The sequence below is a fragment of the Archocentrus centrarchus genome, chromosome 24 (assembly GCF_007364275.1).
Source record: "Archocentrus centrarchus isolate MPI-CPG fArcCen1 chromosome 24, fArcCen1, whole genome shotgun sequence".
Taxonomy (NCBI): Eukaryota; Metazoa; Chordata; class Actinopteri; order Cichliformes; family Cichlidae; genus Archocentrus; species Archocentrus centrarchus.
The window spans coordinates 21,699,405-21,821,300 of NC_044369.1; the positions used below are offsets into that span (position 1 = coordinate 21,699,405).

The window sequence follows — 121,896 nt, forward strand, 5'->3', positions numbered from 1 at the left end:
GAACAGATTCTCCAACACGTCGAGCTGGGCCCGAGTGAAGGTCGTCCTCTCCCTTCTCTGTTTGCGAGGGGTTGCTGATAAGAAGACAAAAACAGCGGTTAGTGTCCCGTTTGGCATAATTTAAATTCAGATAGAAACTTCTCTCTTAATTCCAGACAGTTGAGAAATATGTGACTTTGTAGCCTATTATATATTATCACCTGAACATTAAATACAGATATCACTATTTTCGAAATTAATTGCGAGAACTCAACATTCAATTAAATGTTTAAACCTGCTGGGCACATTGAAAGAGAGGCTTTTCTATCGGTAGATTACCTTGGTATCCCACTGAAGGATGCAGCAGGTCCACTCCTGAGGTAGATAAGCTCAGTCCGTTCATCGTGTAGGGCGGTTGCTTCAAATAGGACATCATGCTGAGTGCCGGGCAAAGGAGCACCAACGAAAAGCAATAAGAAAAATATCTCAGAAGAGTTTTCTGTCAGTGTGCGTGTGTTTTTTAATCCGCTCGCGTCTCTGTTTACTGAGTCAAGTCCTCCAGGTGAACCTGAAGTTTGCTCTCTCTCTTTTAAAACGACTTTGTTTTAGATCAGTCCGCCGATTTTTACGCGCTCCTTGCGCACAGATCCGGGTTTAAAGAAGTGGGCGTCCTCTAAACTCGCAGGGCTCTTAAAGCCAAGTGGAGACCCCCAGCTGTCCGTACCAGACTGAAGATGCTCTGTCTGGCTGACAGGCGTTTACGCCATCAACCCCCCCACAATGCCTCCCCTCTCCTCACACACACTCTGCTACTATAACCCCGCCCCTTACCCCCATCCCTCCGACTCACCACCCCCGAAACACACTCCGCTCCTCCTCTACTAGTACCCACCGAAAACAAAACATTGTCGTTAAAATGCGCGCACACACTGGGCCCCAACCGGGCTCACAATTAGCATATACCCACAGGTTGGGCGAATCTAAATAGACAGCTGATTGGGGGACATTTGCAGAAACAAAGCCCAGTGCTGACCGATAAGTAATGCTGATAACAAAAGCCTTTAGGAAACAAACAAAGAAGCCAGCGCTGCAAACTGAGCAGCTCATTCAAATACAACCGAGCATCTTTATTTCTTTATACCAGGGCCTTTTGTTCGATTCCATTAAAACTCCTGTACATTCAAATGTAACGAAATTCAAATACGAAGGGCAACTTCGGCAAATAATTTTGAAACATGGAGACATCACCCCCAAAGTGAAGGTTGACGCTACCTCCTCGGAGTGATCCCTCCCTCCCCCCCTCCTTCCTCAATGAATCGCTCCCGGTAATTAGATTTAGAAGGTGAGACTATCGAAACGTGTTGATTAGAGAGGAGCACCTAATCTAAACAAACAAAGGGATAGCCCTCTCTGTTTATCTCTACTGATTTTGGGGGAGGTAAACTTTACAAGAAAAATGAACATTTTAGCCCTGCATTGAAATGTTATTTTATGCCCTACTGGGTTTTCAAAAACAAGGTCTGCTGACTTCCTTTAAAAGTACATCTATTCAAACAACTCACACAAATAAAATAAAAATAATAAATAAATAAATAAAATCGAACAAACAAAACAATATAATCAAATTACAATTTATAGCAATATTCTGGTGTCAGTTTATGAAGATGTCTCACCATTATATGTCTCATAATTATATGAGATTATATATCATTTTGTAGGCATATACAATATAAATTATTTGAGTATTTCAACCTGCAAAACAAGCAAATGTTTCAAGATCCTGGGAGCTGTGGTGTATTTCACATTAAATGAAAGTTTTAGTTAAAGGATTAATCAGTTGTGAGCCTATTAAAAGCACACTGCTTGATAAGGTGATAACCGCACCTAAATATTTATTTATCATTTGGTAATAGATTACACCAACTTCCACATACATGCAGCCATCTGAGGCCTCTCGTAACGTTTCCACTTACACCTACCTGTAGAATAAGTTTTCCAGGACCCCAGGGCGCTTCTCTCTCCTCACCCGGACCCCCTCGTTTTTATACAGCTAACATAACGGCCACTCCTATGCTCAATCTGTCACTTTATTTCAACCCCGTTCGATAATAAATACCCTGCCCGACTATTTAATTATTATTGGCTGCTAGAATTTTTTCCCCCTCTTCTTCTCCCTTCTGTAAGAAATTAACGAGATAATCCGGACGGCACGCGCTGGCCTGATTACAGGACGCCAGGCACGACTCCGCATTCAGGCCTCCTTAATTTTCTGCGTCACGAAAATAAAACAAAGACTGGCATTGTATTTATCAGACCAGCTGACTGCCAGACAACCGCCCCCCAACTCCCCCATCACCCCCAAACCCCATCCCAACCAACCCCACAACTCACTTTCCCAAACCTACAAATGCACGCTCATGTGGGCATCTATTATTATTATTATTATTATTATTATTATTATTATTATTATTATTATTATTATTATTATTATTATTATTATTATTATTATTATTATTATTATATTTTTTAACAAGACTTTAAAGATATTTTTTTAAGTGGCAGAAACGCCCCAATTTTAAACTAAAGTTTTAGAATAAATCAGACCAGAGATTAAAGAGATTAATCTCTTGTCTCTGAATCAGACAGGTTGCAGTTATTTTGAAAATTAGCTCAATAAATTACACCCTCACCCCCACTCCCCCTTCCCAATAGGCCTAATAATAGCACCAAACATAATATATGAAAAAAAAATATCAACCTACAACGCGATTTAGGTATGTTTACCCTCCTTTCTACAAGCTTAATTCCACCCAAAGCTTCTACTGAAACGTCCACAAATTGTGGATTGGTCCACTGTCCTGCTATTCCTCGGCTCACTGCCCGTTTGTTTCGGGCGTGCAGCCGGCAGAGGCAAGAGAGGGAAAAAAAAAAAAGTTTCCTCCTAAACACGCCTCCTCAATTATCTACCTGTAGGCTATCTTCATCGCGAGCAGCTCCCAGTGGCTTTAATTGTCAATTAAAAAAAAAAATCGATTTAAATTAACAGTGGAAGTTAAATGAGCCACTTACTTCAGTATTTAGACGCTTGGTTTTTGGGTCATAGGCCTGTCAAGGATTTGTGTGCCTGCGGATAACCTTTGGATGTGGCTAATACCAAGAGATGCTCGTATTTATGGGGTAAGAAAGAGTGTGTGTGTGATAGAGAGAAAGGAAGAGAAGGAGGGGGAGAAGAATTTTATCAGCCAATGAAAATGAGAGAAACCATGATAGGCAGAGGTATCAAAGGATGCAGCTGAAGAAAAGTGGCCTGTTGGTGGCTGAGGTGCCTTGGGAAAATGATTTTAAAAGTAAGGTAATTACTTATATATTTTGACACATGTAACTATGGCATGGTATTTATGGGCCACGATGTGTTGCAGCAAAAAGCCCATCAGGACTGTGACTATCAAATAATATTACAATCAATGATCTGTGCTATAATGGTGTAAGCAGACAATATGACAAGTAGCCAGAAGACAAAATAAGATGTGCAAGCACATTTTTATTGAAGCTCTGGAATGAGTTTTTAAAAAAAAACTTATTGGAGATCTTTAATGTTTGATTCTGTGTCAACTCCGTGAAGGAGATATGAAGAAAAAACAAAACAGTGTGCTGCACCCCTACCCACTATACCCCAAAAATTGGGTATAAGGTGTGGGGTGCAGGTTGCATTTCGGGATTAGATTAACAGTAAAGCTAATCCCTCTGTGTTTTCTTTTCGCTCATCTGTTGTGCTCTGGTTTAATCTCGGATCCCAGTTTAGTTTGGATTTAAAAAAAAAAAAAAAATCATCCGGTTCTGACGAAACTTTGGCCTCCACATCCCTAAATGATGGCTTTGATTGATGCTCCCAAACAAGCAGCAGGTTAGACAACTAATTAGGAGTCTATGTGCCAGATGAACAGACTGTGAGGCTGCTGGGTTGTTAGACAAGCCTGAAATCAATAAGGCCTGGACTCTATGTGCAGCTACAGCAAATCTCAGCATCATTCATATCAATTTCTTGCATAAAAGCTTAAAAAAATTAATAAAACTGATTTTTTTTTTTATGTGCCTACTTTAGTCATTTCTGGATTTTTAAAATCCATTCTACAGTGTTTCACTGCAGGCCGCGGAGTTTTCCCATTTTCCCTCAACGATGCGCTCTAAAACAAACAGCCTAACCGGGCTTAAATATCTGGTCTCCTTGTCGTCCCACAGCGATGTTCTTGGCTCACGCGGAGTCCTTTCATCTTCAGCTCTGATATATAATTCATCGGAAAATATCTAACAGCCCTGGGGAGCGTTTCAGCTAAACGGAGCCGTGGTTGTTAAAAGGTGAAGTCGCTTGTTAATGTCTGTGGCAATATGCCCTCCCCCTGTCTCCCGGCGAATCGACGCAGTCACGGTTTCTCCTGCTGTTAGGGAGACGAATTGAAGGCTAAGAATCGTGGGACTGAAACGCTGCTCTCTCTCAGAGTACTGGATAATGCTGGCATGAGGGAAGTACGGTGTGCTGCCTCCTCTCTCTTCCAGCAGCCGTTGTGTGCTCCCTTTAGAACATGGTGACAGACCTCAAATATTTAAAAGGAAAAAAAAATGAGGGGGGAAAAATCATAATCTAATAAAAGAGCTTGTTCTCTTAATTCATAGGCCATAAGCTACATATACAATTTCTACAATGTAAACACTGCATACTGGATCTGTGTACAGTATTAGTTCATGGCATATTATTTTTGATCTTTATTAGCCTCCCAACCTCTCACTTCAGCGGTCTAGGCCTAAATCAAGGTCAAATCAATGACTTGGCCCACTCTGCCAACCCATCTGTTACACACTGACAGGCAGAACTGTATTGGACATTATCATGATTTTTTTTTTTCATTTTTTTTTTTGCCATCTGCACCTAACAATAATAAATTTATTGATAGGCATTGTGGAAGAAGCCATACATCTATTGATGATTACAAGACAACAAACTGAGCGTCCCTAAATATTGAATACTGTATTAACAGAAGAGCTTTGGGGAGCAGCTGAATAACAAAGACAAAGACCTTCTTGGCCTGTCTGAGGCAGCTGTTTTCCAGCAACTCAAAAGTCCTGTCACACTGTAAGAAAAAAAAAAATGCATATAGACGTTCTTGTGTGATATCATACGCACATTGCACCAGAGTTGTCTGCCATATTGGTTGGGAGGGAAATATGTGTATTCCCCAACTGGTTGGCAAGTGGTTTTCTGAAGGTTGGTGGCTGTTGCCAAGTGGAACTGGTTGCAAAGAGGGCGCTGAATCAAAAACCTCCCTGTGATTGTTTTGGTCAGCAGCAGGTTGCCGAGGTTGCCTGTAGTTTGCATGGAAGATGCTGACTTGTCTGCAAACACTCGCCAACTACAAGCTGAGTGGCAGTAAAATTTGTGCAACGCAAACCAGAGACGGAAACCATTCACCTGCCAAAGCAAAAGTTTTGCCTCAGTGCTGCAGGCAACATGTTATAAAAGATGCAACTTTTGCTTTGAAGACAAACAGTCTTCCGTTTCCGGTTTGTGTTGCATTTTTTTCAAGTTTTTGTACCATTCGACTAGTAGTTAGCAAATGTTTGAAGACAGGTTAATGTCTTTCATGCAAATTACACATTTTTACCTAGGGACAGGTAGTTGCCAGTGACTCACTGATCAGTCGCTAGGCCTATGTGACTGGGACTTTAGCAATCGGTTTCCTAGCAGCGGCCATCAACCTCCAACAACCACTTGCCAGCCGGTCAGGGAATACACATGACCAGTGGTTGACAGATGGTGGCAAACCAGTCTCTAGGCCTGTGTGACTGGGGCTTTATTCACTTGACCCTACACCGTTACCATGATTGTCACACATCCAAAATGGCAGACAAGTTAATGTGGTGCAGGTCACATGTCTGCAAAACCTCAGTAGGTGGGACTACTGCAACTACTGTTGCTGAAAAAAGCTAATTGCTAACATAGCTTCAACAACTCTCCAAGTTTCTCTATATTTTGCTTTGAATGTCAAATTAACTTCACTCTGAATTTTAGTCTTAGCATCATTCATTTAGTAAAGAAACATCAAAAAGAGAGCAGAAGCTCTCCAAGCTTCCTAGTTTGATTAATAGTGGACTTACTAAGCAGGATGATGACAGGAAATGAGGTTGGCCTGAAAATATTTGTCTAGTGTATCATATAGTGAACATGTCAGCTCTCACAAACAGGTTTTTTATGGTTACCTCCTCAGATCTGTGCATTGTTTAATCTCAAAATTTGGGAAAAGTCTTGGAAATAGCTAGGGCATGGAGTTTACGGTCTACATTCAAACGTTGTATTTTTCTGCATCCGTTCCTGTGTCATAACTTGTCTTAAAAACAATACCTGTTTAGTGTCTGCAGAGAAGAGGTAAGAGGAGCCTTCCAGCTCTCCATCCAGCACTGTTCAGCAGTTTACTGGCCAGAAATTCCCAAAGTTAAAGTCGATACGTGAGTCCCCAGATTTACATGAGAAAAATTCAATTGTTGCAACAATTAAATAAATAAAATATCAAATTTTAACACTTTTAAATGCTATTGTGACTGGGCCCAATATAGCTACACCTACTACTCCAGTGAATAACTTTCTGAGATTCTTCTTTAATAGCTGGGTGTCAGTGCTGTGTTTTTATATTGCCATGCACAGCACAATAATACTATTTTTCAGTGCCTCGTGGTTGTTGTGGTTAATATCACATCATATTCATGCCCTTCATTAAGATGCATCCACCACTTGTGGTTTCCCCATGGGAGAGTTGAATGTCTTGTGCCTGCTGGTACCTCGTTAACCTCCCACAGCCTGTGGCTATAGTGTTAGCCAAACTGAGAGGCCTCATACCTGGGTATGGTCAGCAGGGACTGGCCCCAGGAGCCCAGGACCCCCCACCGGGCGAGGGAGGGAGTCAGGCGGGACAGGGGAGGGCCAAACAAAACACAACCTGGCATCCCCACAGCAAACAGCCCACCTACTGACAGCCAGCATCTGGGGCAGAGCACACAGCCTCTCTATTCACATTCTGATGATGGCAAATAGTGAGCAAGCAAACACACTTCAACCTAACACACCAATTCAAGACTTCAGCAGATTAAAATTAGTGCTGGTAATTTGTTTTTGCTTCTGGCGATGGCTTTGGTTTATTTCTTTTCTTTAATCGGTAAACTGTTACATTATCTTAGCTGCAACATGTGAAGTTTTCCCGGAAGATCATCCGAGAAATATACAGATGAAGCTTTTATAAGGTCAACTAAATGCTTTGAATGCATACATTCAAAAGATTAAAGTGCATGTGGAGAGCAAAGTTCGGAAAGTGCACGACAGAAAGAGACTGGGGAGAGAGAGTGGCAGAAAGGAATAAGGAGGAGGAGTGTAAAGTTAATCCAGTCTGAATTGATGGGCCCGGCTGCAGGAGTGACACTGAAAACAGTTTTTCTTTTCTTTCTTTTCTCTGCAAATTTGCTCTCCCCTCTCCCTCTCTCTTTGCTTCCTCCCGTGCCTCTCGCTATTTTTCTGCCTTCTTATCCTTTTTAATTAGAGGGGCTATTCTGCTGCATAGAGGACCTTAATCCCCAACTGACCACAATGTAAAAAGCCAGGCTTTGAACAGCCGACCTGCACCCCTCTTGGTCCCCAGATTCCCCACCACCACCACCGCCGTCACCACCAATCATTGCACTGCTCTGCCACTCCACTGCTGCCACTGTTGGGAAAAACAGGCTTTCTCCCATCTCCAGCTTTTCCAACATCTTGGACAAAGCACTTGAGGAGACATTGCAAAGAGAACTTGTCTCAAAGAGCATTTCAATATCCGCCAAAGTTTTCAAAAAGCGCCGGTTGGGGACAAAACCAAGGTCAAATGGCAGGCGACTTTCATTGAATGAGTTATCAAAATAACCAAGCAAAAGCTGAAGTGCATGGAAAGAGCTCGAGGTTCCCAAGGAAGCTGTGGTTGCTAGTTTATGGATACGATATAACAAGTGAACACACGCTTACATAATGCATTTTCCTTGTCATGTTAAGATTTAAGTAGAGAAAATATTTTGAAAATAAGCTGTTAGATGGCGCAGAAGCGCAAAGTGGGTCCTGCAAATTCCCCCACTGGGTCTCATTTCCATATGTATATGGATCTCTAGATGGAGTCCATTAACAAACCCCTGTTGTCTTGTTAGATGATTATGTGTGGCCATTATCAGTGAACTACTTAGTGACTGAGATAATAAATCAGGGTCAGGGGGAGAACTTAATAAGGTCTTGGGTGAATTACTCATTGTAGATAACACTATACCTGAACATAATCAGTCATGTGCATCAACCTGTTTCATGCATGTTTTCCCCGTTTATTAACTGACTTTAGTCCACATATTTAACACTTCAGGAGGCCAAATAATTTGTCTTATAATAATGTCATAACAGAACACCAACTTAGCCTAAAAGAATTGAAATAACTTGTCTGTAATTTTGTTCAGCTGATTTCCTGTCAACTTTTTGCCAACATAGCAGTCTGACAAATTGCCATTGGAGCACAATAACAGTCCTCGGGCTTTCAACCCTGCTCCGCATGCGAGTGATAGAAAAAAATGAATTTCCTTTCACCGCTGACAACCGCAGTTTCCTTTTTTTTTTTTTCTTTTTTTTTGCGTCGGGCATGCTGGCTCAACACTCCCTCACAGAGACAGGCCAGCCAAACCTTCTGCCTGGCTAATCACAGGCCCAATATTCCATAGCAGGCAATTAGCATCTTGCTTTTATGTGTGAAATGGCTGAGGCGAGAGAAGGAGAGAGTCGGGGAGAGAGGCACAGTAAAACAGAGAGAAGAATAAAGAGCAATTAAGATGTTGGGTGAGTGGAGGACAGAGACAGGCAGTCTGCTGCCGTGTGATTTGAGGCTTGCAGGCCCAGTAATTAGCCCTTCATTGTGAGATAATGGACTTGGCCAATCTTCCGGTTCCTCGAGCTGCCCGGCTCGACTCGACCCACGGAAGGTCAAAGGGCACAATGTGCAGCTTGGCTCCTATATCTTTGTGTGTAGCCTATACTTGTGTGTACGTGCGTGACTGGGGGTTGCGTCATCTAAGATTAAAGTTCAAGCCAGAAAGCGAAGCACAAAAGAAAAGCGTTTGCATTGACATAAATTAATAATCTCTCCAAATCTGTGAAGGATAAGTCTGCGTGTTAGCCTTTCGGGGAAAGTGTGCCAGTGAAAGCAGCGGCCAGCTTTGAGGCACTGGAGTCATCACTCTCCTGGCCTATCACTCCTTTCCCCAGCCATCTTTAGAAAAGCAGTAATCTGTGAACCTTGAATCATAAGCTTTGGGTAAATCTATGTAATACGGGTAATTCGATGAAGCAGTATTTTTCCTGGTGAGAGGCAAAATCCTGTTGACTATTCAAGGATTGAATCATCCAACAGTAATGCCATTAGACCAGAGCAGCGGATTCCTCAGAAAATGCTGTTTAATTGCCAGTAACCAGCCATTGTTAGGTGACGGGTAAACACTAGCCGGGGGTGTTGGGGGGGTTCGGGGTTGGGGTTGGTGCGGTGGTGAGGGGATGAAGCGTGTGAAAAAAGATGGCCCCTTCGGCTTCAGCCAATCGCCACCAAGAGAACGGGTTTACTCAGGCCCGATGAAGCCCGCGCTGCAAAGTGGCAGCGGCACTGGCTTAACTAAAGTCTTCAAGAGTATAAATGCAGAGTAACCCTTTCCTTTTAATACAGGATTTGCTCAACATGCGATTTAAGGGGGTGTCTATTCAAGACAGACATTTTTTTTTCTTGGAGTGGCAAGGTTTTTAAGGATCAGGCCTTGTTGCTCACGTTTATTAGCACAGGACTCCGCAGCTCAGGGATTGTTGGTCGCTGTAATCGTCGTGCAGTTTATCCATGTTTGTGTTTGGCTTTACGTATATGCACCGTGACACTAAGACCCCATTCTTGCACTGAAAATCTTTAAGAACAATACCTCTACCTACACCCAGACATTTATCCTAAGCCCCACTTATTCCAGCTTTTTAACAATAAAAACTGATATTAACTGTCCAAGTCAGCATGAACTGATCTAAAGCTACCAAAAGAGTGCCTTTTTTTTAACTTTTACTTTTGCTCGTTAATCCAATTCTCACCACACAGGCACTTTTTTTTTATGAGAATTTGAACATTTAAGGTGCATTGTTGTCCCTCCCTGCAGCCCTCCGCTTTTCAGGCCTGTCCTGGAGGAGGCAGATTGGAAGTGAGAGGTGTGGCGGCCCAGGCTCTCCTCCATTGTGAGCTGGTGCCTGGGAGACAAGCAGCACTGCCAGACCAGACACTGATTGGGTTTGACACTGCATCCAGGAGGCAAGAAGAGGCTTTTCTTTTGCTCTTTTTCCCTATAAGTAAAAAATAAACCCCTTTTTTGTAAAGAAATGCCCCTCCTCTCCTCTCTCCTCTTACTCCCCCCCCGGTTCTGTTGTGCTGCTTGCCCTCCTCCTCAGCCTTTTCTCTTTTCATTTCTATGACTCCCTCTTTTTTCCCTTTTTTTTTTTATTCTCAGATTAAAACCCATGGACTTCTGTTTCTTTTGTCTTTCTCTTTTATGTCCCTCTCACTTGGTCGTTGACCAGTAAATTGGATCCTCTGCATCACAACATCACAGAATTACTTTTGTCCTTCATCCCTAAAGTAGACGAAACAGTAATTGTAAGTGCAAACACGGAGGGCACTGTGCCACAAACTGAGCCCAGTAGTTCGTCCTTGGGTGGACTCTTTGACATCTAAGCTTTCCTAATCGCCATGCCTCGGGCTATGATCGCACTGTGCTCAATACTGGGCTTTTACACAGGATTTATCCTTGAACTTATTTAGCTTAGGACACTTTTTATTCACAAAGGGCCCAAATGATATATTGCACCTGGGATTTGTGTCCAGCAGGGTAATTTTGAATCAATAGCTGTGATATTTTGGAAACCAGCTTAGCTTAGAAAAAAAAAAACAAAACTGGAAATAGCTCAGCTCTCTCTAATGATTTGCATCAATCTAACATGTCTAGACATTTTGGCATCTATTAGCATTAACTTGCTGCACACTGGGAAATGTATCTGTACTGTAAAAATAGAACATTATCATAGGGCATAGGCCAAAAGACTCACCTGAAGCTTGCTAATCATCACTTTAAGTTGCGTATGTTGCATCTGTATAACTGTATAACTTTATACAAAAGTGCAGAAAAATATTTTTACACTTAAGTGGTGGTACAGATTAGAGAAATAAGATGTAACAACTAACTGATTTATGCCCTCGGTAAAGACTTTCCCGACAAGTTTCAATCATTAGTCTGAAGTCATATTAAAGACAACATGATGTTCATTTAGCAAATTATGATCTCCCAGAGTGTCCATAAGGGCAACAAAAATAAACCAGGGCCCTCTCTGTGATTGAGAAGTGGCTAATATATGAGTGTGCAGTCAGATTAGATCCATCCCACCTTGGGGATATCTGGTTTCAAAAAAGTTGCAATCAGGATGGGGAAATGCTCAGCTTTAGGCTTCAAGAGCCATATGACATTGTGGTGGCTATTTCCACCATTTATATACAGTCTATGGACGTTATACATTAATTAGTGAGCTTTATAAGTGCTCTGAGGGGAATTCCGTTACATTCAGCTGGAGCCATGCCAGCTGTTTCGCTATGATTCCAATCTGTAAGCAAAACTGTAATATAAACAACAGATAGAAAGTGAATAGTTCCAGCTCTTAGGATTATGGGTAAGTTAACTTAAATATTGTCACATAAATCCCAAGAGCATTAAACTAGGAAACTGTGAGAAGGTGGACTTTTCTTAGAACTGATTAATCTTCCATGCAGATCACCAAAGGAGAGCACACTATCTCGATCCGCTTAATAGAGCCACTAATGACGGGCTTCATTAGTTTAATATATGCTTTTATCACTGCGTCCTTAGATGACTGTAGCATTTCATTAGACATGTCTGCCTCATATCTCACTTTGCACCCAGAGGAAATTGTGAAGGGATTAATTTTATGATGGGCCCCCTGCCTCTTCCTGCCTCCCTCCCTCCTTCCCTTCACTCCGTCACTTCTTCCCTCCCACCCGCCTCTCCTCAACTCAGCTCCCAGCCACAGCCAGGGGACCCAGGAGGAATAGTGTCTTTGTCGCCCTGCCGTTTTTCAGAGTTGAGGAACAAGAGGAGTTTAATCCTTATTGTCCAGGAGACTGCAGAGGGTGAAGGGGGGTCCTCCGGCTGTAAAATGATCCAACCGGCCTCGGCTAATCCCCTCCTAACCCCCACTCCTGGGCCTGACCCCCCTCCCGGCCTTAATTTTAAACGCCCCTATATCTACTAGAGAATCACGCTATAAATGCATAGATCCATGCATATACTGCGGGGATTGAATGTACACTTGAACAAAATTAAACAAAAACAAACAAGTGAAGACAGAATTCAGTTTTTCTCCCTGGTTTGGGGGGTATGTTTATCCTTCAGCCTGCATATGGGCTTCATCAAGCACTAAACCCAGTGTTGGGATCTTCTCGACCAATAGAGTTGACTACGTTCATGGGGACACAACCACCCCCAACACACACACATTTTTGCCCACACTATAAACAAATTGTAGATTTGTTTGAAATGGCAAAAAGCCCCATTTCGTGCTTAGAACTTTATAACATGACATCTGTGAATACGTGCGCGACAGTGACAGAAAACAAACAACATCCTGTCATCATTGGCGTGATTGGGAGTGAAGTGAGCGGATGTGTTTCGCCATGCAGTGTGTGATATACGTGCACGGGTAGGACGTGGGCTGACGAGAAATAAAAACAAATATAAATTTTTATTGTTCCTCTTATTAACCAAAGGATTATTGGAGATCAGACGGGACAGGGCTGGACATCTATTTGACGTTAAGTCTTTCTCTAACAAGACGGGTGCTCTCCACTCCGCACAAATCTTCTCCTTTCATTTTTCCTACCTTGCGCAGACACCTCCCTCCCTCCTTCTCCATCTCTCTCCTGTCCCGTCTTTATTTCTCTTCTGTTTCTCTCTCTCCCCTCCTTTCTTTCCTTTTTTGCACTTCTCCCTGAGTGACAGCTCAATACCCAGCTCTCCCAGGCTTATCTAGCCTCAGCAGATGGTTGACTTGGATCACTGTTCATACGCCACGATCTGGGCTGGTGATAAAGACTGTTACAGAGGGAATATATGCTATCTCTCTCCGGCTTGCTCTTTCTTCCTTTTACTTCTCCTCTTGATCTACGCTGTCATTTTCTCCATCTCTATCCAACTCTTTTCAGCTCTTTCACTCTGCACTCTTTCTATTTCTACCTGGCCCCTTCCCACTCTTCTCCTTGTCATGTCCTCCACCTTTCTAAACTGTCCTCTTTGTCCTGCTCCCCCTTCAATCCACCCCTCTGTGACTCCTCATCTCTCTCCATCCCTCCATCTCTGTGCATTGAATCTGGTGCTGCGTGATTGTCTCTGCTTCCCTGCTGGGCTGGCGCCTGTCTAAAGGGCCCCAGGACCCTCACACACTGAGGGGCTCCAGCCATGCCAGAGATCTCTCTCCTCTCCTCTCCTCTCCTCTCCTCTCCTCTCCTCTCCTCTCCTCTCCTCTCCTCTCCTCATCTTCACAGGATGGACAAAAAGGTTGAACGGTGTTTCTTTTGCTATTTTCTGTAATCAAAGTTACACAAATAGTCCCCCTCTGTATGCATGCAGTATGTGTGACTTTCAAACATTGTACCAAAAAGAACAATAAGTAAACAGGTAAAATCCAAGTGCAGCACTCTATACTCACATCTACCCTGCTGTTTTTATGCATTTAATTTATGTGATCACTTCACTTGAGCTATTGATGTACACTTCAAGGGCCGCCGCTGCCCATTTTAAGTATACTTCACTTGTTTGGTTTGGTCATTTGATGTCTCCCTCACATATTTTTCTTCTAATTCTACACAGCCAAAGGGGAAGGGTATAACTGGCACTGTTAGAAAAAAAGGGACTGAGTGCACCTTGTATGGCATAAGGGAAACAGACTGGCAGAGACATCACTTGAACACACCATACGTTGGACCAGCTCTGTGATGAATCCCAGTGTAATATGTAACATGAAAGCACGCTTCAATCGCACGAATGTGAAGTGGTTTCCTGTGGCGCATGCGCAGGAGTGATGCTGAAGCTCATCACAAAATAGGAACAATGATGCCATCACGGGTACATACGGCACCCGCCATCCCATATGTGGTGGAAAACCTCGTCCCCTGTGATTTACTGGTGGCTCTCCTGCTCTCCAATACTCCACAGAATTTGAGGCCGTCTTAATCTGAATGGTGGAATCTGGCAACCACTCCTGAGCACCTGCATCCGTCCAGCATGACCCGCTTTTGTTCTGGTCCGACCCCCTAACTTTAGCCCCTAATTAACCCAACAGAAACTAATTAAATACAGCTCTAGTGGACCAGACGCCAGACAAAAAGAGAAAAAGAAGAAGAAGAAGAAGAAGGAGGAGGAGGAGGACACAGGGAAGTGAGCAGAGTGAGGAGAGCAAGCCAATGTGACAGGCAGGGGCAGGGGGGGGGGGGGGGGGGGGGGGGGGGGGGGGTTCCAAAGTTTGGCCTCAAGCCCCTGAGACTGGTTCAGACAGACAGGAAGATGAGCATTGAAAGAGGGCAGAATTTGGGTTTCACTGTCAACCTTGAGTTGTCTCTACTATGTTCTCGCTCTCCGCTGATCTCCATACTGACCTTATACATCTTTAACATGCTGTCATTTTTTTCCAGATATTTTGGGTTCTTCCTCATAGATTAGAATGTCTGCCAACTGCTGTAATCACAAGCGCACCAGTCACATGACGCAACTGACACCCTGGAGATATTTGGAAAAGGGGAGAGCCACGGAAAGACAAGAGCGGCGTGCAATGAAAGCAGGAGGGAAAAAAAAAAAAGGTGGTGGTGGTGGTGGTGTGGGGGAGAAGGTGTGGGACAGGCTTGTGAGAAAGAAGATAGGCCTATAAAAATATGGGTTCAAACCAGCCAAATGTCTCTGGCAAGACACTGCTGCGCCTCGTCCCAGGCACGGCTCGCTAAGTGATAGAGAAAGTAATTAAGAGAAGCCTGTTCAAGTAGATAGGCCTGTAAAGGAGATTTGAAGAGGGGAACTGATTGTGCATGTCTGATTCCAGCTCTTCAGAGAGTTCTCAGCCCCAAGGCTTAGCTTTAAAAGAGACGTCTCTCTCCCCTCCTATCTCTGCCTCTTTCTCTGTAATGTATATTTATAAATAAAATATGACTCTCTTTCAAAACTCACATATGTTCATGGTAACTGTATGGGACAGAGAAAGATAGAATGATGTATCTGTGGCTGCGTGAAAGAGCATATGACAAACTCTGGCTCTGTAGCACTACCCCCTTAGATGTTTTAGGTCATGTATTAATTGTGACAGGTCTACCGGACTCAGGAGTGTCTTTGTGAAAAAGTGTTCCACTTCAGAGTACCTGGATCTATAACTAGGGATGTGATAGAGCGATACTGCCACCTGGGATGAACTTCCTGCTGATAAACGCTGACTAATAAAGTGCTTCTCATTTTCTTTGGCTCAGTTTTTGAATGAGTTTTCAAGACAATGTGAAATCCTCCAAATCCTCACCTCATTTAGGTGAAATTGCCCACAATTTGACCAAACGTTAACTGTGCACGTCTTTGTGAGAAAAGATAGATAACTTTTCTAAAAATGTGCTTGCATTATTTATTTCACTGTGTAAGACATCACATGCAGAATAACTCAAAATGTGCTGTGGCCACAGGTGTGAGCAAATAATATGAATATTGAAAAGCATATTTATAGAACCTGAGAGGAACAGGAGTGAGGGTGTGTGGCAGTGTAGCAGGGAGAAGGAAAGAGAGCAGAAGAGGCAAAAGAGTGCAGAGGGTGGATGTGGAAGATGTGTTGGTCCTTCCCCTGATACACTGCAAGGGAGAGCATTCAGTGACTTTAAGGCCAAGACTTAAAGTCACTGAATGTGAAAATCTATCAGATATATAAAAGAAACTGAGAAAAACTGTAGAGGGTAGTTTATCTATCAGTGAAGTCTACCTTGAGGAATATGAAACAAATGTTGACCATCGCTTACAGATTTTTTCTATTTACACAAAAGCAATATTGTAGGGAGAAGAAAGCAAACATTGGTGCTAGCAAGCATGACTCCTTAGTACTCACACTGATGGATCTAAAACAAAGAAAAGTGCACAAGAAGAAGAAGGTGAAGAAAAGAGTGCAGGCAAAGTGAAGATGCTTGTCTGGGGTCATTTGTGAGCTCACCTCAGCTCAGATTTTCAGTGGGAGTGACCAGGATAGACAGGATTAGAAATGAGTGGTTTGGAGACAAAGTTAGAAAGGCAAGGCTGAGATGGCTGCCAGGCAGGAGGAAAAGAGAAAGGCCACAGAGGAGATTCATAGATATAGTGAGGGAGGACATGCAGAGGGTTGGTGTGACAGGGGGGGGATGCTAGGGATAGGGTGAGAGCAGCCAAAAGATGAAGAAGTACATACACTGATGGTTGAGTTCATGCATTCTGTATGTTTTGATATGTTAGATGTGTTGTTTTTTTTTTAAGACACATCTTTAACAGGATTAATGAGATAATAACAACTGTCACCTTGTCAAAAGGAGGAGTGTTATGTCTTCATCAAGAGCTGAGGTCTCAGCGTTTCACCTGCAAGGCTGAACTCACCCAAACCCTTTAATTCAATAAATAAGACATCACCACCAAAATGAAAATTCCTTTTGACATTTCAAAAGTATTCACTCACCCATCCAAATCATATCCCTGATTTCAAAGTCAGATCTGACACTTTCTTACCACATCTGATTTCAAAACACCAAGATGGGTGAAAATGCTCATCTCAAGGCTTCAAACCAGGACTTCACAAACCAATGGATGATTTTTCTTCCATGGGCAGGCTGCTGCGCCTGTAAAATGTTTTTCTCAGCAGGAGCTTCCATGTTCACACACTGTCACAAACTCTGTTCTACTAAAGGTTTATGAGTAAGTCATGAGTTTGAATATTGTGAATATTACACCTGTGCACATGAAACATTTTATTTGAAGATTATTGCACTAAAATGAAATTAATCTATTCTGATTGCCTTGAGGTCACTATAGGCACTATATAAATAAACTTGAATGGAATTGAACTGAATTAAAAAGGCAAATAAAATCACTGTTACTGTTAGGCACTTTGCTAAATTTAACCCCCCAAAAAGTTCAGCAGGCACCACTATGGCTCACCTGGTTAGGCCGGAGACCCATATGCCAAAGGCTGCTACTGGGGCCTTGGTTTGACTTTGCCCCAGACTGTTTCCTGCATGTCATTCCCTCCACTCTCTCCCTGTCAGCTCTCTGTGCTTTTGTGTCCAATAAACACTATGAAAATTAAAGAAAGCCAGACTTTAAAAAAAAAATACAAAAACTGTATTAAAACTACATAGCATTGGTCAGGCATGTGCATATGATCTTCAGCAGACAGCAGGGGGATAGTTAAATGCACATATAAACAGAAAACAAATGTAAACTTATTATTATTATTATTGTGTTATGTGTGCAAGGACCAGCTGCAGAGCTGTGGTCTTCCTGCCTCCCAGCACCCCGAGGATGATGAATTAAAAGCAGCCTATAGTATCCTTTGGAAGGGATAGTATGTGATGATTGGATATTACCAGATATACACGCACAAACCTGGACCTACTTTAGAGGATGAAGCTGCAAACTGGTCTAATGGCGACATCTAGTGGAGGAAAAGCAACGTCGTTATTGTTGTTCTTGATCTTGTTACAAAACCATTCTATCAGATAAAGCCTCGGTTTGGCGCACTCTTGGGTTTACAGGGCAGTCACCTTTGACTCCTCCAGTCTTCAGAGTGCACATGCACCTCCAGTAAGCACTCTCTGGTCATGCGCAGTACGATACAGACATATATATTATTTTGACTACACAAAACAGAATGGTAAACAGAAAGAGCGGTAACAGGCAAACAAAAAATAAACTTAGCATACACTAAACACATTATTGACCATGGAAATGTCAAGTGCAAGATTGGTTATAAAGGAGGCACTGACTGGGGCGAGGAGGCGGACCTGCAACAGCCATGCGTTACACTACTGTCGTAAAACGGCTCTCACTGTCGTTGTAATGGCGTTTGCTGCGACGGCACTTTGCGGCAGCAGGGAAATCGAGGAGAAAGCAGCGACAGCCGTCGCCAGCGGAAACGTTATCGCCCCAGAAAACCTCGGATTTATGCAATATTCGATGAACTAGCTTGTATATTGGTTGTATATCCCTTCGCCTTGTGGATGAAACTGTGTTCAACGTTTTTCAAGTGTGAATCGCCACCTTAATGCAGTGGGATGGCCACAGTGCCGCCTGGGCCTAGTAGCGCACTGCCCGTATCCCCGGCTGAGATTCCTCCTTTCCCCGGGGCTGGGATCGCGGAGCCGGCGGTGGAAGACGGAGAGCCGGCCTGCCGCGGGGAGGAGTGTGTACCTGCCGGTACGGGAAAGAAGTCTCAGTCAGTAAACGAAGTCACAAGGTCGGTTAAGAAGAAGCAGAAAAACATGCTAGCGCGAGCTAGCCCGGCGGCGCTGCACCTTAAAATGCAAGCCCGAGAGCAGCAGCAGCTCAACGGCTTGGCCAGCCCCTCAGAAGACCCTGACAGCCACGAACGGGCAGGAAACCGGCCTGACAATCCCAGATCATCCGGCGACAACTGTGACAACAGCAGCGGGAGCAGCAGCGAGGAGGTTCCTGTCGCTAGAAACAATAGTGAACACTGCCAACACGAAGGCCACGGCCCCTGCTCCAAAAACGGCAATCACTCTCCCCATGTTAACAATAGCATGAACGGGATGCCGGGTTTCGCTACAACTGAGGCGGCCTGCGAAGGGGGGAAAGAGTTTGGCCACACGCCGCCCCCGAGACCGTCAAATGACGAGCCACCGGACGCTGCGGGGCCCGGCGGAGAGGAGAGCCAGGCTGACCGGCAGCAGCAGCCGCCGGCTGAGGAGCTGGCCCGGCTCGACCTGAGCAGCTCTCCCGGGGAGAGCCATGCCATTCGCTATGTCCGCTACGAGTCCGAACTGCAGATGCCATGGATCATGAGACTGATCACCAAGGACTTATCTGAGCCTTATTCAATTTACACGTACAGGTACTTCATCCACAACTGGCCGCAACTCTGCTTTCTGGTAAGTAGTAACACTGTGAAGAAAGCACCCCTAACCTCTTTAACTTTGGTTAGTGGAAGCCAGGGTTACGTTGAGTTACAGGAATATTATTGGAGCCAACATTGTTCTTCACCACATGTGACTGTACACCAAAGGCGTGTACTGAAGCTAGAACACACATGTAGACATTTCAGCACGCAGGTTAGTTTGTATTTTATTCCTGGCAGGCTACATCCTATCCTTAACAGTGACACAGCCATGTGGCTATTAATAGCTGCCACATCAACAATGTGTAACTGACACATCATTAATAATGTCTCATGTTCAGTCATATATATATATATATATATATATATATATATATATATATATATATATATATATATATATATATATATATATCTATCTTTGTAATGGAAAGCAATTATAAAATCCTCAGTGTTAGCAGAGAGTTCTGTGCATTACATTTCCTCCTGCATGTGCTGTGTCTTGTTAGTATTTTCTGCTTTGAAAACACTGCTATAACTCTAATTCTGAGCCATCAATGTCCAAAACTTCCCAATTCCAGTTTGGCTGTAACTGTATAAGAGGAAGTGCTATTAAAAAAGGTCAGAGGTCAGCTCAGGGAGCCAGCTGATCTGGCAATATGACAGGAACTTCAGAGGAACAGTTGCCAGGCTGTCAGTGGCCACCTCAGTAGACACTCTTAACCATTGAATGTGTGTGTTTTTTTTTTTTTTTGGTGCATGTGTGTGTGTGTGTGCGTGCGTGCGTGTGCACGTGTCTCACAGGCCATGGTGGAACAGGAGTGTGTGGGAGCCATTGTATGTAAGCTTGACATGCATAAGAAGATGTTTCGCCGTGGCTACATCGCCATGCTGGCTGTGGACTCGAAACACAGAAGGAAAAGCATCGGTGAGATCTCAGCACTCCTATTCAGACATTCTATCCTCCACTGTGCTGTCCTGGGCAACCAAATCTCTCTATGCAAATGCACCATTTAGATATGCTCTGCACTCTAAGTGATGAGTAAAGTACTTTAATTTATATCAGAGAGGGAGGCCACAAATGGGTTTAGTTTCTCACTTTGGAGTCAGTTCTTACTTTGCTGACTGCACTTCTTGTGTTTCAGGTACTAATCTGGTGAAAAAGGCCATCTATGCCATGGTGGAGGGCGACTGCGACGAGGTAAGTTAGACAGACCCAGTCCTTCTGGGCTTGCACTCAGTTTGCATGTTATTAACCAAATTTTTAACACATTTACACACATTATGTAAGAACTATTTATGCAAACTGTGTGCCAGCATATTCAGTCATACTGTGAAAATATGCATCCTCCATAAAATCAATAGTATGTTACACTGTTGGCATTCCCTTCTTTGTTGAAGGTTTCTAAAAGGAACACAAACTGAAAAAGAAAATTTCAAGGTCCAGTTATCCTGGCCTGTCCTTCACATATCGAAATTCACTGGTAACCTTGGTCCTCTGCCATAAATCGTTCTCTCTGAATAGCCACGTGTTCACTCTGCTTCCTTTGCATACTTTGAAATCATCTAGAAGATGGAAGCTGCTTAAAATGTGATTCGGCATTAAGATATCTCCAGTCTCTTTGCTCGTTGAGAACAAAGGACTGGCACTCTGATTCAACTCAGTGCTTTGAATGTGTGTACACAAAAACAAACAGTACATGGGTTTATAAGACATGTTTTCACTTATCAAGAAAAAAAATCAACTAACTGCAAGCGCATGTAGTTTTGCTTTGGTTCTGTATCCATTTTTTTGTGAATCCCAAGAAGGTTTGTGTCCTGGAAACTACTGAAAAAAGCCTCCATGTACCACTGACACTAACTGCTAACTGTTTTTGTTTTTAAAGATTTTGCAAGCCCCTGAGCTACAAAATTCAGTGGGTCTTCTGTGTCTTTCTATCCAAATAGCTTCTCTTATAAAAGCATTGACTTGCAATAGCAATTTAAATATTGGACCCACAACTTATCTAACAAGATATAACATGAAAGTAAGGTAGGTTTAGAGTTACGAGTATTTATTGGTTGTAATTCTGTAGTTTCTCAGGTGAGCAAATGCTATCACTATATACCATACATTGTATATTTATTTTAGCTGTTAACAGAGCAATATTTATATAAGTCCATTATCCTGTGAATGTGCTCCACCTCCAATTTCTTGGACCTGACTTGTTCAGAGTAGTAGCACATGTGCCAGCTCTCCATCTGCTCAAGTTCTGGTTAGAGTTGGCCCTTCATCTCACAGTAGATGAGGCAAAAAGAAACTACCACCAGCTACACTCCAATATATTGTAGTTAGCCGATCCAACCACAGGATGAGACTCTCCGGAGAGGTAGCTAACTGATATTGAGGACCACCACAACAGTGACTGATCAGCCTTCCTGTCAGGAAGCATGAGACAGGGAGGTAGCTGGTTAAGAGTGAAGAAAGTTTCAAAATAAGAGTGAAGATTGTCCAACAGTAAATCAGTCTGAAATGGTTGAAAAATAGCATCCAAGTAAAGGCCGTGTTATTAAATTTATATTTATCCTATGATGGCAGGTTAATTTCCAGTATTAACTTTTTTTGTTTGTTTTAAATTCAGGTCAAGTGTTCAGCACTTCTGTTAGGCACCAGAAGCTCCAAAAGTAGTGCTAACCCGGTCTGCTCATTCCACATTCATTTTGTGTTCCCAGGTTGTATTGGAGACTGAGATCACCAACAAATCAGCCCTGAAGCTATATGAAAACTTGGGTTTTGTCAGAGACAAGCGGCTCTTCAGATACTACCTGAACGGAGTGGACGCGCTGCGGCTCAAACTGTGGCTCCGCTAGCGAAAAGCAGAAGGGACGGGGGAGGACGGGACAGCAGGTGCTGTTCACCTCGAACACTTATCAGCTTGACAACCTCAGCTCTGCCCTGGTCATTTCACTCTTATAGACACACACACACACACACACACACACACACGCCTGTGTACAAGGAGTATGCACATAGGTATGCATAAGCAAGCAAACACACCCCCCATTTGTCCTTGACCTCTGAGCAACCGTTTAGGCAGAAATGAACTGAAATCCCACCAGGTGTTTCATGAATGGGGTCTCTGCTGCCTTCTGTGACGAGGGCGGGGCGAGTGAGGGTGGTCTCTGGGATGACCTTGTTGACCAGGGACTCGATGACATTGCGACCTTGAAACTCGAGCGCCTCTTCGACCAGGTGTGAGGCAGCTCGGGAGAGGAAGTGCATCCGGACCCAGAAAAAGGACAAGGCACTACACCAAATCCTCCTGCAGAACCCAGGACAAAAACGGACTTAAAAAAAAAAAAACATAAAAAAAAAAACACCACCACATGAAACAAGGAAGTGGGGCTGTAAACACAGACTGGGAAGATAATATTTGTGGAGTTTATTTTTGTTTCTTTTTTAACCTTTTATGTTGGGCAGGGGGATGGAAAGAAGCTATAGTGTGACTGCGTGTTTGTACCGCCTTGTGTGTTTTTCAGAAAGCAAGTGGCTTTTTTTTTTTCTCCCCCTCCCGTTTGCTGTTGGTTTCACTGTGAGCGAGTGAAGAACACGTTTGTATGACTGCGCGTGGTTGGTTGTGCATACTGTATGTTTTTGTTTCCCCATCCTGTCCAGTGGGCGCAGCACTTCCCCTGTTGTTGCTGCTACATCATCTGCCTCAGCCTCCAGGACTGAAGCCTGTAAAGATATGCATGCTTTTATTTTAATGTGAGTGCGGGAATAAGAGTGCATTGATTAACCCAGTCTGAGGCCCCACCCCTAACCCAAGAACCCCTTCCTGTTTGTACGCATGTTGGCGCAGAGCAGCTGATAGAAACAAATCACTCCATTAGCACCTCAAACTTTGCTCAACTCGTGAACCTTTTCCACTCTAGTGTCCTTCACTCAATCTCTCATCATCAAACCCAGACAGGGCGTGGGTGAGCAGTCTTTCTTTTTGCCTGTTTTTGCAGATCAGAACTTATTTTCCCCAAATGCACTGCCAGCTACTGCAAAATCCACCCCCCCCCCCCCCCCCCCCCCCCCCAAAAAAAAAAAAAAAGGAGAATACGGTGTCTTTAAAAGCGACTCCTTGCCAATGATGGTGTGGTCAGACGTCTCCTTTGTTTACTAATCTGCATTACTAGCATGAATCTCCTCGTTGCAAGTGCCACTTAAACTAAAAGCCGCGACTGGAGTGATCGTCCTGCTGACAGGGAAAAACTCTGCAGCCACTTCCGGTCTGTCTCGGCACAAGATCGAGGCAAAGTGTTACAAATGCTGGATTCCTGTTTGAGTATGCTGTGTGCGTGCATTTAAAAAAAAAAAAAAAGGAGGAAAATAGGCAAGTATTCTTAGCAGATCATATTTTATTATTTTGTTTGCTTTCACTTTGTTTAGATTTGTCTACTTTACACCTGTAAAACCTCATGCCGCTCTTAAACGGCTGAGCTCACAATGCACTTCCCGGGTGCGTTAACTCAACGTACAACCAACCTCGCTATAACATTTTAAGATCTCCTTCCTGGGACAGACTCCTGGGTGGTCCACAGCACACTAAGTGGCAAAGAAAGTTTGCTTCAACAGCAGTGAACAAAGGTCAGATGCACTTCTATGGAAATTTGCTGCAGTGTGTATGCGTGAGTATGAATGTGTGTCTTCTGCTATTTTGACAATGGTGTGTGGATTATGTTCTGTTAGACCTTTACCTCTCTACTTTCAGAGGGCCCCGCACAGGAAAATCAGAGCCTTTATATGGTGCCGCGTTTTGTTCCAGCCTTATAAGGACAGCAGTTGGAGGACGGAACAAAAAATGCACCCTTATTTTTCAGGAGTCAAGTTAGTGCTCAGTGTTGTAGCGAAGGCAGGAGAGAGATTGGAGTGGTTGTTGATGGGAGAGTAAACCCTAAATCGGCAAATAAGAAAGGGGCTTTTATCCCAGGTTATAAATGCGGAACTTCTCTTTGTGGCAAATTATGCAATTGGGCATCTGTGTGCTTTTTGTCTGCAATATTGGAAGTAGAAAGCACCACAGCGTGCTGCCATGTGGCACTACTAAAAAGAAAATCTGCTACACCACAGCAGATGCATTCTTCCAGCAAAAATTCACAGGGAGTTCTAATGAATCCGGGATGGAGACGCTAGCCAACACTACAGGATCCTGTTCATGTTTAGGGTTTATTCCCCCTTTCAGCAGCTCAGCTGAGATGTTACATCCAAGGAGCCGAGGACTGGAAGGGAGAGTAGATGTTTACAGAGTTGCCACCCACATAATGTTTTGTCTTTGTAAGTTTGTGTCTGTATGCATTTGGAACAATGGACAAGATTGATTTTATTTTTTTTTTTTTTCCCCAGATTTGTATATGAGTGTTGTTCTATTCATTGAATATATTGAAAGCATGTTTTTTTTGTTTTATTTGGTTTTTTTGGGGGGGTGAATCATCTGTTGGGTTGGGGCGATTTGTGTTGATTTATCAGATTTCATTTTTATTTCTCATTTCTGTGCTACTTTAACCCCATCCAGAGATGTTGTTTTTGTATTCTCACAATCTATAGACCCCCTGAACACCAACTATTACCTTTGCTGCTCATCAGACACACACTGTTTAGATTTTTTATTTTTTATTTTTTTGGGTCCCTTTCAAACTCCTTGTGGTTTGTTCTGGAGCTTCAACCTGTCTCCCTCTTTCAAACCAGTTGTGTAAGAAGTGTTTTCAACTTTGAAGGAACTGGGTCTGTGATCGTCCTTTTGTCTCAATCACGTGAAACTCTTGGCAGTTTCATTAGGTATATATGGGCATTACAGCCTGCCGCAGTGGCTCTGTTCAGATCACGCTCACAGACTGAAGGGCGTCATCATCAATAATCAGTTTGTAGTCATGCCTTGTGGCTTTGCATACATTACCCAGTTTTCTCCGATGGTGACTCAGTTTTCCTCTGAAATTTCCTCATCCCAATCAACCACTGTGCTGTCATGACCTAGGGCGGCTGCAATCCTAAATTTATGACTGTTCATTTCTCCATTGACGCCAGTTTTGTTGGTCAGATAATTCGCATTTGTATTAGCAGTCGGGCTGCGACACAAAACCCACACAAGCAGCCAGCCCGCAGCGGTTTTCTGCAGTCTTTCCGCCGCCATCCATGAAGTGTGCAAAGAGGAGAGCAAAAGTTTTTTGTTTTTTTTTAATTTTCATTTTTTTTTTCTCCGCATGTCTGTTTTCCTCTGTTCCTCTTCCCTGTCCCCTATTGATTTTTGATCTGGAAATGTCCAATAGCTTTTATTTAATGTGGAAAAAGAACACAGAAATAAATTATTTGATTTTTTTTTTTTTTTCCTTTTTTTTTAAATGCTGTAAAACTGAGTTGTCTGCTGTCTGATTTCGAGGCTGTAGCTGTATGTGAAAAGAGTCACAATCAGACATCAAAAAGAGCTCTTTATTTGATTATATCCACATCAAGAGTCCACTATTTTACATCACACATACCCTAAAACAGTATTATTGCTTATAAACAGGCATTTAAGCATGTCTGATGGCTCATGAAGTTACAGAAAGTGCTTTTCCTTAAACAGAAGACACTTTAACAACATTGGTATAACAAACGTGAATCATATAACTACTTTGTGCCTCTTTTCTGTCTGGACTGCAGCAGAGAAGTTTCTTGGAACTCGTCTTTCAAAATTAGACTTTAAACATAGTCTAAAATCAGCTCATTTTATCTGAGCGACGTGACGTTCTGGCTCAAGAGCGCTGAGGAAAAACCCTTCTGTTGTCAGCAGATTAGCACACAAAAATATGAATCTGCTTCTTTGTCTTCAGTGTTTGTGCTCTTTCAGCCAACAGAAACATTTCATTTATTGGAAGTTTCTGCAGCAGGTCGGCGTATGAATGGAATGAGGCGCAGTCATGGACTTAGGGACAAAAATGAAGCTGTAAGTGGCAGTGAGTTCATATCGCAGTATGCTACATGCTTTTATAGGATGGTGGTATTTTGCATGTGCTTCTCACGGTGACTTCTATGAACAGATGACTTTCAATAAAATGTTTGCATTTGCATAAATTCCTCACCAAGCATTAAATGAAGTGACTTGTATGTGACAGGTTTTATCTTAACATGAATAGTTTGACATTTTGGGAGAAAATGCTGATTTACTCTTTTTTTTTTTTTTTTTTTTTTTTTTTTTTTTTTTAAATTTAACCAGGAGTTGGATGAAGACTTTAATACCACTTTGATTTCTGTCAGCTGAATATAAAGCAGCAGCAGAGACTTACAGTCCTCTGCAAAACTCTTGAGCCACACCTCGTTTCTTTATATTGTGCTTCCATGCAGCCAAATTGTCTTGATCTCCAGGTTTTCTGAAGGACTTCCAAAGTTCTTCTTTGGACATTGGCTGTTTTTTCACTCATTTTCCATCCAGTCAATTTTCAGAGGACTTTTTTTTTTTTTAAAGCCACAGTGGCCTATGAATCATTCAAGCGTAAAAAAGGCATCTAACTCAAGGGACGAATTCATGTTGGATCTACACATAACAGACAACTTGGCAAAGAAACCCTCAGTTTTAAATGGTATCTGTAGGTACTTCCTTACTAACAACCTGTGGTAAAAACACAATTTTTCCAATTTTTCTGGTTGTGTCTGAAAAATACCAAAGATATCACAGGCAGAAAATAGTATGTTTGCACCAACAAGGTCATTTCCAAAGAGCTATCGGCTGAAAACCTGGCATATCTCAGGTACGCAATGTGTCCTCAAAATATTTGGGGAAAGTGGAGGACAAAAAAAGAAGCAGGCCTAAAAAAAAAAAAAATGACAGCAGATGAACAGTATTTGAAGCTCCAGACACTACTATGACCTGGATGACCGCAAACCTACATAGACATATCTGAAAGTCACATCCTTAATAGGAAAAAATCCAGCAAAGACCTGTCACAGGACCTGAGAGATGCATCTGACCCTTCAGCTGATCCATCTACTGTTCACTGAAGCCTCATCCTTCTTAAGGAAGGAAAACAGAGAAAAGGCTGAGGTATGCCACATTATACAATAATTGGACTGATAATTAGTGGCAACAGGTCTGATGGAGTGATAAATCCAAATTTTTAGTTTTTGGATGAATTCATTGTCAATATGTAGAGGGGTCAGGAGAGAGGTACAACAGTGAGTGTCTACAGCCATCTGTAAAACACAGTGGAGGCTCTGTCATGTTTTCGGGCTGCATTTCAGCCAGAGTTGTTGGTGATCTTGTCAAAATTGATGTAACGCAGAAAAGTAACATCAGATTTTGCTCCACCATGCAATACCATCTGGCGTCTGATTGGCAGCAGCTTTATTTCTCAGCATGACAATGATCACAAATACACTGCCAGTGCAGTAAAAGCATACCGGGGTAGAAAAACACACAATGGAGCACTATCAATCATGGATTGACCTCCCCAGAGCCCGGACCTCAACATTATTGAAGCAGTGTGAGATCATTTTGACAGAGAACACAACAAAAGGCAGCCAACATCCAGAGAAGAGCTTTGAATGTTCTTAAGAAGCCTGGAGAACTATTCCTGAAGACTACTTAAAGAAATGACAAGAAAGCTGCCTAAGAGAGTTCAGGCTGTGTTTGCAAGTTTCAATAAAATTCTGCACCTATTTCCTATTTTCCTGGCAAAATATAAAGAAATGTGGGGTGGGTCAAGATTTTTGTACAGAGGTGTGGTTTATTCTGGCTTAGCATGAAGACTAAAAACAGGACAGCTTGCCTAACTGTCCAGTAGTTAAAAAAACAAAAAACAAAGGGCTACTAATATTTGAAAAAAATTAATAGTTTCTATAAGATATAACAGATTTATCAGGGAGTTTTGGACATGTTAGTGGGTATGTTTTGTCATCTTTGGATAGAGCTAGGCTAGCTGTTAGCTTCAGCTAACATATGATAATAATTATCTAGTCCAACTCCTTGCAAATTAGTAGATTTCCCACAAGTATTTAAGTATATGAATACATAAGACTTTATTTACACTAACACAACTTTTCCCCAGTCAGCTACATATACAACACTTTAATTTACATTTTTTATGTCATTATTTGACTGTTTTCCATTCATTTTACAACTACACCATCCTACCAGTACCCCCCTCTGCTAATGCATTATTATTTTTATGACCAGTAGTATTTTACGTATTTATTTATTTTTGTAATACACCAATCCTACCACACCCTTAGAGTCAGCAGCACCTCTCAGATTGGTGATTTCAGAGAGGGAGAGGATGCGGATCTGATCTGTGTGCCGCCTATGTAAATTGTGCCCTTTACTCAGTCCCTTTCAGTGGATCAGAGGACAGCCCCAGGGTGATTGGAGATGCAGTAGCGATGGGGGTGTCCACCAAACCTCCAGTTTAGGAGCCTCGGCAGGTTGGTCAACAACAAGAGGCCCAAAAGGTTCTCATCAGAATTCATCCTCAGAGCTGTCAGCCAGCAGCATGGCCTGGTCCTGACGGCTGGTGCCGGGTTCTCGAGGTTGCTGGAGAGGAAAAAATAATCTTAAGGTTGAACCTATGCACTTCAGATCCACAGAGACCTGTTCCATGTGACTGGTCCACAATTAAAAGTGAAAACAGGAGAGTAAGTTATTAGGGTATTGACCTCCTGCTGCCTGACCTTCCTCCTCTGATGTTTAAAGCTGTTCCTCCTTTTCCGGTGAATCATCCTGATGCTGTAGAGGGCGCCAACAATTAGCAGGGCCCCTGTGATACCAATGCCCACAGGGGCCAACATCCCAGACACGTACCCCGCCTGCAGAGGGCGATGACACAGAGGTCAAACCCTAACTGTACCCCCAAATTATGTAGCATAGTGTAGCTGATGGAAGAAGCGGCATTTACTAGATACAGCTGATATAATCCTATATTTTGATCACTGTCAAAATATTTCGACTCTGCAACCCACTTAAAACTATGAACCTGTTATATAGATGTTTACAGTATGCATCTTTAAAGAAAAGCCTGGCAGCACAATATAATAAGATGTATCTATGAACTCTTTGTAAAAGAATTTTAATTTTTTGATGATTTTAATTGCTAATTAATTCTTTAGATGTTTTGATAGACCTTGTTGACAAACAGCAGGGGGCAGTCTTACCTTTTCTCTGATCAGCTCCACCCAGCTACGCACTGGAAGAAAAGAGGCATACTTTTATAATTTAAAATTTTCTGTTTGTTTAGCATGATATTTTTAAACGGGCAACGTGCATTTGTAGGCGCACTAAATACATTCCATTATGTCCAACAGCTGATTTAAAATATGGGTTAGAAATCATGTTCACATACTCAGCCCCTGGTTGCGTTGAACCCAGACAGGAGGTGGAGGGATGAGACTGTATGGCGGCTGCGTCGAGGATGTTTTAGGAGTTTCTGTTAGGTCTTCTTCACTCTCTTCCTCCACCGATTCCTCAGAGTTCTCATCCTCATCATCGTCATCCAGCTCCTCTGTGGAGAATAAAGAAAAATTATCTGGGAGGAGGAGGAGGAGGAGGAGGATGAGTAGAGGGGGACACTTGTTATGACCGTACATGAACGTATTACAAAGGTATATTTAATGGGGTTGTAGGTTGCGTTAAAAAAAAAAAAATCGGCCTACCCTCAGACTCCATCTCCTCTGATGTGGATTTGTGTGCTGGCTGGTGGGTTGTCATGGTTACCATTGTCATTGCTTGCTGAAAAGATGAGAGGGAGGGGCCAGCAGAGGACAAGCTGTCTTCCAGCTTTGGTGTCTTCACAGAGACTGCATGTGGTAAATGAAACAGACAGCAGAATGTGTTGGGGTCTTCATACAGATGCTACGCATGACTATGGTTGTACTTTGGTAGTACCATGAAATACTTTTGATTTGTAGGAAACTGACTAAACCCCCACCCCACCCTACCCCCAACCAAAACAGCTATATGACAGTAGCAATACATTTCATTATACTCAAATTCAATGTGCTTCACACAGAAGATATGTATGATATTAGGTCATGATTCCATAGAGCATCGTGTTGATTTTGATATTCTTTCAATCATTCGGGTCATGCCACATCATCTCTCACCTTTTTCTGAATGATCCTCTGGCTCAGGTTCGACTTGCCGCTGAGAAACAGATGGACCCAATGACCCGAATGGCTCTAGGAGCTCGCTGCCAGATGTCTGCCAAGGTGACGTCCAGTCTGGTATAAGGACGGGTGAGGCGTGTGAGGGACCGTCTCTGTCACTCTCTATGGTGACCAGCTGGTCCAGGCCCGCCTCTGACCGAGGAAGCCCTCTGGGCTGGCTGCTGCCCGACACACGGGTGACCGCTGCCGCTGCCCTCTCTGGTGTGACATCTTCAAACGGCTCAAAGATGAGCGGGAGAGCCTCTGATGACATCGTGGCCTCTGTGGCTTCATCCTGAGACATTGGGAGTGTGGTTTCTTCTGCAATTTGTGCCAACAGAAGCTCAGAGTCACATGCAAAGTCACTGTGTGTAGCATAACAGTCTAATTGGAACATTTCTGATCAGCTGGCTTTTATTTAGTGACTGAACTAGGACAAATGAATGATGACGAGGCAGGCGTCTTGCTGTTTCTCTATGCACAATCCCGCTGACTGCTAAAATTAAAAATGCATATTTTTCCACAGAGAAGTAGCAACTGTATTCAGCATATAGCTTATGTAGTATTTATGACAGAAAGCAGCCTTTTAAAACAGCTTCTCCTTTGCTCACGCAGCTTTCTAATTATAAACTGCTTCAGAGCAGTGCAGCGAAGACACAAAAAAATGTTCTTTGGAGATAAGAGGCTAGCACACAGGAAAAGGGGTTGACACAAGAGAAACTGTTACTACCTTTAATCCAAAGCATTTCTGAAGGAGGTTGAAAAATGCTTCTAAAGACTGCAGTCCTTTTACATAAGACTATTTTGGGAATTGAGTTTCTTTGCTATTGGGAGAAAGTCTCATCAAACAGACAATCCCTGCACGGACACATATTGGCTCAGACAGACGTCTTTAATCCATTTCCCTCTCCTGACTCACTGAATAATAACCAGCCTGGCCCTTTCACAATAGCCTGAATGGAGAGTATCAGAAAAATGAGAGGAGGTTAGGGGCTATGTATTTCCTGTTTTTATCTATCTATCTATCTATCTATCTATCTATCTATCTATCTATCTATCTATCTATCTATCTATCTATCTATCTATCTATCTATCTATCTATCTATCTATCTATCTTAAAAAGGAGAAGGAGCAGGCTGAATCTGCCATAGACTTGTATAACACACCTTGCCACCAGCCTTTTCCTGGCTGTTGTGTGTGCGTTCTCTTTTTTTCCAGACTCGAGTCAAGAATAGAAAGTAATTAGACTGCCACGGGTCCCAGCTGGGGTTCAAAGTGGAGTGTGCAAAAAAGGCGACGCCTTCTTTGCTAATCATCAAAGGCAAAATCCGCCGCTAGATATGTCATTTTCATTTCTGAAACTCTTTTTAATGAAGCCCCTTGAAACCCTGCAAAATCCAGCAAGCTGGAATATTGTTGGAAAGTGTTCTTACTGGGTGACAATGGCTGCGAAGCAATGCCTCCCACAGTGGCTCTTTAGTGTGCAAATGTGGAATTAATGACCAGTCAGGGATTAGAGAAACTGTCACCTGAATAAAAATAATAATAGAAATCAGTGCATGTCTATTTTACATTAATTTCATAACTGTCCTGCCTTACCTCCTCCAGGTCTTGCTGCCTCAGTCCACAGACTTTCTGGGCCATCCTCTCTGGGCATTAGGCTGGGTCCAATTTCAAGTAAAAAGGGATCCGGTAGTGAGGATATAGTTGCTCTGTCGTGGCCCCAAATTGCCAAGGGTGTGGATGTCTGATGGGCAACAAAAGGAGGGGTGGGACTGTGGGAGGTCTGGGTCCAGAGGGAAACAGAGGGATTTGGAGGTTCTGGCAGACTTGTTTCTTTATCCTGGTGAGAATCAAAGCTTTTCATCCCTTCCAGTCTAGCTGGGTTACTCTTTTGGCTGTATGAATTCTGCAGGTATGACGGTGCTATGGTGGAGGCCAAAAATCTGTCTGGATTCCTTTTTTGAGTACTGGCGTCCATGTCCAACTGCTCTGTGCCACCTGTTGGAATTAACTGCTCACCGTGAGCTGGTGCATCCTCCTTGATGCTCTCCGAATCCACAGACAGCACCGAAGCTGCCTCTGACTGCCTTTCAGAGTCTCCCATCTCAGATGTGCTCCCGATCTTCTTTACCTCGCCGCTTTGGCTCCATGCCTCTCTACCAGCCTCGCTCAGCCTAGATCTTCCATCAAGGCTGTCCCCATTTTCTGTCTGCGTCACGGCATCTATCCCCCCGGGTCTCCCATGTGGGCCAGTCCCCCCTCCTGCACCTACATTCAATGTTAGGCCAGTCACATGTTTTGAAATTGATGGTATAGATTTTAAATCTGTGGCATGTGTTGACCCGGTGGTTGTTACCAAGCTGGCCCGCGTAGGGTTCAAGTTTGGGAGGTTGAACGGGGCTCCGTAGACACAGAGACACATTCCAGTTAGTACGAGGTGATGGAGCATCCCAAACATCAGCATCTCTGGCTCTTCTTAGTGCCTGCTGACAGTGAACATGAATGACACATGCTAAGAGGCTTAACAGAGGTGTGACCAATCCCTATCTACAACTTCTAAGCCCTGTTTCCCAGCTGACATATAAACATGGACAAAGCAGAGGTGGCGGTGCATGAGAAGGGAGACACACACCCAGCTGGGCTGACTTAGAAAGTTTTGCAACTATAGATTAAAGGGGCAGAACGCAAACTGCATTTAATTTGAGATCACCATCGATAACCACAGAGAAAAGGATTAACTGAGCATTTCTGCCTGCCTTTGCTTTGATGTCGCGCTCGCATTTTTTTTTTTCTTAATGCGGATGAAATTCCCTTTCATCTCTGATTCTTTTGTTCATTTTGTATAAACAGAAGGAGCTGCACAGTGTGAGAGAGAAACTGACACAGCAATCCTTAGCACCCCTCCACACTTCACCTATAAATAGCACCAGGTTTTCTATCCTCTAGGATCCTCTTCAGATGGCTCCATGAAAAATTTGTACATTTCCACTCAACTGCATCCAGCTAATACAGAGCATTTTTCAGAAAGCATATGTGCTTATAACACACTCACTCAAACGCAAATCGTGTACTGTGGGATTTTTGTTGCTTCATTTGATGTGATAACAACGATCAAGCAATGATCAATCACTGCTGTCAAAATTAGAGAGATGACTGGTACATACAGGGTTCACACCCTTCTTATTGCCTGAGTCAGACGAACGTCTGAGTGAAATCCTCACCCAGCAGTGATGATGCACAGAACTGCATATTACAGGATTATCTACTATCCTGCCTTCACAGGATCAATACACTTGGTGCACTCAGCCGGTATGCTCATGCAGTCCTCCACATGACAACATGATCACCCGAGAATTTTGGACTGTAAACAAATTCACACTGCGGTGTTCAACCACACTTCTCCGGTCTGCACGGGAGGAGCGATGCATAGCCTCACATGCACCGATGCATCCACCTAAGTCGCATCACCCACCACATTCTGGTGTCGAGAGCGAGATTTGCATAAGGCAACAATTAAAGTCGCGCAGGGCTAAAAATAGAGCAGTCTTTTACCTTGCAGAGTTCATGACGGGTTTCTTTTGTTCGGAGGACGCGGAGCTTCCCTTGCAGTGCGCAAAGAAAATGCAAGTCGCAGACGGATACAAATTCGGCGTAGTGTGGAAAGCAAGCTGATGGAGAGGCTTGTTGTTGTGCAGCTCAGCGTCACTGACTCAAAGTCAGCCTACGTACGTCCGCCCGCCTCTGAAGTGCTGCCTCCAAATCTGCAAGATTTATTATGATCGGACAATCCAAGCTCTGATTAACGGCAAATGTTCAATTCCTTTCAGTTGCTTCTGCTCATTCTTAATCTTTTTTTTTTTCATCTCCAGTGCAGACTTTTGTAGTTTTGTCGATCCCAAAGGGTCATATCAGGCTGCTGGTGGCGTTCAATAGACAGCTACTAAACCTCGACTTTCAGGTCGTCTGCTCGGCACAGTGATGAGTGTTTATAAGAGACCAGGCGAAAGTACCCTTTTATTTGATTGCTGTCTCTGAACTGGTTGTAAAGAAAGTTTCCGCCTGCGTTACGACTGATTTGGGGAGTTTTCGCGAGTAGATTCAAGTAAAGTGCGAGTAAAGCCTGTTTTCCCATCCCTACTTGACAGTATCCTAACTCTTTTCCCTCTGACAGAAAGCTAATATCTATTTTAATTTATTCTTTACTGAGTCATACACTCTTGGCAGAGTTTAAAATATTAATTTTAAAATTTCTTTAACTTTAATGTGAATCATTTTTAACGCTTGTTCCACACAAGCGCTATGCAAATATTGTAAACGTTTTAGTGTTATTGTTTTACCTATTTTACGTGATGTCACCGTGTCTCTGAAGGCCCCGCCCAGTCCAGAAGGAAGCTAACAGACCTCTAACAGGATGGCAGTTTGAGGCTGCCGGCGCTAATTACACGTACAGTTCTCGCCCAAAGGTGACTCAGCTAATAAAATGCCATTATTTGACGGGTTGGGAAGCGGAGGAGAGAAGACTGCTATTGTCATTGATTTAGGAGCAGCATACACAAAGTGAGTATCAGCCGTTAGCACGCCCTGCTAGCCACTCAGCTAGCACAATATGCTAACATGCGTCTTTGTTTTCTAAAAATAAACCCCCCGCGTCTTAATTATAGGTATATTTTAAGGTAACTGGACACTTAAGGTGTAACATATGGTTAAAACCTCCTAAAAAACATAGTTTTGGTAGTGAATGCTGCACCCAGCCAGTGCTAGGTTAGCTAACTGTCAGTGTTCAGCTAGCGTTAGCTAGTATCAATACTAGGTTATCAGCAACACCGAATTTTCGCGTTTGTGACATTCAGCCAGTTTGAAATTAAAATATCATAGTTATTGGGGAAGAAACGCGGTTATTAAAAGTGTATTGTTACAGGTGAGAAATGGTGTTAGGTGACATAGAGGGAAAAGTGACTGGACAACCAATCTGGCTTTTAGTTAATCACACACCTGACCGTGTCCGGCACTCTCATTTGTACTTTTTTGCATCTGAATTCCTCCCCATAATGACTGCTGTTTGCTTAATATATTTAAGTATCTGATCATCTGAAAGCTCTCATAGAGCTTAAAGCTTCATCTTCTTCTTCCGGCTGCTCCCTTTAGGGGGCGCCACAGTGGATCATCTGCCTCTATCTCACCCTATCCCTAGCATCCTCCTCTCTAACACCAAACCTGTGCAACACCAGTATTCTGCGTGTCCTCCTTCACTACATCCATGAATCTTCTCTGTGGTTTCCCTCTTTTCCTCCCCACTAGCAGTTCCTTATTCAACATCCTTTGTCCACGATCCCTCAAAATGCAGACTAAACATACAGAGGCACTCTTCATAATTTCAGGAAACTTCAATCATGTTTCTCTTTCCTCCCACCTGACTGGATTCACACAATTTGTTGACTGTCCTACCAGAGCAAATAAAACCCTTGATCTGCTGTATGCCAATGTCAGAGAGCTACTGTCTTACCACCTCTTTGCGAGTAACCAGTTACCGCCACAGAAGCCATCCTGAACAACTCTGATCCACCCACTTTATAACCTCTTTATGGAACAAAAAAATCATCAGTACTGGAAGGCTTCACGGAGAGATATAGAAAATCATTCAACCCCACAGGCATCAGGCTTTTCAGTTCTCATTCAAATAGCAAAGATCTATGTCAGACATATGAATTTCCTTCTGGGATCAATAAAATGATTCTTCTTATTCCTTTGCACATCTCCAAACAATCTCAATTTTGGCTGTCTTTGTCCCAAACCTTGCACGTCTCCATATATTAACAGGTGTTTACAGGGGGCAAGTTGTCATTTACTAAAACCAGTATAGTGTTATTTTTGTTATATTTTGCAGGAAAATAAAGTGATATGAATTAAGTCATGTGAAGATCAAGAGGACTGTCACCTTCTTTTCAGATAGTGTTGTCTTTGTTTCGCACTTACGGCCCCAGAACATCCAACACAAAGAAGCACTGTTGTTTTATTTACAGCTAAATGGTGGGGGAATTGACCTTTTATGAAATGATTGTGCCTTTTTGAAATAAGTTTTTGGTCTTCACAAAGCTTGAGTCACTAAAATTATAGTATTTAAAACACTGGTAATGATTATTACTGAACAGCCATAAACATTGATATGTGCCGCATTTCCTATCAGCACAGCTGACAGCTTCCTTTTCTTGCAGATGTGGCTTTGCAGGGGAAACGGGGCCCAGGTTCATAATTCCGAGCGAGATCCGCAAACCGGGACAGCAGCAGGTGAGACTGCTGTGTTCTGCTTTGTGAAATAATTTGGAATAATTTGTGGAAATTGCAAAAATAAAATAAAATATTTGCTGATGTGGTATCTGATATTTCACTTTCAGGCAGTCAAAGTGGTTCAGTACAACATCAATACAGAAGAACTTTATGTCATTCTCAAAGAGTTTATCCACATACTGTACTTCAGGTAGGATTCTCCTCCAACCAGTGACTAGGTTACTGTAGTTTTTGTTGCGGCTGCATTACGTCTGTTTGTTTTCCCGTTGGCCTCATCAGGCACCTGCTGGTGAACCCTCGCGACAGAAGAGTGGTCATCATCGAGTCCATCCTCTGCCCGTCCCACTTCAGAGAGACACTCACGAAGGTCTTCTTCAAACAGTTTGAGGTACCAAAGCACAGACACATGCAGGGATCAGACCAGGGAGCAGAAAGTTTCTGTTTTTCACTGTGTATACATACCACAAAAACCACACACTCCACTGGATCCTGCCCAGCATGGCAGAGCACGCTACACTGTAGACAACAGCTCTGGGAAGATTTCTTTTCTCAGTTCAGTGCACAGCTGACGTGGCAGTATCAGCTGTGAAGTCTTGATGTGTGTCATCAGGTTCTTAGCAAGCGACAACACAAAAGTTGATTGGCAGACAGCAGCAGGTGTCCCCATCGCTCTACCTGGCATGGTTCCCTGGACTACTTAGCCTCCTGCAGCTGAGCTAAAACCCCACCCTGTGACCACAGTGTAATCCACTTAAAATTAGCTCTTGTTTAAATCCATCCATCCATTTTCTTCTGCTTATCCAATTCAGGGGGGGGCTGTCTCTAAACTGTAGTTCATATAGGGGGTTCTAAAGTTTCACTCCATGATTGGTGTCATTTTCCAGGTGCCCTCTGTGCTATTTGCTCCTAGTCACCTCATGGCCATCATGACTTTGGGCATCAACTCTGCACTGGTGATGGACTGTGGATATACAGAGACGCTGGTGCTGCCCGTATCCTTTTCCCACTATCCTGTGGTCTCTGAAATACTGTACAATATGGTCCACTATGTATATGGTATATATTATAATTTATATATTATACATGTGATATTTATTAAGTTTAAAGGAGGTTTTATTGTACTGTTATTAACTCCAGGTTTAGGATTTTTATGAACTTAACTCTGGTAAATCAGGTATATGAGTGCACTCCTATTCTGCCTTCTTGGGAAGCTTTGCCTCTGGGAGGGAAAACCATCCATAAGTAAGTACTGCAGTTCTAAGAGCAGCAGTGTAGTGCTTTGTACACACTTTACTGGAAAAATAGTCCTTCTGTTTCACTCTTTCTTGCATGTGATTGAAAATCTTCTGACTGCTGGACCATTTTGAATTCCTTGTTTTGTCACATAAATGCATGTTTGTGTTTATTATAGGGAGTTAGACAGCCTTCTTGTGGAACAGTGCACTGTGGACACAGACACAACCACAGGGCAGAGCGTACAAGCCGTCATTGGTAATTACAGAAAGTTGGCACCCACCATCTGTCTTTGTCTTTTAAATGGGTACACTTGCGAAGCCATAACTCTGTTATGGACTGCTGATTGGTTATTACAGTAGCAAGAGCAGAAGAATGTAATGGCTGTGACCCATTATGTAACATTTACTATTCATAGGAAGAACTTGTTTCTGTGTGACATTTGAGTGAATCACTTTTTCAGTTTTGTGAATTATGCATTATACATACAGTCTATTTTAGAGATTCTCACCACACTTTTTCTTGATGGAGAAAACCAAACTGAGTCATTGTGTCGAGCCGTGAGATCTGCAGCTGCAGCAGAATGAAAAAGACACACACATACATGTATAATTTATGTCCTATTTTTTTCAGACAGCAGAGTGTCTCACTAAACGGGCTGTAAAGCATCATCTCTGCAAAGGAACTGAGATCTCTGTAATTGCCTCTTTACACCTGATTGAGAAAATGTTTTTCCCCAAATCTGAGCATTTGTGTAACGACAGTAGTGACAAACACAAAAGTCTCTGCATCAGCAGTAGTGGGTTTTCCTGAAGTTTTTTATAGTTGGCTTCGTTCCACACCCAGCAGTCACACTTGATACTCGTCCTCTGCTGCGCTGTCAGCTTCTTCAGCTGCTGATTCAGCATCATGAATCAAACTGGGAAGCGAAATTGAGCGGTGCATAAGTGAATTAAAGAAAATGAATGTTCATTTCTTATATTCCCTTTTTAATCTTTTCCTCAGGGACTATCCCAGAAGAAACCGTGGAGGACATCAAGGGTAGGTTTGACTGAGTTATTTCAAATGTAAAAGCTGTAAGTCTCGATTTTATTCCACCCTTGAGCACTGTGGATAGTCTGTACAGCATTAAAAAAACAAATCCAAACTGTTTACCCTTCATCCCCTGAAATATTCTCGCAGCAAAATCGACCTGCATTTTGTTGCAGTCCTTGTTTTTACTCAGAGAACAGTTTGAGACCTGGCTGTGTTTTCAGGATGTGGAGGCTATTGTCGTGTTCTTCTTGAACACCGTCATTTGTAGGCTGCAGCCTTTAAAGTTGACACACAAAAGGGCCTCATTTAATTTGTCTGCAAGAATTAGTTTAATTATATTTTGTGTGGCTTTCTTGAACAATGAAGGATTAAGAATAGAAGAAACATCCATCTGCTTTTTTTTTTATATATATATATGTAAATAATGATGCAGAAGTATAATTTACTGAGACTGTGTTACAAAATGGCTTTGTCAGCTATGTAATAAAGGTCCTTAACATAAACCACAGTTATGAAGGAGCGAAAAGAAAATACTTGCTCCCTATCCTCGGTCACAAACATTCCTGGATATGTGACTGCTGGTGGTGTTTTGTTTCCTGCAGTGAGAACATGCTTTGTCAGTGACCTGCAGAGAGGCCTCAAGATCCAGGAAGCCAAATTTAACTTGGATGGTACAGCAGAGGTAAGTGAGCTCTTTGCATACTGCTTACCACACTTGCCCAAGCATTTTTGCTGACAATTTTTGTATGTTATAATGAAATTCGTCATCACTTTTAAATGTGTTTATAGCGTCCTGCCCCGCCTCCAGATGTCGACTACCCACTGGATGGAGAGAAAATCCTGCATATCAAAGGATCCATCAGGTCTGCTGTTTTTATCTGCTGTCATATTCTACTTAATGAAAGAGCCAGACACGTGCCTCTTATTTACCTGTAACTTTATACAGATTTAGATATTTGCACATGTTCTTATATTTAAGATGACGATATAATTATCTTTAACTTGCAGGTAGATTCAGCTGTCAGTTTGTGAAGTTATTTTCTCGTTTTTTTTCCAGGGACTCTGTGATGGAGCTCCTATTTGAACAGGACAATGAGGAGAAGAGTGTGGCCACTCTGATACTTGATGCTCTGGTTAAGGTAAAGATAGTCTCTTATTCAGTCATGGAAATGGGTATTGTTAAGGTGATTTGATGTGGAACCAGTTGCATCTTTTGTTTTGTAAAAGCCATCAGCTCGGAAACTACCAGAGTAGTCAAACTTGCTGCACTGCTCCTTTAAAGAAAGGCGTTTATAACTCTGTTTGTAAGGCTTTCCAGAGGTTGATGATGTCAGGCTACTTCCACAAAGCTAACAGTACCTTATTACATTCAGTGTTTTGCATTTAAATAAGTTTTCATTAAAGGCAGTAAAGAGCTGACACTTTAAAATTCCTGCCCGCTGAGCCGTGACTGGAGCGTACAGACTGTAAACACAGGGCCACTTAAAATGTGTTTGCTTGACACAGTGGCTTTGTTGTTATAAGCGGGAGGTTCTATCAACTCTCTCAGAATGAATTAAGTTTGCATAAATACCAGCAGCATCACCATTCGTCTGGGCGTTTATTGATTCTGAGCCTTGTACTGGTGCCAGTTCAATTCTGGTCCTCTGTACCATCTCTGTTCAGCTCGATCGTGGCATAATGTTATTGTTATTGCTAGTTATTCACTTGATGCTATTTAAATGGCATTAAAATGAGTGCAAGTGTACACTAGAGACCATCTTGTGATTGGTTTATACTGCCATGATGGCATACAAATAGACAGGTGCGCATGATGGAAACAGTACCAGCCACAGTCATAGTAGGTCCTAGTTCTCAGATACTCCTTAATTTGCTTGATTTGACCTTTCGAACATCTGTGAGATTGTGAGTGATGTAGCGATCTGACAGCCTAAACGTTTTTGTTGAAACTGTTTCTAGAGAAGTGTGGTTCAGCTGAACGGTCATGTTCGGGGTTGCAGTTTGTGGTGCTGTTGTATTACATTGCGTTATATATTATAGAGTTTTATAATTCCTTTAGTTTTGACTTCATTTGTTTTTTTCTAGTGGTGGATTTAGTTTTTGCCTTACTGTCCTGAACCTTTAGGAACTCTGGATGGAGGAAATTACCCCCCGTGTTGCTCTGCATATTATCCAGCAGTTAAATGACTGTGCAGTTTGAGTTATTTTGGCTGCTGTCGTGTAGACTGCAATGAAGTCACAGTCCATCTTTTTCTGGGTCAGCCGTTAATGTCTTCCTGCCTCTTTTTCCCCGTAGCAGAAATTGGATCATGAAGCGCAGATGATTTCCACCTATATTGTATGAAAATACCTGTTTGCGTTTGTTTTAGTGCCCCATCGACACCCGTAAAGTGCTCTCTGAGAACCTGGTGGTGATCGGAGGCACCGCCATGCTGCCCGGCTTCCTTCACCGCCTGTTGACAGAGATTCGCCTCCTGGTGGAGAAACCCAAGTACAGCAACGTGCTGGCCAGCAAGAGCTTCCGTATTCATTCTCCACCTGCAAAGCCGAACTGCACTGCGTGGCTTGGAGGTCAGACATGAAATGTATATTAAATATTTATGCTGAACTGGAGAGTTTCTGACTGCGAGAAATTTTTAAAAACAGCTTTGTGGATAAATATTTTTTTTACCAGCGTCACATTTATTAAAGCACGCTGTCTGCATTTTTCAGCCTTTAAATAAGAAGGAAAAGGGGTTTTTTTTGTGGCTTTTCTTTTAACATTTGTAAACTGCTCACCAGGTGCCATCTTTGGAGCCCTTCAGGACATCCTAGGCAGCAGGTCAGTGTCACGGGACTACTATAACCAGACAGGTCGCATCCCAGACTGGTGCTGCCTGAGCTCCCCTCCTCCAGAGTCCTTATATGAAGCAGGAAAGACACCACCTCCACTAATGAAGAGAGCCTTCTCCACAGAGAAGTAGAGTATATTCATTCCAGCAGTTCAGTTCTCTTTAATGTAATATCACTACAGTTGAAGTTAATCTGTTAACCACACAAACAGCTCAACATGTTTTTAATGTCAAGTAGTCCCCCTTACATTTACTGTATGTATTTTTGACTGTTTGATCAGATGAGCTGATTTCTGTTCTGAAAACAGAGCAGACGTTTGGATTTTCCAGCACTTGGAGTAGTTTTGCACAGGAATTCTTGCTGTGTTAAATCTGAAACGGTGTCTGTGCTCCATGCAGCCATATCTTCTGTTAACGATGCTAAATCTCTACGTGCTTCCTCTCACTCAGATATTTTTTTCCTGTATTTTTTTTTCTTTTTTTTCCCTGTTAAAGTGAGTCGCACCATTTTTCATAAATCTTTTTCAAGGACTTTTGCGGTTAAACTTAGTCATCTATTAATCAGCAAACTTACAGAAAATATTGCTGAACTGTTGAGGAAATATATTTATGTTGATCATGATCCAAGGAGTGTCTCCAAAAATAAAGGAAAGTGTTTTATGTATTTATTGGTTGTACTTAGCTGTATGATTCAATACATTAAAACTCCTGCACATGTAAAGGTGTTCTCGGTGTTTCCTCTTTAGTGTCCTCCATGCTATAAGTATATTAAACAAGTGCATTAAGAGGGCAGTGAGATGCAGATATGGGTCCACACGCACACGGTCTTGATGAGGTCTAATCAGGCTGAATAACTGAGAATATCTTTGTGTGTGTTGCAGACAAACTTTAAAAAACATCCCTCAAGCAAAAACATGTTGCTCTGTAACCCTCTGGAAATATATACAGAACTCATTTAAACATGCTTTCAGGCATTTATATCCAGGATGACGAGTGGTAACTGAAATGTTTTGTGAATAAATAAAACTGACAGGAGGAGACAGTGGAGTGACCGGCTCTTACTAAGGCGCATGTACATCTATAGATGGTAAAATGTTTGTATTGGGCTTAACTTAAAATAAATAAATAGTTATAGCCTCTTATCTGATTCTTTTGTTGAAGTACATTTATAATGAAGCCACTGTGCTGTGTAGGTTATGTGCTTATTCAGTCCTGTCCTAACGCACTTAATAACTGCATGTCCTGCAATGGAGTCGCATCTGTTTGGCCTTTTGGGTCACATTAATCACTCCGTGCTCCTCTGTCTGTCTGCTGTGGGCTTGGGAACCAGTAGCATTACCCACAATGCACCTGCAGATTAAGACTGGCAAAAAGTGTGGGAAAACAGATCATGTTTGGGTTTCAATCACAGGAATAAACATTGGGTGGAGAAGAACTAAAATCAGCAGTGATGGAGCCACAGATGGTGAGTAGAAGGTGTGTTTGTTTTCTTTTGATTTTTTTTTTCTTTTTTCAGTGACCGTAATAAGTCCAGCAACTTCCTCAGTGTTTATAACGTCATAGCAGACATAATTTGGTGATTTTAAGGTAAACATGTAGCTTCATCACTTAATTTTTATTTTTAATATCATCTGTTTCCTTTTCATGGAAGATCAAAGCAATATGTATCAGCTGTGTAGAGTCCCTTTCAGCTCCAGTGGGAATTTGGGGATTAAAGTGAAAGCTTTATTGCAAGCTCAGATTGAAGTTGAACCAATCATGCATGAATCTCAGCCTTTCTCAATGATCCCTTATTGAAAATTAACTAAAAACAGCCACGACCCTGCCCACATCTGGACATATAGCACTGTCCCACCTGCTGCCTCTGCTCCAGCTAACGGAAACCCCATCGTCCGCTGACTAGAAGTGGGACTGGAGTATCGGAGTGGTTCCCAGAGACAGGAAGCCGCAGCTGTCCGTCCGTCTGTCTGACCTCTTGTTTATCTGACTTGGAAGTCTAGGTGGGAACTTGAGAAGGGGACTCCCCAGAACATGGTTGAGGCCTGCCTGTTAAATGGCAATAAGTGGTAATTACACACTATCTGTGATCGTCATAGGGGGCGAGTTATGTAATTTTCTGTCACATTGTTACAATGATGGATGTACAGATTCAAATAATGAGATCAGCATGCTCTAAACTCTGTTTCAGTTTTTTCTACTCTATCTCTATGATGTTAAGAAGAAGGGATGTCCCTTATATGGTCATTTCAGGCACAAAGTTCTAGCTGTCAGCATGGAAGCCCCACCCACTTGCTGTTCAAACCTTGTGTCTGTAAGGGTTAGCCAATAGGATGAAAGCTACCTTAAACAGAGGGGGGATAGAGCTAAAAGCATGGCCCTGTATATATCAGACAAATAAGGATTATTTTGTACTATGACTCATGCAGAGCTACTCTTGTTGAATTTAGAATATGCATCATGCTCCCCACTAAAATTGTTCTGATAAAATAAACTTATGTTTACCTTGCTGAGTAAAATATATTTGATTTTTTTAAATGAGATTTTTTGTTCATTAATAATACTATGAACTTTAAGGATTCTTCCCTAAAAGAGCACCAAACTAAACCAATATCAAAGACAAATTGTGGTGACAGGGAAGGCATCTGCCATCCTGGGTATCACCTCTGCAGAGGCTGTTTTTCAGAATGCGCTGGCCTGACAATCCAATAAATCACAGTGGCTGTGAAAGTACATCTGAGCCCATGTAATAAATGCAAGGGCAGCTCCGTGCTTGTTTTGCACGCCCTGCAGAATTAGAGAACAAGAACTATAATATGGTGCTCATCACTGCACCTGTAGGTCATAATCAGGAAGTCAACATTAACTATGAAAGGGAGGATGAACAAGCTGCAAGAGGCGAGGTGTGGTGAGAGTAAAAAGAGACATTTATATATATATATCAGCTGTTTATATCTGCTAAAGCGCACATACACGTGGCAAAAGGGTAGCTCTGAGACATTCTGCTCATTCTTGTCACATCAGTGCTGATAACCTGAGGTCTGCTGCATGCGTGCCAAGACTAAACATGCAACACTTGAAGCCCCCCCTGTGCATAAACAGTGTTTGAGAGCCATAACCTTCTCAAACTAACAACCAGATCCAGAAGTGGAGCCACATCAGCTTTACGCTGGCAGCTAGCGCAGAGATGCAGGCTGCTCCTTGTGCTGTGGCCCGGCACTGCCGGTGAGTATTTCACTGTTGTAATAAAGGCGGAGAATGAAGAATTAAATTGCTTTCTTTTAGTTCTTTACCTTCAAAATCATAGAAATTACATTTGTGTAAATTCACCCAGCTTTTATTTTAATGTTCCAGAAATCTGTCAATCCATTTATTTCCATGTAATATTTAATTCATCACACAAAGCAGCATCACGTCTAAGTTAGGTCTCAGTCCATTATAAGCACACGTGTTTCTCTATAATGTGAAAATCTATCAACAGACTTGCTCACTGCAGACATCATTGTTGCCATCCAAAGTAAGTCACATAATTTCAACATTTGGTTATTACCATTCAAATGATGCAGCAGAATTTGAATTGCTGCTGACTTCCTATCAGCTCAGTGCAGTCTGGGCATTCCCCTCTGACATCAACAAGACATTTTCACCCAGTGAACTGCCGCTCACTTGATGTTTTCTCCTCTTCAGACCATTCTCTGTAAGCAAAGAGATGGTAGTGTGGGAAAATCCAAGTAGATCAGCTGTATTCAGACCAGTCCATCTGCCACCAACAATGACACATTCAAAGTCACTTTAATAATCATTCTTCCTGATTCTGATGCTTCAGCAGGTCATCTTGACCATGCCTACATGCCTAAATGCACTCAGCTGCTGTCATGTGACTGGCTGATTAGCATTAACGTTAGCATTAGCAGCTGAACCCAATGAAGTGGCTGATAAGTGCATTTCTGTATTGGTTACTAATAGCTGAAACACAGCAGCTTGGTTTGGGGTAAAACATAGCTTATGTGATTTGTATTAAACACAACATATAAAAGCGCTAGTCTAAATCTTTAACATACAGCAAGTAAGAGTCCCAAGGTTCAAGTATGCCTACTCATACAATGTCACGATGTTGAGGTCCGGGCTCTGGGGAGGGCAATCCATGACTGTTCCATCGTGTTTTGTTTTATTCAGGTCTGCTTTTACTGTATTGGCAGTGTATTTGGGATCATTGTCATGCTGAAAAATGAAGCTCGTTCCTGATGGTATTGCACGGTGGATCAAAATCTGATGGTGCTTTTCTGTGTTCATAATGTCATCAATTTTGACAAGATCCCCAACACCTCTGACTGCGATGCAGCCCCAAACCATGACAGAACCTCCACCGTGCTTTATACTTGGCTGTAGACACTCAATGTTGTACCCTTCTCCTGAATTCCTGTATTGATGATGATTTGAACCAAAAAATTAAAAATCTGGATTCATCACTCCATCAGACCTGTAGCCACTGATTTTCAGCCCAGTCCTTGTGCAATGTGGCATTCCTCAGCCTTTTGTCCCTGTTTCCCTTAAGAATGGCCTCTTGATTGCCACCCTTCCGCTGAGACCATTTCTGGTGAGGCTTCAGTGAACAGTAGCTAAAGGGCCAGAATCATCTCTCAGGTCCTGCATCAGGTCTTTGCTGGATCCCCCCCCCCCCCCCCCCTATTTTCTTAAGGACATGACTTTCAGATACTGTTCATCTGTTGCAGAGTTTTTTTTTAAGCCTGCATCATCTTCATTTGTCTTCCACTTATCCAGTTGTCTGTTACATATAGACCCTATAATCTCTTGAATTAGGTGCCTTTTTTCTGTCTGAATGATTCATGTTAAGTGGCTTTAAAAAATATTTCTCTGAAAATGGTCAAGTACAAAGACTGGACTGAGAAAGAGTGAGAAAGAAGCCAACTTCCAAAGATAAAATTTGAAAGACCTTCGAAAAAAACCCTGAAGAACTAATGCTTCAGGGCCACTTTTAAAAAAAATGACAAGAAAATCTGGTTCCTTGGAAGCAAAATGTGAAGAATGAGAGGTGGCTCAACACTTTTGCACAGAACTGTATATGCCATAATAAGACATTGGAACCTAAAGTGCTTCTTGGGATCATTCACTTTATAGGAATATATGTGTGTATAAACATGTCCCCACGATATAAATGTATTTCACTCAGCTAAAAGACTTTAAACTCAGGTTCAGGCAGAATCACGAGGTTGTGTTTAGGATTCCAGGCATGCATGTGTGTACGTGAGAAAAAGGACAGACAGGCTGGTTTACATCACCACTTCTCTTGAATTAATGATGCAACGATCTCCAGTTGATCATAAGCTGCAGCCTATATATTCAGTCATGCTGGCGCGCACTTTTTTTATCCGAGCTCGCTCAGTGGGACGGTGCGCATATAAAAGCTCCAGCCGCTTCTCCACTCTCCCTTTAACATTTTCATTTCTTTCTGGCCGCCTGAAGAGGATAGCAGGAAACGCATTCGCGGCAGCATGCAAGCTTTCCTCGGAATCCTGCAGTTCCTGTTGATTCTTCAGCGGGTACCTGCGCAGGTAACTCAACCACCAATAGGATATAGATGTTTTCCACATTTTTTTTTTTTCAGTTTCCCTTTGAAGGTAAGACCTTAAGACCTACCTGTTTTATTTATAAAAGTTAAATTAGGCTAAATATGAAACTGAATCGCTCGTGTTATAGTTTAGTGAGTTAAACAGAATTATGGGTTTCCTTTCTCTCCACGTGTCTCTGAGTGTCACGGCATAAAGCAGCTGTATCCCACCGTGAATATACGTTTATGGTGGGTTTCCAAGCATGTGTGCAGAAACAACCAGCCTCAGATGCAGCTGCTGCATGGTTAGTCGTCTATATAGAAAGATTTAAATCTATAAAGTTTATCCAAGGCCGACTGTGAACAATCAAAACGGGCCCCAGAGCTCAGCTAGAGGCGCTGCTGTAACGTGGCTAAAACCGCTGCCTGAAATAAGACAGAAGTTGTAATTTTGCATACAAGTTGCAAGTTTCCTTGGGTGTGATGAGGGAGGTCATGACATTTCTGCCTAGTTTTTCCTCAGGTGCTTCGTTTTGATGTACAGCTTTAGACCCGAGGCAGCACAGGCACATTTAGTATCACCCGGCGGGGAGCTGAGCGCGCAGTGGATATCCGTGACAGTGCAGTTTATGAGGTGGTTTGGCTTCAAGCTCAAATCTATAAAGTGGTAGCTCTCACTGAAGAATGACTCAAAAATGTTAATGCATAGAATCCAATAAGATTCTGTGATTTGCGAGGTGAGAATAAGAGTCACCTCCAAAAATATTGCATTAGACAAACAGACGGTGAATGAAAATCTCACCATGTGCAGCTATGCAGAGTGGCAGTGGGAATAAATCACTGAGACAGTACCACTGGGTGGAGGTAGATGAGAAATTGCCTATCTATTGGGTACTATTTTTATGAAGTCCACCATGGGTCTCAGTACACACAGATTTAGTCTGACTGGGGGCCCATTTTTGAATCTGCCCCCCCGCTCGCGCTCATAAATTACAAAACTAATCAATGCACTTCGTTGTTCGTAGCACATTTCCTGCTGAATACAGCTGTTGTATGCAGCTGGTTCAGCTGGGTGACTGGATGCTGCATTTAACAGCTCTGGGCAGAAGCCAGCACATTAAAACCTGCCGTTTTACTGGGCTGCAGAAGCGGGTCCTACGTGTGATATTAGGAAGACAGAGTTCCCATTCATGTTCGCGGGGTAAGAGGAGACCAAATGAGAGGTGAAAAGCCAGAAAGAGATAGCTGACATTCAAAAGTAGAAGAGAGCCAAGATCAACTGTGCACGCCTCAATTTGTGGTTCAAAACTCGGGAACTTTGCCATTCTGAGTTTGGAGGCCGGGCTGTGAGAACTTCACCGAATTCATGCTGTGTCACAATTCTTTTTCAGCACTGCCTTTGTTTTTGGCTGTGGTTATTGTGTATAAAAGTCCCATGGGTGAAGGCAGCAGCTATTCTTCGCTGTTATTCTTTGCATACTTTGAAGGTTTTTGGTCCCTGTGATAATAAACCTTCTGGTGTTACGAGCAATTGAGAAATCAAAAGCACTGGCTCATTTTACAGGGTTTTTTTTTTTCTCCTTTCTTTCTGCTGATTTGAAAGCAGCCGCGCAGTGGTGCGCCCCTCAGACCATACCGCATCATCTGTTTTTATTTAATCAAAGTGCGTGCACTAGTTTTACTCTTACACTAGAGGGCGCTCCGTAGCTGCTACTGAAACCATTTCCACCATGCCTGGTGCTCACTAGAGAAGGCCTTCTGGCTGTTTGCTGGTCCTGCATTATTTCCAACAATGTTTGGCACTTTAAACAAAAGAAAGTGAATAATTTCTTAAATGCATTATTTGCATTATTTGCAGATGTCAGAGCTTCAAAAAGAAAAGGCTCCCACCACAGGTAAGCGTGATGCTCATGTCCCACTGAAAAAGGCTCTCCTACCTGCTCCAAACAACTTAAAGATTAAGATACAACCTCTTATGTAGTAATTCCGTTCTCTGAGGTGATGGAAAAGAGCAAGTGTCAACCCATGGAGCACCTGGTGTACGTGTACCATGAGTTCCCCGAGTCAGTGGACACCATCTACATACCTGATTGCGTCGTACTTCGGCGATGCTCTGGTTACATTACAGATGAGGCCAAGGGGTGCTATCCAACCCTTGAACGCAACATCACTCTGCAGGTGCAGCAAGTTCTCTGATCAGCAGTGATTTCTTAGAGAGGGTAGTGTTTAAAATGCATTTTCTATTTAGATTGTTTAGCCTCATATAGAGCTTCAACTTTTCCTTTTTTTTCTCTTTTTTTTTTTTTTTCTCAGCTGGTGCTTTTTTCCGTTCAACAGCCCGTGGTGGGGAAACAGCCCGTGGTGGAGCTCACATTTGTAGAACATCAGAGCTGTGAACACAGGTCTGTTACTGATAACCTCATCTTTCTACTGAACACTAGATACAAGATGATTTATTACACCACAACTGACTGCCAAATGTCTCTGCAATTTGTCTTTCCTGTTTTAGACCCCGGCAAAATCTTCAAAATTATGAACGACCAGTCATTAAGTCAGTAAGTAGCGCAGTAAGTAATGGACATTTTATCTATCAGAGTCGAACACATCAATATTTCTGATGTTTCTCCTGCAGCAGCAACAGCAAGTCTATCAAGAGCAGACCTTCCAGGAGGAATCATAAGAAGACAGCTGTAGAAAGTAAGAGATTGATTACTCTGCTGCTGCACTCACACACTTTTTAAAAAAAAATAATGTTTGGACATTTACAGCTACATTCATCAGTGTTTCCTCCCCTTTGCCAGACCACCAAGGGCAGCAGAGATTAAGCAATATCACAATGGCCTGCCTTCTGCTGTTTTGCTCTTTTGTTTGATAGTGCTGTATAAATTCAACAAGTACCTTTCATGAGTTTGTGCTTCTGTAAGGTCACGAGGCATTTGCAGTGCAATAGTTCAAGGTTACTGATAGTCTGAAGCTTTAGTTTGAAAAATGTGTATCAGGAAAAGAAAACAAGGACATGCGGGAGGAGGAGCTGCGGCTTGTGTGTCTACATTTTTGCTTACAGCAGGCAGCTGAGAGCCTGAGTATGTAACTGTTCAGCGTGCTTGCACTCAGTCAGAGTTTCTTTTGGCGCATGGGGATAAAGGTGCAACTCCGGCTTTTAAAACTGCATCTGACAAAGTGCTCAAATCTAGCTTGTGCACAGGTGAAGATACATTTTATTTGTCAGGATATCAATAAATCCAAGCAACTCAGTCCCAGAGCAACATCAGAGCCATCATTTTACAGACAGAAAAGAGACACAGCTTGTGTGTGTCTCTCTTAGGTCCTTGGTTTTTTTTTGGGGGGGGGGGGGGGGGGGGGGGGGTTTACAAGGGAAAATATTATGTAATCAGCGGTGAATTAATGCACAATTAAGACTTTGCCTTAAAGAATAAAATGGATCATGCATACTGAGAAGGCTACATTATAAGCAACAGCATTAGGAGTCATCTTGTGAAGTTGTTCATCACCTCATCCATTCTAAAGAGAAAAAAAACATGAGCTTGATGCTTCAAATTTATAACCTCAGTTACCAACGGTTGGTGTGACATTTGGAAAGAAGTCTGTGTTTACCGTGCAGGTAAACAAAAAGAGCAACGTTGCATGTAGAAACATCCTCATCTTTTCATCAGCTTTCGAAAGGATCTCTTATTAAATCAGTGCATGCAGTGAGAGACTGAATCCACAATTAAAAAATTTTTTTTTTTAGGGCAAAATTACATTAGGTGAAGCTAACATAGGATGTGATGTGCAAACATAGCCTGAGCAGTCTCAGATAGACAAATCACTTGGATGTCTTCCAAAGCCACGGCCTCCAGGGTACAAGAGAAATTCATTTTGTCATGGTCTTATATTCATGTTAAAAGACTGTAGAGGATGTGAGTTTTTAAGCCTGATAGTTGCTTAAGCTGAACTTTATAGTCACCCGAACCTTAGATGGTGATCATATCATTAAATGATCACTTCATAGGCAGTAGCATCTGCAGCGACTGAGTTGGGTCTGTGACTTGAATAAATCTAAGCCTTTTTTTTTCAAAGTTTGAAGAAGCGATTTCATGGTCTCACCAGCTCCTCCCGGTAGCATCCACACACTTAGAAAGAAATCCATCCTCTGAATTGCCCTGCTGAAAGCCACCCTTTAGACTTTGGTTGGTATGTTTGGTGGCTTTTTGCAGTTTTTCAAACAAAAAGCATTTGAGGAACATGTGTGGTCTTGTTGTTCTGCCTGTTCTAGTCATGCTTTGTGTGCCATAACTAAGGACTGCAGAGCCACTGTCTCATGACCCTCTGTTTAGTGGTCAGGGGACCACACAGTTGCAGCAGAGTTTTAATTTCTTCCAGGAGATTCAGAAGGCTAAACTACATTTACAGCCCGAGGGGCATAAACAGTCCCTTTGATGCTGTCATCTCAGCTTCATTCTACTGACAACCTCAAACGTCGCCTTTGTTTGTCCAGGAGGATGATTTACCTTTTCACTTTGTTCTAAGAAATTTCACTTTAAGAGGTTCTGTCTGACCTCACGGGCTCTCGGTTTTTGGTTTGTAATCCATCATAAAATGCCAGAACTGCCATCTGAGTGGTGATGTGCAATGCTGAGGTTGGATCTAGCACGATAGTGGATATCATATCTTTGAGATCCCATTTGAAATTTAGAATTAGCTTAGGATGTGAAATAAAAAGCAATTAAACTCTGTCATAATGTCTGTATACAGTGTCATCAAATTGGCCTACTCTTCTTTGCAGAATTGTTTTAATTCAGCCATATTGGAGGATTTTCCAGCATGACCTGTTTAAGGTCATGCCAAATCATCTCAATCAGATTTAATTCTGGACTTTGACTCGGCCACTCCAAAACCTTCATTTAGTTTTTGGGTTTTTTTTTTTTGAGCCACGCAGAGGTGGACTTGCTGGTGTGTTTTGGATCATAACCCACATGAGCTTGAGCTTGAGCTTCATGGCACAAACTGATGGCCGGACATTCTCCTTCAGGATTTTCTAGTAGAGAGCAGATTAAGTGAGCCATCCAGGTCCAAAAGCAGCAAAGAAACCTCAGACCATCACACTACCACCACCATGTTTGAGTCAAACATCCTTATAAATAAGAAGGTGTTGCTCTACAAACCTGCATCACCAAGCTTCACTTAGATGATAACTAAACACCTGTAATGTTTCATGACTATTTTTTAAATGCAGACATAAAACAAGGTGAAAACCATGCCCTCCTTGCATTCTCAGCTGGTAATAATAATATTCAGTAACAACTGATGCTTTCCATTTTGTTGGCTGAGTAAGCTTTTTTATCTGGTCTCGTATTGAGTTGAAAGGCCAGCAGTAAATAAGAATAATGTAAATGTGACTCGTGCAAGCTGTCGCTAAAAACAAACGAAAAAAGACCCCATGTGACTGAGCTGGGTTGAACAGTGAAACAAGTGAAACAAAGTCAGGTACATCTGTACTTAAAATAGCCATTTGAAATCTTTCAGTTGTATGTTTTTGTCTTTTCAGGTGCCAGTTCCCTCACAACAAGCTCAGTGTTCGCTGAGTCCCACCTGCCCGAAGTTAAATTAACAGGAATGAATTTGGAGTGGTGAACAGCACATATCGCTGTCCACACAGCTCTCCATCCATCCATCCATCCATCCATCCATCCATCCAGCCTCATATATATTATAACTTGTATACTTTCTATCCTGATTAATCACCAAAGAAAATAACCCTGGATCCTACAGACTCCTTTGGCCTTGACCTCTTTGTTTCTGTTTTTATTTATTCTATTTTTTTTCCACCTGAAGCTAGCGGTTGATGTTCTCAAAATCGATGCAGTATACAGAACGGGATCAGAGATAATGGGTGGAATGCTTTGAGCTTTTCAGTCACTGGGGGAAAGGGTTAAAGCTTCCATCCATCCATCCATCCCTTAAGTGTTCACTGGGAACTTGTCATATGAAGTCAGAGAAGCCAGGACCCTTCTCCATGACACGCTGTTCTCTCATTTTATTTCAGCTGTCTGCATTTTTGTGTCATTGGTGTATAAAAGAATATGTGTATATATTTCTATTTTTTTCACACTGACTCAAAATTAAAAAGAATGTATAAAAATTTTTTTTAAACGTCCAGTCATTCTTTTCTATCATATATTCATATAGAAGAAGAAGAAGAAGAAGAAACAGCCTTTATTGTCCCACAGAGGGGAAATTTGGGTGTAACAGCAGCCGCAGTTATTATAAATATAAATAAAGATATAATAATTTACACTATTAAGAAAAGAATATATATAAAATCAACAAACAAGATTAACCTTAATACTACTAATAATAACACTATATACAATGTACATGATGTGCCTGTGTGTTGAACCTTAACAGGCCGGACTATTTACAGTATATTATATATTATCCTACATTGTGTAGGCTATTGTGGTTTTTGTTGGGAGCAGTGATGGTTATAAAGTCTTACAGCTGCTGGGAGGAAGGATCTGCGGTAACGCTCCTTTGTGCATTTAGGATGCAGCAGTCTGTCACTGAAGGAGCTCTCCAGCTCAGCAACAGTTTCATGCATGGGATGGGAGACCTTGTCCATCAGTGATGTTATTTTGGTCAGAGTCCTTCTGTCTCCCACCACCTGCACTGAGTCGAGAGGACATCCTAGGACAGAGCTGGCTTTCCTGATGAGCTTGTCTATCCTCTTCCTCTCAGCTGTAGACAAGCTGCTGCTCCAACATACTGCTGCATAGAAGATGGCTGATGCCACTACAGAGTCATAGAAGGTCTTCAGGAGTGTCCCCTGCACTCCAAAAGACCTCAGCCTTCTCAGCAGGTAGAGTCTGCTCTGTCCCTTCCTGTAGAGCGCATCAGTGTTATGAGTCCAGTCCAGTTTATTGTTTAGGTGAACACCCAGGTACTTATAAGAGTCCACTATCTCAATGTCCACTCCCTGGATGTTCACCGGTGTCCGTGTGGTGGGTCTGCGCCTGCGGAAATCCACCACCAGCTCCTTGGTTTTAGCAGCGTTGATCAGGAGGTGGTTCCGCTGGCACCAGTCCACAAAGTCCTGAGTCCACTGTCTGTACTCTGAGTCATCCTCACCTGTGATGAGGCCAACTATGGCAGAGTCGTCAGAGAACTTCTGCAGATGGCAGCGTGGGGAGTTGATGGAGAAGTCTGCAGTGTAGAGGGTGAAGAGGAACGGTGCCAGCACAGTTCCCTGTGGGGCCCCCGTACTGCAGACCAGCCTGTCAGAGACACAGCCCTGTGTCCTCACGTACTGTGGGCGGTCAGTGAGGTAGTCCAGTATCCACTCGGAGATGTGGTGGACCACTCCTGACAGTTCCAGCTTGTCTCTCAGAAGTCCTGGCTGGATGGTGTTAAAAGCACTGGAGAAATCAAAGAACATGATCCTCACAGTGCTTCCAGGCTTCTCCAGGTGGGTCAGAGCTCGGTGCAGGAGGTAGATGATGGCGTCATCCACCCACCCACCTATATTCATCAGGCAACAAAACACTTTTTTTATATATTACACTATCCCTTAAAATGTTAATTTTTTTATTTAATGACACAAGACACATTGCCGTTCAATATAACAAGAAGGAGAAGAGTGATTGAGGTAAAGGATGTGATTGGACAGTTAGGGTCATTTCCTGAGGGAGGACAGTGAACTTGAGGAGTGAGAGTGAGTCAAAGTAGAGCCCAGTTTGGAACAGTTTGGAGATCAGGGGTCAGTTAAGGGTCAAACATATGTAATGTGTGTATGTGGGTGAGCAAAAATGTCCAAACTTTTTGTAAGGTGAATTATTTTTCTCCCATACTAAATTGTAGAGCAGCATTTGGACATGTATTTTCAAGTTGTTATTTCCAGATACATATACACACCAAAATCTTTTTTTTTTCCTCTTCATTGTAGATTGCATTTGAAAAATAAGATATTACGTGTATCTGTGCGCACACGCTGCACCTCAGGCTGTCAACGATAAAATTACTGTTTTGCCTGACTGGCTGGTAATTGCTCCCTGCAACATGTCTGTGAGTTTTACCACATAAAGAATAAGATAGAAGTCTTTTTTTCAATATCTAAATCTCATTTACACCACGCTTTTCTGCCACACAGCGTCAGTTTATGTTAATGGCAAAGTTTTGACCATGTATTTAAAAAACAAAACAGTTATAGATCAGTGAGAGTGGTTACCATGTAAATGATGGGAAAATATTATCCTATTATTCAGATTCCTGGCAGATCAGTGTGTGAGATGTAATGCAATCATTCTGGAAAACAAGGACTGTCAGTAATGTAAAAACTGTTTAGTTGTTTTGTGGAAACAGTGAGTGTCAGAGTTAAACAGAGGAACACACCCACCAGTCACAGCACTAAAACCTGCCTAATGTATTGCGCAGGTTTGACCGATGCTGCCTTAAATGCGCCGAAGCATCTGGCCAGGGATCCACGGTTCTCTGGATGCTGTGGGTTGCAGGGTGGGGCTTCGCTGCCTCAGGCGTGTTCAACCCATCCAGCAGGTACTCGGCAAGTTTGGGATTTAAAGAGTTTAGATGTGGGTGAAGTCATTCAGGTCTTTCTTGTTTACTTAAATTAAAAAAAAAGACCAGACTCAACCATGCAGGGACACAAAATGCAGCTGGTTTAAGAATCACATGAGAACAGTTGTATAATACAACAAAGACAAACACTGACACAGTAAATTTAGGATAATCCATTATATGCGTTAGCTGATACTTCTTTTTTCTTTTCATTTTTGTTGAACACTGAATCCACTGTGCTTAACTGTGAAACAGGATAAGTTCATGAAATAAAACCCAGCACAAATGCAACCGACCTCTGTTATCTATATTTGCAGATCATTATGGTCTGTAATGTGAGGACACTATAAGATCTTTATCTGGCAAGGTTCTGTAGAAAACACGTTGTCTGTAAAGGACAGGAGGGTACTGTTATTCACTTATTTGTATTGCATATGGCTCCTTTCAGGCCCCTGTGAGATAGTGGTGTGGTTGAAAGCAAAACTTCCTCATTTAGTATTGTACAAATCTAGATGATCAAGCTCACCAGACAAATAAGAATTTAATGGATTTAATCGTCAATCACTGAATTCTCTTCATTAATCACAACAGTGAGCAAAAAAACACACAAAAAAAAAACCCTTCAGCAGTTAGTTTGTTCCCTGGCTGCACAAGGCAGCTACATCAATGCTCCTGAACAAAAGGTTATTAAAGTATGTTAACATAAAGATAGGAATACTTGTTTTGGTATTTATCCTCTGGAGTGGGAACGCCACCCTTATCTGGCTCACAGCCATGGCCTGAGACCCGGAGGTAATAATTCTAATCCCAGCCACTTCACACTCGGCTGCAAACTACCTCAGTGCAAGCTGGAGGTCATTCCATGGAGGTTATTCTACAACAAAGCCAACAGAACCTCATCATCTGCAAAAAGCAGGGATGAGATCCTGAAACTGCTGAAACCAACACCTTCCACTCCTTGGCTGCAGCTAGAAATTCTGTCCATAAAAATTATGAACAGAATTGGGGTCAAAGGGCAGCCCTGGTGAAGCCTGACACCCACTGAGATTGAGTCTGACTTTTGGCTGGTGATGTGACCCAACTTGTCACTAGGGTCATACAGATAACCAGAATGGATAAAAACAGTCCTGGTACTCCATACTACCCACAGGACACCCCGGAGGATGCGGTTGAATCCCTTCCCCAAGTCCACAAAACACATGTAGACTGGTTGGGCAAATTCCCATGCACCCTTTAAGATCCTCGAGAGGATGAAGAGCTGCTCTACTGTTCTACAGCTGGGATGAAAACCATATTGTTCCGCTTGAATCCGAGGTTTGACTCCAGTATTTTGACATAAACTTACCAGCAATGCTGCAGAAGGTGATCCTCCTGGAGTTGGAACACATGCTTTCTTAAAGAGGAGAAGCACCAGCCCAATCCACCAATCTAGGAGCATGGCCCCTAACTTCAATGTGATGTCAACAGCTCCACAACATCCAGAGTCTTGACAAACTCTGGGTGAATCTCACCCACCCTAGGCACCCTGCCACCAAGGAGTTATCTAACTTCCTCAGTGGCCTCAGCCACAGAGGTGGGGAGCCCATTCCCTTCATGCCCAGTCTCTGCTTCCACTACAAAAGCTGTTTCAGTGGAATTGAGGAGATCCTTAAGGTACTCCACCACCCAATGATTGAGGTTTTGCAGACATGTGACCACTAACCATGTGATATCATCTTGTTTGCCATTTTGAGACAATCATGGTGACAGTATAGGATCACGTGAATAAGGCCTCAGTCACACAGGTAGTTTTATTACACTGAATATGATGGACAACTCTTGAACAATGTACGCATGGCATCACATGAAGTCAGCAGAACTTCATCCCCACAGTGTGAGCTAGAAGTTGCTTTCTCCTCCTTAGTTGCCTTATGGGTTGCTAGAATCAGCTCAAGGCTGAATGAAACTCTTGTTCCACGGCCTCACCAAACTCCTCCTACACCCAAGCGGGGTGCAGCTACTGCCATAACTGCGCTCCGCTTGGCTTGCTGGTGCTTGTCAGCTCCCTCCCAAGCTTGATAGGACTCCTTCTTCAGCTTTATGGCTCTCTTCTGGTTCTGAGGTCACTGCTACGACCAACAACCACCTTATGACTGTAACTGTGCAGAAATGGAAGTAGGAAACATGGTCCATTCATACTTGATGTCCCCATCCTTCCTTTGAGTGTTGTTGAAATTCTGCTGGAGGTGAGAATAACGATCTCACTGACCGAGCCCTCCTCTGGCAGATATTTCCAGCACACCCTCACTATAAACACTGGGCACGCCAAGCACATCCAGCGTCCTCCCTTCACCGATATTAATGTTTAGTACTGAAATGTAATGACTGTGTTTTTGTTTTCTTTGATATCAGTGTTCAAATTACTAAAATAAAAAGGAATTTAGATTTCAGGAGTTTGAAGGGTAATGGATAAATATGTCAATTCACATTATCCCACTGGTCCAACTGTGACCAAACATAAAACACACTTCTTCACCTACGTTATTATTACATTATTTGAAAAGAAATAGTTACTGATTATTTCAAAGGGTTATTAGTGACACATGATCTGGACATTTTATTTTGGGGAAAAATTCTGCATTAAATTAGTTAATTTGTAAAAGTATTTTCTTGTAATATGCTCCTCTTACTCTATGAGATTGTGTGGGTTTCTCTTCCCATATAGCCTACGTGAACACTTTGACCACAACCCTGCGCACGAGTTAGTAAATAAATTAAACTGCATCACGGAGGGGCTCGGTTTTTGTTTACTTCTTCAAACATGCTGCAGAAAGGACTTGATCTGCTCGAGTTAGCTGCAGGCCAGCCACGATATTATGTAATATAGCCTAACAGATCACTCTCACGTCACTGGATTCCCCGATGGTACATTTGAGATGCCTGCGTTGTACAGTACACCTCTAACCACACAGCGAACACAATGTCCTTAACTTGCCACACATTTGGCATCGGTCACGTTTTTCAGCTGCTGGCGCCACTGTCCAATCAGGAGGCAGGAGAAGCATCTGGTGGGCGGGCGTTGCAGCCAAAAGACTATGACGTGGCCCATACTCCCCGACAAGGACACACCCTTAAATACCATATATGGCACAGCGGCGTTAGTGAATATCCCATCATTTGCATTTCGACGTTATTGAACAATGGTTGCTAGATAAGGTGACCAGAAGCCCATCGACTACCTGCTTTAGACTTTGAACCTCACAGGGAACAATTAGTTTGTGTCTGCGAACGGCTGCTGCTGCCACCGTGCCCCGCATGTGACCGAGCAGACGCTGCAGGGAGGGGCGCTCTGTCTCGTGTACGGTACCGTGGACCAGCGAGTTCCAGCTAACGTAGCTGGGCAGCAGCACCAACGACCCCGCTGAAGAGAAGTTGCCGAGGTACAGCTAAAACCTCGACCCGGATATAAGCTCGCATCCCTCAGCTTTAACGAGTGCGACGTTTAAGCAGCCCCAAGGACGAGGTAGGTGTATTCTAAGTTTTCAACGTTTTGTGGTGTATTTGTGTATACTAGGACTACTAGTACTCGGTCGGTGTGACTTAAGGATCTGATGGCTGCTTTGCTTTCAACCACTGGTTAGCGTTAACAATGGCTAGGTAGCTAGTTAGCTTATAACTATCCCAAGTTATGACTATAATAATGAGGTCATTTATTTTGCATTTCATAAGCATTCATTTGTTGTTTTTGTTTTTAAGTTAGTTTAAACGCTAGGTATTTACCCAAACGAACTACCGTTCATCCCATGTAAAATAAGGTTAGCTTTGTGTAGTCATTGTTACTGTTGTTGTTGTTATTGCATTATTTGACATTAGGTGCTTTATATTTTGTGCAGGCCAGGTTTTCTGGTATTTGCGTTTAGTTACATTAATCATACACATTTTGGGTGAAATGATATAAATAAAAGATCAGCAAACGGATAATAATCTAGGTTGGTGTTCATTAAATTCCTCTGGAACTGCTTAATGACAGCAGATAAATGTAACGCAGGCACACCAAGTTTTAAAATGCTTTATATCTATATGTGATCATGTCAGCAAAAAAAAAAAAAAAAAATGACAGTGTCTATTTATGACTCTGTATTTTCTGCCATTGCTGTGAAAAGAGGGTCTACTTGGTGTTGCCTCAGCTTTTGCCTCTGATGTGCTGATATAGTTTTGTGAGAGCTTGTGGCGACAAGGACCCTTGTCAGTACTGCAGAAACAGAGATGAGCACCAAGAGGAAAGCAGAGAGTCACACCAGGGCAGCAAACCTTCCACTCACCATGAAGCCTGGAAACTCCCAAGCTGATTCAGAGAGAGACTCTGGATTTTCAGGTTTAGTTGTACCCCTTCATATCAAAATACTGAAATCTGATTTGAACTGAACCCCAGTTAACCACTTTCTGTCTGGCCTGTAGATGCAAGCTCAGAGCACATGAGCACGATGGACACTACAGATTCTGAGGATTCACCGCACCCTGTTGCACAGCAGGGGCCACAGACCACTGGGTCAGGGACCCGCCCTCCTGGACTTGCAGTGGTGGGTGGCCTCTCTCCCATGATCATCATGAACAATGTCCTTCTTAAGCAGGTAACTTGGGGAAAGGGTTAATTATAAAAAACACAATATCTCACCAAATACAATTCTAAATAAATTATATAGTCTCTTGGTTTCCATTCACAGTACCAAACCAAGAAATATGTTGTCTTAACTATGCATCTTAAGTGGGTTATACAAGTTCTCATGGCAGTGTTTCTGAACAACAGGGTGTTTTCATAAAACACAGCTTGCAAGTTTTTTTTGTTTTTGTTTTATTTTCTTGTTGAAAATGTGCATCTCAAGCTTATTAGTTTTGCCTTGTTTTTCAGTTTATTTTAGCAGAAATGATTAATTCTGGGGTACCGAGTGGGTTCAAATTTGTATCTCTAAGGAATGAGCCTTCAGTGTCAGACCCTGGCACTGAAGGCCCAGACGTTGGCAAGGAAATTAATTTACTGATTATGCAGACAAATATCACTAAATTAATTTCAGTACCTCCAGAGACAGCAAGACATCAGATGCATTTAAATATGTGAAGGAGTACAAGAGAGCTTCTGAGAAAAGAAGTGAAATGAAAACTTTGCTAAAACTAATGTAATTCTGTCGTTTCTAAAGCCATTTTCACACACACTTTGTTGCCTTGAGCTTCTCTAGATATTAGCAGACATGCACATGTGAGAACACAAAGTTGGATGCAGTCAGGTCAAACATTAAATGCTTGTTAACCTGTCCCCTCCCTAGTACAAAGTTGTGTGATGCCTGATTGCACACAGGTATTTGTATGGTAAAACCTCAGCGAGGGGGTGTTGTGTATTAGCTCTGGTCCCTACACCTAATGTGTGATGGTTAGTTATTGTGTGGTTAATCTTCATAAAGAAAATAGATTATCATAGAACAACTGTTTAGGTTGCTATGTAGCACCAAGGAGCTCTTCAAGCAGCTGTATGAGTTGTGATGCTGACCTGATTTTAAAGCTCTCAATATTGCTTTTGTTGCCTTTGCAGCCTGGAGATAATCCTCCTGCTCTGAAGCCCTGGGGGTTTAGCCCCACAGTGGAGGTGGTTCAGCCTGTGGTCCAGCAACCTCAGGTGGTCTTTATCCAGCCTGTGGTTTCTCGTCAAGCTTCCTCAGCTTCCAAAGAGGCCAACTCTAGACACAGACGCCCTAAGAAGTATCTTCCAATCCTAAAATCCTACCCAAAGATTGCCCCACATCCCGGGGACAGCTCTAGCTCCTCAGGACGAGGAACTGCTGCCTCAACCTGCTCCTCTTCTTCTTCAGGGTCCGAGAAGTGTAGCACTTTGACCTCCATCACTTGGGAACACTGTCAGCGAGAGAAGCCACAGAGAAGTTTATGTAGTAGTGCTAATAACTCTGGCTCAACCACTCCTAGTCTTCCTGCAACCCCCACCACAATGTCTCCTCTACTTCAGAGCAGACCTCTCTCCACAGGAGAAACCAGCACCACTCCAGCCAGGGAGAGGCCTTCAACAGCTGTCAGCCAGGCAGACTGTAGGACTTCCATGTCTTTCAGCCACATTACTGAATCCAAAAACCACACACTCCCTGTTTCCCTGGCAGACTTCTCGCCAAGAGAATATAACCACAGTGAAGGTGATGCTGACACAAGGAGGAAGCGCTTCTGCAACACATACAACATCCTGAGCAAGTCTGGCCTGCTAGACATCACACTCCGTACCAAGGAGCTCCTCAAGCAGAACCAACGCACCCAGAACGACATAGACCGGCTGAAAAATCAAACGGACCTCTTTCTTCAGGCTCTGCGGAGCGGAGACGCCAGCATCTGTGTTAAACTGCAGGCCAGTCTTCAGGAAGAAGACAGAGAGAATGAGGAGAAGAGACCTGTTCAGGCCAGTTTAAAAGCAGATTAAACCTAAACTAGGCCTTCATAGTAATCCTGTAGACTGGGATGGGAAGGCGGCCAGGATTGGGGGGTTGGTGTGTGCAGAGACAGATGGACCAAAAGTAATGCGTGCTCCACAATACGCACCCACCCCCCGGACTCTCAGATAGGCAGCATGCTGTGGCCTACATTTGGGCTGCCGGCTGCCTTAGGGCCCTGACACACCAAGCTAACCTAAAAAAAAAAAAAAAAAAAGTCAGTGCAGACATTTTATGGCTTCTTGTTTCATGCCAAGAGTCACACTCAGTCAGTTTAACACTAAAGGAGGTGGCCAGCTGACCACCAACGTGCACATGTGTTTTGCACCTGTGTGAGAGGAAATATTTATGGAAAGAAGCAGAAAACATCACAGAAAGAGAAGCAAAGTGAACTACACTTTTTTTTTTAAAGTTTCATTGTATGCTGAGATTATAAACTGAAAATATGAGAATACGCTTTTAAATTCAATGGACATTGTACACTTTGCTGCCGGCTGATGCTGTCAGCCTGTAGTGTGTGTGTTTTTTTTTTTGTTTTTTTTTTTAAAGTCTCTTAAAATGAATTTGAGGTGAAAACACAGAAGGACACCCTGCAAAAATGACAGACTTGGGCAGCCACACACTTCAAGTGCCACCTGGTGGACTGCTGTTTGTTGTGTTAGGGATCAAATAAAGCAGAAAAACAGCTCAGTGTTCTTCCCCATGGAGCCTAACTAGCTGTCTTCCACTGAAGATGTCCCTGTGCTGGTGACAAATGTAGCAATCGAAATTAAAATCTGATTTTAATTTAACCTCTGACACCGGGTTAAACTTTGATACAACATGGAAAAGGTGTGTTTTTAAAAAAAAAAAAAAGAAGGAAAAAATCTATGTATAGATCATATGTCTTGTTACAAAAATGACCTAAGTCAACATGTGTATCATTCATGGTAGTTGTCTAAGCAGTTTTTTTTCACTTAGTTGCTTAACAAACATGAAGTTAACAGTGAAATTCAAATCAAAGTGACTTCATGCAGCAGTCAGTTGTGTGAAATCTGTAACAGCTTCTTCTCATGTTACACTGAATGTGTTCTGGGCTTCTTGCCAGTCAGCATAGTCAAATAGACTTGTATGTGCCTACAGTCTCTTTTGCTGAAGCTGGAGTTGAAAGATTTGGCGTGGCCCGTCGACAGTTAAGTTCAGCATTCCCATCATGTTGATGGCAGATGTTCCTGTGTGGAGTAAAAGCTCTTCATGGCCATTTAAATGCTTCCCTGATAACATCCCATTGTAAATGTTTTTGGGTTTTTTTTCATTTAATAGTTAACCACCATAGTTATCAGTGACTTGTGTGTGTGAGGTCTCTAGTTTGTGTAAACAACACATGGGTGTAATATTAATATTGCAATATTGTCTGAGTTCAAGAGCAGGGTTTTTCCTGTATGTATGTATGTATGTATGTATGTATGTATGTATGTATGTATGTATGTATGTATGTATGTATGTATGTATGTATGTTCTTGTCTTTTTACATATGTTTTATAAGTCCACTAAGACAAACCCCATCAAGTTAGAATTCTTGATGAAAACCAGTCATTGTACATCAATGGCCTTTTAAGTATATATAATTTTTAATGTCATTTTGGTGAGTTTTTTTATTTTTTAATAATCATGGCCTTAAAATCCAAACCTAGTGTATGTCACATAACTTTGCATTTGCACTAAGAAATGTAAAAGTATCTCTGAAGCAATTTCTGGACAGAATTTAATGGCAGCTATGGTACTGTAGCTTTTTTTTTTTTTTTTCCTTCCCTAAATTAAATGAAGTGTATTGCAGCTCATAAGCACACTACCAGTTTATACATATGACTTATGCAGTACAACATAAAATAACTTTTCATATTTTCTATTACTGGCAGTTTCTGCAGTATTAAATGTGTTTTTGTACTTTCTGCATGTGACACTGTTGTATATGATGTGATGGTCCTGTTCCTACAGTGCTTATGGTGACTTAAAATGCCTCATAACACAGAGGGATGCTTTTATATACCTTTTATATTTGTACTGGCCATCTAAGTCTGTATCCATTTGAGCATGAATACAGTTTATTTAAGTAGCTAACATAAAATTGTAAAAGCCAAACCTGTAGAGGTTTCTGTCATACAAACAAAAACTCACAAGTTTGAATTATTAGGACTCTGCAAAAAAAAAGCATCTGTGTTGTTTCATATTTCTCATTTATTTACTTGTAATGCTCTCAGCCTATAGCTTGTTTTATCTATATACCAACGTGTGACCAGTTGCAGAGCGTTTCTGTTTTAAGCTGGTCCCAAACCAGATTTACAGTGCAAGTTTAGGGTGGCTGTGCTGCCTGACATCCAGCCTTTTAGGTTGCACTCAACACTTTGAGGTCATCCAACTTACTCCACCCATTTTCTTACTGCACTGCACCAATTCCACTGTCAGCAACGCAGCTACAGATGCCTCTGCATCAACAATCTTGTAAGAGTTTAGTGGCTTAGCTTCTCTCTTACCAAGAGTGCTATGGTTATTGTGGCTGTATCAGTGGCTGCTTGACCCCCCAAAGTCATCATTGCTGTATAATCTGCAACAAAGTTGAGATGAGTTTAAAAACTTTTAAACTCCTCAGCTCATGCACCATACCTCCAGTCCTTCTGGGATTGTTACTGACCTTATTGTCTGGCACGCCACAGTTCAGAGTATTTTCCTGACCTTTGACTTCACTCTTTCAGATCTTTTTGTACTCGAGTCATCTGGATTGCAAATAACTTGTTTTTAAGTTGTTTTGGCTCCAAATGAAATTCCTGACTTGCAATCAGTTATTTACTCCCCCTTTATCTTAAGACGACACATGGAGCTTATTTGTTTAAATGCATTTGGTGCAAGTGAATGAGTGCAGCTAAACGGGGTCTGTTTGCACAGATAAGTTTCCACCGGGTTTCTGTAATAACCAGATGTCGTGTCAATGTCACAGTGACATTTTAGACTTTTCTGTAATGAGTTAAACAGGATGACTGTATTGTGTGGTTTAAATTCAGCAGCTGTTAAGTAAACCAACAGTCCCATTTGTTAATTCATTTGTTTCATTCTTTTTTTTTTTTTAATAAATAGCAGAAACCTTTAAATTCTTACAGCCTACATATCTCTGAAGTGTGTAACTCCTACAGCCTCCTGTAATTCTCAAATCAAAATGCTATAGTTGGCTCATTGCTGAATAATTTCTGATGCATGAAAAGGAGACATGGCTTGTAGTACTACATCAGTAATTTGTCTAACTACCATGTGTCCTTGGACAAGGCCTTATTAGAGAGAGACTCAAGCAGCAAGACCGCCTGTACTATTATTCTTTTTTTCCTTCCTCATCCAAAAGCAAATGCTCTTATTTTACAACTGTCACACGTTTCTTTGTGTTTGGATGCTGTCGCTGCAGAATTCCCTTTATTTATTTTTTTTACTGTGGACCAAGCGTACGCCTCAAACTTCTACTTGAGCTTACAGAATTCATTCAAACGCTCTTTCCGATTCCTCCTCAATCAGATGCACAGCGGCAAACGTTTCTAGGATTCATGCTGACACTTTAATGGTTCACTGCACAGTTTAAAAAATAAATAAATAAAAAATCTTAAAAATGTTTGGATGGCCTTCTCCCGAAATTCGATCTTACGTTCTGAGGCTGGGTCACTGCCAGTGGACTAACTCATGTATGAAGGGGTCACTGAACTGTTGGCTAAAAATAGCACAAAAACACTCTGTCTTTTCTGAGAGCTTTCTTTACATGTGCTTGTTGCTACCTGCTCGTGTGCAGTTATTACCATCATGTCACTGTCCAGGTTTCTTTATGTGGAAGGTTACTCTTTCTGCAAATGTGCTTATGTTATGGACTATTTATGAACTGAACCGCATCAAAACACAAGTCTCTGATGCTACAGGTGTATATGGATTGTTGTTGTGGCATGATCATGTGTGATGTTGTGTGACTGCAGTTTTTTTTTTGTTGTTTTTCTTCAGTGTAGCGTAGGACAGTTTTATAACACTGGATTTTGAGTTGAGTGCTGGCAGCTTTGGTTCCTCAGTGCATTTCAGTCTGCCTTGTCATTATAAAAATGCTGGAAATGTTTTAGTGCACCAGCAACAGCAATGGAGAAAAAAATATCAGCCCAAATATATATATTAGTGGGAAAATGCAGACTGAATGTAATGTGCCTAGCTCAGTCTTTTCTTCTTTTTTTTTTTTATTTTATAAAATGTAAATAGAGGAAGTTGTTGAAGACCTTGTGGGACTTCCCAAACTGGGAAATTTTTTTTTGAGTCTTATGTCTTAAAACCTCTGAGGACATGAGACTTGATATCAGCTATATCATTCAAAGATCCTACAAATGAAACTTTGATGTAATATGCTTTAGGGCTCTTTTTTTTGTACATTTTAAGTTAGACTCATTGCTTGTATAATAAATGTCTTTCCAAAGAAGCTGCTCTGGTTTCATTTATTTATTTATTTATACAGTGAAATGTGTCCAGTTGTGAATGGCACTGTTGCTTGGTTGTCATTTAAAACAGCACTCTTAGGTCATGTGGTGAGCAAAACAGCTGGGGAAACAAGATTTAAAAAACATACTGTCTCCTTTCTGCACACCCCCCCCCCCCCCCCTCGCATCACAAGAGCCAAGTGTGGAAAAAGGAAGTAGTTAAAAATAAATCTGTGCTCTCATGGTGTGAAAATAAAATGCAAACACTGACAGTGTTTTAAAATCCTTAAAGCCTCTGCAAAAAAAGCTTCTTTTTTTTTTTCTTCAATTTTGGTTGGAACTCTACATTCACTGTTTTTGTTTTTTTAAGGTGGCCCAAATATATGCTGAAGCATGCACTGCAACCCATTACGTATTTAGTATTTAGTGAGCCAGTACCAAACAAACGTGATCAGTATATCCCAGTAAAAGTCACTTTTTCTCTATTCATACTTGCTCCATTAAAATGTAACTATGCCAGTATCTTATTTGCTTTTATGTAAAATATACTGTGTGGAACCAAAAGGGAGTCTTCACTCGGCTGCTCCCTTTAGGAGTCGCCACAGCAGCCCTATCCCTAGCATCCTCAATCCTCTGCATGTCCTCCACTACCTCTTCTGTGATCTTCCTCTTTTCCTCCTGCCGGCTGCACCATCTTCAGCACCGTTTGTCTAGTATATCCTCTGTCCTCTGCAGATGTCCAAACCATCTCAGCCTCGCCTCTCTGACTTTGTCTCCAACCGCTCAGCCTGAGCTGTCCCTCTGATGTACTCTTTTCTAAAAAGGGGATTAATGAAGTTGACTCCCATTGAACTGAGTGACTGGTTTGCTTTTACAGTCAGTTTCACGTCTCTACCGCCTGGTGGCGTCAATGGTACAGAATCATTTTGACGGTAAACGCGGAAGTATCCTAAAGTTGTTCCATCCGAGCCTCCGTAAAGCAAACCTGCAGTTTGGAGACAATTACACAGTCAAGTTACTCCTACGCTGTGTCGTACTTACGCATTTGTTGCAAGGTAAACTGATTAATTTCGTGTTACCGGAGGTTTAACGGAATAATACAGCTGTCTGGTGTGTCGTCAGCGGGGAGCCATCATTTGGGAAACTAGCTCCGGCCGCTAGGTGCTACCTCTGCTAGCTAAGTAAACAGGCAGTTTTCCATATGGTTGCTCTTATGAAGAACATCTTAGATCGGTTTAGTGGAGTTAGCTGCAGTTGCCTAGGTTATAGTGGGTCATTTGGCCAACAAATCCCGGACGTTTACCTGACCATTTTTGTCCCGTTGTTGACCGCAGAGCTCCCATCATGGCTTTGACTGGAAGATGACCTGCAGCCTGAGCTTCTGACTGACAGACTTTCCGGTTCACTAGGTTACATTTGAGGTATGTATTGTTTTCACCGGACTCGAGCCAGTCACAGTGAATATTATTTAAAATTAAATTGTTGTGATTTCACCTTGCAGGTTCCACACAGGGTGACTCATGCTTTCTGATGAGCTTGACTCTAAACCGGAGGTAATCTTTCCATCGTCCTCACCCTGCACAGGCAGACCACTTAGCTGTACAGTGATCTGTTAACTAACACACTAGCTTTATCGTTTTTTAATGCCGTGGTTCTTCTCCCCCCCCCCCCCCCCCCCCCCCACCTCTCAGCTGCTCGTGCAGTTTGTGCAGAACGCATCCATCCCATTGGTGCAGGGTCTGGAAGACTCGGAGTCCAAACACTCCTGCCTGCCTCTGCTGGCTCCTGCTGAGAGCTCTCTGTGCACCCCGCTGGAGCTCACAGGTCAGCAGATGCCCGCTTATGGTGCCCTGTCCACCACTCGCCATAGTTACTCTGTATCTGCCTTAATTCTTTAGTAATATTCCTGTTTAATTATTTAATTATAATACAATGCAAAAGTCTTGAGCCACCATCTCATTTCGTCTCATTTCTCAATATTTGTTAAATCCACTTAACACTCACCTATGAATCATTCAAGCAGAAAAAGGCACCTAACTCAAAGGATTGTAGTGTTTACATGTAACAGACAACTGGACAAGTGGAGGACAAAAGAAGATGATGCAGGCCTAAAAAACTCTACTGCAAATGAACAGTATCTCAAAGTCATGTCCTTAAGAAATAGGGGGAAAAGTCAGCAAAGACTTGATGCAGGACCTGAGACATGCATCTGACCCTTCAGATGATCTGTCTACTGTTCACTGAAGTCCCATCAGAAATGCTCTCAGTGGAAGGGTGGTTGTCAAGAAGCCATTCTTAAGGAAGGGAAACAGGGAGAAAAGGCTGAAGTATGCCAAGTTACACAAGGACAGAGGTGGAAATCAGTGGCAACAGGTCTGATGGAGTTATGAAATGTGAAATTTGGTTTCAAAGGACAGGGGTACAACAGTGAATATCTACAGCCATCTATAAAACACAGTGGAGGCTCTGTCATGGTTTGGGTCTGCATTTCAGCCAGTGGTGTTAGAGATCTCAAAATTAATGGAATTATGAACACAGAAAAGTACGGTCAGATTTTGATCCACCATGCAATACCATCTGATTGGCAGCTGCTTCATTTTTCAGCATATTGATGATCCCAAACACACTGCCAGTGCATTAAAGGCACACCTGGATAGAAGAACACACAGTGGAACAATATCAGTCATGGATTGGCCTCCCCAGAGCCCGGACCTCAGTTGAAGCAGTGTGGGATCATCTTGACAAAGAACAGAACAAAGGCAGCCAACATCCACACAAGGTCTTTGAAAGCCCTTCAAGAAGCCTGGAGAACTATTCCTGAAGACTACTTAAAGAAATGACAAAGAAGCTGCCTCAGAGAGTTGAGCCTGTGTTGAAGAATAAAGGCGGTCATACCAAATATTGACTTTCAAGCTTGTTACAATTGTACAAACTCAGTTTTTGCCTTATATACTGTACTTCAATGTACATGGTTCAATAAAACACTGCACCATTTCCCATTTCCCTAGCAAGATGAAAAGAAATGAGGGGTGGCTTAAGACTTTTGTACAACACCGTAGGTATAATATGTATGTAAGAAAAGGGCTAAGCAGTTGATCAATATTATTCTGAATTGCAATTTTAGCTTCTGACTTTGACACAGAACAAGGTAGTCAAGAAAAAACAATTATTGTTCCCCATTATGTTTCTCTATTTTTCTACTGGGGCTGTTTTCTTCAGTTCCTTCTTAAAAGCCAAAGCTTATTCCACATTAGGCTAGTTCATTAGTTCATTTCAAATGTTTTGTTTGTTTGTTTTTTGAGTTATATTTAAAGTTCAGGGAAACTCACTGTTTAAAAATATGTTTTAAAAGTTCCATAAATACACAGTGTGGAAAATAATAGAGATCTCAGTGTTGACAAAAATAATGAAGCCCTAGGTTTGAGTTATACAAAAGTAGAAGTGCTGGGATCCTTGTTGTCTGTGAAAACACAGCTTTACTCCTGCACACAGTGCTGAGTGTGGACAGACTCTGTGATGATGTTACATATACCAAAACTGATATATCTGTAATTGGCTAATTTCTGTTAAACTGATATACTGGTCACAGATTTAGTCATTACAGGTAATAGAACAAGAATCCCATAAATGACACCTAATCAACAACCTCTGCTTTTTCACTTCTGTGTCATTTAGGGAGAAAATGTAGGCCCATTATTTTTTGTCTGCAGTGAGTGACGGCTGCAGCTCTAAGCAGTCACTGAATCTCTAAGAATGCACAGAGTGACACTACCTGCTGCAGAGCTTTATGTGTGTGGAATCAGTTCTGAACCGAAAAGCATATCTGACTGATAGTTACACAATACAAGTGGCACATAATTAAATATGTAACACATATTTACCATTAAACAAGGTTTAAAAAAAAAAAAAAAAAAAACCCTGTCCATGAGAACCTGCATCATCTTATTTATGTGCACAGTTCTTCACAGTATTCTGATATTTGAGGGTTTTCTTCCCATTTCACAACATCTCTTTGCCCTTCATGAAGAGGTCCTTCATAATTTTCACCGGGGTTGCAGTTAACCCTGCGTTTTTGAAATCTGGAAAGCATCAGTTTACACTGCTGTTGAAAAGAGGGTAAAGTATCTCTAAGACAAGCACAGCACTTACTGAAGATACTTCAGTTTGGAAGGACGAATGTTCTTTATGACAGTGTGCTTATGATTTTTTTAAAATTATTATTAATCCGCTTTGAATAAGAGGGGCAGATCTAAAAGAGCAGCTAGCACTGATCATAAATGAAGGCTGTATTCATATTCATTCATTCAGTGTTGCTTATCAAGTTCAATTTTCTGCCTCGTTAAAGCCTCATGAACACATTGAATACATTTAGCTATTTTAAATCAATTTTTTTAGTATGTTCATGTCTTCTGGTTTATATTCATGCCATTAAATCAGTAAATTGCACATCACATCTGCAAACCCTGCAAACAACGTATTATATAACTAATTTACTGTGTGGCATTACTTTACAGTAAATGTGTTTTTAAATGTGACACAATAACGGATCTCCTCCCCAGATGGAGGCCTGAGCCACGAGCCCGAGAGCTCCCCCTCCCTGACAGAGTTTGGAGGCGTGTCAGAGCAAAGCTCATTAGTAGTCCAGACGCACTCTCACCCACAGGCCTCACCGAGTCCGCCGCCCATCCTCCATGACTTACAGCAGTCAGACAACACTTCCTACGTCCTGCTGAACCTTGCAAAAGGTAAACAAACACCAAAGGGACATTGTTTGTCTGTGCATAGGTGCCAAATCTGAAATACATTTTTGCCTTTTTTTTTTTTTTAATTTAAATTTTTTTTAAATTAATTGAATTTGTTTTTGAGACTCACTGAGTGTGCTGATACAGGAAAGCTAACACAAAGCTTTGGTTTGACACTCACTGGCCACTCTGTTAGGAACACCTGTTCAACTGCTCATTAACATAAATATCTAATCAGCCAATCACATGACACAAACTCATTGCAGTTGGGCGTGTAGACATGAGCAAGACAACCTGCTGAAGTTCAAACTGAGCGTCAGAATGGGGAAGAAAGGATAAGTGACTTTGAATGTGGAATGATTGTTGGTGCCTGATGGGCTGGTCTGAATATTTCAGGAGCTGCTGATCTACTGGGATTTTCCCACACAACCATCTCCAGGGTTTAGAGAATGAAAGTTCTCTGGGCGAAATGTCTTGTAGCTGTCAGAGAAGAAAGGCCAGACTGCTTTGAGCTGATAGGAAAGCAACAGTAACTAACCTAATAAAAACCACTTCTTACAACCAAGGTATGCAGAAGAGCATCTAAACATGTTGAACCTTGAAGCAGATGGGCTACGGCAGCAGAAAGCTATACTGGGTATCAGCTAAAAACAGGAAACTGAGGTTGTAATTCATGCGGGCTCAACAGAAGATTGGAAAAATGCTGCCTGGTCTGATTAGTCTTGATTTCTGCTGCGACATTCAGATGGTAGGTTCAGAATTTAGTGTAAACAACGTGAAAGCATGGATCCATCCTGCCTTGTATCAGTGGTTCAGGCTGCTGGTGGTGTAATGATGTGGGAGATATTTTCTTGGCACCTGTTGGGCCCCTTAGTACCAATTGAGCATCATTTAAACTCTACAGCCTACCTGAGCATTGTTGCTGACCATGTCCATCCCTTTATGGTCACAGTGCAGCCATCTACTGATGGCTGCTTCCAGCAGGACAGTGCACCATGTCACAAAACTCAAATCATCTCAAACTGGCTTCTTGAACCAAACAATGAGTTCACTGTACTCAGATGGCCTCCACAGTCATAAGATCTCACTCCAGTGGAGCAACTTTGGAATGAGGTAGAGTGGGTGATTCACCTCATGAATGTGTAGCTGACAAATCTGCAGCAACTGCGTGACGCTGTCATGTTGATATGGAGCAAAATCTCTGACAAATGTTTCCAGCACCGAGGCAGATGTGGGTCCAGCAAGGTGTACCTAATAAAGTGTCTCATCAGTCTATATCTTCTAACACGTTACATAGCCTAATGTTAGCAGAAGGTTACATTGCTGTTAATATCTATTTTCTGCATGAATCAGTAGAGCATAACTCCAAATGAAAAAGAAAGTTTGATATAAAAAGTCCTAATCCAGCCTCATGTCTGTACTTTGTCTCCTGATTCTACACACAGTGCTAAAAAGAAATGAGGTGACACATTTTCATTCAAGAAAAAAAAGAATTATTTTGGCTTGAAGAAATGATCCTTGGCAGCCACATTCTCTTGGTTCATCAGGCCTTGGCAGGAGAGTCAAAAAATTAATTTTGGTCTCCTCACATACACTTTTAGCGCAGTGCGCTGTGTTCTTTTTGTGATTCAGTGAGAGACATGAAGGATAGACTTTTCAGTGGAGAGAATTACAGCTTTATTACCTGTATTCAAACCCTGGATAAAGGATTGTTATGTTCTGTATTTTTATATTTGTGTGTCTGTTGGGAAAACTTTCTCTCTCTTGCTTAGAATAAAGCCGTAATCTTAAAACCTGCTGAGCATGATGGGAGAACAATAACAAATTAAGAGAAGTGACCTAGAGGCCTGTGGCTGTCTTGTATTGTGAGTGACCCTCACTCTGCCCTTTTCTTTCCTCTCAGGCATTACAGCCTCCTCAGAGTCCCTGATCTTCGCCGCAGATGGCACTGGGGATGATGAAGATGAGGGGGTCTCATCGGGGGACTATGGAATAGATGGCAGTGCTCCCTGGTATCTGCGGGTACAGGAGCTGGCACACGACAGCTTGATTGCCGCCACACGGGCTCAGCTAGCGAGAGATGCCAAGGCCAGCCACGACGCCAGAGCTGCAAGCGTCACTAACGGTAAAAATTCTTTTAGAGGACTTTTACACTGGAAAGTAATATCAAATATGCTCATTGGGACACAATATTAACACAATATTTTGCCCTGTTGGAACTCATGGATGTGCGCACTGCTACTGGCATATGCTCTGCAGGCAGCTATTTGGGATGCAATATCAAGTTTAAGAATAAAACTAGAGGAAAAAAAAAAACATGAAATGAAGCTTGTATACAGGAACTGACTTATTTTGGTAGCAGGCATCAAAGACGGAAGAGAAATGAGGTCAGTGAAGAGATGAAACATAGTGTAATCAGCCCCGACTAAAACTGGGTCCCAAAATTCTCTTCTTGAGTCTCCCAGTCAAAAGGAATTTGTAGCTTTGTCTTTGATTGATGTACAAGTGTGACGGCAGCTGTTTAGTAGAGTTATAAATGTCATATTATAATGAAGCATTGATCAGTATCCAGTTCATATGGTTATGTTGTGTCACTGATGATTTAATGTGCATTTAGTAAGATGGCCAATGGAGGACTGAGATGAGGAGACTGGCTTCAGAATGATAGATAGGGGGGCATTAAGGTCAGGCCAGGGGATGCACATGTGATTAGCCCATTAGGAAAATTCTATATTACAGAAAATAAAAATAGCTGCTGGTTCTGAAATATTCTATTTGCTTTATCACCAAGAGTTATATAAGTAAATCGATACCACTCATGTCTGCACAGTAAATATAAGCGAAGAACAGGGGCCACTTAGTTCTGCACAAAGACAAGAAGTAGGAGGGACGGCGCCGCAGTGCTTCACAGATCATACACGATTTGTTAAATCTGGTACAAAAACTGAAGTGCAAAAAAGACTGCAACTGGTTATAGCCAGGAAACAGTCTAATAGCTGCTAACCAAAACCTGTCATTGTCAGTAACAGCTATTCAATACAGCCTTCAATAAATTGCAATAAAAAAGGTGGCAGTGACCTTTTGGCTTAAATCAGTCCAGAGTCTGAGTGGTCACAGAATTCAGTGTAGTGTTAGCTGCTGGCTGTGTATATTTCTCCTCTTTTTTTTTTAACTTTTTACCATCTGTTAAAAGTAACACAGGCTCCCCACGCAGAACCTCAAAAATCTCTAAATGGCACTTGTCCGGGTCTTGCAAACTCAAACTGCTTTGATCGTTAAGACTTGTTTATTGTCCTGTCCTGCGTGATGTCTTGACTTGTTGCTTATTTTAGCGGGATCTGTGCACACGTTTATCTTATCTTAGATTGCTCCTTTCCTTCAGCACACAGTGCCGCTGACCCGCACCAGGAGTCAGGACTACATCACAAACCATTTTAAGTTCCCTCCACAGGCTGCCTGATAGATAAAGAATTTACCCATGACATTTAGGGCGCTATGACTCCTAGCTACATCTCTGATCTTTGAACCCCTTCTGAGTCGAATTTGCAGCTGGAGGTCCATGTTGAAAAGTGATATGGGAGCGTAAGAAGTTTACTTTCATATCTCTGCTTGCCCCGGGTTTGTTTCCTCCCATCCTCACCGGGATCTATTTTACATGTTTATTATGATGTGCACAAACAAATCAAACGGCAGCTAGAAGAACTTATTGTACGTGCTGTTGAACTGTGTTGAAAATTGATTTTCAGATCAATATGGGAAAAACTATAAAGTGTCTTAAAATCTGCATTTTGTCTCTTGAAAATGGTGGTGGGGAAAAGCTGCTCTGTGCTTTCTTGTTTACTTACAGGTTTTTCATGTAGTCCAGTTAAGATCAGATATTCTTTTGACACAGGTGACATTTCTTACCACAATTATTTTTGCCCTTGTTACATTCATATTGAGGTGAAGTAAGAGCAGTTTAGCAATTCAGCTGTGTGAAACAAGTCCTTCAAGGCCACCCTTCCCTTCTTTTGATTGACTGATCCTCAACAAAACTAGTCTCTTTAGCACCTTCATCACATGATGCGATACCAACTGGCCAATGGTCTTTAAGCTCTGATGGTGTTGGTTTCCTCAGTACAGGAAACAGGATGTTGCACAACACTGGTATCTTCGCCTGCTTCAGGTTCTCGTTGTAAATGTAACACAGGATCCAGGACAGCTCAGGGCCTCAGAACTTTGAGGCGGATACCATCACGGACTGAAGCCTTGTCTCACTGTAGGTTCTCGAGCCCATCTCCTGACCTGGCCAGAAGTCAGAGTCTCAGGTGGGGGGTCTGATCCACAGAGTTTATTTAGGAGGGGAAGAAGGGCAAAATCACAGGAGGTAGTGGGGGTGTGTGATGGAGGAGGCAGCAGGGGGCTGTGAACCTTTTGCATCAGATTAGATACGTTTCCTTCAGCAGTGGGATATCAGTTATAGGAGCATCACTGCTGGCACGGCACAAACTAAATTGGACCTGTTAAAAGCGGGGAGTCTGGTCAGGTTAAACAGGACTGATTGCATTCATCTTGGAGTTGTTTTCTTTTGGTTGCAAGTCTCAGTCAGTAACCAGTGATTAGCTTTTAGAGTCATGCTCCAGAGACTAGCCATACTCTCACTCCTGGATTGTGTACCGCATCACCTCACTCACTTTCCTCTTCTGGTTGCCTAGGCGACCACACACACAGTTTGATACCAGACGGGGACAAACGAGACCTGCCTGCCAGAACGAGCCGCCCCCTCTCCAAGCAGATCCTGCGCTGCTCGTTTGAGGGATGCTGCAGGACATTCACCTGGCCGGCTCATCTCAAATATCACCTCAAAACACACAGGTAAGAATCACACAGATAGCAGGGGCACATTATATATATCATCCAGCAGTGGTCCAAGCAAGGTGCTCAAGTGTGCAAATTCTGATAATGCGGATACATTTGTCAAATTAGAAAATAATACAGGGTTGCTGATGTCCACATTTCATTACACACAAGAAAGGGTGCACCAACTGTGAAATTTGTTAATAGAAAATTACATGCCAGTAATATCCGTCAAATATAGATACAACTCAGGCAAGGTATTATGTTAAGTGCTTATGTTCCATAATCACCAGAAAGATTCAGACAACTATGCTAGACGCCACAAATTGACACTGCATAGGCTTGAGCCCAATATACAAAAAAGTGCAGAAAATGAAGGAGAACCCTTCTGTGTACCAGGATATCTTGGATATCCTCTGAGCTATTTCATGTCAGAAATGAGTGTAATTTATAAGTGATCATGGTGAGCTTTTTAAAAAAAAAAAAAAACATTTTCCACTTCACTCAGTCTTCACAGTCTATTCCTCCTGAATTTTTTTAATGTCTGCCAACTTCAGTCTTCGTGTTTTGGTGTAAGATTTGGAATAAAAACTGCTGTAGAAATACTGTAAAATGTTCTCTAGACATTTTCTGGGCTCCTAAAGTGTCCTCAAGGGCAGGGTGAACACTGTGTTCTAGCTATTCTGTCTGATCTTTTTCAAGTACAAATAGCACTAGGTTTGCTCAGCAGTTGTAACGTGTGAGTTAGAGGTGTTGGCTCTAAACTGTACAGGTGTTTTATGAAGGCGTAATCGCAGCCCAGGTAGAGCTTCCTACTTTATTTGTCGAGGAGGCAGACAGGTCAGGCAAGGAGCAGAAAGTACAGCTGAGAAACTGAAAAAGGTGCGGGAGCTGTGTTAACATCAGTGTAGCAGATCTGTTTGTGGTTACCCTATCTGACCTTGGGGGGGGGGGGGGGGGGGGGGGGGGGGGGGGGGGGGGGGGGGGGGGGGGGGGGGGGGGGGGGGGGGGGGGGGGGGGGGGGGGGGGGGGGGGGGGGGGGGGGGGGGTGGGGCTGTAGCAAATGAATCATGTGCACAGAGACATCGAGGTTTGTTTATGTTATCTCGGCTCCCAGGAATGACCGAATGTTCAGGTGCAGCGCAGAAGGCTGCGGGAAGAGTTTCTATGTGCTGCAGAGGCTGCAGGTTCACATGAGGACTCACAACGGCGAGAAGCCCTTCATTTGCAAGGAAAAGAACTGTGGCAAGAAGTTCACCACTGCTGGAAACTTGAAGAACCACAGACGCGTACACACAGGTGGGAAGCGGGAGCGACCCGAGTTTAAAAGCCCAAACATGCTGGAAGCAATAACTGACTCAGGCTATTTGACTCTGCTCATTTAATGCTTCCTTGGTGCAGTCAGTGCTGGAGATTTGAAGAGTCAGCAGCACTGGCGCCTCCATTTCACTGCTGCAATCAGTAACATTACTGTCATATTTTATTTAGGGTGACATTAAGGTTTCTGATGGCCTATTCCACACTCGTCTCCTCCTGTCTAAGGATCAGTTAGGTCACCTGTGCTTAGCTTCTGCCTGTACATGTCTAATAATGAGCCGTTACTGACCTATTTGGGTTATTTTTGTTTTCATGGCTTAAAGAAACAACAAAAGCAAAGCTGCATAGTCTGGTTTATTGTAATTTTCAGCATGCTGGGCCATTCAACACATCCCTTTGAACACATTCACATCTGATATTTTCTGCAAAAATAAGAGTTTGATTGGGCCTTTGTAATGCAGAGGTAAACAATATGAATATTTGTGGTGGGTGGCTGCTTTCAGGAGAGAAGCCGTTTCTGTGTGAAGCAGAAGGTTGTGGGCGATCCTTTGCAGAGTATTCAAGTCTACGAAAACACATGCTCGTACATTCTGGTGAGTGGGACAAGTTTACAGCTGTGCAGCGGTGCACTTCTTTGTAATTAGCACGCTACAGATAAAGTATAAAATAATGCGCCTTGTAGATGGCACCCTGCAGCAGTTCAGAAGAAGAAAGTTTGCTTTGTGTTTGTGTGCGTGCTTCCCAGGTGAGAAGCCTCATCTGTGTGGGATCTGCGGGAAGACTTTTTCTCAGTCCGGCAGCAGAAACGTCCACATGAGGAAGCGACACGGCGAGGAGGGGCTCATCAGTGAAAGCAGAGAGACAGGTCTCTCTCTCTCTCACACACGCACACACACACACACACACACACACACACACCTACTGTAGTAGGTGGATATGCTAATCTTTGGATGATGTAGCTTCAAGCTGCACATACATTTTAAAGTCTGCATAGAGATGGTGTTGCTTTAATTTACAATTAGGAACATTTCTTGAATTATTAATGACTTGTAGCACTTAAAAATGTATCATTCACATTTTCATTCTTCAGGCCCAGTAGCTGAATTGTTTTAGACGGCACATATCTTCAAAAAAAAAAAAAAAAAGGCAGAAACAGCACAACTCTGCTGTAGAAAACCAAAGCCTGTTGGGCTTTTTGTGACGGGGTCAGATTCTTCTAAGAAGTCTTTAATCACCAAGTTAAAATAATGTCTTCTTGCTTTATTGAAATGCATTCACCTTACAAATTGCTGAGATAATTGAGCGAATATTAAAGGTTAATCTGCCAATGCAGCTAAGAGAAATTTACACAAATCCACTCGTGTCTCTATTCTGAGTATCATTTTCGGTACCTGTCAGATTAAAAGGATCCCTCACTGAGCTCTTCACATTCCAGCATCTGGAACAATCGAAAAATAAGCTTAAATTCATTTTTAGCATGAAACAACGACAGCAGACAGCACATTTGCCTCCTTGTCACATCTCTGTAGCAGCAGGGAAGCACTGCAGCTGAATCACCACAGAGGAAACATTGCCAAAGCTCTAATTATAAACAGCGGATTTATTCGGGTCAGCCTCCCCAAAGAGGCCAGTCTTTTGTAAAAGCAGAGCAAAGGAAGATGCAGTTGCACAACAGACGGCTAGTTTCTGTTATTTCTACATAACAAGAGTTATTGGATTAATGAATAAATTGAGTGTGAATAACTAGAATAAGCAAAGAAAAATCAGCATTCATGCATTGTACAGAATACAATCTAGAAGTTAGCACAGTGCAGATCTCGGTTTTTAACCGATCTTTCACACCTCAGAGCATCATTTTACAGCCAGCGTTGGACTGTGTTGATCACATGGTGGCTGCAGGTTGCACCCTGGTTCCTATAAAGATGATGGATTCTTTTAAATGTGGTTTCTTTTGTGTTGAGGTTTGGGGGAAAAAAAAAACCCAAAACAAAACAAAGTTTCATGTCTGTGTGCAACTGACAGGAGAGGCTCTGACACAGAGCAGCCTCCTGGAGGCAGACGGTGAGAATGGAGACAGTATGGTCACCATGACAACAACTGTGGAACCCATGAATCTTCACCATGCATGCTGAGATCACCAGGTAGGCGTTCGAACAAGTATGACAGAAAAAAAAAAAAAAAACCCCACCTAGCACATCTAACAGGGTGGTAGCCCTGCAGTAAACTCTCATTTGGTGAAGCTCATAATGTTCTGTTAATGTCAGAGATGCTGAGTCAACCTGTGGTGTTACTAATGTCACGTTAAGTGTTTTTCAGGGAACGAGTCTAGATTTCTTGTGTTTGCCTGAGTTATCACGTCTCTGAAACTTCACCTTTAGGCTGTTTTCAGCTGTTCAGCGGGCACTCTTTGTACTGTACCTGATATTTACTTAACATTAAAAATGCTCATTTTTAAATAGACATTGCAAATAAACTCATGCTGGTAATAGTAGATTCCAAGAGAAGACTGCGGCTCATGCACCTGTCTGAGTGGTTATGGCGCCGCGTTGATGACACAGTTTACAGAAGCATAGACCAAAGCATCAGTGCCAACCACAGCTCTTACTTTTTTTTTTTTTTTTATCTTAAACACTGAAGGGCCAGCTGATGTAGTTCAGATGTGTGGCCAGGATATCTGGAAATATCCCAGCTGCATACCACTGTGTCCAGATTGCAAAAAAATTCCAGGACAACTTCATCAGTACAAAGGCCGGAAAGTCGTGAAAGTGCTTGGTCTCATTTTGCACCCCCATGTTCTTTTAAATACACACAGGTTGAATAACATCTTTCCTTTGTGTTTGTGTAGGCTCTGCAGACTCAGTGGTAGTTCTCTCTCAACCACATGAACTGGTGACCATGACAACGGAGGGCCATGCATATGGAGAAGATGTGGTTGCTCTGCTGTAGTCCACCATCACAACAAACATCACACCGCCTATTTCAGCAGCGCTGGGCTGACGGCCACAGCGGACTACATGTAGACATCTATTTGTAAAAAGACGAATCTCACACCTGTAGACCTTGTAGATATTTGTAATTAGCAACCAGTGATGGTTTTATTTTGAAAAGTGTGAAATGGCAAAGTTTGTACAAACAACATTTTTCCTCATGTTTTTGAAAACAGAGACACCCAAAGAAATACTGAGACGGGTTTTATGAGTTTATGAAACTCTAATGACAGTGAATGGTTTTATGCGCTTCATTGTTGTAAACAGAAGTCTGAGGCTGAAGTGCAGCGATGGTTGTTAATGAAAAGTAAGTACCCAAAACCTCAATGGGCTGATAACTTAAATTTAAATGTACCAGACACCCATTATAGCCATTATTCTTTGACTAATAACAAAACACTTTAAAAACCACTCAAGCACAGTTAATCAAATAGTGCATGCAAACGCTGGTCTTACATGACTTAACAAGAAGCCAGGCTACCCTGTTTATAAGCCTTAGCAAAATAGAAAACATCTATCTCAAATAAATTCTATATCCACTAATGCCCAAAGGTGCATTAACAGAGTGTTATTGGGTAAAATCTTTCATTCAGCCTCCCGTGCTTCACTTGTTCTCTGAGTAGGGCAACACGTTGCTCATTTATAGCTCATATATTAACACTTGAGAATAATTACTTTTTAAAACAAATTAAGAATTACTCATGAGGTTAGTCCTGCCCTTACAAACCAACACCGGCTGTCTGCTGCTGTTAGATAAGGTAGTGCACATTGTGTGTGTTAGTGAGCACCGCCTAAATCAGCTTCTCATTGTCAGTGTGTGGTCCTCACCTTCTCAGTGGATCTTCAGGTAGTGGAAGTGGTCCAATGTAGCGCCCAGTGCCCAGCTAGCCTCCACATTGTTCACTTTCTTGGTTAGCTAGGAGGAGGGGGGAGAAAAAAAAAAACCCACCACATCACTCAAAAGATTTTTGTATTTACTGAAATTAAAAAGGTAATGGAGTTTTTTTTTGTGTGCAGAAGTGCCTCTTTTCCTTTGTTTTATTTGAAAGAGAATAGGTACTGTGCTCTGAAGACACGTTTCTACTCAAAGTACTTTGAACTTTTACAGACTTTTCCCAAGGAGTCCACAGATTCTGTCAGACCGCTGACTGCTTGCATTTCCGCTACAGCCTAAAGGCCCTCAAAGACTGGGAAAGTTATCCCGCTGACTGTTATAAAAGCAACGGCTGCTTTTACAAGTTGCATGTTACATTGGCTTCCTCTGTCTTTTCCTCTCTGTGTCAGAGCTGAAGGTCTTTTATCTCATTTCCACTGATGCAATACTACTCCACAGAAACTTCTCTTTTGGTGTTTTACATCGTATACCATTATGTAGTAAAAGTTGGGTAAGATTCTGATTCTGCAAGCAGCCATCATTGGTCAGTTTCTTACGACAGCCCCTCCCAAAGGCACCAACAACATTTCTGGTGCCATTTTTGGAAAAGATGTATTGGTGCCTGTTATCGCACAGGGCTGGGATATAGCAGATGCACCAAATAAGACGAAGCCTGTAGTTTGTTTATATTTACACCAAATCTGGCAACGCTTGACTCTTCCTGCATGGTTGTGTGGAGTGTGTTAATTTGTGGTTTAGAATCTAACTGCCATGAAACACACAGGCCCAGTTCCCTGCAGTGGAAATGCACTGAAGGTTCAAAAGTTCCTGGTCCCTGGGGAGAGTTCCTGCAGCGGGAATGCAGCTCATCATGCAATTTCCACACACTTAGCTCCTGCTGTTGTCAGTGTATGTAGTGAATTTTTAAAGATAAAAACTAATAGGATCAGATATTTTCATCTCTTCTTTTACTAATGTGTCAGGGCCTCCATAAAGAAGGCCTGTGGAAATGGTATGAAGTGCTAAACAGCTATTTTAAACCCTTTCATCTTATTTGAAACATTGTCTTTTGATAGATTTCCATCTTATGATTCATCTGCAAGTTTGAACTAAGCAGCTCAAAACATGAATAGTTGTTTTTATAATGTTGCACAGCCCTTTGAAAAATTCTTCCTTTGAGTTTACTACTTCTTTTGCATCCTTATAACCAAGGCCACTAACCCTGTTGATTTTACTATACAATGGTGCCTCACCTGTAATACAGTGCTCTCTTTAAAGCCAAACCCATCCTTCAGTAGACAAGTGATGTAGGTCATGTCCATACACAGGAAAGGGTGGATGGGAGGGTACTTGGTCATCTTATTGCAAACTAAGCAGAGAAAAGGGAAATAATGCCTGTTAAGTGTGAGGAATAATCGGCCATCTGTATTCTGCTGAGGATGAGGGGCAGGATTTCAGATAGAAACAAGGTCCATTGAGATGCACACTGTGTCTCAAGTACAGGGAGCTGCAGATCTGTCATAGTAATGCTGCATTCCTTTGCCCATCTCACCCTCTTTGGCTCTCTTCTTGAAGTCTCTGACCTCCAGCATCCCTCCGTGGACTTCATCTGCAACAGGGTGATTGAGGTCATCTTACTCACATTTAAAAATGCTACACCATTCATTACAAGAGCAGATCTACATGCACATTTCCATAATACTAGTAATAGAGCTTGTGGCCTTTCAGCTTGGACTGGCAGAGAATAGCAATTTCTTTAATACCTACACACCTATAGCTCATCAAATCCCCTGAGACAGGTGCAAGTGACTCACATTTCCCCGCCTCTGTTGAGTGCTGGAATGGGTAATAACACTGTACCGGGTCTGTGTAATTATATAAGGTGTGTACAGGGGGTTTGCATGTGTGTTCACTAACCGATAAGGCCTGCATCCACAGCTCTGTCAAAATAATAGGAGAATGCATAAAAAACATTGGTGTCTTCAAGCTCATACGGCTGATGAATAATCCCCTTCACCACCTTAAGTACTTCCTGATAACAAAGCTTGTATCCTGTATAACCTGCAGGAAAAACAAAAAAAACAAAACAGACAGCTGTCTAAATTCTGTATGTTTATTCACGTAATCTAAGTAAGCCTATTTTAAAGGGTTTTGCTCACATTACTGCTCATATTTGAATTTCTGTCATGTATTTTGCTCAAATCTGTCACCAGATGTTTACAGCCAGTTAACATCTGTCACAAATCAAGAAAATTCAAAGGACATTTTGAAAGTTGTTCCTGGGAAACATTAGCTTTGGATTTCATCTGCTCACAACTTGTTATAAGTCAATGGAACCTTACCATCTGGGTCCCCGCTCACTTGATAGGTTAGACCTCCAAAGCTCCATTCATCCCTGGATTTCTTTGGCAGACAGGAACTTTTAAAAACCTGCCACTCCAACCCTGTGACAGCACAGACACAACTTGTTTAATCTCCTGACGGGTTCAACAACTTCACACAAGGTTACTGTGGTCAGAGACTGGCTCAAAAACTCAGAGAATCGCTAACAATTTTCTCTGAAGCACTTCAGTGATTCATCTTAGGGTATCTCAGGGCTAGAATCATTTATAACAGAAGACTACATCTCACAAAAAAAAAGATTATTTCTCTAGTTTTCTATATATCAAGATTTGGAAAAGTAGGAAAGTAAAAAAGAAAAAGAACACCTGAGAGACCATTTGAACTGACTCACTTGCTTCTGAGTATCCATCAGTGATGTACAATAATGACACTGACACAGCAAATGGCAAAGAAACACGTTTACTTTGTGTACAGCACAGTACCTTCTGCACCCAGGGCACCCAGTGTGGCCAGTCGAGCTGCCATCAGTCCATTTCCAAGATAACTGGATGAAGTTAAAGGATTGTTACACAGTTACAAAACCGAGCAGGAACAGACTGTGCATGGTAACAAATAAGTCATCCTGATAAGAAGCCAAACAAGTGCTGTCCGCCTATTATTCACATCCTAATGACTAAAAGTTTTCGTAATTAAACACGGATCCCAGAGAAGTTGCAGAGTCACACCAACAAAGTTAGCGGCATAACTCGAGGCCAATTTAAAATGTGAAAAATATACACGGAAATGATCTTAGATACTAAATCAAGAAGTGATTTCCTGTTCACTCGCACTGAATTAAAATGAATTGGATTATGTTTTATGAAGCATGCATTCATTACTGAAACAGTTACCTATGAGTGTACAATTCAAATGTTGAGTTTAAGACATCAAACTTGGCAATGTAGTCAGCAGCAGGAACACTGTCAGTGGTTTTCTACAGTGGAATTCAAAGAGCACAGAAGGTTACTGTCACTACAGATTATAATTTGGACAGATTTCTCTTAAGTTTTCAAACAACTAACCCTCAGTTTGGGCAGGAACGTGATCTGTGTGGAGCCTCCTCCCAAGTCCAATATACCCACAGTCTTCTTGCTTTGTGCTTTCAGATGACCTGGAAAAACTTCACACTTTAATCCGGCAAGCACAACAGAGAGGACCGAATCAGTTACACCTGTGATGCTTATCTTCAAAAGGCCTATTTGGCAGACATGTACGAGCCAAAAGTATAAAATCGCTGCATCCTATCTGATAAAAGATCAGAGCGCTCCTGTAGGCAGGAAATTCATAGTCGGACGCATTTAGCCTCTATTTCTGAACATGATGTGTGATAGCGTGATGATACTTTCAGATAGAAAGTTAAACCTGGATACAAAGCAGGTAAGATCTAAAAATATTCACTGCTTAATGCTGTATGTAGACGTGTACTTGCCTGTTAGAAAGTTCAGAGATATCCAAGCCAGGATTCCTACATTTACAAAATTAGCACGCAAGAAAAGGAAGAAACAGAAACCTGTCATTTCAGGTGAAAACAAGACCATTAAAGAAAAGCTGACAACTAATTTTGAATACATAAAAACATGTAGTTCTCTAAACGAGGTTGAAACGCTGACTAATCAATTACACAACAGACAACAGCAACACCACATAATTACTGACTCTTAGGGTCAAAACAACTGTGGTGAAATGCCATTTCATTTTCTTAAGTGTCATCATAAAACACTGCTGTAATCTGCAGCAATTTAGTTGCCTGCAGTAAACAAGAAATTGCACAGCACACTAAAAAGCAGGGAGACGGATCACTGATGCCACCTACAAAACACTCTAGAAAGGACAACAGCTGCTGCGATAACTGACGGATGCGTTGCTTGTCGGGGTAAAGGGTGGGAGGACGTTACCTTCCTTTTTGCCATTCATTATGCTGACGCTGCCGTCTGGGACCAAAAAAGGAGATTCATCAAACACGTGTTGAACCTGAGGAAAAGGGAGAGAAAGAAGGGGAGATTTGAGAGCAACAGGGAGCAAAGGAAAGAAGCACCGAGATAGCCTTAATGTTATCTACTGTAATGATAGCTCATACAGAGGTGCCCTCCGCTTGAAGGGATTAATTAATTCCCTCGGGGTTGGGGGGATTAATAAAGTATCATTTATTTTTCAAGGTGCCCCAGGGCTATCCGTTACTATCTTATCCCCTCCACAAGAGCCTTCCACACTAATCTCACTGCTCTCTGATAACAATACCTTCCCTCCTGTCTCTGTACTACCTGCCACAGCACTTTCCTTTTCTGCCTGCTGCCTCACTGGATAATAGGTTGTCTTTTTATTTTTTCACAATGGTGTCAGACACTGTAGCACCAAACAACTCCCTTATGATAAAGAACTACACTCTATACAGAATGCCAGTATGTGTAATCCCAATCTCAGACCTCTCAATAAAGTCTCGTGTCAATAAAGTCTCTTACCTGGTCCAGAAGACCCTGAGCTTTCTGTGTGGACAGCAGCCGAAGTCCCGCTGTGGCTCTGAGGACCAAAGGAGTTCTCTTCCACTCCAGACGAGGCACCGTCCTCTTGGCCACTTTCAACAACATCCTCACCGTTTGTCCAGCCTTTTAAACAGAACCAACAGTCACTACAAAGCAGCAGAAAGGCCTACTGACCACAGAGCGACTGGTCAGTTGAGATGACACTTCGTGTTATGTCAGCTGGGTCTGCTTGACGCTTCACTTGCTTGTCATTTTGCATTTCTCGCTTGCTTTCATTTGCAATGTGATTCTCACAGAGGGAGGTTATTGGTGTCTGAATAAAATGTAGAGCAGACAGACCTTTTCCTCCAACTCAATACAGTTGATTAGAGGCAACAATGAACTCACCATTTCGGGGACATCGGCATATGCCGACAAGCCAGGTTTTACGGAATGAAACATCTCATTGTCCAAGACAGGAAGCTGCTCTGAAAGACATAAGATCCACCCACATCACATGTGTAGCACCTCTTAAATGAATTTAAGAGCTATAAATCTGCTTAGAACACATATAGACATTTATTTATGATGAGACATGTTGACTTAAATCTGGCCAGATAGGATTATTTCTAAAATTACCTATAGATATTCACTTCTGTTCAGGTCAAACCTACAGCACCAGAGGTCTCCTCACTGCTCTTTACATTGTAATAAAAACCCTGGGAATATTTATATAAAGCATTTTTCAGGCAGTTTGGATTAATTACATGTCTCTCTCTTTCTGCAGTAAGTACAGAATGCTCCTAACCAAAGAAAAGCAAAAAGCAGAGGGAAGCAGAACAGACTAACAGAGACAACTCTGGTCTGCATTTACCCGAGTCGCTCTGGATGAAGGTGTAGACGTGAACGCGTGTCCCCGTGCTCCCTGCATCAAACATCACCGCGTAGAAGATACGGCTGTGGTTCGCTGGCCGACTGAGACTGGGAAGGATCCAGGACAAATCCAGGAAAGAGGTCTCGAGCTGGGCTTGGCTCAGCTCTGCGACAGCGAGCAGGGCCAGGAGGAGAAGCGCCACGGCTGGCTTCATCTTCATTCTGGAGGATCAAAAACAAACAGGACTTAAATTGTTTTGAAGCACTCCAAAAAGCCACTCAAACTGCTGCTGACTAGTACTGGGAGATGTTAAATTACAGCATGACAAGCTACAGAGTGGTAGGAAGCAATTAAGTGATTTACACCACTGAGTTTGACCACACCCCGTCAGACTTTCCAACCAACCACTGGGATGTATATCTCAATGTCAACTTCCTCACCTGCTTAGTCATCTCCTGCAGAACATTTAAGAAACTTTAAAATTTCACCATGTTTGACTTAAATTGGTTGACTTTAATCCTTTGATCTCGATGTTCAATCGATACTCTGTAACTCAAGCGAGATTCAACAGCTCTTTACAGACGTGCAGAATTATGAGACCTTAAAAGCTTAAGTCAAATGCTCCTCTAAGAAACCCAGAGACAATCTCACTTTGATTGCACAGGAATGCAAATTTCACTTTTAAATTTCAGAAATTCAACATGTGCTTTAGTTTGGAGCAAGTTACCAAAATGAATACAGTAAAAGAAATACTCCTCTGTGAACCTTTTGAAATACATTGGGAGGCAATTGTCATTTAATGTTTGCTCAGAACATGGAAAAAAAAAAAAAAACATTAATGTGCATAGATTAAACAACACAACCAATGTGTTTGCAAATTTGCACAATCATTTGCAATCACAACTTGTCTTTTGGTATTACAATTCCACATGAATATGGGTTATCACTAAAAATGATCCGAAACTCATTTTTGTTTTGAACGTTGGCCTGAAATTATGACAAACAAAAAAAAGAAAAACACGGAGAATGTTAAACGCTATTTCTCAGCACATAAGAAAAGCATATATTAAAATCTTCATAAGCCTGGCAGTGTGTATTAATGTGTTTTGTGACTTGTTTAAAAATTAAGTAATTTGTGGCTACAGTTTAAAACAATAAAAGTACCAGTAAAGTACCATATCCACACTGTAGACACAAAAGGCCGGAGAGTATCTGTAAAATTCCTGCAGGATCTTTCAGAGGATTCGCTAACTCTGCAACAGAAATGAACCACAACACGCTTGCATAAGTCAATAATCTATTCAATGAACTAACATTGAGCAGCATCAGAATGGGGGAAGAAAGGTGGTTTAAGTGACTTTGAATATGACATGGTTGTTGGTGCCAGACAGGCTGGTCTGAGTATTTCCCAGACTGCTGATCTACTGGGATTTTCCCACATGATCATTTCTAGGGTTTACAGAGAATGGTTGGAAAAAGAGAAAATATCCAGTGAATGGCAGTTCTCTGAACAAAAATGCCTTGGTGATGTCAGAGGAGAATGGCCAGACTGTTTCAAGCTGATAGGAAGGGGACAGTAACTCAGATAGCCACTTGTTACAACCAAGGCCTCTCTATGCAAAAGACACCGATCATTGAAGCAGATGGGCTACAGCAGCAGAAGACCACACCAGGTGCCACTCCTGTCAGCTAAGAACAGGAAACTGAGGCTACAATACCTTTGCTTCCATTGGTAAATAGACTGTTGTCAACAGGATTTATGGAGGGGTTTTATATATAAAGAAATTACATATTTTACAAGTATCTTTATGAATTTTTGTGTTATTGCACCTACATTATAATCAACCCAGTCCTTTTTGGCCGTTTAAAATATCTTGATAGAAGTGTGATGTTATATTTGTTGCAATTTCTGCTGCCCTCATGGCCAGATCTCTATTGAAAAAGAAATTTTTAATGTAAATAACAATTTTTAACCGGATAAATAAGGGTATATAAAATTGAACTTGACTGCAGCTTCTACCTTGTGACAGTAACGCGCTTTCATTCATGAGAGATACGTTTGACAGATCATGGGCCAACATGTCATTTACAACAGTTTAAATAGCGATCATTTGCTGGCGCAACACCGGTTCTAGCAAATGAAGTGGGCTGACCGGTGACTGCATATAGTGTTGAATATAATATACAGGCTTTCCGCACTCAGCACTTCGATGAATCGGGAAAGGAAGCTCACGTTTTGAAGGTTACTGAAAAGCCAAAAGTATCAACGTGCATGTTCGTTAACGGCTAGTGTTTAAATTATTCTGCATTTAACGATAACGTTAACCCGACGTCCCGGTTTTCTTATCTTACTTGTTTGACACTACCCCGTGTACAACTAATAACTGAAGTTAGTACCGACACCGTTAAGGTTGGACCTTACTTAACATCTCGGTAGCATTAGGTTTCGCCTAACTACAGGATATAAATGAAAGCTATCGCCAGTGAAGTTTGAGAATAAGCTAATGCCAAGCATTAGCCAAGCATTAACGCTGCGGGACCCTTAGAGGGGTATTTGGAAAGGGAATAATTAGAAATATCGATAACGGCTAATTATACCACAGACACTCAACAGCTGCCCTAACTGTGCGTTACTGAACGCTCAGCACCGCAGACTCACCATGTTGTCCGGCTAGCAGCACGCCGCTCACAGCTGACTCCCAGTGACGTCAGCAGGAGTGTTTTTTTTGGTCTCGTGCTTTGTTTGGTCTCTTCCTGAGAGTGGGAGCGCATCCAGCATCACCGCTAATGCTAACCTCTGACAGGCGCTCAAAGCAACAGGATTGCTTTCGGTAGCAAAATTACAGGAAGTTCAAAGTTACCACCTGCTTTTCATTTTGTAGTTTATTATTATCGCTATATTGAGATATCTATATTGATTATAGAATCAATATATGAACAAAAAGAACTATTTCAACAGAAATCACAAGACAACTTTGTCGTATTGTAGTGACTTTATTCAGTCTTAAACAGCTATATCTCCACACTGTACATGCAGCACTAACACTTCCGTCCCATACAGGCCATTATAATGGTTAATAAAGAATATATTTAATATCAAATGTATTAAATCCATGACCATTACTTTGACAGTACTGTAAAAAACTATGAACTTCTATTTGATACACACTACTCTCAACACTGGACAGTATACAGCAGGGTATACTTATCATGTAATGAAGAGCTGCAACCCTTTAGATTCACTGGAGTGAGGAAGCTTTTGTGTTGAGGCTTTCGCCCATTCACATATTGAACTGATGACCTGACAAACAGAAGAGGCTAATGACACACACACACACACACACACACACACACACACACACACACACACACACACACACGGGATAACAGTGGAAGACATTTGCTGTTAACTACTCAGCGGCAGGATCCTCGTGCTTTCACAGCACTCAACAGATCACGAAAAGGATGAGCCGCTATCAAGTCATGATTCCCCAGGTCTGTACAGGAAGTGAGGAGAAAATGTGTGCGCATGTAACCAACGCAAAGATTCACAGCATCATTCACTGACTGAGTCCATGTAAATTGTGTTTAATTTTGTAAATCCAGACATTTTTTTTCCTCCAAATAATAATCTCCAGTATGAATATTTCAGCAGTGAAAAGGACTTGTAACCATTTCCAATCTCTTCTTGGGCTTCTTAAGGCATGTAAGAAGTCTCTGAAGGTTAGGTGCACTGTCAGTTTAGCTTAGCGTCCCATGGTTGGCATTGTAACAGCTGGGCTTGTTAAAGTGGCATCCTCAGCCTTCCACTGAGACGTAACAGTCTTGATCTGAGTGTAGAACTGAATGCCCTAGTGGTAAAGTGATAACAGATATGTCAGAGAGCTATCTGGCACATAGAAAAAGGCTCTTTCAATACTTCAGTGGAGGGAATTGTGATGATCTGAGGGGATGATAAACTACTTTTGCTATTTACCTGCTTGCCATAGAAGTTGGTATCTCCTCTGAATGAACCTCTGGAGCCAGTGAAGGAGAACATGGGGAGCGGGACGGGGATGGGTACATTCACACCAATCTGTAAAAATGCATATATGCATTATTAAGACACCAAACTACTGCAGACTGTAGAAATACAACAGGGATTGGAGTGAAATTTGTTTAATCTGGCTGTCTAACAAAGAAGAGAGGCCTGGTATTTAAAAGCCAAGATCAACACACAATTTCAATAAAAAAAAACAGGCTCCTGAATATACATTTAAAAGTCCATCAACACCACTGGACTAGCATTCCATTATCACGTAGTCCAAAAAATTAAGTACAAATTGCCTCCTGCTGCATTAATCCACAAGATTTGGGATTGTTCCACATTTTAATCCATTGGCTGGTAATATCTGACATAGTTTCAGCTGGCAATGTACCTCTAACTTCACTCCAATAAAAAATCATTCCCACTTCATGTCTGTTTTACTTTTTCAGAAACAAAGCACCTCCCACACAAAACAGCTTACTCATCCCAGTCTCAAACAGGTGACTCACGAAGACCAAAATACCACAAAGGTGACCAGTTTACGTGCTTATTTGAAAACGGTATCTTCAGCAAACATATATATATATTTTATTTTTATTTTTTTTATTCTCCCACCTGGCCGACGTCCACTTCATGTGTGTATTTGCGAGCTGTGGCTCCATTGGTGGTAAAGATGGCTGTGCCGTTGCCGTAAGGGTTTTTGTTGATTAAAGAAATGGCTTCGTCGAGGCTGTCGGCCTCCAGGACAACGAGCACCGGTCCAAAGACCTCTTCTTTGTAACATTTCATGTTGGGCTGGAGAAAAAAAAAAAAAAAAAACACACACACACTAGAGTGATCATGACTTAAACTCCACAAGGCATTATTAACAGAACAAAGGATGAGTACATTTGTGTTGGAGAAGAAAGGAGAAAAGTGTTTTAGATTTCACAGCAGTTTTCCATTTTAAGGTCAGCTATGTCTGACACTCAACAGTCAAAGCCAGAAACCTGGAAGGGTAGGGGAGACTATCATGCTGAGATGGCTGCTTATTGAAGAGTCAGACTTTCAGGCTTGAGAGTAAAAACCTTTTTCTTTTGAAAAATCAACTTTTAAAAGCAGAATCTGAATTTTCACTAAAGCCTCCAGCTGGCCTAAAAATGTGCTTAGCAGGAGGGAAATCACATTTTCATGTAAGTGAGGACTGATTTATTTAGTTTACCATCAAGTCCAATCAAAGACACTGAAAAGACTGAAGCTCTCATTTGATTTTGCCTCAGATACTCTGCCTTAAAAGTTCTCACCGTAACACCGGCTAAGATGGTGGGTCCTACGAAGTTTCCATTTTCATAACCTTTGACTTTAACGTTTCTCCCATCCAGCAGCAGTTTGGCACCTTCATCAACCCCACTCTGGATCAGAGACTCTACCCTGGCCTTGGCTTCCGGGGTGATGAGGGGACCCACATCTGCCCCAGGCTGATCACCTAAAGCACAAATTTGATATTTAAAAACAAAAAATGGTATGCATATCAACTGATACATGTTTGGCAAAGACCTTTTTTCTCCTATGGTGATACAGATATGCAAGTAGTTACCTGCGTTTACCCGCAGCGATTTAGAGCGCTCCACCAGCTCTGGGAGCCATGTGCGAGACTCCCCAACAAAAACAGCAGTGGAGAGAGCCATGCAGCGCTGGCCAGCTGCTCCAAAAGCAGCACCCACTAGCTGGTTGATGGTGTTCTCTTTGTTGGCATCAGGCATCACCACACCGTGGTTCTTGGCACCCTAAATGCAAAATGTAGGACACGAAATCTGTATGATTTCCCTCCAACGGAGTGCAGAACATCAAACAGAGACAGCAGAGTGCTAATCACATATGCTGCAAATCTCAGTGACTGACAGCTGAGCATTAAATCACTGTCTGGGTAACAGCAATAGGAAGTATATTTCTCTCCATTTTCATCCATATTATTAATAAAAACATTCTAAATATTGGTTGTCTTAGAATATGCAAAACTGTATTGTAGCTACTGATGCTAGTCCTCACTGTGCTCTGAAGAGCCTCTGCAAGCTGGAAGGCCACACGAACCAGAACAAGAAGCTGGTTTATGTATCGTTACACCAAACTCACCCAGGCTTCATCAAAGCAGAACAAAAATAGAGGCAGATGGACCTGGACTCCAACCCAAGAATGAAGATCTGAGTGGACAGGCAGCTGATTACTGCCCCATTATTTACTGTCACAATGTGACATCTAACGCTGTGGGAAATACTGCCAATGTAAGAAGAGCGTATTTGGTCTTGCGAGTACCATGTTGGACTGCACTCTCTTGCCATTCTTGGAGCCCCGCTCGTAGATGTACTCTCCAGCTTGGTTGGAGCCCACAAAACTGATGGCTTTGATGGCTGGATGGTCACAGATGAGGTTTACCGCTGCACAAACAAAGGAAAAAAGTAAATCTTTTCCTTTTCATCTGCGTCGCACCCTCAGGGCACAATATACAAGCACTGATAAAGAGATTCAAATTCTCCTGCTTCAAATGCCTGTAGATTACTTACAGATATAGGCTGCACATTTTATGGAAATTTCTTATCTACAAATTGCCAGAGGGGTATATGATTAATGCCTGACTCATCCTTGGACCTTTCCCTATTGTTTATGACACACACAGACTGTGAGCTCCTCAATGAACAGGGAATTACTCACGCACTCACCTGCATGCTGTCCGTGGATTATGTTGAGTGTACCATCTGGTGCTCCGGCATCCTGGAGCATTTTGGCCAAAAGCATGGTGCAGCCTGGGACTCGCTCAGAGGGCTTCATCAGGTAGGTGTTGCCGCACACCATCCCGATGGGAAACATCCATAGAGGAATCATGGCAGGGAAGTTGAAAGGGGCGATGCCGGCGCACACTCCGATTGGCAGGCGGTAGGTGTAGGTGTCCATGTCTTTGGTGATGGAGGGTAAGGTTTCACCCAGCATGAGTGATGTAATGCTGCAGGCGTGTTCAACCACCTCTGAGGAGTGAACAAGAAGAGGATTTATTTAGTCAGCTGATAAAGTGCATAGATAAACAAGATGGCATACACAATTAACTGATGAATCCATCATTGAAATTTACACATTAACCTCTTAAGAATTAAAAAAAAAAAAAAAATCGCCCAGCTCTATTTCCTGTGAAAAAACTGTAATAAAACTTGTAAGTATTTCAAGCACCATTAGCCCCGGCACTTGCAGCGCACCTGCATATGTAGCCTGTCTTTCGGCTGATAATAGAAGAGTTAGCCTGCCAGAATAATTCAGGCACCCTGAAACTGGGATCCACACCAAGTACAAAAAAACCATTACTTGGCAGCTGCGTCTTGTAATAAACAAAAATTCCTTCATTGGTCTTCAAGCGCACACAGCTCTTAATTTCTCAACATGATTCCTGTTGACGCAAAGGCTGCCAGAATGAACGGGTGCACCTCAGCGAGGGAAACTGCATAATTTTCTTTAAATAGAGTGCAACTAAAAGCACTGTGTGCAAAAATGTTTTACAGAAGGAACACACTTTACTATCAGGACTTATTACTGTAATGCTATAGGAACACTGCAGCCCTTGTTTCTTATAACTACAGTCTTATTAAAAGCAGCTTAAGCCTTTAATATGTAAAACCATTGTTCATTTCTAATTTAAAATGTAAATATCCCATTTTGCATTAAGTGCCTGGTTACACACAAATAATGGATGACCTCCTGCTTACCCAGGCCGGGGCATAAACTGTTTCAACTAGGGACTTTGAGCTCTCATATCTACAGCAGGACTGATCCGATTTGGAGGTCAGGATGAACCCTGCTGGAAAACTAGAAGTCAAGTCAATGTGTTACTTACGCAGTCCTCTAAATACATCTCCTTCTGCATCAGCTAGAGTTTTGCCCTGCTCCAAAGTGATTATTTTAGCCAGCTCTTTCTGAAATGTTAAAAGAAGAAATTGCAGAGGTTTATTTCAAGAAATCATTCTGACACACATGTGAGCAAGCGACCCATCTCCCTACAATGTTATCCTTGATGAGCTGCTGGTAGCGGAGGAAGATCTGCTGCCTGCTGAGGATGGAGGTCTCGGACCAGGAGTGGAAGGCTCTGGAGCAGGAATCCACAGCTGCCAGCATCTCCTCCTGCGTAGCTTTAGGAACACGTCCCACCACTTCATTAGTGGCCTGCAGAGCAGGACACAGTCCATAAAGACAAGTTAACTGAGAGCAGGGGAAGCCATTATTTGGCATTACTGCATGTGCATCAGTCCATTAATATTAATCACCCAATTTTTTTATTTTTTTTTTAAATCCTTATGCGATAGAAGTAGATGAATATCTTTTCGTGCTACAATCGGTCATCACTGTTTTGCTAGAGGCTAATGTTTGACAAGCTACACCAGGCTCATCTGTTAGAGGATATAAAACATGACAGGCTGAGTAGACTGGGCTCAGATTTCTATCATTTTACATATTAGGCTATTAAAATTTAACAACTTAAGACTTATTTGCTCCCTCCAATATTCGCAAGATACTGCAACAAATTTTACACTGTATACTTGCTGCCAGATCTTATTACTCCAGCAACTGTGCAGGTTGAGCACAGTTCATTTATGAATACTCACAGGGTTGTGGATGTTGAGCCACTCAGACGTGTTGGACTCGACAAACTTGCCATCAATGAACAGCTTGGTGGTGGGCTAGAAGATCAAAGAAGCATATGATACAATCTCTTCCTGTCTGGACATCATTCATCACCACAATGCATGAAGGGACTTTTCCAAAGCATTTTGCACTGCTTCACTTTGCATGCACTCAGCTGTGTTACAGGTTCATTTTGAGCTGTTTAATTTAAGTTTGCCTCAGACCTTTCCAAGGAAAGCCTTACATCTTCCATGCTACATTACCTGGGTTCCAATCCCATCACTCTCACTAACTCAAGGGAGGTTTTTTTTAGTATATAGTGTGTATATCCATTAGCGCTGCAGCAGTCAACTGACAGAAAAATGACAGCAAGAGTTTGAGCAAAAAAAAACCTCTGGAGAACTATTAAACTTTAATCTATATTCTGTCACATATATCCAGAGTAAGCCACTCCTCATTTCTTGATATTTTCCTTCCAAGGAGCCAGACTTTTGTTTATAATTATTTAAAATAGTATTGAGCAATAGTTCTCCAGGCTTTCTGAAGGTCTTTTAAAGTTTTTCTTTGGACATTGGCTGCATTTTCACTCCTTTTCAGTCCAGTCCTCATACCTGACCATTTTCAGAGGAATGTTTTTTTTTTGTTTGTTTGTTTTGTTTATTAAGCCACTAAACCTATGATAACCTATGAATCCCTCGAGCTTATCAGAAACGGTCTCAATGTAAGGGTGACTGTCAAGAAGCCACTGTGGAAGGGAAACAGGGAAAAAAGCTGAGGCATGGCAAATCACACAAGAACTGGACTGAAGCTGCATTTCAGCCAGTGGAGTTGGATACAGTGCCTTGCGAAAGTATTTGGCCCCCTTGAACTTTTCAACCTTTTGCCACATTTCAGGCTTCAAACATACAGACATAAAATTTTAATTTTTTGTGAAGAATCAACAACAAGTGGGACACAATCGTGAAGTGGAATGAAATTTATTGGATGTGTCAAACTTTTTTAACAAATAAAAAACTGAAAAGTGGGGGGTGCAATATTATTCGGCCCCTTTACTTTCAGTGCAGCAAACTCACTCCAGAAGTTCAGTGAGGATCTCTGAATGATCCAATGTTGTCCCAATTGACTGATGATGATAAATAGAATCCACCTGTGTGTAATCAAGTCTCCGTATAAATGCACCTGCTCTGTGATAGTCTCAGGGTTCTGTTCAAAGCGCAGAGAGCATCATGAACACCAAGGAACACACCAGGCAGGTCCGAGATACTGTTGTGGAGAAGTTCAAAGCCGGATTTGGATACAAAAAGATTTCCCATGCTTTAAACATCTCAAGGAGCACTGTGCAAGCAATCATATTGAAATGGAAGGAGTATCAGACCACTGCAGATCTACCGAGACCCGGCCGTCCCTCTAAACTTTCATCTCAAACAAGGAGAAGACTGATCAGAGATGCAGCCAAGAGGCCCATGATCACTCTGGATGAACTGCAGAGATCTACAGCTGAGGTGGGAGAGTCTGTCCATAGGACAACAATCAGTCGTACACTGCACAAATCTGGCCTTTATGGAAGAGTGGCAAGAAGAAAGCCATTTGTCAAAGATATCCATAAAAAGTCTCGTTTAAAGTTTGCCACAAGCCACCTGGGAGACACACCAAACATGTGGAAGAAGGTGCTCTGGTCAGATGAAACCAAAATCGAACTGTTTGGCCACAATGCAAAACGATATGTTTGGCGTAAAAGCAACACAGCTCATCACCCTGAACACACCGTCCCCACTGTCAAACATGGTGGTGGCAGCATCATGGTTTGGGCCTGCTTTTCGTCAGCAGGGACAGGGAAGATGGTCAAAATTGATGGGAAGAGGGATGGGGCCAAATACAGGACCATTCTGGAAGAAAACCTGTTGGAGTCCGCAACAGACCTGAGACTGGGACGGAGATTTATCTTCCAACAAGACAATGATCCAAAACATAAAGCCAAATCTACAATGGAATGGTTCACAAATAAACGTATCCAGGTTTCAAGTCAAAGTCCAGACCTGAATCCAATCGAGAATCTGTGGAAAGAGCTGAAGACTGCTGTTCACAAATGCTCTCCATCCAACCTCACTGAGCTTGAGCTGTTTTGCAAGGAAGAATGGGCAAGAATTTCAGTCTCTCGATGTGCAAAACTGATAGAGACATACCCCAGGCGACTTGCAGCTGTAATTGCAGCAAAAGGTGGCGCTACAAAGTATTAACGCAAGGGGGCCGAATAATATTGCACGCCCCCCTTTTTAGTTTTTTATTTGTTAAAAAAGTTTGACACATCCAATAAATTTCATTCCACTTCACAATTGTGTCCCACTTGTTGTTGATTCTTCACAAAAAATTAAAATTTTATATCTTTATGTTTGAAGCCTGAAATGTGGCAAAGGGTTGAAAAGTTGAAGGGGGCCGAATACTTTCGCAAGGCACTGTATCTTGTCAAAATTGATGGAATTATGAACACAGAAAAGTACCATCAGATTTTGATTCACCAGCATCTGATTGGCACCATCAGTCATGGATTGTCCTCCCCAGAGCCCAGACCTCAACATTACTGAAGAAGCGTGGGAGCATCTTGACAGAGAATGGGACAAAAGGCAGAAACATCTAAAGAAGAGCTTTGAATGTCCTTCAAGAAGCCTGGAGAACTATTCCTGAAGACTACTTAAAGAAATTACAAGAAAGCTGCCTCAGAGAGTTCAGGCTGTGTTGAAGAATAAAGGTGGTCACACCAAATACTGATTTTCAAGCTTTTTAGAATTGTACAAACTGTTTTTGCTTTATATACTGTACTTCAATGTACACCCTCAGATTTCTTAAGGAAAATCAGGGCAACTTTATTATTATGTCTCACTTTTTCCACATTCAGTCAAACCACTATCATTACAGAGAAATCCTACTGTCAGAAATCAGAGAAATGCGTCAGCATGGCTCCTTGACTTAAACTTCTTACTCTGGTGTGATACGGCAGTCCAGGAATAACATCTTTATCAGTAACAAGTCTGCAAAAAAATGACTGTGAGTGAGACCTCCGGCTCAGACTAAATTAACAGTTGACCAACCACTCTCGTGACGTGATACATGCTTAACGTTGACTTGCAACAAACTGCTTCTTGCTGCAAAACACATCTAAAAGTCCAAAAATTATGATTATCTTCTCTGCAATTTTCACACTTTGCCGAGTCATCTAGAAGCTAAAAGCTAAGATTTCAAGCTGCAGTGCACATAATTGTGAACTAAATATCTTGGACCAGATGTGACTGATTTTATTTGATTTCAAATGCTACCTAAAAATTTCCGGTGGCCACTGGGAGGTCAAAAGAAAACCCCAACAAAGAGAAAAACGTTGCAAAAACACTGATTTGGGGGAGACAATGACATGATGAAACAGCTGCAAAGGTGACAAACCAAAACATACTAAGGACTGTACTGAGATACACTGGAAAAAGTGGAGGATTCGTCACTGTTGTGAGGGAGAATGCGCTTTTGTGTTTTATTCAACTTCCATTGTTTTGTGAGCTTTTGCAGCGGTTTTTGTTTTTTCTCCCCCAATTTGCTGGTGTCTTTTTAGGTTGCAGTGCGTTTGACCTCTTAGGGCCATCATAAAAATTAATCAAAACATGCATAATAAGCATAATAATATGTTGTAATGGGTAGAGGAATAGCCTTCTTTTGAGGTTGTGGTGGAGGATTTCTTAATTTAGTTTGAGGTCCTGTCATGATGTGCATTATTGGCCAAGTCTCCCTCAAAAAGGATAAAGGTCAAATAAAAACAAATAGAAAAGGAGCGCTTTGCCAACACAAAAAAAGTGCTCCTGCTTTTTTTATTATGAGGTTGTCTAAAAACGAAAATATCACTGTTATAAATAAATGTCAGATGCAACACAATCTGGCAAATGTAAACAAGTAGGGAAACTGACAATCAGAAGAAATTGCGCTTAACACATACACTGAATCAGTTCTGAGCTATAAAAGCTCCTGAGTGACAGCTCTTACCACTGAGGACGATGAATAGCACCTACGACCCAGCTGGAGGGGGGCCTGTGAGGAATAAAATATCAGAGCATTATTCAGAAAGGTCACAGAAGAGACAGGTCTGAATGCTCCACCGACGTGCCACATCTGCCCACGTGATGTAAATAAAGCCTATCCTCACCTATCCAACTCAAACTGCCACATAAATATTATTGTATGCTTGCAAAAACGTGGATTGGACTGTGTGCAACGTGTAACTTTGCTAGCTAATGGCTCAGGTTGCTAGCCGAGTTTGGTTGCATAAACACTACATAAACAAATAGTTCTGCAGCGCGCGGTCATTCATGTGCTTTACCTTCGTGTTTAAAAGGGACCGGAGGAGAATTGCCGCCATTGTGAAACGTGTGGGGTGTCTTTCTTTTTTTGTGTGTGTGTGCTCCGAAGCCCTTCAACCGATCCACGAGACGTTGGAGTGCAAAGAGAACTTGAGCTTGAGGAGGGCAGAGCGGTGGGATACGCGGCTGCGCCTATCCCCGATCTACAACCCTCAGTCGGCCTGGATGTGAATGCGGAGAACCGACGCGGATATGTGTGGATCGACGGAAGCTGCGCGCCATTCATTGATTCCATTCGGTGTGGGCGGGACATAACGAATCTAAAAGCCAATCACTCTGCGCGCTATGCCAGCCGCCCCAAATTACAACACACTGATTGGCTATTGCGAGGAAAACAAAGTCATGGGCGCTGAGCCGTCTGTGGTGCTTGATTGAGCCTTAAAAAACACTTTCTCGGGAACTGTGACGTTAACGTTGAGACTAAGTTGTTAATACGGGGACCAGTGCTTTCTTCAGACACTTTAAAAACTATTTTAAAAATTATTTTATATATATAAATATATAAATAATTTTTTATTAAAAAAAAAGATTGTGTCGAAGGAAACGCTTGTTAACACCTACTTCCAGGTAACAGTTTCCATGGCAACATGCTTACAGTCAACATGGAGTTTCTACAGTGGGACTGTCATGATGTTGCGAGATGGATTGAGTCTTTAGGATTCCCGCAATACAAAGTAGGTTAACAGATAAGATTGCCTGACATAGAACAGCCTATTAACGTCCAATATATCAGATCACCTCTGAAGGTTCTGATCTTATTCTGTATTTATGTGTTTGTGTTGCAGGCATGTTTCACGGAGAACCTCATAACTGGAAGAAAGCTTATTTACGTAAATTGCATGTACTTGCCAAGACTGGGGGTCACAGATATTAAACACATGCAGGTATTAAGTAGAGCCAGGAGTTCTAGTTGTTGACTGTTTTAATGCAGCCTCTGAGATCACTCCCTCACTGAAACAGCCTCTCCCTTTAAGCCAGTTTTCCTCTGATTTGATTGACTGCCCCTCATAAATGGCTCGAGCAGCAGGTGAGTAGGGCTACCTAGATCAAAATCTAGGTCTGTGTGCCTGAGACATACACTTTATTAGGTACACCTTTGTGGCATGGTGTGTTATTCTGCTGGAAGCAGCCATCAGAGCATAGGTGCACTGTGGTCATAAAGGTATGGGCATGGTCAGCAGCAATACTCAGGTAGGCTGTAGCATTTAAACAATGCCCAGTTGGTACTAAGGGGCCCAAAGACTCAACAGACCAGGAAATGTTTTTTCCAGTCTTCTGTTGTCCAATTCTATATAGGCAGCATGATTTTAATTATTTCAATAGGCAGCAGGGGGAATCTGCAAAAAAAAAAGGCTTACATTGTATAGCAGTCTATGGGAAAATGGCCCTGAGCTCCTTTGCCCTGTCCCATCAGTTTAGAGATCAGATTGAGACCCTGCACTTAGTTCCTTTGTGATGAGTTTTAGGTCTCAATCACTTCTTTCAGATCATTTTGAATAAGTCATGAAGTCCATTTTGTAAATCATGGTCATCGTAAGAGTCAGAAAAGGAGGATTATCAAGGAAGCGCTTGTTGCCTGACAACTTGTCAGTGGGTTTCTCGCTAGTGACATCTGGTTCCAAACGTTCTAGGTGACATCCCAGTGGCTGCATGAGATGACCATACTGAGAACATGCTGTCCAACCCCCATCATACAGAGCCAAGAGCAGAAAAAGCCCAGTGTTAAGAGCAGTCTGAAGTCTGAGTTTTTGGTTCAAAGGGATTACTCATAGATACACTAACCTCCTTATTTAAAACTATGAGCATCCACCAACAACAGTTTATATGTAAATGTCAGCACACAGGGAAAGATGCAATAGGTCTACCTTAAGATGTCATTTAGTCTGGCAGTGGGGAGGTTGTAAAAGTGTTATAGCATCCTTTGACCTTTTCCATGGAGCATATTAATTTATTATTTGATACATAAAAAGCCAACTTCAGCATCTTCTGTCAAATTTGCAAGATTCTGCAGTCTGCACTGCAAGCAGACTGGAAACATCAGACAAACTAGTGTTTGTCTAACATGCTAGCACACGTTTGGCTTTTTTTTTTCTTTAAGCAGTGTGTGTCCAATTAAAGTGGACACATCACTGCCAGAAAACACACTCAGATCTGCTCCATCGCATATATAGTGTTTACAGTTACAGTGACTGTTTTCTAATCTGTGTTTCTGGGGGGGTCACAACTAAATTGGCTAAATGTGCCATTCAACTCTGCTAAACTCCTGGGGAGCTTAAACTGATAATGAGGGGTCTAGAGAAAAACAGTCTCAGCAAAGAAATGTGTACACTCTGTTTAGTCCTAATTATTTTTGGTTTTACCTGTAAGTCTTTTGATATGCTTGTTTTTATGAGTGTAACCTTTCTTCCCATTACTTTATTAAATAAGGTTAGATCATGTAAACATATAGCGTGATTTCTTGAATCCTCGCTGTGCACCCTGCAGGTCATCTCTGCATGTGTGCGTGACCTGCTGGGGATCAGAGAGACCCTGTGGAGTCGCAGCATCGCTGACCCTCCACGGGACACCGTGGGCCTGTTCTTGGAGAAAAAGAGCCGTACGGGCGAGCGGGCGGACAGCCTCTCCTACCAGCAGTTCCTGAGGGACATGCATCAGTGAAAGAAAGAAGAAAGAAAGAAAGAAAGAAAGAAAGAAAGAAAGAAAGAAAGAAGAAAGAAAGAAAGAAAGAAAGAAAGAAAGAAAGAAAGAAAGAAAGAAAGAAAGGAAGGAAGAAAGAAAGAAAGAAAGAAAGAAAGAAAGAAAGAAAGAAGAAAGAAAGAAAGAAAGAAAGAAGAAAGAAAGAAAGAAAGAATCACAACAGTAAAGGACTGCAGCAAAAAATCCAAGCCATGTCAGTGTCATTTCATATCACCAACTGTGAGCTCATGATGCAAGCCTTGACATTAACACTTCCCACAAGCAAAATGCTAGCATGTCCTTGATGTGGCCACAAAAATTCAAATAAATCATGCTCACAAACATGCATTGAAATGTCTTGAGGCAACAAAGACATAGTGCAACATGTTTTCATACATGTACAGTTTGTGCGTACACACAAACTGTCCAAAAAGCTCTTGCCATTCCAGTTCTGGATAAGAATGAATGCTTAAACCACTTAGGCTATTCATATTGATCTCAGGTGGATGTGTTGTAACTGGATGGAGTTATTGATCTGGAGTAGAGATCCTCAGGGTAATTCTCTGGATGACAACAAACACCTATTTCAAAGTGCCAGAAGGCCCTGGGGTGGTATAGGTCATTGTTCTTATAGGAAAAGAAACAAACAAAAAACAAAACAGCCTGCAAGTCCAAGAAGACAGTGCTGCTGTACTTGAATACACTTGTGCACATATAGGCTACTTTGCCAACTTGCACAAAAGGCCATAGGATCATTGCATCAGATAGGGATGGGTCTAGTGCCAAGCAGACCCACGGGGGAGCCTGGCCTTTTTCTTTCAGCCAACTCAACACTTTCTTGCCAATAATCTATGTAATACATGCAGCAATGTTCAGCTATAGGCTATATTTGGCTTTCACCCACTAGAAGCACCTGAATAGCAGAGGTTTTGTCCAAGGGAATGGATGGATTTTCAATACTAGTCTTGTTCATGCCTACAAGCTGTTGGTTTTGCCTGGCTTATAGCTTTCATGTCCTGCGTGTTTGAATCTGCATCAACATTTCAGCCCCATTTTCTTTTAATCAAATTTAATTCTTAGAGAATATTATAGCTCGGTCTACTTAATGTTCGTGCAGCAGAGTTCAGTCTGCATGAATAAATGATGATGCCTGCCTGTGAGATAGGATGGGAGGCACTGCATCTGTCTATGCACACAAATGGTCTCTGTGCAGCTCAGAGCGCACCGATTACCATTCCGAGCACAGCACCTCTGGTCAGAAATGGAGCCGGGTCGGTGGTTGACAGTAGTTCGGGGGCAGTAGGAGGGGGATATATTACGGCAGCAACCTTTCAGTCAATCTGGATTAACTCACACTGAACCCTGCGACGCCAGCGAAAGCCCGTGAAAGCGATACGAACATCTGGCCGGATTCAGAGCAGCACCACTTACTCACGGCGCTGCTGTAGATATTAAAGCAGCCTGTCGCTACAAAGGCGTTTTCTCTTCTGGAGCTGCATCCAGGCGGATGCGCAGTAGAGGCGATCCCGCACAGCTGCAGCCTCAAAGCCACACCGGGACCCTTCAGGTTGCGTTTTGCCCGTGGTCTCTCACTCTCTCTCTTTTTCTCGACAGGGGAAATTAGAGTAATATTTCACCGCTTAGAGAGGATCGCAAAGGAGTCTTCCTTTATCTGCTGGTTATGGATTTCTTGAAGGGCATCGCTGGTTTCGCAGGCCGTCACATGTTATAGGAACCAAGACGCGTGTTTCGGGACACCTGAATTATCTCCAAGCGGCAATTTTAGGCAAGACACTCAGTATGCTGCCAGCCCTCCTGGGAGGAAATAAGCTCAATCCCACCTTCCTTTGACTTGGCTCGATGTTTCAGCTACAAGGTAAAATTCTGTATTTTATCGGCTGCATTTGGTGTGAATTGAAGCCTCTAAACTCTTTGCGGGAACTGCCTTTCAAGAGGCGAAATATTGACTTGAAGTAGTTCTCTCAGGACCCGTCTGAATGGGCTCAGATTTTCCCTTGTGACATGGGTTGTGGCTGTAACCCCACCAGCCCAGGACCTGTACCGCAAGGTCAAAAAAAAAATCTCCCCAATTGCCGAGGAACGTCGTCAGATAGGGATTTTATTTTTAGTTTCCACTTGGCTGCATTTTGTGCTGTTTTTTGTTTCTGGTACAGGTGAAACTGAGAACAATGGCTATCCTGGCTGTTATTCAGTCGGATATGTGCAGGAAAAGACTGATTTACTGCATGTGCTTTGTGTTTTATTGTGTGTTTTTGTCAGTACAGAGGATCCAGTGATAGATAGGCTCTGACATGCTGTGGTCCAATCCATAACTGATATGCAAATTACTTATCAGTCATTAAGCTGTGATAAAGTCTAAATGAGCCTAAAGTGATAACTGGATCACAAGTCTGTGGGATGAGGGGTGGGGGGTGGGGTGGTAGTGATTTTTATAAAGGATGAGGTATAATGGTCCTGTCTTGTGTGGAGTGTTAGTTATCACATATCTTATTATTCATGAGTGCCTGAGGCACCATTGTAACTGCTACACCAGTGAAACAAGGCCTACGCCTCATTTTGCTGCTTCTATTTGCTCTCTGTGCTCTGTGAATGTGCTCAGTGTTGGTGCTTATATGCTGCTTCCTTTCGCTGATAGAGGAGGAGTGATCCGTGGTTCCTCAGCACCCAGGCTGTTCTGCAGACCAGCTCCACACTCGCTGACCCAAATTTTTCTCCCCACAAATTAGGTTTTTATTTTTTATTTTTTTTCCTGGGGAAGTGCTTTCATCAAGATCTGAAATTGAGATATGGCTGCTCCATGTGTGTGCTATGTGAGAGATGCTTTATGGTTACTCAACTTAATAAGGAGAGAGAGATTTATACATTATTAAGCCTTTTTTTTTGTGAGGTAGAAATCATCCTGGGGTTCTTTAAAAGAAGGAAAATGAGTCAATAGGTGCAGAGATCTAATTATGGCTGCCAGTTTTTCCCACATGTAAATGATAACATGGAACAAAAAAAAAAAAAAAAGCCTTTATAAAGTGTAGTATTTTCACCAATAGATGTGTTTTTCAGTGGTTTTGCACTTCCTTTACCTAAAATTGCACTTTGGAACTGACAGATTAGAGCCTCTGCACACCTGCTGGTATATACCGTGCAAAATATTCAACTTGAGGAGGCCATATTGATATTCAGAGGTAGTGTTTAAGGATTTTGCACAGAAGACAATCCCAGGTCATAAGCCCATCGCTTCAGGGCACGTCGCAACGGAGCAAGAATTAAGATCACAATCCAGTGATCAGAATTTAAATGTGTCACCTGCTTCAGTGAAAGGCACCATGAAGAATACGTAAAGTGCTTATGCTCCAGTCATAAGGTGTCTAGTGTATCAAGGTGAATTTCTTATGATGCAGTGTGAAGGAAAACACTTGGAATTACAAGAAGGAGATGCAAATGCTGATGAACAGCACTTCTATTGATGCGGTGAGGGGGTCTGCTTAGTATGCCGTCTGTCTGGCGCACACGTAAAGACACACGCTCACATTCTCACACGGGCTGAAAAATCATTTCAGCTGCATCAGATTTCCCCCCCCCTCCATCAAGTCATTTCGGCTTTTATTACGCACAAGACTGGAAAAAAATAAAATCCAATACAAAATTAGCTGAGTGTACGCTCTCCTCATCAGCAGCGTGTCAGAAATTCTACAGTGGGTCTTGCTTTGGCCTTCAAGCAGAAGTGTTGTCAAGGTCCTTTCCTTCAGAGAGGACTCTTCGTTCTAAATATTATTAGGTTATCTGAAAATCAGCCACTGATTACATCTCACCCAAAACTGACGTTTTCTGTGTTGCCATGGCATCAAGGCTGTCACCCAAGAGCTATCACGCTCTAACATTTGCAGACTCTGTAGAGAGAGAGAGAGAGAGAGAGAGACAAAAAAAAAGGGTGTCACAGCACATACCCACATTCACATGTGTTAGTGAGTTTGATGGTCCTTCACAGCATCAATGTTTGGTCTGCTGCTCTGAGCTACACAAGCATTTACCCGACAAAATAGAATTTCTAGCAGCTCAGTCAAAATATGATCCACTTCAGCAGATGCTGCAGCTCCATTTGCTCTCATAAAAGCAGGCGCTGTTTCACTGCTTCGTCGATACAGTTTTACCGTCACGTTGCAGCATCAGTTTACCTCCTTGACACAACACAGCTTAGTTTTGGCACCGTGGCAAATGTCCTGCTGCATTTCCCTGGCTCACTCAGGTGAGACGCTCCCGAGACGCCGCCGCCGTTGTGCCGACCTGCGTGGAGGCGCAAGCAGACTTCATCTCATTAACTTCCCTCTCGCAGGGCTGTTTTCCCTGATTTCCTGCCCAGACGTGGATTGCAGAGGCTTTCTCACATGAGCTCCACCATAAGTTAGACCATCTGAAAACACATCCCCCATGACCTCACCGGCCGATTGGCATGCAGCGTGCTGCATAAGGTTTTTCTTGGCGAATGCTACCCCAGGGAGGCCATAGATATCCTCTCCTACTGTTAACTGCTACTGCTGCTGCTGCTGCTGCTGCTGCTGCACATGAATGTGTCTCTGTAGCTGGGGGTGGGTTGGGGGGATTGTTGTGTAGTGCGCTGCCTCTATTAGGCACAAATCCACCCACTGGTGTGCGTGTGTGGGAGTGTGCTGTCAGTCTGTTCTGTTCTCTGAGGGTGAAAAGATCTGCTCAGAGGTAGTAAACGAACACTTGATTGACTAAGAAGGAGATTATGGTTAATGCATCACTAGATTATCTGTTTTCCTGTTTATTTGTGGCCCTCCCAAGTCGCTTCACTATAATGAACAGGCCGACCTAGAGGATAATGATTTTCTGGGGGGGGGTTGACATTTAAAGATGAAGTGCATGATTGATGAATACATTGATTGATTATCTACTTATTTGTTCATGTACCTGATGAGTGCAACCTGTTATGCAAATCTCTCTGGAAGACCTGTAATTAAATGCAAATTAGGGACACAGTAAGAGATATTTCCTGCCCCATCTCAGCAAGCGAGTGGCTGTCCTTTTGTCCTAGCAGAACAAATTTTGTAGCGATTACTGTTGCAACCAATCTCTTCACGTTTGGCTGAGTTTTCAGCCATGAAAGAAAAAAGAAAAAAAGAAAAAAAAAAAGAAGCCTCATCTCCACAGAATGAATCAATATCGCGTCTTCAGCGCCATTCGAGCCTGGAAGTAGCAGGTCCTCTCTGCCTCATTGCACAACCAGAGGCCGTGCCATTCAGAGTCGGAGCAGAAGGTGGTTGGCACGTCAACGTGCCTCGGCTTTTGTAGGCTATCCTCTCACACTCGCACGTAAAAGTAGGTGGTTCACATGCATACTTGGAAAGCACTACACGCAGCTTTTGCAGCACTGCTTCACAGTGAAGTCATCTGCTCTCTTTAAGGAGAGTCATGACAACATCAAATGATGATTCCATGGTCCAGCAGCTCAGATCTGTGCACCACAGCACCCCGCACATCTTGTGGGATTTGGTAAAGTTGTCCCGTATAAAAATGGGTCAGGAAAAGACATTTATTCTCTGCTGCTTCATCAGCAGTGTTCATGAAAATGTCATACCCAGTGTGCTCTCTCCAGCAATATCATTCCTCCCTTTCCTATTATGAGCCATTTTAAAAAAGGAATCGTTCCTGCCTCCTCGTTAGGCTGTAATACGTTTTAACCCAGCTGTCAGTGGATGCCCTCACATGGCAGGGTCTCACAACTGTTCTGTCTGCTGTTTTCTTTACTGTATGATATTTTCTTTATTCTGACTCTGTCAAGGTTATTACACCAGGAGTTGTGTGTCACTGCTCCAGTGCAACAGAACCTTTTGAAGCATGAAGGTACTCAGCTGACAGGCTCTTTGCTAAGGCTGGATTTTTATGCACACTCCTCAAGTCCCAACATCGACAACAGAGGCATTACCGGCAAACCACGGGAAGCTGTAATCATAAATCAGCCATTCTGTTTGGTATTTAAAGGTTGGCCTTTGGATTTTCACTAAGGTTGTGGGATTGGATCTCTTGTTCTCCGTGTTTGAGTTGATTGGTGTCCCTTTCTGTGTGTTGTAATTGGACACCCAGTGGGCTGAATATTGCATGTTCAACCAAAATTTTCAGTTCTAAATATAATCTCGACTACTGTCACTCTTGCTCTGGTACATCTGATCTCCAAAGTCTTACGTTTATGACATGCTATATCCCTGACAATGTCGGGATACATCAAATGGATTCCTTCTTATTCCCCCATCTCAGCTGTGCCATAAGTAAGAGTAGCATCATGGAGAGAAGAGAGAAAATCAATAACAAGGCATGGCACATCTTTGCTGAGGCACTGGACCCAATCATCCCTTCCTATTGGCGATATGATCCTGCAAGATATCAGTATAATTCTGATGAGACCCTGGACTGCCAGTCTAGACTTTCATCCCTCTGTACACAAACATAAAAGGACTGGCATTATCATATCAAAAAAGTATGATCAGGGGAGTAGGGGCTTAGAAAGAGAGCTGTCACAAAATCTTACAAGATTACCAGGGATGTTTCACTCTCAAGTCTGCAGGTGACTAATTAGTTTCATGTCTAATTGCGCAGCATTTATTGTTTGTTCAGGCATCAGTTTGCTTAGCTTCCTGCACAGAATTTGGACCGTAAAACCAAAAGCTGTGAGCTGGCACTGATGGTGTTTCCAGTCTAGTGAAAAAAAAACTTTGCAGAGCAGAATAGCCCAATTTTCCCTTTTTAACAGAATATTTTTTTCATGTGTGATTGCCCAACTAGAATGATAGATCTTAGGGTTTGCACTCTTTACCTTTTTAGTTAATAGCTCGTCTCTTTCTCTCTTTCTTTGTTAGGTGTATCAACCTGATAAAAAGCCAAATGGAGTCTCTCCTGGTGTATCTGATAGTCCTCGGCGTGGCTGTGAAGGCACACAAAGTTCAAATCTGTCCCAAGCGCTGCGTCTGCCAGGTGCTTAACCCCAATTTGGCCACACTGTGTGACAAAAAGGGGCTTCTGTTTGTGCCCCCTAACATTGACAGGCACACGGTGGAGATGCGCCTTGGGGACAACTTTGTAACCAGCATCAAACGCAAAGACTTTGCAAACATGACCAAGCTGGTAGATCTGACTCTCTCTCGGAACACTATTGGCTCCATCGCACCGCATGCTTTCAGAGACCTGGAGAACCTACGAGCCCTTCACCTTGACAGCAACCGGCTAACCCGCATCACCAACGACACCTTCAGTGGCATGTCCAAGTTGCACCACCTCATCCTCAACAACAACCAGCTCACCCACATCCAAAGCGGGGCCTTTAATGACCTGACAGCACTGGAGGAACTGGACTTGTCTTATAACAACTTGGAAAGTGCCCCTTGGGTGGCCATTCAGAGAATGTCCAATCTCCATACGCTCAATTTGGATCATAACATGCTTAGCTACATCCCAGAGGGTACCTTCTCTGGGCTGCAGAAGCTTAAGAGACTGGATGTGACCTCCAACAAGCTCCAGAAGCTTCCTCCTGATCCTATTTTCCAGAGAGCCGGGGTCCTGGCAACCTCTGGGATAATGGGACCTACGTTGTTCGCGCTCAGCTTCGGGGGGAACCCGCTGAGGTGTAACTGTGAGCTGCTTTGGCTGCGGAGGTTGCGGCGGGAGGATGATTTGGAGACCTGTGCTTCACCACAACACCTTGCTGGACGTTATTTCTGGACTGTTTCGGAGGAAGAGTTCCTTTGTGAGCCTCCTCTCATCACCAGACACTCTCAGGTATGGCTTTGAGCTGAGCTGTGGACTGTTAAAGCATAATATTCTCTACTGCTGCACTGAGCCACACATCGGATTCTACATTAGTTAATCCAAGGTGGCACTCTTTGCTTTCTTTGACTGTCACACCAAATATTACCTTTGTGAGTCAGGGAACTCTTACAAGACTTGTGGCGCTCATCTGGGTCACTCAGCTCACACATTATAGTAAAATATATAGCACTTAAATAAATGAAATAAAACTGCAGCATCTGATAGTGCTTTTAGAAAAGTTCTTTGGCAGGATTTTCAGTTTTTGTTTTAATAAAGCTATTTGCAGTTTAGTGATGGAGCTGCAGTGCAGCTCTTAATACACAGTGGAAGATCAGAGTGATTCAGTCCTTGATTCATGCATCCAAATAAAATTATCCGATCAAATTGTTGCCAAAGAACTATAGCTATATCATCTCATTTACATTCAGCAGACCTATTTTGCATAATTGCAGAGAAAATTAACTTATATTTGGACTCCAGCATATTAAGCTGCAATGTACTGTCTCATTGATTATCTTCCCGTTATAATAATGGTAATTCAGTACTGTGACATTGATCAATTGCTGATTACATTCACAGTGAATGAGATTCTGGAACACAGAATCATCAATAATGGCATTAATAACAATATCTAAGCCACACTGTACAGCACAAAGTACTTCTGTTTGTAATTTGCATTTTTCAGTTTTTATAAGTGTTATTATCTAATTGGTATTAAAGAAGTTCTCACTCTAACTGCCTTTCCTCCCTGTGCCTCAGGAGCTGCAAGCTTTGGAGGGTCAGAGCGTGACTCTGCGCTGCAAGGCTAGGGGCGACCCTGACCCCATTATCCACTGGATTGCACCCGATGGACGCCTTATGTCCAACTCCTCCAGGGCTGTAGTCCACACCGATGGAACGCTGGACATCCTAATCAGCACTGTGAAGGACTCTGGTCTGTTTACATTGCGGTGGCTGCACGTGTGCTGTTGACTGAGCAAAATTAGTTGTTTGCTTGTACATAAGCATATAAGGTTGAAGTATTTACCTGCACTAGGTGATACATTTTAGAGTGTGGAGACGTGCTTGCATGGTGATTGAAGTCCCAATGAAAGTGATTCCTCTACCTTTGTGGCAAAGTTCCTGTCATATGGATCTGTTTGCCAATACGTTTGTTTTGACACCTTTACGTGATAGTGATTAACATGATACACACTCGAAATTTTCTAGAAACAGTGTCTAACAGTTTGAAACATATAGATATGCACTAGTGCCAGCAGCCGAAGCTAAGAATGCTTTTTAAGCTCCTTGTACCGGTGTAAGTCCTGTCTCAGCATTAGCTTTAAAAGAAGTTAGAGTGACATATATGTGCTGTGCTGTGATGTCATTGACCAACCACACAAGCAAAAGCAGTGAAAGCTACCGCCATTATAAACTACAACCGGTGAAACATTTCTCGTTAAAACAACAGCTCCTTAAGTTGTGTGCCTGAACTGATAGTGAGGTCCAGGCTGTATTGAGCTTATGCACAACAGAAGAAATGCAATGTGATTTTGACTCGTCAAAGAAAAGTGCAAAAATCTTGACCAGCAATGTTGATCAGCTCACTGCGAGGCATCGACCACAGTGAAGCAATGCGGAGAGAAAATGCAGGGGCTGAAGCAGGATTACAAGAAAATAAAAGACCACGGTAAGAGGTGATGCTGCATTACCAACCGCTGGCTGACTGTTACATCACTTCAGACTTCCTGTTAGTGCTGCTTAGGTAAACAGAAAAATATACTTGGAATATGATATCTAGTTGCCCATGACTTCCACAGCGGGCGCTGATACCCAGGCATAAGAACTCAGAACTGTGTGGATTCAAAGTGGTTGCTTTCAAACTGCAGCACTAGAAAGATTAGGCATATTGTTTTAATTAGTCTACAAGGGCTGGAAGGCTGAGTTTGTTTTCTTTGGAGAGAGATAGGTTATCTTTTTCCAATGTTTGCAATCTGGAGCCAGGAGTGACCATAAATAAAGGGGGCAGTGCCAGTAATAGCTAGTGTTGCAAGCACAGATTGTATGGGTGTTCTGCACAGACCGCATATCTGCTAATTAGTGCTAAGTAACATAAAAATAAAGTACTAGAATTTGACTCACGAGACTAGAGCACAGACTTCTTGGATGATCTGTTAGTCCAATTAACCAGATTGTAAGCCATTTTATTTGTCAGATATTTGCATTAAAATGCAGTAAAAGGCACCAACACCATAAACGTCAAGTCTGGTCCAATTCCACTGACTCATATTAGTGAAGGTAAAGCCTTACAGACAGCTACTGACTATATCTGCCTGTACAGTACAGAAAACTGTACAGTTGTCATAGAGGGGAAAATAAGCTATAGAGACTGAAACTGAAGTTTTTGTAACTTTTTTTTTTTTTTTTAAATTGAACTTCTTTGGTGTATTTCTGCTGTAAAGCATTTCAACATGGGAATTAATAACCGACTAGCCTTTTGGAGACAGCCTCAGGGGACCATTTGAAGAAGTGCAGTTTTTGCCACTTTTCCCAAAAAATTTGAAGTAGAGCAGTTTTGCACAAAGTCAGTAAAAAAGAAAAAAAAAAAGCATTCAAAAATGAATTTGTACAGGATGGTAAGAACTGACACACAGACAGGTGAAAATATCCCCCTTCTTTCAGTTCATACATGTGTTTATTCTAGTGTTATACTCCACATCAGCAGTGCCTGAAGATATGCTAAGGTCAGGGTAATGTATAATTCAGCAACAGAGAGAGTACACGTGGCTCTCTGCTTTGTTGTGACCACTGTGATTTGTCTGCACAGCCATTATACCAACTACACGTATTTCCTCAAAGCAGACTAGGAAACTGTACAATAATAAGTGTGCACGAGAGAATATACAGTACTGTGCAAAGGTTTCGAGTGACTCCTCATTTATTTATATTCTGCTGGGAAGATCGGAAATAGGTGCAGCGATGTATTGAAACGTGCAAACACATTAAAATACAGTATATAATGCTAAAACAGAGTTTGTGCATTTCTAACAAGCTTGAAAATCAATATCTGGAATGACCACCTTTATGCTTCAACACAGCCTGAACAGGAATAGTTCTTCAAGATACTTGAAGGACATTCAAAGCTCTTCTCTAGATGTTGGCTGCCTTTTGTTCCATTCTCAGTCAGGTTGATCCCACACTGCTTCAATAATATTAAGGTTCAGGCGCTGGGGAGGCCAATCCATGACTGATAGTGTTCCACTGTGACTTTTTCTATCCACATATGCTTTTACTGTTTGGGATGATGCATTGCATGATGGACCAAAATCTGATGGTACTTTTCTGAGTTCATAATTCCATCAGATTTTGACAATATCCCCAACACCACCGGCTGAAATGCAGCTGCAAACCATAATGAAGCTTCCACCATGTTTTACAGATGGCTGTAGATGCTCAGTGTTGTACCTCTCGCCTGATTTTCTCTGTACATATTAACAAAAATTTGAGCCAAAATTTTTAAATTTGGATTTATCACTCCATAAAAACTGTTGCCACTCATTTTCAATCCAGTTCATGTGTAATTTGGCAAACATCAGCCATTTCTCCCTGTTTCTCTTCCTTAAGAATGGCTTCTTGACAGCCAGCCTTATGATGAGGCTTTAGCTGAAGGGCCAAATGCATTATTCAGGTCCTTTGCTGTAGATGTTGTTGGTGCAAAAATACCATTTTATGTCTGTCAATCTCTTTGGCATTTTTTCATATATTCAACTAAAGAAATGGGAACAAATTATGTGTTTTTACAACAGGCTGCTAATAGTTTGGTGCCTTCTGTATGCTTGAATTATTCATAGGTCAGTGTTAAGTGGCTTAACAAACAAAAAATATTCATCTGAAAATGGTCAGGTACAAGGACTGGACTGAAAATGAATGAAAAAGCAGCTAAAGTCCAAAGAAAAGCTTTGAAAGACCTTCAGAAATGCTGGAGAGCTACTGCTGAAGGTCATTTTTAAAAATGACATGAAAGTCTGGCTCTTCAGAAGCAAAATATGAAGAAATGAGTGGTGGCTCAAGACTTTTGCACAGTACTTTAGTAATATAACAATGAAAGCTATAGCAATAACAAAAATTGTATTGCAAGATGTTGTGTGTTGTTTTGTTTTGTTTTGTTTTTCTTTCTTTTTGGGGTGGGGGTGTGATATTTAAATGCATAAATGCATGTGTGCCCTGCAGAGAATGTTAATCTTTATTGGTTTTTGTTTCAGGTTCCTTTACCTGCGTGGCTTCCAACCCAGCCGGAGAGGCCCAGCAGACAGTGGATCTGGTCATTACTAAACTCCCTCACATCACCAATAACACAGTGGCAGAGCAGGAGCCTGACCCCGGCTCATCAGATATCGCCACAGTGACCAAGACGGGGGCAGAGGCAGGAGGGGTACCGCTGGGGAATGCAAAGACGAACCAGGAGAAGAAAGTAGTAATTGCTGAGGCCACCTCGACCTCAGCCCTGGTCAAGTTCAATTTCCACAGGAGTATTCCTGGAATCCGCATGTTTCAGATCCAATATAATGGAACTTATGATGATTCACTGGTATACAGGTGAGCAGAAGTGCACCACCTGAATAAAAGAGAGCACCAAATAATTATTCTGTAGAAGAAAATGCTCCTTTTCTTACCATGCAACAAACTTTAAAGCTGAATCCAAATATATGCATGTATTCCATGGCCCTTGTTTTACCTTCACAGTGTTATTTGAATCCCTAAATCTTTGGATATTTAGTCATTAAGAAATGGACCTGGTTGTCAACATGATTATTTGTGGCGTCTATTAATCCTATCAGGATGATAGACTAATGCACTGTATCTGGCTTCTCGTTCTTCGACTCATAATCTCCCCTTGCTGGAGTGTGTCATTTATGATGTGCAAAAGCTTGATAATGCTTAATCAACAAAATCAAAACAGAATGTCAGCACTAAGCTGTGGACTCATAGGAAGATGAAAGACTAGTCTTCCACAGTTTTTTACAAAAAGCATCAGAGGCTTCACACATGCCCATCTGAAGGACTGGCGTACACAGAGTTCTTTCATCTCTGCACCCTTTCACTGCATATTTTGTGCTAATCACTGTGATATGATAGGATCATTGCACAAGACTCCTTTTGTGTGTGTGTGTGTGTGTGTGTGTGTGTGTCTGTGTGTGTGTGTGTGCGTGTGTGTAAATGAACTTCAAAGTCGGTAACACATATGGTGTTTCAGCAGCGGCTACCGAATTAAAGAGACAGTAAAGAGTCGTGTCCCGTCCTGTAATCCCGATGTTGTGAACAAACGGAGGATTCGTCCGTCCCCAGATACCGAAAGCAACCTTTTATCCGTAATGATGTTTGAGAGAATAAATCAAATGTCACAAAAGATTAGGCCCAGACAGATCGTAAATAGCCCCCTGAGAGATAAATGATTGTCATGTCATTTTTATCCCTACAAAACAATAAGCCTGATAATCTGATTTGCTCTGTCTCCTTTCATTCAACCCTCTCTAATCTAAAGTATGTCGGAACTCACAAAGCTTTTCCTCTTTTTTATAGGATGATACCCCCCACCAGTAAGAACATCCTAGTAAACAACCTAGCGGCTGGTACGCACTACGACTTGTGCGTGCTGGCCATCTACGACGACCAGGTGACCTCACTGACTGCCACTAGGGTGATAGGTTGCGTCCACTTCACCACTGAGCCGCAGTACCTGAGATGCCATTTCATGCAGTCCCAGTTTCTCGGTGGTACCATTGTGGTTATCATCGGAGGGATTATCGTGGCCTCTGTGCTCGCTTTTATCATTTTCCTCATTGTGCGTTATCGGGTGTGTAACCATGGGGATGGAGATAAGGTCAGTTTGCAGTAATTCCTTGCGCTTTGTTCTTTTAATGATCATTATTTCTATTTTTATTGAAATGTGTGTCTAATAGATTTTGCTTTCATTTCTATCTCTTCTTCTTCTTCTTCTCCCTGTCTCCTGTCAGGCGCTAGAGATGGGGGATATTAGGTCACTGAGCAGTGATGGACAGCTACAAGGCTGTGGGATTCCCAAGTCCCTCTCTAAGCAGGTTCTGCGGCCAGAGAAGAATGACAAGGACTGCCTCCGTGTTGCCCTGCCTCCCCCGGAGCCAGCCAAGCAGCGACCACCTGTCGTGGTAGCAACCACAAAACCTTCTGTCCCCGACTGCACGGTCTCTTCCTCCGCCGGCAGTCACAGCTGGCACCCAGCCTCCCCAGGGGCTCCGAGACCCAAACGTCCGACCGCTCCGACAAAACCCTCAGAGGCTCGCCGAGCTGAAGCAGATGTCGAGCTCGACAACATGAACCGGAATAACTCGTCGGAAGTGAAAATGGCCACAGCCATCGCGCTCACTGTACCGGGCCAGCCGACCAAGTGGACTGCCGTTCCCAGGGGTCCGCGGCCCCACCAGGCCGCTCGACATTACATGACTGTGCCCGCAGGAGGGGTGAGGGTGAACCGCAGGCACTCCTTTAATGCAGACTCATATGCGGAGCGCTGCTATGTGGCCTACCCAAAAACTGGGGCCAGTCTGCGCTCCAAACGCAGCCTGTCGATGAGCGGAGAGTTGCCGCAGCTCGAGAGCACAACAAACATTCGCCGGGCCAGGGACAAGCTCTCTAGGTCTGAGTGGCTTCTGGAGAGCACTTTATGATTTTGAAGTTTACTACCTGCACTCTCTTGGATTGCTGGATTGGATTTGTGGCCCGTTGTGGAGCAGACAGGATTTTATGCCATGTTTTTTTGAGCTTTTGCGCTCTTTATCGAGGGACCTGTAGGCTTCTCTCATATATCTGGGAGAAGGCAGGCGTACAGGGTGTATGGGAAATGTTTCACGTTTGTTTTCTACCTTATAACCTATCAAAGTCTTCTTTATAACGGAATTTGATCAAACTTTGATGAAAGGCACAACAATGTATAAATCAACTTCATGTACAAAAATGTTTAGTTGTGTGAGATACTGTATATCTCAGTACAACAGTAAGTGTTCATGTGGTATTGAATGCAGTAAACCTGGACATACTGTATTATAACAGAAGCATCACGCAGGGGGATGGGGTTATTATACTTACTATCTCATTGCCTGTTACTTAAAGTGATACAATCTCTGTAGACTACGAACATGATTCTTGTCTCCAGCTCTGCAGACAGTGACATGTCTTAATTACTTCGGATGTGGTTTTGGAGAGATTACGAATGTGCTTTACATCCCAGAGGTGTAGGAAAAGAATGTAGTAGACTGACAGCGCTCCATCCTTTCACCCGCCCCCCCACCCCACCCCCAGACACAGCACAATGCAGCATTTTTTGTGGCACAAGTCGACTCAGCCTAATACTGCCCTCCGGTTTGAATCGATACATTTTTATCACGTAATTATAAAGACTCAACTCTGATAGGATTCCTGTCATGACTGATTTGAGCGACAATTGAGTCAGCACCGGAAGCGTGACAGGTGCGGGAGGTAATCTGATATTAAGTGTGGATCCAGAGGAAAGGTTCATTTTCATGTTTTTTTTTTTACTTACTGGAGTTATCATGTCACGCCGATGACAACCATTGTAAATTAACTTGTCGATGTAAGATCACGATGATCATGGGAATGGGAGGACGTCCGCTCTTGATTTTGCTGTTGTTTCTGTTTGATGTTTACCAGTATAAATAAACCAGTGATAAAAGGGGTGGGGGGGACAGATTTATCTCATTTTCAGCTTGCCTAGTGTATCTTCCTTCGCAATTAGAGTGGAGCCCTTTCTGCAGTGTTTTAGAACAAAATAATAGCTGCATCCCTTAGTTCTTCAAGCTCTGCCAGCCAAAGTAGTAATGAAATTGGGGGTTTCGCATTCCCCTTTCTCTGCAAGTGGTGGACCTCTAACAGATCCCTGCCCCGAGCCTTTGTGTTTGTTCAAAGAAAGGAGGGAAGCGGATGATGAAAAGAGGCCATGCTAGTCACCGGGGACGCCCCTCGCCTGCGTATCTTCTCACTCATCTGACAGCCCCGTGCCTGTGCCCTCCGACGGCAGCCACTGCAAAAAAAAAAAAAAACCTGCCGCAGGAGAGGTTAAGCACAACCTCCGCAGTGGGAACTTGCGCATGACTAATTCTACAGTTACAGTAACGTGTCTCTGATATCAAGAGTGACATGATATGCATTATCCCCTGGAATATCAGCTCTGATTCACTGTGTATTTTGGTGGTTGGATGCTGCCTGATTGATTTTTATATCCGCTACATGCGCTGGTAGGCCTCGCTCAGCATGAAGCCTCCAAGGGATACACATGGAAAAATAAAGCGTTATGCAGGGGAAACCTGTTAAGAAGAGCTGCACACAGACTATGCAAGACATAAATGAACTGCTATCACCTAAACAGGCTGCATTTTAAACACTTTTTTTTTACTCATTATTTCTCGCTCATTATGGGTGATTAAAATGCCGAGGAGCTTGGCCTGAACCTTGGTTCAGTCTTTGGCGAGAGCCAGAGGTGTGTGTTAATAATAGATGCATTTCTGGAAAGAGAGAAAGAAAGAACGAGGGGAGGAGGGGAGGCGAAGCACAGAGGTGTAGATGGAAGTTTTTGTGAAACAAATACGGCGAGGAGGGTTGGAGGCAGAGAGTCAGGGGGTGACGATGAAGAAATAGAGAGGGAGCGAGAAGTGCAGAGAAAAAAGCGAGACAGCTCATAGACAGAGAGGGAGACGAGTGAGGAGGAGGGTCACACGGAGCCCGGCGTAAGGGAGAATGTAGAGCAGAACAGAACGAGGAGTGCGGGAGACAGAGAAGAGAGCATCCTTTGTAAACCAGCCATGCAGCCGCTGGCTCTTCGGTATTCAGTGCACCTTAACAAAGATGGTGAGGGAGGGGGAGTGGGTGAGGGGTGGGGGCTGGACGAAGAGGGGACAGCAGGGAGGTGAGTGTGGGTGATAGACCTTGGCTGGAGGTCTGGCAACTAGCGGAGCAGAGTGAGCCCTGCGGCCAGAGCACAACCACACTTACCCATTCACAAGACTTCAGAAGTCTGACCCGCTTTCCAAGCGCCTGGAATGAGTTTCCAAGCCCTCGTCTAGTCTGCCTCCTCTCAACATCCTCTGACCCCTCCTCTGCTCATCCTCCCCAGTCTACCGTCTTGCATCACGCTGACTCACTCCTCTCAAATGCAGGAGACCTGCCATGCTCCCGAACAGCCCTCCAAACCCCTACCATCACCACTCACCCACCCACCGGCTTACTTCACAAGTGAAGCTGCCAATCTTTCTGACTTTATGTCTCCTCAGTCTGGGTTTGATTCCAGCCCCTCTCCACAATAGTAACTCCGCAGATAAGTTCATTGTCTACTGTTATAGCTAATGGGCTTTTCATTCCGTATGAGTTTCACTTGATTCTGGCTGGACGAGTCCCTTTATGGAGCACTTAAACCAACGTAATGTAGCCTCTGCTGCCACAATTGCCCGCTTTTAATGACAATCATGTAGTGGAGAAAATCACACTGGGACATTGATTTATGCAGTTTGTGGCCAAATGTCTCATTTAAAGAGATTGCTGTGTCTGTTTTTTTTTTTTTGTTTTGTTTTGTTTTTTTAACAAACTGAAAAGCCTGTTACTGTCACAGTTAGACAGGAGTAATGGAAATGCTTAGGAAACCGAGGTCCTTTAACAGGTATGTTTGCACCTTTCGCTCCCCGGCGTTTCATTATCTCCGCTCTGCAGGCAGTGTTAGTCAAAGTCACACATGAGGCATTGTTTCCCCGGCGAGCATCATCCATGGGTGAGCATGTAAAGAGAGCCCCGGGGGCCAGATAGTGAGCGCAACCAAAACACCACAGGTATCTTCCTGGTGGGAAGCACAACGAGGGGGAAGGGAGGGGGGGAGGGGGTAAGGTGTAAAATATGCACGGGCAATTCCAAAGAGTATGCATTATTGAGAGGAGTGGATGGGTCCAGAATGAACATCATGGCTCATTAATAGTGAATGTGATTACTGTTTCTGGGAAAACAGCAGTCTGGGCAAGGGGGGCGGAGGGGGGTGGGGGTGATAATTAAAATGGTCAAATCTAAACTAAAGACTTCCTTGTTTACTCAGCAACTGTTACTGTCGAGTCAAACTCTTGACTATAGTGTATAACTAATGCTGCCAAGCGTCTCGGTTATAACGCTGATAGCTCACCCTGCAAGCATCTCCTCTCTCGACCACTGTTTTCCTGCGCATGGATTTGCCACTTAACAGGGGTTTAGAGAAGGGTCGGAGTCATTCATTTTTAATTATTTCAGCTTTTGAGTCAACTATGCCTCAATTACCAACAGGATTTTGACAAAGCCGGGGGAGAAAATGAGCGAGCATTTTTGAAATCCCATTAGAAAGTAAAGTAGAGCCTGAGTGAAGGTCACCCACTGTGGGAGGGTGGGGGGTGGGGTCCGCTATTTTGACACACAGACTTAGCAAGTGACACAGCGTCATCCCGCAGCACAGGCACCAGATTTGGTTCGACGTGAACCCAGATTATCGTGTCACCCCCCGAGGGGTTCCCACGCTGAAGGAACAGATGCTTCCTCCACTTCCTCTCATCTTCTGCTGCCTCCCTTCTTTCAGTTACATATGCTCCAGGGTGATGGACGACAAAGAGGCTGGCTGCAGTTTACACCAGACATACCAGGCACCATTAGGAACCATTTTCTGCCCATTTGCCTGATAGCTGCTATCACTTATAGAAGTGATTTGCTTTCCTTCCCTGCACTGTGCGTCTCCAATGATGGATCTTCCACTGATTTGCCAGCGCTGAAGATCTCTAAGAGAACAGAGCAGCATCCAAGCAGATGTGCAAGTCAGCTCTCAACTATCTATCAACCACCGTTGAGAGGGGACAGTTTAAGCCTCTTTAAGGATCCTATTCACAGTGACTTACTAAAAGTGCTTATGCTAATCTTGTTATCGCTCCGGGCTTGCGGTAATAGAGGGTGGGAAGCTGTCGGGAGGTCGTGGGCCACATTATTTTGCCGGCCCATCTCACAGACACCAAAT

At 42.5% G+C, this 121,896-nt stretch overlaps 11 protein-coding genes across 12 annotated transcripts in view; 7 read left to right on the forward strand and 4 right to left on the reverse strand.

Annotated features, from left to right (window-relative positions):
* The window catches only part of LOC115774590 (homeobox protein OTX2-like), a 31,741-nt gene extending 31,048 nt beyond the window's left edge, over nt 1-693 (reverse strand). The window contains exons 1-2 of the mRNA XM_030721945.1: nt 319-693; nt 1-74 (exon numbers count right to left, since the gene is read on the reverse strand). The exon at nt 1-74 is cut by the window's left edge and continues 78 nt beyond it. Of these exons, the coding sequence (XP_030577805.1) occupies nt 1-74; nt 319-415 (171 nt within the window). The 5' untranslated portion in view covers nt 416-693. The remainder of the gene's footprint in view (nt 75-318) is intronic.
* A 17,554-nt stretch (nt 694-18,247) lies between these two features.
* On the forward strand, nt 18,248-22,570 carry naa30 (N-alpha-acetyltransferase 30, NatC catalytic subunit). Its single transcript, XM_030721964.1, has 4 exons — nt 18,248-19,259; nt 20,030-20,153; nt 20,371-20,426; nt 21,938-22,570. The coding sequence occupies exons 1-4, from the start codon at nt 18,423-18,425 to the stop codon at nt 22,073-22,075; spliced, it is 1,155 nt and encodes a 384-aa protein (XP_030577824.1). The 5' UTR covers nt 18,248-18,422; the 3' UTR covers nt 22,076-22,570.
* A 5,258-nt stretch (nt 22,571-27,828) lies between these two features.
* armh4 (armadillo like helical domain containing 4) lies at nt 27,829-34,061 on the reverse strand. The gene is made up of 8 exons (XM_030721830.1): nt 33,918-34,061; nt 31,962-32,851; nt 30,321-30,683; nt 29,871-30,014; nt 29,561-29,719; nt 29,373-29,404; nt 28,878-29,027; nt 27,829-28,755 (listed from the first exon to the last, which is right to left on the reverse strand). Exons 2-8 carry the CDS (start codon nt 32,827-32,829, stop codon nt 28,681-28,683), a joined length of 1,791 nt encoding a protein of 596 aa, XP_030577690.1. The 5' UTR covers nt 32,830-32,851; nt 33,918-34,061; the 3' UTR covers nt 27,829-28,680.
* A 671-nt stretch (nt 34,062-34,732) lies between these two features.
* On the forward strand, nt 34,733-42,470 carry actr10 (actin related protein 10). Its single transcript, XM_030721718.1, has 13 exons — nt 34,733-34,922; nt 36,578-36,650; nt 36,758-36,840; nt 36,930-37,038; nt 37,535-37,642; nt 37,825-37,892; nt 38,062-38,141; nt 38,889-38,924; nt 39,521-39,600; nt 39,708-39,781; nt 39,976-40,057; nt 41,288-41,489; nt 41,700-42,470. Exons 1-13 carry the CDS (start codon nt 34,846-34,848, stop codon nt 41,879-41,881), a joined length of 1,254 nt encoding a protein of 417 aa, XP_030577578.1. The 5' UTR covers nt 34,733-34,845; the 3' UTR covers nt 41,882-42,470.
* Nucleotides 42,471-47,228: 4,758 nt separating this feature from the next.
* Nucleotides 47,229-53,316, forward strand: LOC115774913 (snake venom vascular endothelial growth factor toxin HF-like). Its single transcript, XM_030722380.1, has 7 exons — nt 47,229-47,319; nt 49,174-49,210; nt 49,297-49,493; nt 49,629-49,717; nt 49,825-49,870; nt 49,948-50,012; nt 52,864-53,316. Exons 1-6 carry the CDS (start codon nt 47,260-47,262, stop codon nt 49,993-49,995), a joined length of 477 nt encoding a protein of 158 aa, XP_030578240.1. The 5' UTR covers nt 47,229-47,259; the 3' UTR covers nt 49,996-50,012; nt 52,864-53,316.
* Nucleotides 53,317-59,023: 5,707 nt separating this feature from the next.
* On the forward strand, nt 59,024-64,448 carry cipcb (CLOCK-interacting pacemaker b). Its single transcript, XM_030721382.1, has 4 exons — nt 59,024-59,388; nt 60,079-60,240; nt 60,324-60,496; nt 61,450-64,448. The coding sequence occupies exons 2-4, from the start codon at nt 60,132-60,134 to the stop codon at nt 62,335-62,337; spliced, it is 1,170 nt and encodes a 389-aa protein (XP_030577242.1). The 5' UTR covers nt 59,024-59,388; nt 60,079-60,131; the 3' UTR covers nt 62,338-64,448.
* Nucleotides 64,449-67,737: 3,289 nt separating this feature from the next.
* On the forward strand, nt 67,738-80,824 carry znf410 (zinc finger protein 410). Its single transcript, XM_030721407.1, has 12 exons — nt 67,738-67,868; nt 68,148-68,234; nt 68,315-68,366; nt 68,505-68,637; nt 71,373-71,558; nt 73,459-73,680; nt 76,250-76,409; nt 77,509-77,690; nt 78,212-78,301; nt 78,454-78,573; nt 79,731-79,849; nt 80,554-80,824. The coding sequence occupies exons 3-11, from the start codon at nt 68,334-68,336 to the stop codon at nt 79,838-79,840; spliced, it is 1,236 nt and encodes a 411-aa protein (XP_030577267.1). The 5' UTR covers nt 67,738-67,868; nt 68,148-68,234; nt 68,315-68,333; the 3' UTR covers nt 79,841-79,849; nt 80,554-80,824.
* A 648-nt stretch (nt 80,825-81,472) lies between these two features.
* entpd5b (ectonucleoside triphosphate diphosphohydrolase 5b) lies at nt 81,473-90,011 on the reverse strand. Its single transcript, XM_030721406.1, has 14 exons — nt 89,944-90,011; nt 87,285-87,505; nt 86,819-86,898; nt 86,411-86,554; nt 85,847-85,922; nt 85,381-85,416; nt 84,974-85,062; nt 84,803-84,885; nt 84,395-84,456; nt 83,912-84,013; nt 83,487-83,630; nt 83,122-83,178; nt 82,823-82,938; nt 81,473-81,611 (listed from the first exon to the last, which is right to left on the reverse strand). Exons 2-14 carry the CDS (start codon nt 87,502-87,504, stop codon nt 81,528-81,530), a joined length of 1,293 nt encoding a protein of 430 aa, XP_030577266.1. The 5' UTR covers nt 87,505; nt 89,944-90,011; the 3' UTR covers nt 81,473-81,527.
* Nucleotides 90,012-90,856: 845 nt separating this feature from the next.
* LOC115774477 (methylmalonate-semialdehyde dehydrogenase [acylating], mitochondrial-like) lies at nt 90,857-100,470 on the reverse strand. Its single transcript, XM_030721789.1, has 12 exons — nt 100,307-100,470; nt 99,973-100,017; nt 95,934-96,008; nt 95,332-95,493; nt 95,168-95,246; nt 94,008-94,310; nt 93,604-93,725; nt 92,888-93,077; nt 92,595-92,776; nt 91,927-92,106; nt 91,261-91,359; nt 90,857-91,135 (listed from the first exon to the last, which is right to left on the reverse strand). The coding sequence occupies exons 1-12, from the start codon at nt 100,343-100,345 to the stop codon at nt 91,031-91,033; spliced, it is 1,581 nt and encodes a 526-aa protein (XP_030577649.1). The 5' UTR covers nt 100,346-100,470; the 3' UTR covers nt 90,857-91,030.
* A 10-nt stretch (nt 100,471-100,480) lies between these two features.
* Nucleotides 100,481-103,005, forward strand: LOC115774478 (sterile alpha motif domain-containing protein 15). 2 transcript variants are annotated; one of them, XR_004019192.1, is made up of 3 exons: nt 100,481-101,020; nt 101,132-101,373; nt 102,831-103,005. XR_004019192.1 is itself a non-coding variant. In XM_030721790.1 (3 exons), exons 1-3 carry the CDS (start codon nt 100,934-100,936, stop codon nt 103,002-103,004), a joined length of 360 nt encoding a protein of 119 aa, XP_030577650.1. In that variant the 5' UTR covers nt 100,481-100,933; the 3' UTR covers nt 103,005. The 2 variants fall into 2 exon arrangements, 1 of the variants encoding a protein (XP_030577650.1); XM_030721790.1 differs by having other exon boundaries at nt 101,132-101,230.
* Nucleotides 103,006-104,422: 1,417 nt separating this feature from the next.
* lrfn5b (leucine rich repeat and fibronectin type III domain containing 5b) lies at nt 104,423-118,134 on the forward strand. Its single transcript, XM_030721472.1, has 6 exons — nt 104,423-104,898; nt 109,910-110,825; nt 111,615-111,789; nt 115,097-115,430; nt 116,415-116,715; nt 116,849-118,134. The coding sequence occupies exons 2-6, from the start codon at nt 109,935-109,937 to the stop codon at nt 117,536-117,538; spliced, it is 2,391 nt and encodes a 796-aa protein (XP_030577332.1). The 5' UTR covers nt 104,423-104,898; nt 109,910-109,934; the 3' UTR covers nt 117,539-118,134.
* Nucleotides 118,135-121,896: the final 3,762 nt, after the last annotated feature.

Bases quoted from the DNA above. Each gene is read 5' to 3' on its own strand.
- naa30 (XM_030721964.1), top strand. From the start codon at position 18,423: ATGGCCACAGTGCCGCCTGGGCCTAGTAGCGCACTGCCCGTATCCCCG. The intron at 19,260-20,029 runs GTAAGTAGTAAC...CGTGTCTCACAG, and splicing joins GGCCGCAACTCTGCTTTCTG to GCCATGGTGGAACAGGAGTG. The intron at 20,427-21,937 runs GTAAGTTAGACA...TTGTGTTCCCAG, and splicing joins TGGAGGGCGACTGCGACGAG to GTTGTATTGGAGACTGAGAT.
- armh4 (XM_030721830.1), bottom strand. From the start codon at position 32,829: ATGCTGATGTTTGGGATGCTCCATCACCTCGTACTAACTGGAATGTGT. The intron at 30,684-31,961 runs GTAAGGCAGGAC...CACAAATTGCAG, and splicing joins GGCAGCAAGACCTGGAGGAG to AAGAAACCACACTCCCAATG. The intron at 29,028-29,372 runs GTAAGACTGCCC...CGCCCTCTGCAG, and splicing joins TGGAGCTGATCAGAGAAAAG to GCGGGGTACGTGTCTGGGAT.
- actr10 (XM_030721718.1), top strand. From the start codon at position 34,846: ATGCCATTATTTGACGGGTTGGGAAGCGGAGGAGAGAAGACTGCTATT. The intron at 37,643-37,824 runs GTATCCTTTTCC...CTGGTAAATCAG, and splicing joins CAGAGACGCTGGTGCTGCCC to GTATATGAGTGCACTCCTAT. The intron at 38,142-38,888 runs GTAATTACAGAA...TCTTTTCCTCAG, and splicing joins GAGCGTACAAGCCGTCATTG to GGACTATCCCAGAAGAAACC.
- LOC115774913 (XM_030722380.1), top strand. From the start codon at position 47,260: ATGCAAGCTTTCCTCGGAATCCTGCAGTTCCTGTTGATTCTTCAGCGG. The intron at 49,718-49,824 runs GTCTGTTACTGA...TTCCTGTTTTAG, and splicing joins CATCAGAGCTGTGAACACAG to ACCCCGGCAAAATCTTCAAA. The intron at 49,871-49,947 runs GTAAGTAGCGCA...TTTCTCCTGCAG, and splicing joins AACGACCAGTCATTAAGTCA to CAGCAACAGCAAGTCTATCA.
- cipcb (XM_030721382.1), top strand. From the start codon at position 60,132: ATGAGCACCAAGAGGAAAGCAGAGAGTCACACCAGGGCAGCAAACCTT. The intron at 60,241-60,323 runs GTTTAGTTGTAC...TCTGGCCTGTAG, and splicing joins GAGAGACTCTGGATTTTCAG to ATGCAAGCTCAGAGCACATG. The intron at 60,497-61,449 runs GTAACTTGGGGA...TTGCCTTTGCAG, and splicing joins ACAATGTCCTTCTTAAGCAG to CCTGGAGATAATCCTCCTGC.
- znf410 (XM_030721407.1), top strand. From the start codon at position 68,334: ATGCTTTCTGATGAGCTTGACTCTAAACCGGAG. The intron at 73,681-76,249 runs GTAAAAATTCTT...CTGGTTGCCTAG, and splicing joins AGCTGCAAGCGTCACTAACG to GCGACCACACACACAGTTTG. The intron at 77,691-78,211 runs GTGGGAAGCGGG...GGCTGCTTTCAG, and splicing joins CCACAGACGCGTACACACAG to GAGAGAAGCCGTTTCTGTGT.
- entpd5b (XM_030721406.1), bottom strand. From the start codon at position 87,504: ATGAAGATGAAGCCAGCCGTGGCGCTTCTCCTCCTGGCCCTGCTCGCT. The intron at 85,923-86,410 runs GTAAGAGACTTT...CCTTTTCCTCAG, and splicing joins CTCAGGGTCTTCTGGACCAG to GTTCAACACGTGTTTGATGA. The intron at 83,631-83,911 runs GTAAGGTTCCAT...TTTTTCCTGCAG, and splicing joins AGTGAGCGGGGACCCAGATG to GTTATACAGGATACAAGCTT.
- LOC115774477 (XM_030721789.1), bottom strand. From the start codon at position 100,345: ATGGCGGCAATTCTCCTCCGGTCCCTTTTAAACACGAAG. The intron at 93,726-94,007 runs GTGAGTGCGTGA...TTGTTTGTGCAG, and splicing joins AATCCACGGACAGCATGCAG to CGGTAAACCTCATCTGTGAC. The intron at 91,360-91,926 runs GTGGGAGAATAA...GCATTTTTACAG, and splicing joins ATGAAGTGGACGTCGGCCAG to ATTGGTGTGAATGTACCCAT.
- LOC115774478 (XM_030721790.1), top strand. From the start codon at position 100,934: ATGCTTACAGTCAACATGGAGTTTCTACAGTGGGACTGTCATGATGTT. The intron at 101,021-101,131 runs GTAGGTTAACAG...TTTGTGTTGCAG, and splicing joins TAGGATTCCCGCAATACAAA to GCATGTTTCACGGAGAACCT. The intron at 101,231-102,830 runs GTATTAAGTAGA...TGCACCCTGCAG, and splicing joins CAGATATTAAACACATGCAG to GTCATCTCTGCATGTGTGCG.
- lrfn5b (XM_030721472.1), top strand. From the start codon at position 109,935: ATGGAGTCTCTCCTGGTGTATCTGATAGTCCTCGGCGTGGCTGTGAAG. The intron at 111,790-115,096 runs GTCTGTTTACAT...TTTTTGTTTCAG, and splicing joins CAGCACTGTGAAGGACTCTG to GTTCCTTTACCTGCGTGGCT. The intron at 115,431-116,414 runs GTGAGCAGAAGT...TCTTTTTTATAG, and splicing joins GATGATTCACTGGTATACAG to GATGATACCCCCCACCAGTA.